The following is a 144,179-nucleotide window of genomic DNA, read 5'->3' as shown; positions in this document are numbered from 1 at the left end:
AATACATATTGATGAAAAAAGTGTCCTAGTGAATTTTAATTATTTAAAATTTGTACTTTTATGTGTTTTATTCAAAAGTTGCATATATTCTAAACATAATCAATAAAAATATTCACCTAGTTTAACATCACAGGATCCCTTTATCATCTCTCCACATAAAACCAATGTAAGAACAGAGATGCTGTACATTATTGTTAGTTTCATAATGTATTCAAAGGGAAATAACTCTGGATACTTGCTATATTTCAATTATTCAGTTTTCTTTTATGATCTTTTATACACTTGTATTAAATATATCATTACAAGGCTAGAGGAAATATGAGAACTAAATGAAATTTGATATATTTAATGGGTTTTTGTCATGCAAATATTTCTGATAATGAAAGAGTCAATTCTCAGAATTTTTCCAAAAAGCTTTACAGTATATATATCTGGAATTGCAGATTTTATTTAAATGGAAGCTCAAAATCTTTTCACCATTGTCATGCAGTCTTTGACAGGTTGGAAATCTGAACTGCGACTATAGATCTATACGTAAAAATATGGAAAAAACAATAATTCCAACTGATGTCTTACATGTTGAAAATAAAATTAAAGCCTTGAAAAATGTAATGTGTCAACTCGAAGAAGTTCTTTGCAATTTTTCATCAGCAAAATCTACAGATGGGATGTACTAAATGTGTCAGTAAAACTATCTTTCTTTCGATGAGTTGACGATTTATGTACTTTACGGTCTCTACCAAATACTACTGATTTCAAATTCATAATGAGAAAAAAGTAAAATCACAAAAATACTGAACTCAGAGGAAAATCAATTTGGAAAGTCCACAATCACATGGCAAAACCAAAAAACAAAACGCATCAAAAACGAATTGATAAGAACTGTCATATTCCTGACTTGGTACAGGTATTTTCAAATGTAGAAAATGGTGGATTAATTTTTTTGAAACCTGTTATATGATTGTTGTTTCCGAGTTTTTCTTGAGTACATGTGTTTGTATTCATATCAACCTCATTATCAACCAATAGATTTGGATACCTCAGCTCGCTTTCTGTCACTGAGTAGCGAATACAATCTGGTTAGAATTCAAATTCATCACAACTCGTGTACTCGTATAAATAAAAGAGAGGCGATAGACACCACTGGCAAAGGGACATTAAAACTCTTTAAGTAAAACAAAATAACCGATAACGACATGGTAAAATCTAGAAAAAAAAAAGACAATCAACGTTGTACAAAACACAAATAGACCGAAATACTGAGAACCACAAACCCCACACAAACTTGGGTGGTCTCAGGTGTTACGGAAGGGTTAGCAGATTCTGCTTCACTAGTGGCAACCGTCGTGTTGAGCATGAAAGTATAAATCCAGTGATAAGTCTAAATCTGAAGATCGCATTCACACATATATAAGATATTCTCATAGATACATTTTGAATCTGCTTTCTAAATCAGATGTCGTATTTCATTTCGTTGTTCAAGTGAGGGGACATCTTGTTAGTAGCTGCATCTGTCCATTTTTTTTATTGTATGTTTTATTTTTTTAAATCATACTTTCCAATTAGTTAAACTGAATGCAATTCCTTAAAGAAAAAGTCCCCTACTCGGATGAAATATACGGACCAACCAAAAACATCAAGTGAATAATGAAAATGCTCCGATTGAAAATAATTTAGTTTTTTTTTCTTTATATACCGTTTCCATTTTCCAGTCTAGAACTAAAGTCTGTATACATGTAATTACTCTTAAGTCGTATCAGTTTGTACTGCAGTCTGATATGGATGAGTCGGATGATATTATTCTGTGTTGTCATCCAAATAATGGACCTTGTTAGTATACCGTATATATATAAGTTCATGTAATCGTTGTCATATTGCATGCCCCCCTTAATGACCATTTAGTTACTAGTATTGTAGAACTTGTATCGACCAGAAACCATGTTAATTCATGCACAGTTCCTAAAATACACATATGCTGTTATTTTTTTAACTGATAATCAATATTATGTAGTAATTAATATAAACTAATTTTTTTTCATTACATGTTGTATATTTGTATTACCCTGCATTACTTCATACAATGTAGAAAATTACTTCCGAAATACCCAAAACATGATTCCTTTACAACATTGAAAATAAACAAATTAACTATTATTTTCATGCAAGAGTTACATAATACAATCAATACATTATCTTTAGATCACCAGGCATCCTGCAATTCGAAGATGTATATAATCTAAGACATTAACACTACCCAGACTGCATTTCATTTTTAGTCTGATATATCATTCAAATCCAGCTTACACGTGTTGCTATACTTTTTCAAATTTGCTGCTAAAAGAAAATATCAAATGAGTTTATGGCCTTTGTTGACGTCTGCGATCGATGATTCACTGTTACTAGATGTTAATAATGTATTCCGTCAATAAATTGTACATTTTGTAGTATGATTATTAATACCATTCTGTAACGACAGCCTGTTGTGATAATTGAATATGTCTGTGCATAGATCAGGGATGTCTTGTATTAATAGGTATGTTACTTTAAATAATAACTTACGTGTTAAGATGTAAACATTTTGATTTGTATTTCAATCAATTATACTATTGAATCAACATGATTATTGATATGCCAACCTGCACAAGCAAATGCACCGCTACAGGTTATTGTCCAAAAAGATATGTTTTGTATGTATAAATGCTATAAACGCTACGTTCGCTGCTGTATAATACATGTAACAGACAGAGAGTAAAGGTTAACTAATGATTATCTGAGCTTGTCTCTATAAACAATTGACCGAGGCGTAGGTTAATTTTCTATTAAGGTTTATTCAAATCAATTATCATGTATGATATGAATTCAGTTACAGATGATACATTTACAAATGTTGAAGTGATTTAAAATAACATTCTATTTATTAATGTTGACGTCTTCGAGACAGTCAGTATTATTCGGTTTGACTACCTGCTGCTCGTAAAGTAGGGAAGTATCACCTTCTTAAGGATGCATCTAAATTAAAGTGGTAGAAACTAATCATTCCCTCTGATTAAAACAAGACCTTTGAAATTTCACCCTACTCTAATGTTTTTTATAAGGTATGATTTGTACGTGCCTCGTACGCATGAAATTATTTAACGTCTTGTTCTCACTTTTTATTTTGGGGGGATAATAGCGAACATATATTTCTTGTATGTTCGTGCATGCTAAACAAGTATCGATGTTGAATAACATATGTTCTTTACACAAATACATTTAATCAATATATGCATATTAAAAATGGTAACTTTTGTGTTGGTTGTTTAAGGGGGGGGGGGGGGGGGGGGGTGTTAAACTTTTAAGCAGGTGTATGAATATTCCACCAATAGTCGTTATAGTCTTGAACTAGTATACGTTTTACCAGATATAATACAACTTTTATTCATGGTTCATTATAGTTGTAACTAAAATAGCACCAGAGAAACAATGTTCATTCAAAACAAAGACTTTTACAAGATAATGACTTTTTATCTGAAGCTCCATAAAATCAAACACGAGAATGACTTAACTAAAATGAAAGGACATACGTTCACGCCAGTTTCAAGTTTCTTCATTTAATAAGAAAAATTGTATATCTTTTGTAGTCCTGTCGTTGGTATATGATGTGTCTACAGACAACTGTCTTATTACAGCTGTTTGTAAATGCGGGGTAAGTATTCTTAACATATTTGTTACGTTTGGAAGACGTGTATTTCAACCCAAAAAAATCGGCATTCCCATGGGAAACAACTTTGCCCCTCTTTGTTGTTCCTTTATGAAGCTGACATATACCCGAATACAATTGTTTTTCCAAGTATGAATTCGGATTGCCAGACGACGTATTTTGTTTTGATACATCCAACGTTCATGTTTTTACTATTCAGTTATGATGTTTCGTTTAAAAGTTCGATTGCTTATTGTGTTATGTCTTATCGTTTGTGGTTTGCATTCTGTATTTTCGGTACATTTCACATATGTCTTATTTGTCTTGATAGTCGAGTAAATTACCAAACAATCATGACTTGGATGAGTATTGGTATGTCCAAATAATTATGAGGCCGTCACAGCATGATTTATGTTTAAATATAAAATAGCATTTCAAGACTGTCATATAATTATGATAATTGTATGGACTAGTATAGTGAAAATAACTGTGATTTTTTTAATCTCCTTGTTCCTATTATTGTATGAATTTCTAGATTATATATGGAACAAAAATATTGTTGTGGTGTCATGTACTGTCGTTAATGTCCGTTGTTATTTTTCGGTTTACATGTTGTCATGTACTATTATGTTATTTATTTATGCATTTCTCTGTGTTAAATGTTCTTGATTGTGTGTTCTGTATTTCTTTCACGTAGTGTTGTCATTTTAGCGATAATTGTTAAAGCAGGAGGTTTGGCTAGCCATAAAGCCAGATTCAACCTAACATTTTTTTCTTACACTGTACCATATGAAGTCAGGAATACGACAGTTGTTATCAAATAGTGCATTTCTATCTATGTTGGCGTCTGTTTTTGTTTCGGTTCAGGGCTTCTGGTTTTCCATAGTGTAGTTTTCTTGTAGTTACAGTCTGCCTCATAACATTCACCTAGTAATTGACTATGAGGATCGGTGGAAACAATCCTTTCTACTGTTCGTACTGTCTTTTTATTGTCGGGATGTATAAGTACCCGGTCACGTCTACTTGTATTTTTGTCCATCTGATGAGTTAAGCCTATTTCATTTTTATGAATCATTCTTATGTTTTACTGTAATACCACTGTCCCAGGTTAGGGTGAAGGTTGGGATCCCGCTAACATGTTTAACCCGGCCACATTATTTATGTATGTGCCTGTCCCAAGTCAGGAGTCTGTAATTCAGTGGTTGTCGTTTGTTCATGTGTTACATATTTGTTTTTTGTTCATTTTTTTTTATATAAATAAGACCGTTAGTTTTCTCGTTTGAATTGTTTTACATTGTAATATCGGGGCGTTTTATAGCTGACTATGCGGTATGGGCTTTGTTTATTGATGAAGGCGTACGATGACCTATAGTTATTAATGTATGTGCCATTTTGGTCTCTTGTGGAAAGTTGTCTCATTGGCAATTATAACATATCTTCTTTTTGTCGAGCCTTCGACTTTAGTCGAAAAAGCGAGACTAAGCGATCCTACATTCCGTCGTCGTCGGTGTCGTCGGCGGCGTCAACAAATATTCACTCTGTGGTTAAAGTTTTTGAAATTTTAATAACTTTCTTAAACTAAACTGGATTTCTACCAAACTTGGACAGAAGCTTGTCTATGATCATAAGATGGTATCCAGAAGTAAATTTTGTAAAAATAAAATTCCATTTTTTTCCATATTTTACTTATAAATGGACTTAGTTTTTCTGCGGGTAAACATTACATTCACTCTGTGGTTAAAGTTTTTTAAATTTGAATATCTTTCTTAAACTATACTGGATTTCTACCAAACTTGGACAGAAACTTGTTTGTTATCATAAGATAGTCATGATAGTATCCAGAAGTAAAGTTTGCAAAAATAAAATTCTATTTTTTCTGTTTTTTACTTATAAATGGACTTAGTTTTTCTGCGGGGAAACATTAAATTCACTCTGTGGTTAAAGTTTTTTAAATTTTAATAACTTTCTTTAAATATCCTGGGTTTGTACCAAACTTGGACAGAAGCTTGTTTATGATCATGAGATAATGTCCAGAAATAAATTTTGTAAAAAAATAATTAATTTTTTCTGTATTATACTTTTAAATGGACTTAGGTTTTCTGCTAGGAAACAACACATTCACTCTGTGGTAATTTTTTTTAAAATTTAATGACTTTCTTATACCATTTTATATTTGTACCAAACTTGGACAGAAGCTTGTTTATGATCAAAAGCTAGTATCGAGAAAGGATTTTTTTTAATATTTGGTACCTGTGTATCTGTATTTTACTTATAAATGGACTTAGTTCTGCGGGGAAACATTACATACAGTCTGCAGTTAAAATTTTTAAACATTTATTAGATTCATAAACTATCCTGAAATTTTTACCAAACTTGGACAAAAGCTTCTTACAATCAAAAGATAGTATCAAGAGGAATATTTTTATTGATTGTTTTCCTCATTATTTTTGAGCCTGGTAGTTTACCGTGAGCAAAAGTAGGCGAGACACTGGGTTCCGCGGAACCCTTACAAATTTTTTATACTTTCCGACTTAAGAGATGACTTTAGGTTCCCAATTGTGAAATTTCCATTTCTATGTATCAACATTCCATCAGCGCATGCGTACGGAGTATATATCTTCCAGCTGATACGATAATCTAAGACTTGCATTTCCGATTATGATTTGATTGACAAGGGTTGCCGGTTACAATGAAGCTATTTAACCAAAAGTTCTAAGTGGTGAAGTTGAAATCATCTCTTTGTTAATTTTACGGACGGCATCACCAGTTAATTGACCGTTATTGAAAATCTGTTTCACAGATGACGACGGATACACTCCAATTGTCGTCACAACAATCACGTCCCCTTTTCCCAATTGTGAACCATCAAATTAGATTTTTTGCAAGACTTGTATTTACATGAGAACAGAACGAGTGCCACATGTAAGGCAGAATCTGCTTACCCTTTCCCGAGCACCTGAGATCACCCCCAGTTTAGGTGGAATTCATGTTGCCCATTTTTAGTTTTTTATGTTTTTTGGTATGGCGTTGTCAGTTTTATTTTCGACTTATTACTAGTGGTTTAAATGTCCATTTAATATCTTTATTAGCCCTCTTACTGTCTTTTTTATATCTTTAATTAATTAGTCAGTAGTGACTTTTTTTTTTAGAGTAAACAAAACATTTTTTTTAATGTTTAATGTTTAATATATCAAAACCATGAACATATTTACTTTAGGCAGTATGATCAACAAGCTTCTTCAATGCACACTACCACCCTATCAATTTGACCTACTGTTAATATCATTTTGGTTGGAATTTGCAAAACGTATTTGCTATTGGTCACAATAACAAAACAATTAATCAACCAATTCTTATATTTAATATAATTTTCATAACACGCATTTATAAGTTATGACTTTATGTCTGGACCAGTGAATGAATAATTGAAAAGAATTTTGAATCAATTTGTTTTTATTTAAAATAAAGACAAAAGTAGCAATCCGCTGTTCAAAATTTATAAATCGAATGAGAGAAAAAAATCCGGGTTACAAACTTAAACCGTGTCAAACACATAAGCTATAAGAGGAAACAAAGGAACAACAGGAACAATGAATTGCAGTAAAAACAAATGCCAACATTCATAGAAACGAACTATTTGATAACAACTGCCATATTCCTAACTTTGTACGTGACATTTTGAGTAAAAATGTAGGATTAAATCTGGTTTCATCATGGATAGCCAAAACTCTCGCGTATATGGTACTGTTAAAAAATATCACTAAAACCTATTAGAAAACTATAAACCATGCAGTTTACAAATGCAACGGAAGTAAGCAGCTATAAATAACGATACGAAATTCAACAATAAACGAACCAATACAGTATAAAAGGCTATCAAAAGACACCGACATGATCAAGTTGTATAGTTGCATTTCTATTAATTTAATTGCTATTTGATTTTGAAACTTTCATATAATCATGATTTAAAACATTGTTTTGAGTTTACACAGCAGGTAATATTCCGCTCTTCAAAGGTACAAAAATCAAATAGATAAGAATTTACGTTTCATGCATTAGTAACTTTAATTAATTTTTGGTACCCAATATTGAAAGCAGTCTGATTTTAGATCGAATTGTCATATTTATATAGATTTGATGTAAATTAATTAGTGACATGGGCGGTTAAAACATTTAATATTTATTATCGCATTTTAATTTATAATGCTGCAAAATGAGTTCTACAAGTAGATCATCAATATAATAGAGATTAACACAACTTATAATATTACAACTGCTGTAAAGTTTCATTATATTTCTTTTAAGACGCCATTTTTCTTATTATGCTATACTAAATTGAATTACAATTCAAAACATCTTTCTATTTCTTCCAGGTATGAACCCTACCTTAAACAATGTCTAGCAAAGAGAAGAAAAAAGCTTCACGTCAAGACAAGAAGCTCTTATGGATAAGAATAGGATTTTTAACCGTCACATTCATCGCATTATTTCTACTTTCATGTGTTGTTATTCTCAGCGTCTATCAAATTCGCGGGAAATTGTATGTCTGTGATCTTGGATACCCAGTTAACCCACGTGATAAAAACAAACCCGGTGTTTTTGATAGTCTTACTCTTAAAGAATATGAAAGTGTTACGAAATATTTATTTAAAAAGACCAATTTGAGTTTAGTTGCTTTTAACGAGGCATTTCCCAATTGTAGCTACATCTATATGATTGATTTACTGTTACCTTTAAAAGATGCAGTACTTGAGCATCTGGATCTTGGAACCAGACAACCCGAGAGAACGGCACACGTTGTAATTGTCAGAGGAGACCGGAGTGTTCGAAGAGTCGAGGAGTACCATGTTGGGCCATTGCATAGACTTTCGTATCACATTAAGGTTACAAATCCTTCATACACCAAATCAAACATTCCATATAATTTTAAACCAGTTGACGATGTTGAATATAAATTTCTTTACAGAATTTTACGGGAAACATCTGAAGTTTTATATCCTTTATTGTATGAGAGCTATGGCCTATCTTATCATAATTGTACAAAGAATGTTGACTGTATCATTTTTCACGATATATCACCCCGGGGAATAAGAGAAGGTGAACGACAATCATGGTTTGGTGCATATCGCGACGTGGAAGGATTTTATCTACACCCATTAGGTCTTGAAATGCAACTTGACCATTCTTCAAGGGATGTGAGACAATGGTATGTATACAGGATAGTCTATAATGGACATTTCGCTTATTCACCTGAAAATTTGATGGAAAGATATACACAAGGATCCATTGAAAAGATCACGCTTCCTTTTTACGAAGAAAAAGATACATCATATTCATCTTTATGGCGTAGAGGTAACAGAGAAATGGAGAGGCCATTACAAGGGCCAAAACTCGTAGAACCTGATGGGCATAGGTACAGAGTAGATGGTCTGCATTTGACTTATATGAAATGGAATATGAATATGAAGATGAGATCATCGTCTGGTTTACAGATATTCGATATTAGATTTAACGATGAAAGAATTATTTATGAACTATCATTTCAAGAAGTTGCCATTTTCTATTCAGGATATGGCCCATTAGCCGATCTAGTGAACACATATGGTAATTCATACATGTTGGGCGCAACGAGTAGTGAACTCATTCCAGGCGTAGACTGTCCAGAAACATCAACATTCCTTGATTCAGATCATTTCGTAAACAGCGAAAAACCGTTCCGTGCCAAAAATACCATTTGTATTTTTGAAGACCACGCAAACATTCCAATACGACGCCATTCATCAAAAGACGCTTCTGGCAAATTCCAATCATATGGAGGGTTAGGAAATTATAAGTTAATTATTCGATCTATATCAACTATATGGAATTATGATTATATTTTCGATTATATATTTTATCTTAATGGCGCACTTGAAACAAAAGTTTCATTATCTGGTTATCTTCATTCCGCTTTCCCGCTGTATCACGAGATGAGACATGGTACTCTCGTTCACACTAATGTCGTTGCAAATATTCATCAACATTTATTTCATTTTAAGATAGACATTGACATTAATGGTAGAATCAATCGTTATGAAACAGTTGATTTCAGAACAGAAAACACAACAAGGCAGTGGTATAGTAATGCTCGAAAACAACAAATGACATACGAAACAAAGACAAGGCTAACTGAATATGATGCAAATTATAAAACTAAACCAGGAAATCAATATGATATAATTTATAATCAGTATGCATCAAGCAAATTTGGATCAGCAAGATCGTATAGAATTGTTAATAACAATAAAGCAAACTTTTTACTCAAAGATAGTGATATAACACAAGGGGCAAGTTGGGCGAAGTTCCCGCTAGCAATATCACAGTTCCAAGAAACAGAAGTGATGAGCACATCTATTTACAATGGAAACGGTCCTTGGTACCCGGTGGTAGATTTTGAAAGATTCTTGCAAAATAACGATACAATCCGTGATAGAGATTTAATTACTTGGATAACGATGGGTCTAGATAAGATTCCGCATACAGAAGACGTTCCTACCATCTCGACTGTAGGATCACAGGTGTCATTTTATTTATTGCCATTTAATTTCTTCACTGAATGTCCCAGTATATCCTCAAACAGTGCTGTGCATATATCTACCGATAAAGACAGGAATAAAGTCAATGTGAATACTTTCGGTACACCTCTGACATCAAGCTGTATTCAGAAGGAGAATAAACCATCCAACTTTGATGGAAAAACAAAACCTATCGATTGAATATTTTATTTGTAACCGTCCAAAACCATGTTTTCTTTTTGCACATTTGCTTTTATTACTTGATGCACTTTTTGTATTTTCTATTGATTACAATTATGTTTGAATCGTCATCTATCATTACACAAACCATTAAAACTGTTATAATATGTTCAGAAATCTGATATGTTGTTTAAATTTTTGTTTACGTTACAAGTCTGCTGCGAAAATAAATTGAATTTTATAAAATTATTGTGTAGAGTATTATTTTACTGAAAGCTAATTGATTAAACAAGCACTGTATGATCCACTTCAAATTTGAAACTGAATTTAGTTCTCTACTAATTTTAAATTGCAACCACTCTAAACATTAGTAAAAATTACTGATTTCATTGTTTATAATTTTACATTTTTTGTATACCTTGATGCATCTTGTCGTCATTGTCTTGTTTCGGACCAAAACGAGATAAAAAGGTTGGAGGTAATTACAGTTATTTGTAGATATCAATTATCATATGTAAAATAGTGATTGATATGTCTTCTCCAATCCCGAAAATTATACAGCCTTTGGTGATAAGTTAGAACATTGTTCTTTAACTTTGACATTCAATACAAATGATCTTGAACATGTATATGTTTTAATCTAAATAGACTTTACATATATATTTTACTATAAAAACTAAAAGTATGATTGGGTATTTCCATAGTCTAGTCATATACATGACAGCAATCTGTTAAATTTATCCAATCACTGTTTGACCAACAAATAATCTACAAAAAAATAAAGAAACATAAATACATGTATGAAGGCAGCTTTCACAGCTGTAGGCAAAAGTGTTACTGTAACAGTAGATGATATAGGTGCAACCCACTGCATGCAATATTGACAGGAAATAAAAATGTGAAAATGTGGTACGGTGAAACAATTTTACATCAATAACTTGACATGTTAATTGTTATTTCGTTAACATAATGTCCAGCAGGAAAGATTTACAATAAATCTATTTGTTTCTGCAAAGTGTGTGGACCAGGGATTAGGTCGGGAATTTCAATTACCGATGGAAAATTAGGAAATGTTTGATGCCGGAACAAAAACTTTGTCTTGTTAACAGGAATCTATGACGGCCTCTATGATCTCAAATTGTTGTCCTTTAATTTTCTGATACAGTGATTTTACTGTCGGACAGGTGATATGATATGCAAGGTACCATATTTGTACTCTCCAATTTCAAACTTTATTTTGTCTTTTAACGTTTTTACTCGAGCATCACTGATGGGTATTTTGGAGACAATAGTTATAAAAGGTGTCAGAATCATAACTCAATACGTCAGACGCGCGTTCCGACTTTATCAGACTCATTTCGAAAAACTAAGGACTTATTCAAGACATAGATTACCTTAGCCGTATTTGGCACAACTTTTTTGAAATTTTGTATCCTCAATGCTCTTCAATTTTGTACCTGTTTGGCTTTATAAATATTTTGATATGAGCGTTATTGGTGAGTCTTATGTAGACGAAACGCGCGTCTAGCGTGCAAAATTATAATCCTGGTATCTTTGATCTCATCTCTTAATAGTTATAACGCCAAACAAGTACAAAGTTGAGAAGCATTGAGGAACCTGAATTCCAAAATACGACTAAGGTAATCTATGTCTGGGATAAGAAAGTCCTCAGTGTTTCGAAAAATTCATACTTTTGTAAACAGCAAATTTATAAAATGACCACATAATTGATATTCATGTCAACACCGAAGTGCTGACTACTGGGCTGGTGTTACCCTCGGAGACGAAACATTCACTGGTATCGACCCAGTGGTGTAAATAGCTCTCAAAGGTACCAGGATTACAATTTAATACGCCAGACGAATGCGCGTCTGGCGAACATTACTCTCGAACTCGAACAACCTACAAAAGAATGAGTAAAACACTTACGGTCTTTCACATACAAAATAGAAATGTTCATCACAATTGTTATCTCCCCATTGCCAATGGTGATCCTCTCTCAGATCCATACAATGCTCGTCTCCATCATTCCCATTGTCGGGATTTCCGTGCTGCCAGTTTGTATAGGTCAAAGGTTGACCAGATTTTGCCCATACCCAGCTTCCTTCCTCTGCCATGTCAGAACCTCCAAGCCAAAACTTTACCGGATTAAAAGATCCTAGGTGCAAAAGAACAATTTATATCTCTAGTGGAAATTTGGACATAATTAACCTAATGTCGTCATTGCAAATATAATTTCTAGTAATAAGCAACAGAAATTAGGGAAAATGTAGTTAACCAAGTAGTCTGCTCTTATGATGAAACGTCATAAATGTTAGCTTATTCATGAATTATTGTTGTATTATTGTAATATTGTCGTTGTCCATTCGTTTGATGTGTTTGGAATTTTGATTTTGCCTTTTGATTTTGGACTTTCCTTTTTGGATTTTCCTCGGAGTTCAGTATTTTTGTGTTTTTACATTTTATCTGTTATCTTAACTTTGCAATGTTCTAAATTCTAATGATTTTCTACCCCAGGAAAAGATTACCATAGAATTACCATAACTGTATTCCGCAAAAAACTTTCTGAACATTTCATGTGTCCTCAATACTTAATTTTAAACTTAGTTTTTAACTTGCTCTTTATTACATTATTGTTAATGGTGCAAATGAATCCCGCCTAGTGATCTTTTGTCGAATAGTTCGAGTTGTCTCTTTGACATATTCCCCGTTTCATTCTCTATTCTGCTTTTTTTTTATTAGAGAGTCGTTGATTAGTCTTATATGTTAACGAAGCGCGCGACCGGCATACTCAATCATAAACCAGGTATATTTAATGTTTTTACCTTTCATATTCTGGAGCATGCCTATCACAAATCTGTTTTCTAACTCAGTTTCTATGGAAGTCAGTTCTGATCCAAACATATGACAGTAAACCTATACCAGTCAAGAAATATAGATGAAAAAGGGGGCAAGTTTTAAAACATAAAATCTGTTAACATAAATGTGTTATGGTAAACTATTGATTAAAATAAATATCACGTTAGCAATTGGGAAGCAATCAATCCTCCAAATGAACAGTAATAGAATAAAGGAAAATATTGACTGAAATGAATAATATATTAAATGATTGTAACAATTCCTCTTAAACCAGGTCCGCTCTTATTTCTACGCGCTACGTTCTTGTGTTAAAATTAACCAAGATGATCTACATGCAGTTTGTCTCCTAAAGACTTTAATATAATATAAGGTATACAGGATATTTTTCTAGCCATTAGCCGGACACCATCGCAGCATAGTGGCTAATAAACAAAATAAAACTACAGAAACATTTTAAGAGTTTTTTTCCTACAACTTCCTTATCCGAGCTCAAATATCGCTCACTTACAAAAATTGCTGATCATACTCACAGTTGATTCTGCCCACGTTGCTCGGATTCTGATAGCTTTGTAACAAGAGTCATCATGTCGAGTAAATCCATTCGGACAATCGGCTTGCACTTGAATACAAATACCAAACACGATATATATTTTAAAGAATAATGTGTCGATTAAAAAAAAAAATCCTGTGATGTTTAATAATATCCCATAAAATGAATAGATTAAATAACAAAATAAAAAAAAAAAAACTTTCAAATTTTAAGAAAATTTACAGACGGAGAAAGGTAACACACAAATTGGCCATATATATAGTAAAACAGATTCGTGATAGAAATGTACTATCATATTGTGTCGGAGCAGTTGATATTTTATAATATAAAGAAAATCTAATAATCGATTTATCGCATTGTATTTGTGTATTTTGCATAATACAAAAATGCGATTTTCTTTTTTCTTCAGCAAACCGAAAGATGACTTGATACAATATAAGTGCAGGTTAAGTTTACATGTCCAGGTCGCAGTTATTTAAGCCTGGTTGACGTATGTGAAGTCACAAATCAGGGATATGCAATTTTCGTAGAGCCGAGTAGAGTAATACAGATAATAGGAACACTGATATAAATACATATCATTAACCTGAATTCAAGTTATATGCTAAAAACATAGATAACACAATATTCTGGATTCATAACTATGCTTGTGATGTATGTTGAAATAAAAATAAAAAATCATTAAACCACGTTTGAGAACAAATAACATCCTAGACCCGTTACTTACAAATGATATAGTTTTCGTTCTTTTTGTTGTTTTGTTTTGTTTTGTTTTGTTTGTATTTGTTTTTGGTTTAGTTGTTTGTTTTTGTAAGTTTTCATAAACATAGATTGAATTTCTTAAGTACTGTTTTTCAACCAGCTGCGCTTCATGTGTTTAAAACAGACAAATAGTGTGTTAGATATGACCACAGAGACTGCCCTTGGAAACTTGGCATCATAAAGTGGCTTAAAAAGTTGCGCTTTATTCTTTAATTATACATTTTTACTCACCATTTTTGCAGATCACTAGAATTCCAAATAAGGATAATAGTAAGTTTAATGCCATTGTTTTTACTTTCAAATTAAGGCCGAACAATTGATAGGTCAAGAGATAAGTTAAGCGATTAATGTTGGTCGGGACCTATTTATAAAGTCGTTCGAAAATCAAGGTCGTTATATAAGCACACACAGACAGAGAATTATAAGTATAACGTCAAGAAATGTACATTTGTTTGATAATAACAAATAGTGACTGATTTCTAAGCTCCTTTACGTCTGTTTTGTTATTACATTGCTCAACATTTAAAAAGAGGTAAGGATAGAGATAAATATAAAAAGCATATATTTGTCCCAATTCACGAACCTCGACAGTGATTGTTCTGTGTCTTATCTTTATTGTTTTGTTTTTATTTTTATTTATTAATCATGAAAAATCTCTGTTTCAGTTAAGCTTTTCAATATTTACTATTTGAGACGATTTATAGAGCTTGGCGTATTATAGACAGCAGTCAAGTCTGTTGTTGAAGACCAATACCACGGTCAGTATCCTGGTACCTTTGATGACTATCAGTAAAACGTATTACACGATGTATTTGTTTCTACTTTTGTAGCGTTTAGAAAACAACAACAAACGACACACAACGTTTACAACACTTTGGTTTAAAAGAAATGCACTTTGAATAATGCACTCTATTTTTCCACAAAATATTAAGAATTCACAGTATTTGTTGATAAATTATTTTTTAAAAGCCTATTGCGGAGAAAAAAGAGAAAGTGTACAATTCCAATGTTCTATTCCATTACACAACTAATTTTTCGAAACGAAATGCCTAAATAATTTTTAAGTACGGCTTTGTCAGGTAAAATTATTGTTTATCTGAACAAAAGAAAGCATTTGTCAGTCTCATTTGAATATATTAATTACAATTAATCCAAAACTAAAGTAGTCATTAAATAAAGTCAAGATATGTCCGATCTGCCTATTTTTGGATACGATCGTTTTAAGGTCAATTTCGTCTGCCTCACATAATCTTGTTGGACACTATACCATACATAAATCAGGTCTACATTAAACTGAATGATGTATAAGAAACATTTTTCCACTAAGGTTAAAGAAAAAAATATAGAGATTAAAATTTCTTAACGTTTCTTACATCTAAAAAGATTATTGTAGAAACTGCATTGAGACTGTTATATACCTGGCCAAATGTATTGTTATTGCGAATTTGACATTAAGTTCTGAGCGAAAATTAGAGGATAACTAGTAATTATATTTGTCATAATTCATATTTTGCAGCAATATATTAATCTAACATATTTGTATGTGTCCAGTAAGTCACAGACACTTACACGATACATCGATTTCCTTGCTTTTTAAGTCTACTACGACAACAGGAATTTTCTCAGAAGGAGAAGGATGTGGTATGCATTGTTATCTCACTTAACACTGTTAGGTACCAGTAAATACAAGTACAAATTCCGTCTAAACTACTAAAAACATACCTATTACTTAACTGGGATGGACCAGTGTTGACTGACATGATGCAATATACTAAAAATTCAACTTTAATGACATTAAAATGTCATTGTTTTATTCAGTCATTATAAATTAGCTTCAAAATAAAATCTGCGCACTTAAACTTTAACAGATATCGAATGTTAAAAAAGAATAAAATTATAAAATCTTTAATTACTAGGAATTTGTTTGACTGGAGTAAATCGTGAACAATTAAATAAGAACACTAAAACAGCATCAGTTTTAAAAGGCAACGTTCCTCTTTTAAACAAAACATACACAAATATTTCTGTTTCGATTAGAACAACGAATTACATCTTGAATTAACAAATCCTCTTCTCAAAAACTCCTTGAAATAATATGGCACTTTGTTTTTGTTTATTGGTTAACATGATCTTTTATGGTCTACGTTTTACCGTATCCCCTTCCTTTAACAGAAGTTTTGATATATACAATTTCAAGTATGTTTGGCTGTAATTATGATAAAAAGTAGTGGTAATGGTAGATACAATGTATATTCGATTATGAAGAACGCAAAACATTGGTAATGGTGATTGACTATAAACTAGCAGCTTGCACAAAGGTAGAACTATTTTTTAAAGTTTTAAATATTTATTGAAAGCAAGGTAAATATGTCCTAAATCAATGCCATGATACAGTTATAGTAATTAAATCTAATGCCGTTGTGTCGTAAAAAAATCAAATGATTGATGTATTGTACTTAGGATATTTATTTGTTTCTGCCGTTGATATGATCTGAATCAATTCCATTTGTAAATGACAATACACCGTAAATAAAGGCAACAGTCAGCAATGGTCAGGTAGTATACCGCTGTTCAATAGTCATAAATCGATTGAGAGAAAACAAAGCCGGGTTACAAACTAACACTGAGGGAAACACATCAACTATATATAAGAGAAAAACAAGGAAACAAGCGACGATGCATTATACATAGGAACGAACTATTAGATTACAACTACCATAATCCTGAGTTGGTACAGTCGATCTTTCAATTGAGCATAGGGAATAGTAGAGTATATGAAATCAAATATTGTTAAGTTGCTGCAAAACTGCAATGATCGTGATCTGGGATAAAACAGTAGATCTGTAGAACTTTTTAGAATCCACCTCTGATTAACACCACTTGTAGAAATATTTCTCATCACAATATTTTTGAATGCCATCTATTACTGTAGAAAGAATAGTTGTTAGTTCTTTCGAAAGATGATTATTTGAAATTTTGTTGACCCATCCATGTATTTATTTTTACGGAGTTTTGTGAAGTTTTGGTATCCAGTATTATGACGGTAAACGTTCCTCGTTTATGTCAATACCAAAAGTTAGGAGAACTTTAAATTATTCAGTGATTGGTAAATGTCGCATCATCTTCATAGCGGAACGTGAGGTTTAAGGATAAAGGTAGCTTATTAACATTCTTCTTTAGAATCTCCACGAGATTTACCTGAGATGAATAAATGAACAAATCGGTAAGAAGTTGAAAAGTCAATAGTTTGTTGTAAAACACGTCCTCCGCTAGACTGAAGTTTGAACCAGCTTGCAGAAACTTGGAGTGAGTTTTGTCTTATTTTTGTGTGCTTAATATTTATCTAATAAATGGATTCCTTTCAAACAATCGATATATTTTTATATTGTTCTTGTGTTAATATGTTATATCATTGTCTCTTTATATTGTTGGGTCAGACAGGGAGGGACTGAGCTCTCGTACACATATTTTTTTTTGTCTCTCCCATGGCCCTTAACAGTTGTCTTTGTTTTTAGGCCATACTTTGAACCTGTATTTGTTAACATACCTATTTGCTAAATTGTTGAAATTTAATGTCATACGGTACCTCAAATTTAAACTTCGTTGTTGAAATTGTCTCAGTTTAAAAAAAAACCTAATGACAGTCATCAATGTTTCCTGCAGGAACAATCATCATAATGGACTACAAGAAATTGATACTGTTATAGCCTACCTGAAATTAGTTAACTTATTATAAGAAATTAGTTAGCTTATTATAATACATAATAATTTTAAAAAAATCAACTTTTAACCAACGATTTACAATAATATATTTAATAAAATAGAAATACAAAGGATATTGGGTATCTATCAACTATCATCAATTCACTGCAAGTTAAGAACTCCCCCTAGAATCTTATTTATTCAATTCCAGCCACTAGTTGATATTTTTTGTGGCGTCACTTTTGCATTATCTGTGTTGACAATTACACCGTTTGATTGTTTTCTATATGCTGTCAAATTCAGTTGCGCAATCCCATAAAGTGTAAGAAAGGAATCAACGAAGATGGGTAGAATAATCGATATTAAAACAACCCCACCTATTGCGCACACTCCACAAATAGCTTTTCCGGTCGCAGTAAGAGGCGTAACGTCCCCGTATCCTACCGTCGTCATGGTTATTATCCCGAGCCACCATGCTTGAGGAATATTATTTAGCTTAGGATTGTTCTCAACTAGGTAAATAATGTTTGCAAAGATTAAAATACCTATTCCTAGGTACATAAGCAGTACCAAGAGGTCTCTGAAATTCTGTTTCATTGAAAATTTAAGAACTTGAATTGTACTAAAATGTTGACAATACCGCACAAGACGGAGCATGCGTAAGACTTGCAGATGTTCCAATACATCCTTCATTACTATTTGCTGATGATTTTCCGTTATGGCAAACACAACTATAGTCATATAACCCGCAATAAGGGATACAATGTCTGCTAAATTAATCCAAGACATAAAATACGCTGTCAGACTTGGACAACAGAATAAGCGAAATAACAGCTCAACTGTGAAAAAAGCAGTTGTAATGTATTCAACCATCAAAAATGCCTCATTTTTAATTGTAAGTGTTGGCAGCGAATCAGGTTTAGTAAAATTGCCATCTACGTCTTGTACTTCAATGCGATCATCATAAATTATTATATGATTACAGGGTACCGATAAAAATTTAATTTCTTCTTCTATGTAATTATTATAGTCGTCTTTGTAAAATTTTTGCATTTCACAAGGTGTCAGGAACCGTCTGTGCTGTGGCAATGTGTTGATTGACATGGTAACGGCAGATGCTAGAACAAAGCTTATTCCTACGAACAGAAATATCTACAAAATAATCAAACGATTTGCCTTGAATAAGAAATTTGTACAACTTGATATATTTAATTCAAATTTAAAATATTTCCTTTTAGGCACGTAATTTCACTTTTTGAAATTGAAATAAATAGGAAATGGGTTATATGCTTTGTTCATTTACCATATATGACTTTTCAATAGGAGTTTTTCTTCTCAATAGTTTGCAGTTACATAAAATAACATGCAAGGGAAACCAGTTAATTTAACTGGTTTTCATCATCGATGACTTACTTCGGTCAAGTTTATAAATTTTGTCAGATGTTCGGACTCTTTGTCACCCCCCTACGATATAGGATAACACATTTTGTCGCATAACACTAATTTTTCTTTCTATAGAAGACTCCAATAGCTCATAAAAAATCATTTACCAACATTTGAGCAAATTCTAGTTTTCTTTTCTTTTGATTTGAGACCTAAATACTAGTATTGCACATCTGACTTAAAGTATCAATTTCAAATTATCGTTACACCTAAATAGAAAGCCCTTAACTCTTATCATAACAAAAGTTTTAAAATATCATCAAAGGAACCTTCAACAGGATTCTTTTGTCAAATTTATAATCTTGACTTTATTGATTAATGCTGTAATTAATTTACCTTCGCTAAAATCGATTGTTCCCGGTTATCTATAATGCGCCATATTTTAGAACGAATCCTTCTTTTGCCATTGTCGTCTATAAGTTCTACTTTTGCTTGCTGATGCAAGAATTTAGATTTTTTGTCCATATCATCCATAAACTGAAGATATCTATAAAGACAGCATTCCTCTAAATTAGTATACGAGATGCGCCAAAAGTCCAGTTCTTTTTTAAAAGCATTCGGACAAATAGTTGGTGGCATGTGGAATTCACCAGTCTGATAGAAATTCAAAATGGCGTAGAAACTATCTAATGGCCTATCTATCCATATGTCAGGATCTTCTTCGCTAGCACAAGTATTCATAGCTATATGTCCGAGGTATGTTTCTGGTTTCTCGAGTAATAAATCCCGCCTTATCTTAAACGTTAAACCCGAAACATTTATGGTGATTCTAGACTTATTTGTCATATTTGACAGCATTTCAAACTACTGTCTGATCAAAGTTTTGTATTCTGATATAAGATAAAAATCACTAAATCAATGAATTAAGTGCTCTAATTGATAAATTCCCCCTAATGGACATGTTATTTCGATTCCGGTTGTTGAATACCTGTTAAATTGCATTTAGATACAAACGTTATTTGAGAATGATCAATACCAGCTTATAGCAAGCTCCAAATGACATGAAAAGAGACACCTATCTGGTCCCAGTTTGATAGCCTCTTGTTGTAACTTATTGATAATCAATGTTTTCATCAGAAAACATGGTAGCTTAAATAGAAACTCTGTGTTATTCACCAATTAACGTATAAGGATAGTAATTGTTGTTTGAACAATTATTAACAGCTATTTAATGTTTTTACAGGTTATATCCTTCTGATTTTAAACTTTTTAAAAATATACTCTTTCATCGTACCAAATAAACAAGTTTGGACTCCATATATCTAAAATTATTATTGCTGTTGTCAAATTAGCATAGGTGTGCGGACACAATATTCTATGATTTTACATATTAAAGCTCTATTTCTTTTAATCCATCACTGTTATCGGAAACAAGGAATAATAGGGTACCAGATATCTTTCAATGGAGTTGCACGTGAACATAATCAGTTATGCATATATACACAAGATTATAGGTATTTGATCTAATTAAAACTTTTCTTTTAAAAAGTTCTTTTTCTAAAAGTTTAGAGGTTCATCCCCGTCCCTATAAAAACACTATCTTTTTACAAAACTGCAAGTTCTGTTACTCATGGGGAAAATTCTTCTAGAAAAAAAATAAGTACATTATCAATTTGAGAGTAATATAGCATCAAATTTATACCTAATTCTATTTCTTGAAAAGAACCTGGGAGTTTGATATAACTACTTTCTTCCTCAATACTATCTATAGATACGCTATTTATTAACCTGAATCATATTTTTAATCATGCAGTCACGTAGAAGTTCATAACAAATTAATGTTTTTTACTACTATTGTAAAATAAATAGCAGCTAGTAAGCGTTTATTTTTGGTTTTTTTTTCTCTCTCCAAAATTTGTTTTTTTTAGCGGCAAAAGTATTTTTTTTGAAGCGGGCGTCGATTTTTTTTTAATTTAAGAACTTTAACAGAATTTAATTCAAAAAAAGAATGCAAGGAATTTTATCTTAATGAATAATAATAAATGTTTTAATTTTATTATGAATTAGCGAAATCATATTATGTACATTAATTGTGTATATTTAAGTCCTCAGATTATTCTGTAATGCTTCTCGGTTCATTTTTTGACAAATGAACTCAACATTAATTGGTCAACATTCTTTAAATCTTTGCATCTAGATTCCAATGCAGTCCTTGCTTTACATTGACAATAAAGTAGTAACTGTTTGCGTCAGGAAACGCGCGTCTGGCGTATTCAATCATAATATCATAATCCTGGTACCTTTGATAACTATTTTAATATTAGATGACATAAAAGTTATGGTAACTCTTCCCACTATTATACTACTATAACATGTATTATACATGGGTATGTACAATTTGACTTCCGATCATATCATCATTTAGTATTTAAAGGTTCTCACATATGAATTTAATGGAACAATTATGAAAAGTAAACAATACAGGCACCCTTTAACTTTACATTCTGCTAAATCCATGTCGGTGATGTATTCTCATTGAATAAGGTTTGGTGACTATGTTGAACTCATCTATCTTATCGATCTTACAGAACCGAAACAGTTAAGTCTGCCCTTTATCTTGACTGGCATCTACAAATCAAAAATTCGTGTGGTTTGCGAACACAAACTTACGACAAGCAATGGCGAACTTTCGAGTTCTAAATAGTAACATTCCAGCAGCGCCTGCATATGATATGGAATATAAACGGTATCTTTAATCAGTTGATACGATAATACAGAGCTCTGAATTTCCAATCATTCATTCCTCAATGGAGTATTGCTTCTTTCAATGAAGCGTTTTGACCAAGAGTTTCTAGCGGTGAAGTTGAAATGACCCCTTCGTAAACTTTATGGACACATGTTATCACGAGTTGTTTGACGGTTTTGGAATATCTGTTTCACAGATGACGACGAATATGTTCTGACTGTCATATAAACCACAATATAATCATCTTTTACACAAAGGTAACTTTCCGAATCGGACTTCATTTAGTAACACCGGATTTGAGCAAGAATAGAGCAGAATCTGCCGACCCTTTCGAAAGAACTAAGATCACCATTGGTTTTGGTGGAGTTCGTGTTCATCAGTCTTTATTTTTCTATGTTGTGTTTTATATGGTGTGGGGCATTTTTCTTGTTTTAGTTTAGGATGGCACATTCATTTTGTTTTTGATTTCTGAGTTTGATATTCCTTTGGTATTTTATGCATATTTCGCTTGTCTTTAACTCAACATTAACTCTAAGTAAACTTGATATAAACCTTAAATTGTACCAAATTTGATGTCATATCTGTTAGATGTTCTAATTTCTATTAATTTCAGGTTTTTCTTATTTTAAAGAAGAAAAAACAAAGAGGAGAATAATTGTAGATTCCAGTATGGTACTGATAAATTATAAAGAAGTCCGGAGTATCGCTATCTCTCTGGTAGTTTGATTTCTTTCGACAGTAACATGTCTGACTGCATTCTTCTTGTACACAGCTGTGTCTGGTCAAAATGCAGCGTAATTGAATAAAATGTCTGCTGTTTTAATATTGCAACGATATCTGCATAATAAAAATAATCATTAAAATAAACCCTCTTTTTCAGAACAATTCAAATATCCTAACAGTTATAATATAAAATAATGATATAGTTTCATTTAGGTAAAATGTATTGCCAAGAAAAATCGATGACAGAATTCTACTTTAAAATTATGTTTCAGTAGGTTACCGTCTTTATTTGGATCTTGTGAAATGATACATGTGGTAATTTCTAAAATTCCAAACAAGATATCCTTGGATCATATGAGTTCTATAAATATTCACACATATGACACTATGAACATGATAGCACCTATGTCCGAGATGTTCGATATTTTTTTTACAATACATGTAAAGCTTCAAAAAATGATACTCTTAATCGAATCATATAAACAAATATTTTAGTGAAAGTCATTAGTAATTTAAAGATAAACCCAGTTATCAATGTCACTGTTTTGTAAATGAGAAAGGATTGCTGAGCTCGAACTTGTTTCAATGATTCGCATAACTTAGATCACATTTAAATGATTTGACTGTCAATATTGGTACTTTGAGAAATTATTCATCATTAATAATGTATACATGTCTTACCCTGATGTTACTTTCATATTCTCAATACAAACTTTTGGTTTCGAGAACATGTATATCTTTGATAGTGTCTCTCGGATACCGTGAATACACTGATAAAAAGAAGATAAACATGGCTATAAAAGAGATGTTTAACATGCTCGGTAAAACCGAGAAACAAGGAGCTTGGGTCAAGTTTTCTGTTTTGTTTTATGAAATATCTCAGAAACCAGTAGAACTTTTAACGGGCTAAACACATGAGATGTTTAGTATAAGTAAATACTTTCTTATATATGTTTTTTATTGACAATAACGATATCGCTTCATTTAGGTTAAATGTTTTTTTCCGAGTGCAAAATTTTTACCAAATTTAATCTTGTTAACAATCACTTTCCAAAAATATGATTTGGGATGTTATAGTCTTTATTTAGATGTTGTGAAATGTTAATAATGGGTATTTCTAAAATCCATAAATAGTTATCCTTGTTGATGTCATTTCGAAGATATATATCCGGCTATTAAGGGTCACTGACTAGTATTTGTAATTGAGGAAAGGTCCACTCTTCAACACTGTATGAAAAATTGTTTTAATTGCTACGTGACTTCATTCAAAATAGTTTTTTATCAACTGTTTTGTCTGTTTTATGAATTATTGGACAACCATTTATTTAGAATCATTTCAATGCCTGTCATACGATGTAGTGTCCATCTGAACATGCTAAACTCAAACAGTTCTTATGTCCATTGCCCAACGTAAAATTTCTTTATTCGGTATATATATGTCAGTTACAGTAGATATCAGATCCTATCTTTGGTATTTTAAAAAAAGATGTTTTATTGCAGCTGACAGGGTGCTCCTAACGTAGATCACATTTAAATGGGTTGACTGTCAATGTTGGTACTTAGAAAAAATATTCAACATTAATTATGTATATCTGTCTATTATATGCAGCTAATCTGAACTTGATATTGTATTCATATTCCGTGTACAAAGGAGTAGGTCCAGTAAGACCGCTTTTTGGCCCCAAAATATAGCAGTTTTAAAAAATTGTTAAAATGTATACTTTTACTTATTTATTGGTTAGTAGAATGGTTCTGCTACATAAATATCGACTGTTTTTTTGACAATACAATGCACATATATCAGGTACTAGCACCATTAAATCATGCTAAATTACCGAAATTTTCACAATTCCAGCATTTTAGTTAAATTTCAGACGTTTTCCGGGTACAACGAAAGTGGCCACATTCGTGTTCATCCAAAATATTGAAATGGAAGTTGTATTTGATGATAATACATAACATTTATAACGATTGAGGATGAACACGGGTGCGGCCACTTTCGTTTTTGACAAAAACCATCTGAAAAGTGACACTTTTTCGCGTATTTGGTAGATTTTTCATATTTGAGCATGAATCGGGTCGTTTTTAATGACTAAATAAGTTAAAATCTTGCACATAAATGAATTGAATCTTATGAAATAGACACTTAAGTGTTTAAAAAGTGGTCAAAATCTTTCGTCAGATGAAACTGAAATTTGAGGCCAAAATCGGTCCTTACCGGACCTACTCCTTTCTGTAGCGAGAAATATGCGGTATGGGGATTTGCTCATTGTTGAAGGCTGTATGGTGACCTATAGTTGTTAATTTCTGTGACATTTGATCTCATATGGAGAGTTGTCTCATTGGCGTTCATATAACATCTTCTATTTTATATCTCATTTGTATTGGCATTTGAATATTAAGAATTAATTCACTTCTATACATAAGGTACACATGGCTATAAAAAACATGTTTAACATGCTCGGTAAAACATAGAAACCATAAAGTTAGATCAAGTACTCTTTTTTGTTATTTGAAATATATCATAAAGATATAGAACTTTTAACGAGATTCAATATGGCCGAAAAAATAGGCGATGAATGTATACAAAAGGAAATAAGTAATTAATAGTATCAAGGAAATGAATATTCAAACATAAATTGGTACGTCATATCCAAGAAAAGAAACATTTCTAACCAAATGAACTATATAAATTTTGACAAGCAATGCATGATTTATAAACAATAATTTTGGGGAAACAAGTGCGACCTGAACCTGGGTCAATTCCGAACGTTTTGAAGTAGGAAAAATCCGTAGCTCTATGATCCGCAAATGGTAATAAAATATCATAAGATTTTAGGGGAGCTACGATTCCGCTGCTACCATGAGATTATCGGGTTTATAGAAATGGTATAAAAATATATATACCGATGATCCACCTTAACTGCAAATTAGAATAGGCACCAAATTTGAATGACTTATTTTCATTAATTAATCACATCATATAAACAATCATTTTAATTATAGTCATCATTATTTGAAAGACATACCTCAGTACTAGCTATCAAGTGAAAGGTAAATTAGGAACTTAGATGTGTATTTTTTACAAATAGTATTATGTGCATGTTTACGTTATGTCCAAAGTAATGCAAATATAAAAAAGAACTTCCAGAAAAAACACAACATAACTTTTACAGTTACAATAAAAAAATCGATGACATACGATATGCAAATTTATCAAGTAACTAACACAATAGTATTTGGGTCTTAGATCTTTAGATATATATATCCCAGTAAAGTCGTCTTATTTGTATTGGGTATTATTTGTACTGTTCTATTGTGTCTAAATTTCAATTGTGACATTTGAACTGGTTGTGAATTTGGCAGGCGGGTGACGAATACATTGCAGGAGACGTTTACAATGTCAACACACCTTGATATGGCTCAAATTTAGAATTAATTGTACTCTGAAAGATTTGACACCGGAATGAAATAGTGGTCCTGTATCATTTTCTCCAATCGATTATTCGTCTATACAGTATGAGTTTCATACATAACTTCATCGTGTCAAACTTGGGTAATATCATCAAATGTATGCTTTATTTGGAATGTCACAATATCGGCATGCACAAGCCCGTTTCTATATTGTACGAGAAACACTTATGATCTACATCATCGAAACGGCAACATCTGAACAACATGCTCCTCCCTGACATAAAATATGCCCAAACACATTCAGCTAATATTATTTCATTGACCTCAATAAGTGACAGTCACTGTTTTCTATATTTATTTTATCATGTGTTTTGTCACTTATTAGGTATTATAAGAAAACTTTTTTTCATGTATATAGTTTTGTAAAATTTTGGAACTCAAAAAGAACAGATACACAGAGTTGTAAATTAGATACTTATTTCAAACTTAAAACTTGTTTTTTCGAAAGAAATGTATTTATCTTTAAACATTTTTCAATTGAGAAGTGCCATATGTAAAATAAGAATCAGTGCACATGATCTCAAAATAGAAAGAGACAGGTATAAAACTTTATATTTAGAAAGAGACCAAAGGCTTTGTAAGAAATGTACTCTAAATCTGGTTGAAGATGAACAACATTTTATAACTAGTTGTCCAGCATACAAAAATGATGGGAGATAATTTTCAATTTCATTTATCTTTCAAATGAGGCAAAATTTGTTTGGTTCTTTACTAATGAAAATTTTCCGTACTTATAAATATCAAGGAATCTATATTATTACATAAAATTGAGAATGGAAATGGGGAATGTGTCAAAGAGACAACAACCCGACCAAATAAAAAAACACAACAGCAGAAGGTCACCAACAGGTAGATTTTAGCGAAATGTTAGTTAATGTATGTTATAACAATGATAATTGTAATGATTTTATGGTTCTGATCCTGTCTGGAATTAAATGTATGTGATTTTTTATAGAATGAAGATAATAACATCTGTCTGAACTTTTTCTTATGTTTCATTTTAGTATATAAAAATGTTTTTCTGTTACAAATCATGATGATTTGTTTTATGTGTACATGTTATGCTGCCCATCAAGGGCCCTTGATTAGAATAATAAACACTATTATTCTTTTTATTCTTGTTCTGTATATTAATGAGGTTAGGTTTGGTTGAGCATTAATTCACATAACAAACAAAAGTTATACCATGCTATGATATACAGAACAAGAATAAAAAGAATAATAAAGCGTTTTTTAATGTGGTAGTTTAGTTTTAAATGTACTGTTTGTAAAAAGGTGACATATTAGCTATTTAGTTAAACTATATTTTTTCAAAGCCAATACAGAATCACGAACCTTTTGTATTTTTTAAAAGTTAAGAATAATTTATGTTATAAACTAATATAGGAGGTTTTGAACTTATATTGAAATGAACAAACATATAAATATCCTTTCTTGAAGACAGAAGTATTTGCTGAAAATGATATATCATTCCAATAATATATATAAAAAAAATCAACACTTTCATAAAATCCAAGTAGACATTTCAGTGTTTGAATAGTATACTAAGTAATACTTAATATACTTAGTTTAATAAGTGTACCTAGTAAAACTTGTGTATGTATAGGTCATGTATTTCCTAAACCACAATGAATGTATCTTTGTCATCAACTTTGCATCATGTCATATGATTTGAATATCATTTGAACAACATTTATATGATTAGTGTAGCTATTTATATAACAAAGATTTGCCATGGAAATTTTCATTATTATTCCTATTATTATTATATTTATAATAATAATGAAAATTACCTTGCCAAATATAAAAATAAAGTAAGGAAAATTTCCATAGCAAATATATATATATATACATTTGCGTGATGTTTGTCGGATATATTCACTCTTTCTGTTGAACATTTACATATCAATAGCAGGTAAGTTCAATGAAAAATAGTTTTAAAAAAGGAGTTATTGTATTCATAATTATGATAATGCATTTAGGGACTGCACAAGAAAAGAAAAAAGCCCACAAACATTCGCTTTTGAGTCGATGATTGGAATATTTAATTCTATAACTATATCGTAGATAGTCTATACTATAACGAAATCATAAGTATACCGCTGTTCAATAGTCATTAATCGATTAAGAGAAAACAAATCGAGGTTAAAAGTGTGTACCATATTGACCAAATATAACTTGTAAATAAATAGACATTCCAACGAGAATAAGGATAATAAAAAACCCGTTTATATGAAAATATGTCCAATGTTATTTTTTTTTCAAATAAATTCACATCAAAAGTTTCTATTAATAAATTGTAACAGCTAATGATATTTATGAAGCATTAAAATGGTATGAATAAAAGAGGGACGAAAGATACCAAAGGGACAGTCAAACTCATAAATCTAAAACAAACTGACAACGCCATGGCTAAAAAAAACAACAGAAAAACAATAGTACAAATGACACAACATAGAAAACTAAAGAATAAACAATACGAACCCCACCAAAAACTACGGGTGATCTCAGGTGCTACGGAAGGGTGAGCAGATCCTGCTCCACATGTGGCACCCGTCGTGTTGCTTATGTGATTACAAATCCGGTAAATAGTCTAATTCGGTAGGTCACGTTCATGAAAGGGAAGGGGATTGTAGTTACGACGTGAGGAACATATCCGATATCATTTGCGAAACGGTTATTCCATAACGGTCAACAAACTCTAGCCAATAAATGATGTGTTTGTATAATTTAGACAGTGTATAGTGTAGTTTTATTTATTTGCAGCGAACATTTTTCTTTTTCCTTTTTTTAAATTAAAGACAAATTATCTACAATGCAAATTTATGTATTTCGTACAATTTTTATTTTCGGTTATTTAGTACCATCTAAATTTATTTACTTAATCTTATATAGTTCCATATGCATAAATATACCAAATTGTAGAACAGTTGTCATTTATTAAGGTTTTCAATGTGTGAGCTTAAGTTGATAATTGATTTACAGAGATAACCACAGAAATAATATAGATACAATGTTTTCGAACTACAAAATTTCACCGTATAATGTCTACTCAGTAAGGCTTAAAATGAAGAACGTTCGAAATTATTTTATTTTGTTGCAGATTGTGAAAAAATGTATTCTCGCCCACAAAGACAAGACGAACCTGAATCACCGTCTTCTGGTTCGGATCTGAAACGAGACATAAATGAAACATTATCTGGCAAAGCCATGGATGATAACGACGCAAAAGATATAAGATGTGCATACTGCAGTACAAACGAGCGTGTACAAACTTTCTATGATTTAAAAGAAGGTGACCATATATCATTTGCAGGCGACAATTTCAAGTTCAACATATTCAAAGACCAGTTTGTTAAACCATTAAAGAATGATGGGTCCGAGGCAATACTGACATTGATCCACTTTAATTGGACACCTTTTTCAAAATCTCTAAAAATTCAAGAAACCGAAGAAGTTAAAATGTTGTACAATGATGAAATTTACAGGTGTAAATATCGACATCCAACGCATCCGCCTAAAACCATTATAGAAAGAGCTGAACAATTAGTTAAAGAAAATAAAAAGAGAAAATATTCTGTACTTACATTTAACTGTGAGCATATGGTACGCTGGTGTGTAAACGGAACAACAAAGTGTCTGCAGTATAAAAATCTTCTCTCAAAGATAATAAAATGGGCAAATGAATTGAAGGGCATGACTGGAAGAATAGCAAGACTTATTATGTCTTGTAAACGTCTAGGCGTTTTAATTGATATAGCAAAATTAATACCAGAAGATGTCACTGAAATTGCTAAAAACGCACTGTCCAAACATTGCCTATATGCATCGGTTATTTTATTATTAGTAATGATTTTTGTATGCCTTCTTTGTTCGATATACAAACATCATAAGCTGTGCAAAACATTTGAAAAGGGTGAAATTTGCACATCATGCTGCTCTCGTAAGAAATGGGAACTTTGGTTAGAATTTACTGCCTATTTGATAACAAACAGTGGAGGGTTTTTATTACTTTTTCTTTCAACGATTAATTGGGTTGCAGGTTTAGTTTTTTCTGGTTCAATCATTCTTTCCATTCTTTCAATGTATCTGGCACCAAAATTATGGAACATGTTTAAAGGTCCTTTTCTAGGCCCTCAAAATATAATATTAGGCCTTGAAGAAATAAAAAAGGGGGATATTGTCACTATTCATCATTGGAAACTGAGACATGATTGTATTGTGTCTGCCATAAAAACAAAGAAGACAGATGATGGAAAGATTACGAAGGGAAAATTTAAAATTATCCATTACGCTTTACCCTCTTTGATATCTAGCAGACGAATAGTAGAAGAAGACATCGATGTAGATCTTACAAAAGAAAACGTTTGGGTTCATGATTACTCTGGGTATTCGGTTTTCCCGCCAGAAGAAGTTATACGACGTGCCAAACTAAGAGTTGGAGAAACCAAATTTAAAGTGTTCTCAAACCGTTCTCCTCATTTTTGCTTCTGGGCAAAGGTAGATGAAAGTTCATATAACAGAGATTATTTTAATAGTGCTTTTAACGAAATACAGTATGAACAGCCGTTTATTCATGAAAATGAAAACGAAAATCTGCGTGTCGTTTTTATAGACCATCGACAGGACAAAGTATTATCCAGTAGTAAAATTGACATTTATGAAGCAAGAACAAGAGAAGATATTCGCACAGGGGACCTGATCGAATTTAACTACAGAAAGTTATCACATAAGGCCATATGCACCAATACGATCTCAATGGAAAAGCCGTCAGAGGTGAAGATATCCATAATACACTACGGAGATTCTTACACTGTGGTGGAAGAAGACGTAAAATTTGATGTAAACAAAGACACAATCAAAGTTCATAATTACCATCAAATTCACCGTTTTAAAAGGGAAGATATAATCAAAAGAGCAAGGGCTAAAGTAGGCGAGAAAAAATACAACATATTTACACATCGGGCATCTCATTTTGCCGAAAACAACATATGCAAATCAAAAGATCTCGCAATCACATCACTTAATGATATTGTGCCTGGTGATGCTTTTATATACAGATACTGGGGCTTACCTCACGAGGCACTCGTGACCAATATCACAATTGATGATGTAAATGATGCAACGACGGGAACAATAGAGTTTGTTCATTATGGATTAGAACATATATTTGCAACACGGAAAATTAAAGTTGAGACAAAATCTGTGAACGTTTTTAAAACGAAACTACAGCGAAAAGATTTTTATGGATATTATACTTACCAAAACGAAATTGCAGTAATGAGGGCGAAGTCAAGAGTTGGAGAGTTGAGATTCAATTCGCGTTATAATAAATCTTCCGACTTTGTTTTCTGGTGTAAGATTATACAAGAGCCATCCATATTTGTTTTAAAATCCCCGACACAACCCACAAAGTTGGACATTAATGAGAAACTTGTTGTCGTTCCCCATACAGGTAAGGCACAGGAACAATTCCAGGAGAACTGGGTAAAAACATGGGGTGAACTAGTAACCGGGTCAGTTATAAAGTTAAGCGGTAAACTAGGAATTTTAAAAGATAAAGATGAAACTTCAAGCACCATTCGATTAATTTGGTACAATAAGTCTAAAAAACAAATAGAGCACAAACAATTTAGCATTGACCTAATGAAGAACAAGAGCAGAATATTTATTTACTGGTGTGATCCTCGAAAGTGTTATTCACCTCAACATGTAATCAAACGGGCAGAAAACACTCCACAGCACCAAAAGTTTGCGTCAGAATTGGACTTTTGCAAATATTGCGTGATGCAAGAAGTTACAGAAAATGTGACCTAAAGTGTATATTGAACTACAAAAAAATGTTTACAACGTTTAAAACATTTATGTCAAATTCACGACAATCGATCCTTACTTGCAAGTTGTGAATTAACATAGTACATGTATATTGATTTCTTATATTTATTATAATGATGATATTGATTTGATGACTACTATTTCTATATATGGTATTGTTAATTTTCAATTTAAGTGTCTGATAATTTTTGTGACGGAATTTCATGTTTACTTTAAAACTGACCATTTATACTCACTTTATAATAATACCACTAGAATACTTGTATACAGAATGAGATTTTTCGCCCAGTGTACATATTGATGCTATAAAAAAAGGGGACAAATACAAAGGGGATCATTTAAAACTAAAAAAAAGTGCTATGGCAAAATCCGAAAAAAAAGACAAAAAGTTTAACAATTCACAAAACACTAATTACAAAACGAAACATTGGGTAAAGTTAGGACAAACTTTCTATTTCTTAAATAATGACAAACAGTTTGCTTGGTATTGTTTTTGATTGTTATTACAAATAATTATATAAAAACTATAAAAAAGTGAATTCACATAAATACTGAACTCCGAAGCAAAATCAAAAGCTCAAACACATCAACCGAATGGATAACAGCTGTCATATTCCTGACTTGATACAGGCATATTTTTATGTAGCAAATGGTGGATCGACCTAGTTTTATAGCTAGTTTGTTATCCTTTCACTTGTATGACAGTCGCATCAAATTCTATTATATTGACAACGATGCGTTAACAACACAAACATACATAATAGGTAAAAATTCCACAAATTGGAGTACAGCAGTCAACATTGTGTTATAATCTAAATGACATATAAAAAAAGAAGATGTGGTATAATTGCCAATGAGACAACTACCCACAAAAGACCAAAATGACACAAACATTAACAACTATAGGTCACCGTACGGCCTTCAACAATGAGCAAACCCCATACCGCATAGTCAGCTATAAAAGGCCCCGATAAGACAATGTAAAACAATTCAAACGAGAAAACTAACGGCCTTATTTATGAAAAGAAATTAACGAAAAACAAATATGTAACACATAAACAAACGAAAACCACTGAATTACAGGCTCCTGACTTGGGACAGGCACATACATAAATAATGTAGCGGGGTGAAACATGTTAGCGGGATCCCAACCCTCCCCTTACCTGTGACAGTAGTATAACAGTACAACATAAGAACGAACTATAAAAATCAGTTGAAAAAGGTTTAACTCATCAGATTGACAAAAAATACAAGTGCACGTGGACGGGTACTTATACATCCCGACACAAAAAGACACAATGAACAGATCTGAGAGTACTCGCAGTTATCTGCCAGCTAGTTCAAAGCCACTAACAACTAATAAAAAAATCATGCCTCTAAGACTAAACATCATTTCATATCATCTCACCGAATTAACCACACAATTAACATTTTGATATGTACTGTCTATTTTTAGTCCCCTACCAACAAATTCGAAGGGTCTTTAGTTTTGCCCTCCGTCCATCTGTACATCCGGCCGTCCGGGAATCAGTTTTCCACACTTTTTTTTCTTCATGCTTAAAGTTATTAATTTGATATTTAGTTTATTGTTTTATCGTGACATGTTACAGGTCAAGTTCGAATTTTGTTCCAGTCTGATGATCTTATGCAGAGTTGTGGTCCTTTGACTTAAAAGTTTCACTAATATAATCAGTTTTCCGCACTTTGTTTGTCATGCTTGAAGCTGTTGATATGATATATGGTATATTGTTTCATCATGACAAATACAGATCAACTTTGAATAGTATTCCGGTCGAATGATTTTGTGTAGAGTTGTTGTCATTTGGCTTAGAACTCACCAAAATAATCAGTGTTGTCCACACCTAATTTTTTACGTTCTTGAATATATAGTTTTCATGATTGGTATATAGTCTAGTTACATTCGAAAACATTGTAAAATTATTTTCCTTTGGATTTACTCAAAAGATCAGTTCAAGACACAAAAACAACTTCTATAAGAAAATAGACAAAAAGCACTAAAATGTATAAAAAGTATTTGCAGTTTCTACAACCTAGTCCAATCAAATAACAACTAACCAAAATGTATGTTCTCCTAGACTAAATCATATAACTTAGTACAAAACCAACGGATTTATAGTAATAAACCGTCTGAGGATGACGCCATGATCTTGCATACCTTGAATACATATACATAGATATACATAGATATAAGACGATGTGGTATGAGTGCACATGAGACATCTCTCCATCCAAGTCACAATTTATAAAAGTAAATCAGTACGGTCTTCAACACGGAGCTTTAGCTCACATCAAACAGCAAGCTATAAATGGCCCCAAAGATAACTAGTTAGTGAAATTTCATTCAAACGGAACAACCAACGGAGTAATCTATATAAAAACGTGAAACACTTATGAACCATATCAACAAACGACAACTACTGAACATCAGATTCCTGATTTAAGGCATGTGCAAACAATTGCAGCGGGTATGAACGTTTTAATGCTACCAAACATCCACCCTTATCTGAATCAATAGTGTAACGTCACAACATAGAATGTTCTCGAAAAAGTATGCTTCAAACATCGAAATTTTGCAAGGACCGGCACAAAAGAGGGACGAAAGATACCAAAGGGACAGTCAAACTCGTAAATCTAAAACAAACGGACAACGCCATGGCTAAAAATGAAAAAGACAAACAGAAAAACAATAGTACACATGACACAACATAGAAAACTAAAGAATAAACAACACGAACCCCACCAAAAACTAGGGGTGATCTCAGGTGCTCCGGAAGGGTAAGCAGATCCTGTTCCACATGCGGCACCCGTCGTGTTGCTTATGTGATTACAAATCCGGTAAATAGTCTAATTCAGTAGGTCACGTTCATGAAAGGGAAGGGGATTGTAGTTACGACGTAAGGAACATATCCGATATCATTTGTGAAACGGTTATTCCATAACGGTCAACCAATTCGTGATGACGTCCGTGAAATTTACGAAGGGATGATTTCAACTTAACCATTTGGAACTCTTGGTTTAATAGCTTCCTTGTGAGCAGTAACCCTCTATCAAGAAAATCATGATAGGAAATGCAGGCACGGGAATATCGTATCAATTGGGAGATATATACCCCGTATGCAGGTGCTGCTGGAATGTTGCTACTTAGAAATGAAAAGTTCACAATTGGAAAGCTGAAATCATCACTTTTGTCGTAAAGTTTGGTCTTCAACCGACCCTTATTGTCAATTTCTAGATGTAGGTCAAGATATGAAGCCGACTTAATTGTATCTGTAGTATCCTTTATCTCCAATTCGATGGGATAGATGCGATCCACATAGTCACCAAAATTTTAATTGTTTAGTGAAAGAATGTCATCTATATAGCGGAAATAGAGTTAAAGGATATTGCTAACTTCTTATCTTTCTTCCTAAGAAGTTCCTGCATGAAGTCAGCCTCATAATAATAAAGAAACAAGTCAGCAAGTAGAGGGACACAGTTTGTTCCCATTGGGATGCCGACAGTCTGTTGAAAAACACGTCCTCCGAACGTAACAAATATGTTGTCAATCAAGAAATCAAGCATCTTGATAATATCGGTTTCAGAGAATTTTTTGTTTGAATCAGAATGATTCTTTACAAAGTAGGATTTATCCCTCCCTAAGACAAGATACTTGTATCTACGTTGGCCATTCTTTTTTATGAAGCAAAGTAATACCAACTCTTTTAATTTGTCTTTTAATTTGGAATGTGGAATACTTGTGTAAAGAGTAGAAAAGTCAAATGTTTTAATACTGTTACAAGATGAAAGAGATTTAGATTGTATGTACTCTAAAAGATCTTTGGAATTTTTAAGTATCCACATCTGATTCACGCCACCTCTAGAATAGGCAGTTTCACAATAACTTTGAAGCCCGTCTTTGATTGCTGATAAAATGGATGTTAATAATTTAGAAAGGGGTTTCGTGGAGCACTTAGAAGACCCAGCAATATACCGTTGTTTTTAAGGACACTTGTGTAGTTTAGGTATCCAATACAGTGATGGAAGATCCAGTTCTTCATCTTTGGTTGAAATACCAAAGGAACAAAGAACAGACCTATGATTATCCAGGATTTCCTCTTTGGTAAGAAGTGTCGTGAGGGTAAATGTTGGGTTTCCAAGTGAATTGTCTATACCTAATTCGTTTATCAAGCAATTAATGTAATGACTTTTACAGACAAAAACGATGTTATTTGGGGCTTTGTCTGCGGGGACAACAACATATTTATCATGGAGGTCAGATAGGTGTTTAGCAACATTTGGATCTTTGAAGATTGACTTAGCATGAGCATTCAGTTTCTTAATTCTGATTTGTATTAACGACCTCACTGCCTTAATCCATTCGGATAGAGTGTCTACGTCTTCTTTCTCGCGCTTATCCCATTGCCTGGCATAATCCTCGACTGAATCCATCAAAATTTTTAAATTGTATTTCTAATTGATGGATTTAGGCTCACGATATTTCGGACCTTTCGATAACACGTTTCGTAGAGAAGTGTTATTAACAATGTTAAGGTCACCGGTAATAACGTGGCCAGCAGGATTATATGTGAATTGGGAACTAGCACAAGTGCAATTAGGAGGTTTAGACTTGAAGTCGTCAATATCGAGATCCTGCAAAACGCGTTTGTAATTGAAAATTTAAGTTGCAATAGGTTTGGTATAGGTATAAGAAATTATAGGTACAGACTGGACTTTGAAATAAGGAGGTATTTTCGATTGAACTAATTTATGACGAAGGATATTGCCTAGGTTGACGCCATCGAGACCTTTGTTGGCAAAGGAAAGATTTAGAAAAGATATTTTCTCTTTTTCATCTTTTCCAATGCGAACTGGCTTGAAAAGTCTGTGACTAGCAATATCCGAAATTATAGCTTGTAGTTTGTATTGGTTTGAATGAGGGTTTGTAACAGTGGATTCCAAACATAAATTGAACAGAGAATGAAGTTTTGAATGGGGTAATGAATAAAGTTTCGTGCGAATGTAATGAATACCTAACGGTTTTTGTATGCATGGCAGCAAGTAATTAATAGAGACATCATGCAGAGAGGGTGATGTATAATGACGATGGCCATGACTACGTCTACGTCGAGGAGTCGAGTTGAAAATATTCACCACATTCACCGAGTTACACGAAGGACTAGATAGAATACCTATACCATCAATTTTGTCATTGCAGCCATACGGTGTTGCAGTTCCCAATTGTCTAATCCAGTAGTCATCTTTTTGTCTACGGAGAGTCGTTGAAAGATTAGGATTGCTCGAGCTATGGTATATTTTTTCGATAATTCGAACTGTCATAGAAACGATGGAATGATCGGGCTGATTGAAATGCTGGTATCGTTAGCATTGAGGTACGTTTGTTTAGCCTTCCTTTCGTTTCACCGACGTATACCAATCCGCAAAGGTTGCACTCTAATCCGTAGACGACATTTATCGATTTACAATTCAGATCATCGTAACTTTTGGTAAAATATGACTTCTTGGTCAAATTGCTAGTGAATTCAGCATCTGTAATTAAAATAGCACAAGTTTTGCAGCCTTTGGTCTCACATTTTGAAATGCGACACATTTTGGTATGTTGCAATCCTCAAGTAACACCAAGGCAAAAAAAGTAATCTAAGATAGTTAATGAGTAATTTACTTACTTAATACTTACTTATACAAAACAAACTGACAAAGTTTTAAACAATTTAAGAATATTCATTGTCTGAGCTATTATATACCCTTTATTCTGTAAGGATAAATTCTGTACTGTTTGTTTCTTTTGAAACAATATTACAGAATATTTCTTCTACATGATAAGCTTTTATTGGCTTTAAACTTGCAGTCAATAAATGCGTGTACTCTCAGATTTGTACTGAATGTATTTTTGTTGTTGGGATTTACAAATACCCGGCCACGTCAACTCTGTATTTTGGTTAGATGCATATTTCTATTTGTATGAATATGACGAGTTAGGTCTGTTCCAGTTGAGTTATATATTGTTTTTTATGTTGTTCGGATAGAACACTGTTCTATGTTAGGGGAGCGTTCTGCACTCGCTAAAATGTTTAACACCTCCAGATTCTGTATGTGCCTGTTTGTTGCTTTGTTGCATATTTATTGTTCATACATAATTTTGTACTAACAAGTTAGTATGTTAGTTTTCTCGTTTGATGTGATGAACATTTGTCATTTCCGGGCAGTTTATGGCTTACTATTATGTATGGACTTCGTTCATTGTTGAAGACCGAACAGTGATATATCGCTGTTGATTTATGTGTCATTTTGTCTCTTTTGAAGAGTTATGTCATTTGCCATCAAACCAAATCATAAAATTAACATGAACAAAAACAGTAGAAAAAACACAACATTAAAACCTGAGTACTACCCTACCTAAAATTGGGATGAACTCATGTGTTCCAGAAGGGTAAGCATACACTGTTCCATATGTGGCACCCGTAGTGTTGCTCATGTAAGTAAAAACTCGATGATGCATCTAATTCGTTAGGTTAATTTCTAAGAAAAAAGGACGGTATTGTGGTTATGTATTGTGGTTAGTGTGAAGCAATCAACCAACTCGTTAGCGGTCTTAAAATTTTCGAGTGGATGCTTTCAACCTTATTGTCTTCACCACTGGGAAACCTTGATTAATGGGCTTCCTTGTAAGTAGCAAACTCATTTGTGGAAAAATATTACAACTCCTTCGTCTAAGACTGGATAGTTATATAGTTCAGCTACAATTATTTTGGAAAGGAAGAAAACTAGTTCGGTTTATTTTGTCATAGATGGCGTTTGTCTACGTTGCCATGAGACATAGTATTGATGAACATTTATTAGTCATACAAATGTTAAAACCCTAACAAGGTACCAATTTTCTGATATTCTTGAGAAAACTAATTGCCTTTCAAAATTACAAGCCTTCTGTCTTTGAATATGAGCTTCAACACAATATTTTTTCATGATGATTAGGATGACAATAATATTTATCTAAAAGGTCGGTGGAAACCAACTGTTTACAAAAGTTTTATAAAAACATACCTTGTATTGTATCTAAACACTTTCTTTCATGGGTACCTGTGAGATATTTGAATAATTCACTCTTCAATTGTCGCAAGAGCAAGCGATCACACACAAATTACGGAAATCGCTCAGATGAAGGGAAATAGGATGTCGCGTATTGAATGTCAGAATTTGGTAATTTTGTATAATCTATGATCATTAATTAGAAAATTATTCAATGAGTATAGTTTTGAATAATTCCTGGATACTTTAATTGAACATAAATGAAAAAAAGTGTAACAACCAAAAAATATCTATCAATATATTGTGCAGTATCTTCAAAAATATTATTTAATAATTTTAACAAACAAACAAGCAAAACTAATTACAACAAAAGTATTACATTTTGTATATTAGAATGTCTCATTTCATGGGTTGGGAACCTAAAGTTAAATATTTAATTTACACTCGTTAAACATATTTTATGTATACCGTTATGTCAATATCAGGTTAAAAGTCTGCCATGTTTTAGCTTCCTGAAAATATTGTAAAAAGTAATCAAAAAATATCACAGAAAGGTACATGGTGGATATTTCATGAAATACGATTTTTTTTTCTAGTTTTCCAATGTTGTTTCATTAAAAAAAATTGTACGTCAAATATATTGTCTGATGATGATTTATTTCTGTATTTTGACCCTAAAGATAAAGAACAAAATCTTCGTGTTCATGTTTATCCGTGTCTTCCATGTCTTCAAACGCTTTTAATGGATTTGTATATTGGTATTATTGTTTATTTATCTTATCTAATTAAACTACGTGGGACCCATAATCAGGTGATTGTTTCTCATATATTAGGTATATAAAACAGTGGGTCATTACCCGTTTCGACAACCTCCTTGCAGACGATAACAATGCTGTGTGGGATTCTTGCTGTTGTTGTTATTCCAACATTGGTCTTTGCATGCTGTCCACCAAAACAATGGGAAGGAATTGAATATACTGCTCTTGGTTCTACAGGTGCTGATGGCAAAACGCATTATACAGAGGTTCGTATGTCTTTAATTCAAAAGCTGTTTCTACAAAACTACGTTAGTTTGTCAGACAAAAATGTCGTATTAAAATAAGAAGTTGTAGTATGAATGTCTTTTAATATCTTCCTATATCTATTTTAAGTATTATTGGTTTAGGGTAAGTTATAAAATAGCATTGATGATCTCATCTCGTAAAAGTAATTTTTATATCTACTACATTTTCGGGTAATCGTGCAACGGTAAATGAGGAAATTGTGGTTCAATTATGACTAGATGATGTTTCTTTTTAATAAGGATTACATTTATTTTATCCATCATTGGTGGATAAACCATTTCATAGGTCTTCTTATTTAAACATTTTTTACCAATGCTTTTGTATTTTCTTGGTTTCAGATAGAACAGAAAGTGTCAGTCGACACGGACCGAAGAATGGTTTACGTGGCACAATCTATGGTTATTGATGGGGCAAATGTAATGCAAAAGGTCCTTCAGAATTACAACACGGTAAGATCTACATGTATATAATTTTGTTATTTGTACAAATCTTTTTTTCTTGCATTCAATTGATAAATATAAAATGCTGTATTTCCTAAAGTTTATTGCAAATGAGTATGTAAAAGGGGTTAAAGTTTTAACAATTACCAAGTGACTCGATTTTGTAAACCTTTCAATTATTATAAAAATGTAGGGCTAAATTTATGTTAAATTGTCAATTTTAAGGTTGTTATCGCGACATAAGTTATGTTTTGATAAATACGTTTTTATGTTGGTTCAGGGTGTCATTCAATTCAAAATTTTTCAAAAATATGAAACATTTCCTTTCGTGTATATAGCAGTGTAAAACAAGAAATAATATTTGCTTTTATGGATAATTCTGTGCAATTATTGTGAAATTGTGAATTTGTATTTTATTTACAGTTTTTTTTAAATGCAGTTTTCAGTACAATTTAAAACAACTTTAAGATGTTGACCCGCCGTGCGATAGAAATTGAGAGATCAAAAAGCCCTAGTGCAAATAATTATGACGCCTCGATAGATTCTTTTAAATTTTGTTTATGACACCTTCCTACTATACGATAGCGACACCGTCGGAAAAAAGACTAAACTAGCCTTTCAATACGACATATTTTTTTGGACTAAATTCTCTGAGACTAAATTAACCCTTGCTGTTACATTTATGTTTAATGAAACAAGTTATTTTAAATTATATATACATTTTAGGCGACTCAATATATAACAAAGAATGGAAACTGTGAAAAGATGGGCGTCACATCAGTAGAACCTGGATGTATCCCACGTATGTAGTAGAATACTTTGTTATTATTAGATTAATTTTCATCGATAACATATTCCAAAATATGAATTGTACCGGTTGACTGGTTTAACTGGTTCAGTTTTTGTGGGAAGTGGATAATACGCCCTTAACACAAATTCCCTAGCATTAAGAATGCACAGGTTCACACGTGTGGTAATATTAACATGTAAAATACATGGTAGAGCTATGTATCAGAAGGAATATAAAGTAATAGAAAAAAAATAAAGGCAACTTTACCGAAGATACAGCTTCAGTGTTCTCACAAAACACATGAACAAATGGCTTGTTTATCAGTTCCTCTTTTAAGTATTTTATAGTTTGTTAGCTAAGAATGTATCATTTATAATGAGGACAACGATATGTTTTTATTTATTTATTTTGATGGTCTGAAACTAAAAACAAACACAGAACATTTCTATCGAAATCAATGAATTGTAATTATTGAAATACGCAGAAGTCGTGTGTTCACCCCATTTGTTTTCATGTCAAGTTAGTACTAATAAGAGAAGGCAAGTTATTTTTTTCATCAATTCATCACTGACGGTAACAATTGTTTTATATTTTTTAATGGAAGTTGATCACTGCATATGGTCAAATGGTTTGCTCTCTGTTGAAGGACGGACGGAGACGTGGTATTGTTTACATCTTAATTTGTCCTTTGTTTTTTGGATGGATATTGTCGTATTGTCAATCATACTACATTAACTGGTCCAGAATTTTTTTTTATATAAATATGGTCGTTATGTTTCTTGTTTGAATTGTTTTATATTCTATACGAATTTATAGTTTTCAAAATTAAACGACAAGAAGACTAAAAAAACAAATTAATACCAATTTTAATCGTCTTTTGTTATTTAGAAAATGCTACCGCAGTATTAAAGTCGTACATGGGTGCTGGAAGCTCTAAGATTATGACAACAGTTTACAAATATGATACTGGCATGTCTACTTCCTATATAACTATGGCTGATGACGGTTGTATACCAATGGCATATGAAGCAGCCGGTCAGAATGCTGATGGAGGTAAAATATATTTACTTTTAACGTCTTGAACTCAGCGTTTTGATTGTATGTTATATTTGTCAACACAAGATACGGACATCACTGCCCACGAATTATCTTATTTCTAAGAAACACATTGTAATAAGCCTACAGGCATGCGGCACACATATTCAACTTAACTGAAGAAAAAAACATGGAGACAAAAGAGAGACACCAAAGATATATTCAAAACATAGAAAACTAAAGACGTCAGCGATACGTTCCACTCCAAAAACAGGGGTTGATCTCAGGTTCTCTGTAAATCCTACGCCACTTGTGACACAAGATATAAGATTAACAAAATACCATGAAACCAGATGACAAATTATATTCGCATTTCAGGTGGATACCAAATGACAGTTGAGTTTTTTGGAATAACACCAGGTATTGCAGATACGTCAGTCTTCAATGTACCAGCTCAGTGTGTAAGTATTGTTTTCGTTTTCTTTTTAGAGAAACTAATTATATACACTATGCTAAAAGAGCATTTGGTCTGATTCCGAGCACTTAACCGCCCAAACGGCAAAGAAATACAAACCACATGACAATAAAAACTTGAAACAATACTAATGGTGATGCAGCATCAAAAGTTACATATTTTTGTAAAGGTGTAACACCACTAATTCGGGACCGGCCAGAAAGCACATACCAGAAAGTAGTACATATTTAACGCAAAATAGTTCCTACGCATGAGTGTAACTTTCAAAATATGTAAGATATTTAGGTAGTTTTGGCATCAAATGAAAGCTGAAGGACTGTAGAACACTTTTGGACTTTTAATTTTAAATATTTAAAAAACTGCAGCAACTTTTAAAAAGAGGGTACATTTGGTCTGTTTGTCAGATCTGAAGTACCTGTTTTGGTACATCCGAAGTTCCGGAAACCAGTTCTTTCTTATATGCAATGTAAGGTATGCTGATTTTTTCAGTAGAAGACACCATAAAGTGTTGCTTTGACATGCAATGATTGCCACTTCATTTGAACTTAAAATGAAAGAGGTGTGCCCGGTTGAAATGGAGGAATTTAACATAGAAAGTAATGGGACCATGAATTAGTGTTGTACTTCCTAAATAATCTCAATAACTTTTTATTAATTATATTTATGTTTTCCGACTTTAATTGGGTTTTTTCTCTTACAGGGTGCAAATGTACCTGCATTTGCCGGAATTGGAGTTGGAAGACGATAAATGATTTATCAATTGTTTGCTTTTTTACTTTTTGTACAATAAAATCTGTTACCATTTTAACTGTTTTAATCATTTAGAAAGACACTATCAATTTACCATTGATTAAACGTCCACTTAATAGTTAAACGCTTATCAGTAGATATTTCGTTTATACTCAGGACAACAACAAGTCCAACAATTTAGACTAAAGTGTGTATTCAAAAATGAGAAAGAAATTGTAAATGAATCATTATGGGTTAACACTTTTACTTGCTACTAAAAAAGAAAGGACTGTTATGTAGGATTCTGAAACAAGACGCATATCCCCCTTTTAGATTAGTGTTCTGTTTTTGTTTATTTGTTTTAAAAGATTGAAAAACACATTAAAAGCAGATGATCTGTGATTTCCTTCATTTGTATGGCTAAAAGAAAGCATAGAAAACACGCAAAAAACAAAACACACAAAAATTGGCAAAGGAATGTTGAAACTGACATACTAAATTAGACTAATTTTAGGGTTACATTATATATACATACCATTTGCATGAGAAAAACGACGGGTGCCATATACAGGATTACATTTCTAACCTTCCAGAGAATCTGAGATACCCTAAGTTTGTTTATGGGGATATGCGTGTTGCTCAGTCTTGTTTTTTGTGAACTTTTATATGTCTGCTTTTTGTTCAGCCATGGCCGTTTAGTATATTTTGCCTATCTCTTAAATGTCTTAAAAACGCGAATTAAGACATTTAAATATACCTAAAGACTTTCTAAATATTCATTTGTTATTGAAATAAACTAATTAATTAAATAAATTTTAGCTATTATGATCTCCATGGAAATGAGATGTACCAAAGCTAATACAACTGCATATAGAAGAACATAGACTAATTAGAGGTGGTTTCCTTTAAACTAGCATATACGCAAACTTTCACTTTTAGAATATGATGAACAAACACCTGAAGTAGTAATTGTTGGGTTTTGTTGGTGGATACTTGTAAAATATGTATTAGTTTCGAAGTCAATAGGCTATGACTGAGGGATGGGTCCAAATTAGACTGAGGGTGGGTCCAAATAATCTCCATGGAAATGAGATGTGTGAATGCTTATATATGTACAACTGCATGCCTAACAAATATCATTGACTTACTACTAGTTGTACTTCATTTACTGACCTAATCATAAATTAAAACATTTTTGACGTTGCCATTGCACACGCCGGAAACAGCATAAATATGACTCGCTTGTGGCTTGCTTTTGACTCTTATCAAGGCGAGACCAAACAAATCATTAGACGAATTTCAATTATAAATTCCCATATCAATGTGTACAGTATGAAGTATATGAACTAAGCGCTTATTTAGTTTTTCACAAAATGCAGTTTATGAGTTTTCAAAAGCTTGTAATTATATGATACTGATATAGAACCAGTACTGGGATTCAACTCAAGTAATGTTTATTCAAAATATACTAAGACTTAAAGAACCTTTTGAAACGATATATGTACTGTGCTGATAAAATGTGCCAAAAAAAAAGTACTTACTCTGTTTTGATAATTGATAATCAAATACATATATATATATTTTTCAATTTATGAATACATTTGCTTCATTTTTTTTTTTTAATTTCAGTAACGCATTTAAAATTTCTTTTTATATTTATTTCATGCAGATTGACGGAATATCAAAAATGGAAACATTCATAGGTGCCACCACTATTCCCATGTATTCTGCCGCCATTTTCATATCTTCTGCAAGTAAAAACAAACGTAGTCATAGAGTTGGAAAAGTAAACACGAAAATTTTTTTTTGTCATCTTTATAAAGCTATTATGGTTTGGTGAGCTACTACATTAATTTACACATCTCTGCATTATGTTCTCAAATGGATAGCTATGTTAATGAAAATTACACCAGACCTACACCATTCTCAGAAATGTTTTGTTAAGTTGCTTCAAGAGAATTGTTTGTCTCTGACATTGCATAAGGGGTAGGGATTACCTTTAATGTAAATTTTTAATCAATCAATAATTTTTAGAGTGGAACTTTGTTACCAAATATGTTGAGGTAGCATCAAGTAAACAATGCACATTATTAAAAAGTTATTGCAAGGATTTAATCTAACGTACAGAAAGCGGCAATGTACTCCCTCAACACGAGATGACTGCGTACTGTGTATTTGTGCATTTCGTATTTATAACAAATGACTGCGCAGGTGATGTACATGTTGTAATTGACTCGTTATAGATATCTCGAGGGCAGATAATATTTTTGAAATAAATATACATATCATAAAATGTTTTTTTCAAAATAAGAAGCTAAATTTACCGCCTGTTTGTGTAACGCCATTGCCTTCGACCATTACTGGTATACATCCATCGTCTGTCATGGTGAGATGTACATCAAGGTTATCTCTTGTAAAATGGTACATTGTTGCCTTCAGAGCTGTCTTCCCTGATCCAATGAAAGACTTAGAAACCACTTCTGCGTTTTCTAAAACAAACAAGGAAACGGTAGTTATACTTAAAGGTATAAAAATGCAGTCTGATTTCTTTATGTTGATTTAGTGGTTGATCCACACGATTTACTGTAAAGTATCACATGATACACATATGAGGGGTTACCATATATATCTTTATTCTCACAAACCAAATTACAAAGGTATAGAGATAATTATACATATTTCAAAATTACATAAATAAATAATGTACGAAAGTAGATAGAGGCATTCACAATTGTTCACCCAGAAAAGTTCAATTTGTTATTAATCTCCTTAATAAGTTTACATAGTTCGTTCAGTTCTGAACATTTTTTTGAATTCATTAAGTCATAAAACTTCAATGTGTTTGGACTATTTCTATAGTAAAATGCAATACATTTTTTTCTACAGTTATCAAAAGCTGAACAATTAAAAATGTGATGGTATTCATCACCAATGGCATCTGAATTACATAATACTCATTTTCTGTTTTCTCTTTCTTTCTATGTTTTGCCATCTTCCAGTTTCTATTGGAAATTTCATGTTCAAAGTTCGAAATTTAAAAAATAAGGATATTTGCCTGTCATCCAAAATATTTAAATATTTCTCAAACTCAAAGTATCTTTAAATAAACGATAATTTAATGCTTTTGGTGATTCCTGTAGGCTTGCCAGCCATTTTTGTTTAAATTGATCTATTAAATTCTGTTTGATGGTTACATGTAGCCATGTTTTATTTACAAAAAAAAGATATTGTTCCATACATATGACAAGCCACACGTGTCTAAAATTGACTTGACTTGTTTTAACCATAAAACATTTGTACCATATTTGGCAGTTGCTAAGTTATACAAAATAAAAGGCAATTTGTCAGGTTTTCCGGTTACCAACTTGAACCAAAAATTTATCATTCGTAACTTAATTGAAATATCTAATGGATATCTTCCCAATTCACCATAAATCATAAAATCAGGAGTAGACTTTTTTAATAGAAGTAATATTTTACAAAATTTAATATGAAGCCTCTCGATTATTGAATTATTTCCAAAACCCCAGACTTCACAACCGTACAGAAGTATTGGTTTAACAATTTTATCAAATAGATCAAAACAGGGATGTTCTTTTTCTAAATCCCGTGTTTATGTTATTTTTCATTCTTTTTCTCAGATCCATCTCTTTTGCCTCACTATATCCCGCATCTCACTATTTTAACCTCTATACCCAACATATCATAGAAGTAAAATCACCAAAAATACCGAAATCCGAGAGTTCTAAACGAAAAGTCGCTAAGCAAATGGCAAAATCAAAAGCTCAAACACATAAAACGAATGGATAACAAATGTCATATTCCAATGGTGGCAGGTTTTCACCCATTATATTCTATAGGGCGAAAACGCAAATTCGAAAACGCGAAATCGGAAAGAAAAATATTTTGCATTTTTCGTGTTTTCGACCTATATAATATGATGGGCGAAAAACGAGAAATGACCTTAACCGGCCAGCATATATTCCTGACTTCGTACAGTAATGTTCACGTACTAAATATTGTAATTATGAGCATTCAAACACTTATACAACGTGTCGGCAGACAAATAAGACATCTTAATATACTATCTTACTTGGTATACAACGTGTCGGCAGACAAATAAGACATCTTAATATACTATCTTACTTGGTATACAACGTGTCGGCAGACTAATAAGACATCTTAATATACTATCTTACTTGGTATACAACGTGTCGGCAGACTAATAAGACATCTTAATATACTATCTTACTTGGTATACAACGTGTCGGCAGACTAATAAGACATCTTAATATACTATCTTACTTGGTATACAACGTGTCGGCAGACTAATAAGACATCTTAATATACTATCTTACTTGGTATATAACGTGTCGGCAGACTAATAAGACATCTTAATATACTATCTTACTTGGTATACAACTTGGCTCAGAGCTCGATACATTCATCGTAAAACATGCGCCACCTTTGATAACATACTGAAGACCCTACAATATAACTAAAACATGCACCACCTTTGATAACATACTGAAGACCCTACAATATAACTAGAATATAAGTAAAAGTGGAGTTTTTTTAAATTCCTTTTAATGCACTTTTTGTATTGTAACAATTTACATTCGTCATTTCGGGGCCTTTTATAGCTGACTATGCGGTATATGTCTGGATCATTGTTGAAGGCCTTACGATGAACTATAGATATTCATTTCTGTGTCGTTTTGTCTCTTGTGGAGAGAGTTGTCAAATTGGGAATCATGCCACATCTCCCTTTTTACATGTATAGCTCCGATGGCCAATCCGAAATTATTATTTTAGGTCTTTTAATCTACAAATTACAAAAAAAGCTCCCCATTAGCATATGTACTCCAACAAAAGTTCTAAAATGTAATAAAGTACATATTTTCATCAAGAAAATATGTTCAATTAATTTCAAATCCCAAACTGCTGCTACAAATGAATTAATCAACTTTGGTATTATAGGGCATTAAACTGACCATTTACATTGGCATAATCCCAAATAGAACTCTGTCTTCATAAATTTTCTCTATTTATTTGAGTATTTTTAAGGGATCTTTATTTTAGTCGATTTTGATACACTTATGAATGTTACTGTTTTCTTTTACATATTCATGTGCTGTATTTTGTTTGGATGTAATTTTTAACAACTTACTGTGGTAAAATCTTGATAAACTTGTTGTAAATATTCAGGTCCACCATTAAGACTTATCGTTTGATTTACATAAACCTTCCGAATGATTTCATCGACAACTGTGTCCTGGGACATCTGTATTACAAGGCAGATATGTATTTGAACTTTAAATATTAAAATATATTATATGAAAAAATAATTAGCACACACACTTAAATATGACTCTTTAGAAAATGACGACAAAAATAAAGTATGATCATCTATGAAAATTAAGACACTAATAGAACAAGACTCCTTTTAAAACTGAAGTGATTCACAGACACGAGCAATTAGCTGATGATTTTAGGAATCAACAAAATTATGTGAAAGGCTGCAATCTCTCGAAACATATATATATCGTCGGAAACTTATAGTGTGCTTTTTTTTACTCAATTCGCATGAACATGATGAGTCATAGGAGTTACGGAAGATGCTTTCCAAATATGTTGCCCTCCTTTGGTTATCATACATGTATGACATTGTGTTGCGGTCTCTGTGACGTATACCCGTAAATAATGAAAAGGTTTTCTATGTTCTCCCTCCTCTGTTTTTTACTTAACAAACTACACAATATGAGGACATTCTTATGACGCTAATATCTTATTTTGAATATTGTAAAATAAATTAAAACTTACTTGCGTATGGTATTCTTGTCCATCAGCTGTTTTTGTATTTGAATCAATATAAACAGTCCCCCTCCATTGTTTCGGGGGACAGCATGTTAATACTAAAGCCAGTAAAGCCAGGAGTAGGATGTTCTGGAACATTACGGATTCTTTGAACACAGTCTCGTTAACTTTAAGATTTATAAATAGTGTAATTGTAAACATTTCCCTATCAATTTCTACTGATTAACATGATAAAGCATGCACCAGTGCGGATTTTCACCTTGAACAATTATCTCAGATTTTACTTTTTTTCTATGTGTCAGACCACCAATTAAAAATCCCTATCTGTTCAACCACATTTTGCAATTTTCACAACATTCTTAATATTTTACCTTAAGTTTAACTTCATAGAAACCAGGTATACCCTGAATTATAATGCATGTATCACCTTTTTACATGCAGAACGTCTGGTTATCTTCAATTAATATACTATAGAGCTCATTAATTCTTAACTCAGACACGTGGATTTTGACTCAAAATGGGCTAAATATATTTCTCTTTCATTAAAAACTTAATTTCTGCAAAATTTGTTGGTTAGTTTAAGTAAACAATGTCGTTTTTTTATGTAATATATACGTGTTTCTCGTTTCTCGTTTTTTTATATATATATTGGACCGTTGGTTTTCCCGTTTGAATGGTTTTACACTAGTAATTTTGGGGCCCTTTATAGCTTGTTGTTCAGTGTGAGCCAAGGCTCCGTGTTGAAGGCCGTACATTGACCTATAATGGTTTACTTTTTTAAAATTGTTATTTGGATGGAGAGTTGTCTCATTGGCACTCACACCACATGTTCCTATATCTAATGACATCAAACGCATATCATTTGTGTCATAGTAGGCCTACTTTTACAAACGTTCTAAATTGGAGAGGTTAATTGGTGGTCTGATACCTTCTACTTCTTCGGAATTTGCAAACAGAACGAAATAATTCTTGGAATTTCAATTATAAATGTTCAAGGTGATAAACTTGCAAATACATAAAAGGCCATGACCCCTTCTGTAAAGTGTTTGAATATAATTGCTGTGTTTACAGGATATTTACCTGTATACCAACTTTCATTGTACAAACAACTGAAACTTGCATTTTATTTCGAAACATTGATATGAATTGAGATGGCAAAAGATATTTCTTTAGAAAGTCACCTCCACACAAAGAAACTAACATGATATTTTTTTTTTATTCACAAACAGTAGTAGAGTAGAACGGATGACTACAAATTGCAGTAGCATGCCCAACACTTGATTCTTTAAGAAATCATATGCCACCAACTATCTGTTATCTAAATTCTGAATCTTATTATCCGAGGGTGCCACCAGCCCAGTTGTCAGCAATTATGTGTTAAAATTACAACCCATGTATCTGTGATGAGTTTATTTTCAATACACAATCTCTAATCCAGTGGCGGATGCAGGAATTTTCGAAAGGGGGGGGGGGGGGGTGCTAGCCCAGGGAAAAGGGGGGGGGGTGCAAAACATATGTCCCGATTCAAATGCATTGATCGGCCAAAATAAAGGGGGGTGCGCACCCCCGGAACCCCCCTCTGGATCCGCCACTGCTAATCATTGATTGTTTAAATTATGTTTATAGCCATATAACATGGTGGTGTTTACTATTTGGTGTTCCCAATTTATCATATATTTTCATTTTAAAACAAAATTACTGTTTGTAAATTTCAATCTTATGAGTTGTGTTGTATAATTGGATAGAAGGATACATTAAACAATATATACACTTTAATGTGAAATTAAAAAAAAACACAAGTAGATGTGCTATATATAAAGGAAGATGTGGTATAAATGCCAAGGAGAAAACTCTCCATCCAAGTCACAATTTATAAAAGTAAACCATTATAGGTCAAGGTACGGTTTCAACACGGAACCTTGGCTCGCACTGAATATCAAACTTTAAAGGGCTCCAAAAAATTACAAGGGTAAAACAATTCAATAGGAAAACCAACGGTCTAATCTATATGAAAAACGAATTATCACATAAATTGTATGATTGTTAAACATGTTAAAGAAAAAGACTATATCCAAGAGACAACAATAGTAAAAACAGCCATCAATAATGAACAAAACCGATACTGCCAAACATAAGAAACATTTATTATAACACATTTACAGACTGAGTAAAAAAAGTAAAGCATGTATAAATCACAAAAATCATGTATTAGAAAAAATGTAGACAAACTGAAAAAGAGTAAACTTAAGAATTATACAAATATAGAATATGGCGAATTCTTTTTATTTTAACTTGCATATACATAATCTTATTGTACATTGTATCGATTCATCCCGCAATTGTGTGTTTATGCTTTGGTCATTATAGTATTTCATTTTTGCATATGTGCCTTTTCAATAGAGTGTCTATATGCCATTTGAGTTTCTTTGTTTACATAGTTGACAGTAGTTTTCCATTCGTTTAATGTGTATTAGCTTTTGATATTACCATTTGGTAAGCGACTTTCCCTTTTGAATTTTCCCTGGAGTATGGTATTTTTGGTATTTTACTTTTTATATCTGATACATTAGAGATGACAATTGTACTTCATCAGGTGTGCATTTTAGTGATGCTCTAGAAAAAATTGGTAAATAACAAACCTAATTCAAACGTTATAGAGTGTAAAAACATCATTAAAGGACCAACAGTGAAGCTATATAAAAAAAGAAGATGTGGTATGATTGCCGATGAGACAACTATCCACAAAGGACCAACATGACACAGACATTTACAACCATAGGTCACCGTACGGCCTTCAACAATGAGCAAAGCCCATACCGCATAGTCAGCTATAAAAGTTCCCGATAAGACAATGTAAAACATTTATACCTGGTACAGCAGAAATGTTTTTTTTTTTCTTTCTGAGTACTTTCTCTTTTCTTGTATCTTTTCCCGATGATCGCTCTTTGACTTTCTGTTCAATCCAGATGAACATAAAATGTCCATATAAAATATGACAAAAGTAGATGTGCAATAAGCACCTCTTACAAATAACCAAATACATATTAAACCTATGCATTCGTGTTCAACCTTATGAAAAAGGATACCATTGGGTCGCAATTCTTCAATAGAGTATGTTGAAGTTGTACAAAGAACGTTTGCTTCAATTAATGAAATTATGTTGTGTGCATTATAATTTTGTCAAACGGACAAGTGTCAGCAAATGACAATAACAATCAAAACCAAGGAGTAAACATAGACTAAAGAAAGCAAAGGACATGTACATCAACCGTTGTCAACAGTTATAAATAATAAATTAAAAAAAAACACGAACTCCACTAAAAACCGGGAGTGAAATCGGGTGCTCCAGAAGGTAAGCATTTCCTACACCGTATACGACACTTGTCGTGTTATTTCTTTGTTTAGTCCGGTTATGATGGAAGGTTATTATGACTGATGAAGAATATCAGATATGATTTCTGACGTACTTTTGTCATAATGGCCAATCAGCTCATGATGGCGACCGTAACATTTCTTGAGTGCTGATCTTAATTTGATTAATTCATAGCCCTGTCTTAGCAATTTTTGAGAAAGCAGTATTTCCTTGTTCAACAAAATTAACGTACTTTGAGCTAGCTATAGAGTATCGTATCAATTGAGACACATATACTCCATATGCTGGTGCGGCTGGGATGTTGCTACATAGAAATGTTTGAAACAACTGTAAGTAGATATGTCATACTGCAACATATTGAAGATATTTCAAATATACATGTGCAAAATGAATTTACACATACACGTCTATACAAATATAATATCCTCAGCCTAATGTATTTAGTCATTTGTTATGTATTGTGCTAGATACACAATACCGGAAATATTATACTTGTTATAAGAATGTGAACCGGATGTATTAACGACAATACAATACGAAGTTTATCATGTTTATATGGTAAATTTGTTTTCTTTATATATTAAAATTAAATTATTCTCACATTATTAATAGTGGCAATATTCAGCTACACTTGAAATGCTAATCAATCTACATACATTATTCATTTTCATTAATGTGATGGACAGATAGGAAATGCACCTAAATGTAATAATTACAAACAGAATAAAGATTTATGATTACAGGTAAATTTTCTTCAAGCTGGATAGAGAGAAATGAATGAAATAAATTGTATAATAACTTAACCTTTTCATCATATACAAATATATATCATTCTGTTCTTTTAAAAAATTGTTAATGTTGGGAAATGCTGATTTGCAAATGCAACTTTCGTTGAAACACGTAAAAAAATAGTTGCTAAAGAAAAAACGACGATAACAATTTATGATTAACACTAAATTTAATCATTTGCGTTCTTTTAGGTTTTAACCTTCCTTCTCTGACCTAGAACTATGTCGACAAAGACAGACCTACAGACGTTCGCCTCATTAGTTACTCAAAATGATACTGAGGGATGCAAAGAAAAACTTCTATCATTACAAGACAATACTAAAGAAAAACTAGTAAATACAAGGATAAGAGGCTTTAAAACTATCCTGCATATGGCTGCTGATCAAAAAGTTGTAGATGAAATATGGAGCTTACTTTTACCATATGCATCTGAAATTAATTTGTACGAAAATTGTTATAAAAGTCCTCTGCAAAAAATTATTCCTTATGCAGATCAAGAACAAAACAATAAATGCTTTACAGTAGGTTTTCCCCGACAATACAATCAACTCAATAAGATAAGAAGTTGGTTAGAAATGACAAAAAATGAGACTAGCCAGAAAGTAAACACTTACAGAAATCATTTTCTGTGTAAACTTTGTCGACTTCGAGGAAGTGATGAAGTTGGCAATATTTCACAAACCGATATCATAGAATTTGCTCGGGAACTTATACAAACGTATCATACCAACCCAAACGGTGACAGTGAACATCGACCATTGCTTTGGGCCATGGAAACAGCTAATCTTCCTCTACTATCTCTGTTTTTGTCTTTCGGAGCAGATGCAAATTGTAGAGATGATGATGACTTTACACCTTTGTTATACTCTCATTGTTTACAGGGAAGTAATACGAGTCTCGATATAGTGCTGTTGTTAGTAAAACATAATGCGGACATTAATATATCAGAACCACAAGGAATCGTGACAGCTTTTCATAAATTATTGTTACTTTTGACACCTGAAGAACTCAAGATGTTTATGGAAAGATGTTCTCCTAAGATTAAGTTATCAACAAAATGCTGTGCATTACCACTGCCTCCGATACACGGATTGTTGGTTCGAGGCCTTTCTGATTGGACAAAGAAAAAATGCAAACAGATATCATAACAAAGGTTGAAATTTTATCCAAATATGGACTTGACCGTAACCAAACCGATTTACATGGTCGTACAATATTACATTATGCTAGTTGGTTTAGATTTACACGTTTGTTGAAGTTTCTTTTGACTATAGGAGGTCAACCATCTGTCAGAGATACATTTGGAAGGACTTGTTTACATTATTCTGTTTTACATCCTTCGAGAAATTACAAGATAAAAAATGAGGAAGAGGAATTGTCTGCATTAAAATTGCTATCTGAAATCATAGATAAGAAGGATTTAGATGAACAAGACAATTACGGAAGACGTGTCCAACACTTATCTTTATTTGAAAACAACACTGCAGCATTGAATTACATGGATGTTTTTGGATTTGATATGAATGTTGTCGATAACCGAGGGAAACCACTTCGGGATTATGACTCCTCTAACATATTAACGAATGCAGTATTGATGGACCAGCATTTTAAATGTGCATATAATAAAGAACCACTACAAGAAAATGAGCTGCCATATTCGTGTTGCAAGACATGCAGGGCAAATGGAAGTACCATATTATATGAGAGAGAATCTGTGTATTGGGAATCAACAAATGCAGTATTGATGGACCAGCATTTTAAATGTGCATATAATAAAGAACCACTACAAGAAAATGGGCTGCCATATTCGTGTTGCAAGACATGCAGGGCAAATGGAAGTACCATATTATATGAGAAAGAATCTGTGTATTGGGAATCAACAGATGTCAAGAGAGAAGATTTAAAAGGTGCAAATCTAGTAGATCTTTTACTGCATGATCATAACTGTGGACCATTAATCATGAGTAACATTGAACGCACTATATTTGAAGATGTCAAGAAATTGGTTAATAAGATATCAGAGCACTTGACTGAAATCGATAAAATTTTTCAATCGGAGATAGAATTAGCAGGAAGTATAAGTGAGGAAACAAAAATTCTACCACTTGATGAATTTGACTTTCAGTTTCATTTAAAACATTTAAGTCCTTGGTTTTATTTCGATACCTTTGAGCAAGCAAATGAAGTGACAATAAAAGATATTCGTAAAGATATCACCGTGAAAAGAGACAATGATACAGACATTGTACATAGTGGGGAATCATTAAGCTGGAATATCTACGAAAAATTTAATTCCTACATTTATACAGTACTCAATTCGAATGATTTTTGGAAAGATTCACCGTTTTATTGGAATGTTCTTCCAATTGCAAAATCTGTAGAATGGGTACAAACAAATCTTGTCGTGGAGAGCTCTCTCACTGCACCCCTACGATTAAAATGGATAGGACTGGAAGCACGAGATCTGAACATAAATATTGATTTAGTACCTGTAATTGTTAAACAACACATACCTGAAGTAATCCAAAACTTGATTCCCTCTCCGGTTACAAACTTTATTAGCCATAGGGAATATCAATGGCATGTAATTTGCCGAAAGAGCGAATTTGCTCGTCTGTCGTTCCTAAATGTAGAGAGATGTATACTAATGCGGCTAATGACAGAAGTAAAAGATGCATATAAATTGATAAAGTCTTTGCGGAGTTTCTGTGATTCAGGATCATTTTGCAGTCCCGAAATTATTACATCATATATGTTGAAGAATGCTTTGTTCTTTGAACTCGACCCACATCTGTCGTATGGTCTTCTTAATGACCAAATGGTATCTCATAGCTGCTATACACCAAGTCACGAAATAGCATTACGACTAATGAGGTACAATCTAGCGTGTTCATTAAGAAATAGAACTGGTTATATTCACATTTGGGCACTGAAAATATTACATAGACTGAAAACTTGGTTCGCTACTGAAAACTGTGCATTCGTTTATTGCCGTCCAACCGTCGCATTCCCTGACAGCTATGAAGTCCGTGACGAGTACATGGAGCATCCCTATATTAAAGCATTGGATATGATGACGAACCTCCTTCTTGACTTAGCAATAAAAAGACGGAAGTGATACAAACAGATGCAATTCGTACTGTCGATGGGAAGTCTTAAATATCAAATAATGTTATTTTTCCCAGAATAACTTTGCATCAATAATATTTATGAAAGGTTATTTTTTTTTTTTGGATTAGAAAAACAATAAGATTATATGGTACCAAGCTTAAAATTTGATACGCCAGGCGCACGTTTCGTCTTCATTGAGAATTTCAAACAAGTGTTAATAGAGGTCTGTCATTTGCAGACGTACAAATCGTATCAGATACGTTGACGTATACGCATTTGCAGATTTACCAATAAACATTATGTGATCCCGAGCTTTACTTGTATATACTTTCAATAATGCAAATGGGCAACTGATTGTTTTCAATTGCTAGTATTTGATTGCGTAGCTGACTAAATTGTTGGAAAAGAGGGACGTAAGATACCAGAGTGACAGGGAAAAACTATATTAGTCTTTAGCTCGGGATCACATAACAGTTTTTCATTTTTAGCCATGGCGTTGTCAGTTTGTTTTAGATTTATGAGTTTGACTGTCCCTTTGGTATCTTTTGTCCCTCTTGTATATCTGAAGATGATTGTACGTCAACGTTTATGATACGGTTGATACGTTTTTATACGACCTCTATTACAAAAGTATTGCATACTAATTTTACACTCTTTAGTTTTCTATGTTGTGGTATGTGTTCTATTATTTGTCTTTTTGTCCTTTTCCTTTTCATTTTTAGCCATGGCGTTGTCAGTTTATTGTTGATTTATGAGTTTGACTGTCCCTCTGGTATTTTTCGTCCCTCTTTTACAGCTGATATGATATGTTTTGATATTTCCAAACACTTTCATTTGAATTATCATTGATATGGTCATAATTTTAAATCAAACGTTTGCAAAACTTTCTAAGGATGTTGTAGACAAAACAAGCAGATTTATATTTTCACACAATATGAAAATAAGAAGATGTGGTTCTATTGCCAATGAGCTATGGAAAAAAATTTCTACAAGCGACTAAATGCATTTGAAATTAACAACTATAGGCCACCGTACGGCCTTCAAAAATTAACGAAGCATATATTATATAGTCAGCTATAAAAGGCCCCAAAATGACGAAGTATTGTTTTATAAATCTATTACACATAAAATGAAAGATAAAGATTGTCACAGGTTCTTTTATGAATGAACAAAATATCTTTGTATGAATCAGTGCCCTGGTTGATATGAACATGTAAAGATTAAGTATATTACAGTAAAACAAAATATAAGTCAAACAATTGTTTAACACTTTTATCAAAAGGTAAGTAAAATGATGTAACAAAGACAAAAAAGAACGAAAAAACATAACGAAAAGCTGAACTTAGATGATGCTGTGGGCGTGGTCATGTTAAATTATCTAACCCATTAGGTGAACGAGGTTTATATATTTAAAGTTACTAGGCAGTTATTTGGGCGCCTGCTAAGATTTTCTCAATGTTTTTTCCTTTTTTGTGAATTTTCCTATGGTAATTGCACCAAGCTTATAAAACCCGGTAGTCACGATTTTCGACTTTCCTTTGATGGAATTCATAAATATTGTGACGAGGACTATTCAGGCAGTGGGGTCAATTAAATAAAAAATTTCTACATTTTGCTAGCAAAGGGTCACGATCCACCCCCCTGAAAAAACAATAAAGGAACTTTTGAGACATACACCATTTCAACATATCGTTTTAAAGAATTAGATAGTCGGAATAGGAGTGGTTTAAATGTCATTGTGTTTTATGCATTTCCATGTCTTAGTGTATAAATAATTAGCGATAAGTTGCATCTTATTGTGAAATATCTTCATTGGTCTTTAGAAAAAGCTCATATATTTCATAGCTTTTATTAAAACAGATTTCTTTTAAAGAAGTTAAGATATTCAGATAGTTTGGCATCGATCATCACCGAAGAGATCTTAATTGACAAAATGTGCATCCGATGCAGTAAGTTAATACTGTTGTAATGGTTGCTACATTAATTTTCATAAAACATATGAAGGATTTTTTTAAAACTCAATGAATATTAGAGTTGTCTATCTTTGTATAAAAAATCGTGTGATACTGTTATGGATCTTTATATTTATTAATATAACATAACAATTATTTATGTTATTAAAAGGCAGAAAACAAGTACCCTCGAGATCATGTTTTCTCAATCTTCATTATGTTCTCTTAGAAAAATAGAAAACTGTAAGAACAAATAGTATGTTTGATAAGTATCAAGAACATACAATAAGTGAATATGGAGACATGTAAATTGAAGAATTATCAATCTTCTTCTAAGAAAGGTATTTGAATGCTTTGTAATAAAATTGAGAATGGAAATAAGGAATGTGTCAAAGAGAAAACAACCCGACAATATAAAATACAACAGCGGAAGATCACCAATAGGTCTTCAATGCAGCGAGAAATTCCCGCACCCGGAGGCGTCCTTCATCTGGCCCCTAAATAAATGTATCTACTTGTTCAGTGATAATGCCAATTAGAGGTAGAAAATAAGCCGGATTCACTTACTTGTTTTGGTGTATTTCATATCAATACATTAATTAATCTTCAGCAATACAAGCTTACTCGCTGTTATGTCTATAAGTTACTGTAAACCACCCAAAGTTTAGAAGTCAAATCTTGCAGGAAGTAAATTCAAATAGACATTTATTAATGAATTTCTGACGTGTTTACTTAAAAAAAAATCATTGATATGGTCATAATTATAATTGTTCACAAAATGTATGTGCTTATGATTCTATTCACAAGAAATAGATTATATTATATGTAACTGGCAAAACCGTTCGGAATGTTGGGTCTTCCATGCTAATCAAATTATAGCGGACTATGCCGTATGGGCTTTGCTCATTGTTAAAAGCCGTACGGTGACCTATTCTTGTTAATTTCTGTGTCATTTTGGTTTCTTGTGGAGAGATGTCTCATTGGCAATCATAACACATCTTCTTTTTTTTATATTTAGTACATAACTTATACTTGTTAACGTTTTGAAATCGATCGTCACATATGAGTTTTTATGAAGTCAAAATGCGCTTTTGTACATATGACGTGACTCTGTACTTTATATATATCCTATTGTTCTATTATAATTTTGAAAATACTCTGAATGACAACATTATTTTATATATCTACCTGTGTGACGTTTACATTCTGACGTCAAATTTCGACAAATGCTGCTTATATTTACTTCATTCTATATGTTGCCTTTATATGACGCAGTGTCTTATCATAATCAAATTTGAACGATATAAATATGTGACATTTTTATTGAATGGACATCTGTTAACTTTCTTTAAACGAATTGATCTTAGTATCATAATTTAATAAAAAAAAAAATTACTTTCTACTTTTTCTTTTACCATAACATGTACCGGTATACAGATCCTGTCCTAATTACAACGTGCAATGGTGTCTGCAGATTGTGTAAAAGAAAAGAAAAGAAAAGACACCAGAGGAACATTTAAATTTTTTAATCGAAAATAAATTGACAACATCAAATTTACTTGGTTTGTAATAACATGACGAATGCCACATATGGAGCATGATCTGATTACCAATCCGGAGCGCATGGGATCGCCCCTGTTTTTGGTGGGGCTCGTTTTGCTCGGTCTTTGCTTTACTATGTTGTGTTTTGTGTACTATTGTTTGTCTGTTTGTCTTTTTATTTTTTAGCCATGGTGTTGTCGGTTTGTTATCGATCTATGAGTTGTACTGTTCCTCTGGTACCTTTCACCCCCTGTTCGTACATGAATACAAAAATTTTCTACAACCTTCTTTTTTGTCATTGGCTTGTTTATTAGTAGAGTTGTGATTTTTGTTGTATTTACTTATCTTAGCAGGCAGATTAATTTACAGCCTCGAAGAATTATTTGACATGGGGTTAAACATTTAAACTCCACATAACCGTTAATCGTAACACAGATATTCAAAATGTATGCCCAATCTAATAAATTAGCCCTTAGTACAAACTTTTTATGTGTCCTTAATATATGAAATTTAGGAATTATACATTCATAAGAAAATTTGACAAAATATTTGGGTTAGTTTGACTGAAGACTCGTCATAAAAAGTATTTTAAAAATCTTTAAAAGAGGCGAACGACCCCCCCCCCGAAAAAATATTTGTTTTACAAAATGAACTCCAAGAAAAATTCAAATCGGAAAGGCTATTATCAAACGGCAAAATCAAAATCAAAATCTCTATAATATCAAACGAATGTAAAACAACTATCTTAGTACTTGGTACAGGCATTTCCCTATGAAGAAATTGTGGATTAAACCAGGTTTTAGTAGATGTGTTTCTCGTGGTTTTGGTTTGTAACCCAGATTTGTTTTCCCTCAAACGATTTATGACTTTTAAACATCGTTATACTATTGTTGTCTTTATTTATAGCTAGCTAAATCTCTAACTTGTATGACAGTCGCACAAAAACCATTATATTGATAAGGTGTGGGGACAAAAGAGGATACCAAAACTAATTAATAAAGATAAACCGACTACATACGGTAGTAAACTAAGCAGCGACGAAAGTAAAAACACCAGTCAAAAAGACACTGTATATAAAACGATAAACTGAGGACCGCAGATCCTATTTAAAACTGCGGATGATGCTCAAGAAGAATAAAAAACAATTTTCATATATACATGTAGTAAACTAAGAGTAATTAGTTTATCTATTTCAAATATCTTTTAATTGTTTTTTTGACAGTTGGTTTTGTTCGAAAGTGTTGTAAATAAGTGTCCTATATTAAAGACGATTATCTAATATTGTGAAAACCATTAAACATAAAGACAATCCAAGAGACAAAATATTCAAAATCTACATACACTCTATATTTATACAAACATTATCTGACAGCTACGACATAAAGCAAAATTTATTAATTAAAAAGTTTACCAATTGACTCACTTGAAAAACATGACAGATAGAGAAACACAGTAATACTGATCAACATCACAAGATAAGATTAAAATATTGAAAACAACACGTTATTAATTTCTTGCGTCCGAAGCGCTTTTCTGGATTTACCTTCATCAGGAACGCTCAAAGCCAAACATTTGAAATCCGAAGATGTATAAGTACCGAGCCGTAGAAGAGCTGTATGTCAAAAAATACCTAAAATAAATAGCCAAATTCATATAAAGCCAACTTTGCCTGAGGGAGTTGAAACCTTAGTTTCTTAATAATTTATAAATTTATAAACGGACAATTTTAGTAAAGTTTGTTAAATCATGTCAGTACCGAAATACTGACTACGAGCTGATGATACCCTCGGGGACTGATAGTCCACCAGCAGAGGTATCGACCCAGTGGTGTAAAATATTGAAAACAACACGTTATTAATTTCTTGCGTCCGAAGCGCTTTTCTGGATTTACCTTCATCGGGAACGCTCAAAGCAAAACATTTGAAATCCGACGATGTATAAGTACCGAAACCGTTGAAGAGCTTTATGTCAAAAAATACCTAAAATAAATAGCCAAATTCATCTAAAGCCAACTTTGCCTGAGGGAGTTGAAACCTTAGTTCTTATTAAAGGTTTGTTCTTCTGAAACCCTAAACAACTACTCCTGATTTATTTTATAAGAATGGTAAGTGTAAATTAGCAAAGCGATAATTTCAGCTTCCCAATTGTGAATTATCAATTTCGTTTTAGCAACTTTCCAGCATTCCCTCTATTTGGAGAATATTACTCCCAGTTGATATGATATTCAAGTGCTTGTATTTCCTATCATGATTTCTTTGAGCAAGCAAATAAACCAAAAGTTCCTATTGGTGAAGTTAAAATCATCCCTTTGCAAATTTAACGGCGTCAGTACGAGTTGGTTGACCGTTATTGAATATCTATTTCATAAATGACGAAGGATATGTTCCGACTATCGTTACAACACTTCCATTCCCTTTGTCCCAGAATGTGACTTACCGAATAAGCATATCACCAGATATGTGCTATCGTATCCCTCGAAGGATGATTTTTAATCAGTTTTGCTTTTTGCTTTTTGCTTTTTTGCTTTTAATTTTGAAAACTTATATACGATAGAAAAATCACTGCTTTGCAGCAAAAACGAAAACAAAACTGCAATTCTGTTTTGACTGACCGTACACATAACCAAATCATAGATAATATGATTAAAAGGATGTAAAAAAAAATTCTTTAATTTAAAAAAAAAGTTTAAAAGTCCTAATATAAAGTACGAAAACGAAGAGCATTTAGGACCCAAATTTCCAAAAGTTTTTGTCGATATACAGGTAATGTTATGTATTCGTTTTGTAGAAAATCCTAAGTATGTAAATATAATGGAAATAGAAAATTATTACCATTTCAATGATAGGGACATAATAATTCGTGTCAACACATATGTGCAATATAACTGAACTCCTCAAAGAAGTAGTTGACAAAAAGATAAAGATTTGTGTTTGTCTAAGTCTCCAATTTATTCATAAGGGTATCTAATCGCTGTGAATATATCTATATATGATGGTAAAAATGCAAAATCATAACTGTACACATATTTGTTAATTTTATTCGAAAAAGGTATACCCGTATTAATCACTCAGCAATCACTACACTTAACACATCACAGCATACTCTACAATGAAATAAAAGGCAAAATTATTATCATCATCATTGTTACAATGAGTTTGTTGTATTTAAAAAAAAAACAAGTATGGATCGCATATTAAAAAAAAGAAAAGTTGTATTTAATGAAAAAGATCAATCTAGAACATATTCTATAATTACATGTTACCTCAGTAACTGCCAGCAATTCTACATAGTCATGATAGTGTTTACCCTTTTTTGAGGATTTAGTTTCTGGTATCGATTATACCGTTATTTTAAAATAAAGTGATTTTATGGAACCAAGATTTGTCTCTTCTCAGTGGCGGATCCAGAAATTTTCATATGTGGTGGCCCACTGACTGCTTAAGAGGGGACCGCTCCGGTCATGCTTAAGTTATTCCCAATATAATCAACCATTTTTTCACAGAAAAGGGTGGCCATCCTATACACCCCTCTGAATATGCCTCTTACCTCCTTAATCGATTTGCGAGATTTGAGCACAGGTAAACTACTTTTGCCTAATATATTCACTGCACCAGATGCATATTTCGACAATAAGGGTATCTTTTTGTCCTGCTCTAGGTCAACATATCGGAAAAGTCAAATCTTTATATAAATATAAAGGGCTATAATTCAAAAAGGAAAAATAATAATGAAGCCAATGCCGGGGAAGGAATCCGTGCTTTGCATTATAGAAATATATTCTTTAATTTAGAATAATTTAACGAAAAATATTAATAACAAAAGTCCGACTAAATATACTTACACAACTGGCTGGTAAACTAAATACTGATGGATCAGACGCAACTGCTTCAATTCCCATATACTGTATACCCATTTTAACAGATTCTATAAAAAAAAAATTAGGATTATGCAGCATTTTGAGGTAAATAAATATTTCAATTTCTTTATGTCAATGCCATTATTCGTATACATACATGTGTTTTTATATTTAAATAGTTTGGACTATGTAGTATGATGTGTAGTTGTTTCATTATATAAAATAAATATATGTGACTCTTAACAGGATGTTAATACCTCCTTTTTGGTTCATTCCTGCACCCTCGTAAAGTATTGGAACACAGCCATCATCTGCGACAGTCAGGTAAACCAACATTTGTTCATATTGAAATCTATACATTGTTGTTTTAACCTTAGCTGCTCCAGCACCCATGTACGAATGATTTATTACAGTTGCATTATCTGGAATGAAGATGATTAACTGCTTCAAGCGTTTTTAAAATTCTCAACTCCAATGTTTAGTTCAAAATATGATATTTTATGCGCATAAAAGAAATATTATACTACAATCACATATAACTCATTCCCTTTAAATGAAAATTATACATTGTTTGCCTCTGAAGCGCTTTTCTAAATTTATTCTCATCAGTTAAGAACAGCCAACACATTTGAAAACCAGGAATATGTAAACGCGCTGCAACTTAAAGATGACCTTAACATAATATCAAATTTTTTCCAAATGTGAACTTTGCTCAAAGGGAGCCGACAGCTTGTTTTTTTTTTTTTTTTTTTTTTTTGTGTGATGCAAATAACTCACTAAAAGAAAGATACCATAAGAATGTAGTCTTATTTACACTTTTAATTTCAGTATATTTTATATGTATGATCTAAAGCTTATTATGTTGATTTGAGCGTCACTGATGAGTTTTATGTAAACGAAACGCGCGTCTGGCTACTAAATTATAATCCTGGTACCTTTGACTATAACTAATTATATTTTAATCAAATGCTTCTGAAGAGTCTCATGCAGAGCTATTAACGACCTAATTTTAATAATAACCCGAACTTGCTGGAGCGTTATTGACCAAGAGAGAACATTAAATCAAACTTCTGCACTGTCAAAACTTCATGTTAAGTGTGTTCACATAATTCCTATTCGTTCTTTGTATTTTTTTTTAATATTTTATACTGAGTGCATATAGGTATATGGAGATATCACTATATTGATTTTGTTTTGTTTATGCTTGGATAGTATAAGAGCATCTATGATTATCATCCTTCGGAACTTACTTGGTATACACCCTGGTTCCATGGTTGTAATATTCATCTTCGTACACTTGTTATCCCGGACTAAGTATTCTATATCCTGCACAATTAAAAAGATAGATCAGTTTCCCAAAGGACAACACAATTGTAACGCTTCATCAAAGGAGAAAAGCTATTAATGATCAGAATTTCGCCATTAAAAGTATATTCTGTCTATAATGTTAAAAAATTAAAGAACATAATAATATAACTTCACATGACAGTGATATGTCTTATATTATGTATTATGTATTATGTATTGTAATGTCTTTCTAAAAAATGTTTTGATAGGTAGGGTTTTTGTATGTAAGCTTGTAATACGCTTTAAATAAATTAAAACTGTATTTTTGTCTTGAGATTGTGACATAGTAATGACTGCGGTATCCATAGTTTTACAAATTATGTCTCTTCTGATCACTCATCGTTGTAAATATAATTGGAATTCGACGCGACTGTCATACAAGTAAGAGGTTTAGCGCTATAAAACCAATTTAACCCAGTATTTTCTGCATTTGAAAATGCATGTACCAAGTCAGCAATAAGACAGTTGTTGTCAATTCGTTTGATGTGATTTATTGTATGATTTTGCTATTTGATTCGGGACCTTCCGTTTTGAATTTTCTTCGCACATCAGTATTTTTGTAATTTTTTTTCTTTTTTTTATATACACTAAGGATGGTATGTTACAAGGAAATCGCACTTTTTAATTTGAAGTTAAAAGAGCTACATACATGTACTAATATTTAATTTGTTATCATGTGTTGACATTTTATGAATAAAAATTCATTTCAGTACTTACCGTATTAAAGTCTAGTAAAGCTGTCTGGTGAAATTCAGGTCCCCCGTCAACGTTTATTGTTTGGTTTGCAAACAACTTCCTAACTGTTTGATCGTAAATCAGACCTTCTGAAATCTTTCAAAATAAGACTCATACTTAGTGACAGAATATACATTTGGACTTTTTTGCAAACTGTAATATACACATAAAATGAACAGTGGTATGATATGAAATTGGGATGTAGCATCGTTTTTCCTGTAATTAAGTTTTCTAAAAGGAGCGTTATCTACGCGATATATTTTTTTTAATTTTGTAAAATTATTGATGAAATATTAATTCGATTTTTGAAGCCAGTATGGTTGCATTTTGTAAAAATAAGCGAAAAAAACTTGGCTGATGATTATTCACTTGCAAGTAAATAATTCGACCTCACTTAATCCATGTTCATGTGAACCTCAATTCAACCCCTTAGACGGAGATGGGTTACGAATGAATTAATAGTTATCAAAGGTACCAGGATTATAATTTAGTACGCGTGTTCAGTTATTAAGGGCATACGATACAGTTTTGATCCTGTATTTACAAGTTCCTGAAAATTTGCATATAGGCTAGTTTTTACCTGATTAAATCAAATATGTAATAAAAGATATACCTTCATGTGCTACTTTTTGAGTAAAATGAGGTCGAAATTTTGTATATTTGCTCAAAATTCAGATTTGTGGCCGTAATTTCTTTTTCAAAAGAAAGACATAACTTTTTTGTTATAAAAGATAAACACAAATTGTTTTTTGTTAAGTAATCGGTAATTTCTGTATTTTATAAATATCTTAAAAAAATATGCAATTTTTTATTCAGAAATAACTCATATTTATCAAATGTTCATGAATTGAGGAAAAACGTCATTTTTTACTGCATGTTTATCAAAATTAAAAAAAATCCTCTATTTACAGTTTTATAAAATTTGGGTCACATAATCTCCCTGCAAAATGAAACAAAATGACGTTTTGAAAAATAGGGGTCCATGAACTCGTTTTCAAATTAAATCAGTTTGAACGATGAAAATCAGTCGAAAAATGCATCTTTGCCCGATATGTCACAGTTTGACGTCGCGAAAATAACAAGTTACGTTAGCAACGTCATTACTTTCCCTGTAACTGTATCGTATGCCCTTAAAAGGAAAAGAACGTCAATATTAAAAGTGAAAACAAGAGTAAGCCATATGAATGACTGATTCAATCCACACAAACTAGTTCTTAAACTGGCAAAAACTTTGATTAACCTTTATTAATAATATGAAATCAAACGGACATAGCAAATTACACGAGTTCGCTATATATTAATATCAATATTTATGTTTATATCGGGTGAGAGATCCGCAGTCTGCAGACGACACCTCGGTGGTTAATTTGATAGCGTCTACACTAAAATGCACACGAAATGTTGATACATTTTATCGAGCATTTACGTTGTTTATTTTAGACTTTCTAAAAATGGACACGTATACGTTTTAATATGATATGAATCAATTATAAGAATTTGAGTCAAATTATTATTCATGATTTGAGCTAGTGCACCTTTAATTAGACCATTTTCGCAGTAAATATGATAGACCAGTTGTCTAAATTCAAACATTTCAAAAGTGACCAAATCATGATGTAAAACCCATTCCTGTCCAGTTTATGAAGTAAAAGAATAGTAAAAATTATACGCTATTGTAACTAGGCATATAAGTACTTTGTTCAGTATTTAAATATTTATTAGTGCAGAAAGCATCATTTACCTCAGACCGGTGATCCATGCCATCAGCACCCCGCATGGAATAATCTACAAACACCATACCTCTCCATTGTTTTGGAGGACAGCAACCCAATACAAATGCTGGTAATAAAACAAGCGCAACAAATCGAGTCATTTTCTGATTTTTGATTTCCAACTGAGAACAGTGATATATATACACAGGTACTTATGCGGAACTGACACCTGATAATTATATAGAATTTCCCATTGTTAAATAACTTTACAGCTGGTAAATGTATGATAAGGCATACAACCTTATAATAATAACAGTGAATGACATCTTAACTGTCAATTACACTTAAAGTACAATTAAAGTAAGAAAACCGAGTTGTCCTTACAAATAATTTCTTTACTTTGCAATAATAAAAAAAAGAGCCAAGAGAAATCAGGTGGACATACAATAAAACAAAACTAATGCAAAATTTATGAATGTTATTATTTTGTTAATTCACAGCTGTGTTCTTTTTCACGATATCACTTTGTACCCGAAATAAAATATTGTGATATAAAGAAATATATGTATATGTATTACATGGGCATAATTCATGAAATACGTTCACACACATCTTTTTTACGCAAGTTATCATTTTTATGTTCAGAAAAAATTCCATGTATTACAAAATGACATAGACCTGAATATTCTATGGTCACCATGTGAACAGCAATTTTGTCAAAACTTATAACTGAAAGTATGTTTTAACAACAGCATTTGAAAGAATTTAAAATAATAAATCAACAGCCTGATTTATATTTAAACAGTAAAAGAAAATCAATTATGACAAAAATATATTATATCCTAGCGAACTTGCCAATGTAGTTAAGAATACTACCGAAAAAATGGTATGCTTCATATTTTGACCTTTGTCTTGATATCAACCAGATCGGCAACTAGAATCTATGTTATGATGATTTCAACTTACCAATTTTCAACTTCCCATTTTTTATCGGTAGCATGATATGATTCTCCACTTCATCGTATGACATACGTTACGTACGTGTGAGTTCAAATTTTACGTGTCGCTTTAAAGGGAATGTTCTCTTCGCAAAAAAAAGCTCTCAAGGCTACATGTATGAGGAATAACAACTGAAATTGGCGCTAATTCAGTTTAACGATCAGCTTCACGAACCGGTTGACTGATAAGAGGTGTCGATGTCATAGATCTTCAGTATAGTCGTACGATCTGTAACTTGAACGATTATAAAATTGAGAATGGAAATGGGGAATGTGTCAAAGAGACAACAACCCGACCAAAGAAAAAAACAACAGCAGAAGGTCACCAACAGGTCTTCAATGTAGCGAGAAATTCCCGCACCCGGAGATTATGTCTTTTTCCCGATTATTGCAAAATGACTGAGTGTGTATTCGCAAGGCTGGTGATATTTTATAGTTGGAGACGCTTACCCTGTTAAAGCAGACATTGTCAATCTCTCTCTCTCTCTGAAATTCATGTTGTGTTGATATGTATTCTCACAATTCTATCGGTTCTTACCAAAAATAATTGCAGTTCAGTTAATTTATTCAATGTTCCCAATACCACCTATGATCTAATAAATAGTTACAAGTTGTGTGTGCTTAACAAACCATTACAGTGCAGTCGATTATTTCACTACTAGGACTTCATTTTTTAAGGTAGATCATAAGTATATATTCTTTTAGACATAATTTTCTTATAATTTGCAAATATGAGGACTTTACTATGCTTTTTTCAAAAATTTAATAAAAAATATGGGTCACCGTGCTCTATTTCAAGCTATGAGGCGTTGAAAATTGCCAAAATTTGGTTAGTTTGTTTATGAAAAAACACATTATAATTAGTCTGCATAAAAAAATTCTATGAGATAGAATTTTGAAATAAATTGTGAAAAGATAGGGTTCATAATATGTCTTAAGAAAATAAAAAGAAAACATGGTGTCACCGAACTTTTTTTCTTGCTACAAGCAAAAATTTTAAAAATCTCTATTAGCCAAGTATAAATTTTGTACTAAAAGAGTTATCTCCCCTTAAAAAGCTCATTTAAAAAAATGATTTTGAAACCTCAAAAAATGATATTGGTAAAATATTTTGTTTGATACAATTAATTAAAAAAAAATCTTTATATACAAAAACAGTCTAACCATTAAATTGCAAATACGTCTCCAAATTTGCAGATTTAGGCAAATAACTAGACCGATTTTGTATTGTGATTGTACATTACAAGATGGCGGTATACCATGAATCTACCTTAATGTAAGAAAAAACAAAATCATATTTTATATTTTTGAAATATCTTGTAGCTAGTGTTCCTTTTATACATATCCTTAAAAAATAAAATTTGAAACTCATGTACATTCAAAATCTAAAGATATTTCAAATCTCACATTTTTAAAGTGTTCCACATAGTTCTCAGCATGGTACCATTTCTCAAAATATACCTTTTGACAACATATATTTTTTCAAGTTCGCAGGTCAGCTCTTGCAACTTGACCCTTCAATAAAGTAATATGGTATTTTTGAAAGCATTTCAATTCAAAATTTGAGGCACAAGGCTACATCCAGCCATTCGTAAATCCAAAATTTTCTTTAAATGGAATAAAATTCATTCATGTCATATACCAACTGGCATTTTGATTCCTGATTGTTTTTATTAGTTGTTAGTGGTTTGAACTAGCTGACAGTAACTGCGAGTACTGTCATTTCGGAGCTTGCTTTATTTTTTTTATTTTTTGTATAGCTATGGATATGGGCTTTGCTCATTGCTGAAGGCCGTTCGGTGTTAATTGAGGTGTCATTTTGTCTTTTGTGGAGTGTTGTTTCATTGGCAATCATACCACATCTTCTTTTTTATTTGTATTCGGAATCATGAAATTGTATACAAGACAGCACTTAAATTATGTTTACTTTTTTTAATTTTTTTAAAGATATTTTGATTGTTAAAATAAAATGGCAAATTGATAAAAAAAAAATCCAATTTCCTTAGAATTTATTACCTTACAAAAAGTTCTAAAAAAAATACATGATCGAAGATTTTCACCTTCACATACTTCCTACTTATGAAGAGTACAAAATTGCGAGGAAAATATTGTTCGGTCGGTCACAAATTCACGATGAAAGTTCATATGATTAATGGGTCTTTTTTTAGGTAAGTTCTGGTATTTCAACATACCACCAATAAATATGTTCTGGTTAATGAACTGATTCTGATCTGCTTTATCTTATCGGTTAACTTCCATTACGAAGGCTATGCTCTTACTTTATAAATGGAAAAATAAGTGATAAGAACCAGCCTTCAAATTCGTATATATATAACACTGACAAGTAGAAGAATTTAATTATATCGGACAAAATGTTTCGTTACACAGCTTTGATTGTGCTCCCAGCTTTGGTTTGGTCTTGCTGTCCACCAAGTAAATGGGAAGGATCCGAGTATATTGCTCTGGGTTCCACAGATGGCAAGGGACAGGGACATTACACTGAGGTAACTTTATATAACAGAAAAACCTTTAAAAAAATGTTTTTTTTTCCTTTTTTTTTAAGTTCTTAAAACAATTTCTATCCAATTAATTAATTATTTCACTTTTACCTACTCTTTCTTTGATCATGGACAAAAGAAGTATCGGTGTTACAGACAATCATTCATAAAAGGAATGATTGAGAGTTGTTTCTGGTAAACGTGGAGTTTGAAGTCTTTTAAACATGGTGTCAGGAGCATATAAACGTAGAGTTGGGAACTCAGTTGTAATTCATTGGTTGTCGTTAATAACTACATGTGTATTATATTTGGTTTCGTTTATTGTTTATTACATAAATCAGACGCTAGTTTTCTAGTTTGAATTGTTTTACATAGTATGGTATTTGGGTATTTTTCTTTAGTTTACTTATTTCTATTGGCTTTGCTTATTGTTGAAGGTCATATTGTTACCTTTAGTTGATTACATCTTCGTCATTTGGTTGCTGCTGGATAGTATTTCATTGTCAATCATGCCATATCTTCGTATTTTATGTATACAATCAATCTTTGAAACATTTTCAATACGAGATTATCTTATCGGGTCACACATTCTATGTATGCATGCTTACAGTTCATGGAAGCTCAAAATTATAAATTTGTACATTTAGTCTGATTAAGCACTTTAAGAATTCGAATTAAAATTTTACAGAAATAATTCCAAAATTTAAAAAGAAAATTCTAGACAATGTATATAATATAAAAAAGAAGATGTGGTATGATTGCCAATGAGACAACTATCCACAATAGACCAAAATGGCACACACATTAACAACTATAGGTCACAATACGACCTTCAACAATGAGCAAAGCCCATACCGCATAGTCAGCTTTAAAAGGCCCCGATAAGACAATTTAAAACAATTCAAACGAGAAAACTAACGGCCTTATTTATGTAAAAAAATGAACGAAAAACAAATATGTAACACATTAACAAACGACAACCACTGAATGTTTATGTTAATGCAGCACAATGAATTAGCGAAACAATATAAATAGATTGATTATTAATTGTCGTTAATTGTTTAATCAAAGATAAAATAGATTAAAAAAATATTTGTTTTAATGATTTTGAATAAAGAGTCAATAATTTGAAAACTTAAAGAAATAAGCAGATACTTGAAATTGTGCTTTTAAAATGATTATTGTTACTCGGAGGTAATTTTGATGAAGTTTATTGATTTTAGAATGGAAACTCATTTAATTCATGCAGTTTGAAATCTTAAGTTTCAGTTTTCATGGTTGGCAATTATGCAAAATACTCTGTTTTTATACTTTCAAATTTACAAACATTTTTGTTATAATCATTATCCCGAATGGTTTTCAAAAGGGATAATTCTCCCCTTACATACAAATACAAATTCTTAAAATAGAATTATAACTGATTATTCTATTTACAGATTTCACAGAATGTAACTGTAGATACAGACATGAGGAGAGTATTTATAACACAACAACTTACAATGGACGGTCAGGGTATGGAACAGAAAATTTTACAAGATTATAGTTCTGTAAGTGAATACAATATCGTCATACTAATTTATACCTGATTTTACTTTAATAATGACTATTAACTTATAAACATATTGTTGTAACGAAATTAAAGATTTAAAGTTATTACAATTTTAAGTTTGTTATATAGTTTACTATGTAAGAGTCATATTTTTACCGGATTTATTATCCATTGGAACTCACATAAACTGAAAGCAAAATGAGTATTTGAATAAGCCTTTATTTTCACTTATATTAAAAAAAAATGCGTCAACTAAACTTTTGTCTTTTTTTCATGAACAGGGAGAACAATATGTAACAACAACAAAAGATGGTATGGAAATTAGTTGTATGAGAATGCCAATTAACTCAATTGAGCCCGGATGTATTCCAAGTAAGTCTAGTGTTTTGTTGACATTTATTTTTCCTTTGACATTCGATTTGTTCAATGTGTTGTCTGTCGAATGAGTGTTCTGGTTACTCCTTGGTGTTTTCTGCGTTTTATTGTATCAGTGTTTAACTCGTGTTAGCCCGCATACTTTTGTATCAACTATAATATGAACTCGCTTTTTCGCTTATTACCTAAAGATATCAGAAAAAAAATCTCTAACAAACCTTCGCAGAAACAGTCTGTGCACCTAATTTGAATAAATAATTCGAACTGCATTGCATAAAATGAAAATAAAAAATATTACGCAAGACTTACTTAAATCATTTATACATTTTGGGACGAGATAGCAATCCGTTGACACCAAAACGCAAAGGCCATCAATAGACCACCATTCAATTTTTTGACTGCTATTTAGAAAATTTAAACTAACATAAAATTTTGTTTTATGGCGTCCATTTTAAAAGATGTGGGTCAGGGGGTTAGCCTGACAAATATGATTATGTAATGGAATATGCTTACATTTAACATCTTCCGAAATAAAATGTTCTCAAATGATTTGATAATCACTATTTTATATTTTACCTTGTTTTATAGAGAATCATACAAAAATAATTCAGTCTTATTTCGGAGCTGGAAGCTCAAAGGTTATGGCTACAATGTACAAATTCTATATGGGCCAGAATGTTATCTATGCCACTATGTCCGATGATGGATGCGTACCTTTGACCTATGAAGCATCAGGAGCAACTGAAGATGGAGGTACTTTAATTATTCCGATCCGATTTACAATTTAATGCATGGGAAAAACGTTGATACTAAATTTGTTTTATGTTATACTTAATTTGTGTTATTTCGATTTTTTATGGCAATGCGTAGCTCATCTTAAGCAAACATTAAGACAAACCTTTGGAAATTGAAAACCTCAGGAGAAACTGAAGGTGCATGTAATAGTAAGAGCTACTTTGAGTTTTTTTTCTATCAAAGTGAAAATGTAATTCATATAAATAATTAACTGAAAAAAGACCTGTAGGATTCGCAAATTGAATTATATATAGCAGCATTATATGATATTTTGATATCGTCCAGTTGGGGGAAACGTGATATTTAATTTGTTTATGTTATATTTAATTTGTGTACACACGTCTTGAGCGGATTTCCAAACAAATGTAGTTCTTTTTTTCATGACAATGCCTAGTTCATATTAACCGGACTACAAGGCAAAGACAAAATATCAGAAATCTGACAGTTTCAATTCACAATATATAGCATTATTTAAACTAATAAACTGACATCCGTGTAATCTTCAAAGTATAAACAAAGGTTGGCACTGTTTTTTAAAATATCACTAACATCATCAAAGAAAGACATCATTTCCTAAGGTATGTTTTATAAATGCAAACACTTAAAATCAATTCATAGCAATCAAACTTAACTTATAAGAATTCAAATTTTGAATTGATTTTATTGATCTCGAATGTGTATATAACTGTAACTTTTTTTTATAATTTGACCACATTTCGAAGAATATGAAGAAAACATACCTTTCCAAATACTTATTTTTACTCCTGGTGTCTGTTTGATTAACATTGCCCAAAGATTTAGTAATATATGGTATAATGCTCATATGTTGTTACTTTACACTTATATTAATTTCTTGAAGGTGGATATCAAATGACTGTCGAGTTTTTCGGAGTTACCCCAGGAATTGCATCCACATCTGTATTCCAAACACCACAAAATTGCGTGAGTAGTTTTTCACATTATAAATACCTTTATTAATTTATCCACAAAAGTACTAAAGATTTCCGAAATGGTACTTTTTTTTGTACACATCAATTGGAAGAAAATTTGAAATTATGACTGCATGAATAAAACAAAATGAATTAACTGTAATGTCATTAAAAACAAAACTTGGGGATATGCACTCCAGGAACATTTAGGATAATCTGACATGGAGTTAAAACGTCACCCAAATTATTATTTTGTTGTCAACATGAAGCTAATTACGTTCAGTACAACTATTTGTTTGTATTAGGGTTGTGTCAAACGGTAAAAAGGTTCAACGACTTAGCAGTTTAACTGTATTTAACTGTATTTATTGTTGTTTCATAAATGTATAACCACATAAACGGAAATAATGCATACTAAAATATGTTCTTGAACTTGATCTAATGTTCATTCATATTTTTTTAGCCAATGCCACGACCAGTCGTATCAGGACTTGGAAAATAAGAACATTTCATTATGATACTCAAGATTTCAACCTCAGGATTGGATATATTAAATGGTGTACTTTTTTCATAGTTGTCTTGTTTTCATATATATTATGGGAAGGAGGTTATGGGGCAAAGGAGCACGAGAAAAACGCCTAATAGTGGGAGTGTATCATTGTACTAAGCAAAATTATTGTTGGTTCTCTTCGTTTTGGTACATAAAGGCCACGGTATAGTTTATAACTCACTGCCTCATAATGATTGATAGATTGATTACTAGTGGGATGTCATCATCTGAAACTTCCGGTTTCATGGTATTTGTTAAACGAATTCACGATAAGCCATTGTATCTCAAACACAAATATGTATCAGAGCTTCAGTTTTCGTTTTTGGTTTTGGGTGTTGTTCAGTCTTTAGATGTCTCTGTAGGCGTTTCTGTTTGTCTTTTTGCCATGGTGTTATATGTCTATATTCTTTTTTGTTTTAACCACAATGGTAAATGTTTGATTTTCAATGTTGTCCTTGACGAAACAATTATTTTAAGAACAATTCGAACAACACATGTAATTGAAGAAAGACTTACATTAGAAAATATGGTTGATATGTAATGTCAATGTATATATCGGTTTCTGTTGATATGAACTTTATTTGATACTAATTTTGTTGTATTCTGTCATTATTGTAACAGTCATTGCAAAACATTGCGCTACTAAATGATATAAAAAAAAATCGACCGCTTATCAATCGCATCGTTAATTTGGCCTTTAAATATTTTTTGATTCGAGTGTCACTGATGAGTCTTTGTAGACAAAACGCGCGTCTGGCGAAGATATAAAATGTTAGTCCTGGTATCTATCATGAGTTTATTTATAAAAAAATTACAATTGTGACAACACAATTTTCGACATTACAAACAAGGCTCCTCGATGTTCGATTTGTTCGCCTAAAGAACTTTTTTGATATCTGAATCTGGAACAATTAGTTACATGTAGTATATAACTGATAAAAGATTCAGTGACAATTATTTTCAGTAAACACAAAGTTATCGTATAGTGTTTTGGTTTATCTTGAAATACGGCAAACAACGAAAACAGAATCATTCGTGTTATGTTACTAAAAAACAAACTATGACGGATATTTTGAACATTAATCATATTACGAAATCAAACTAAAACCCTCCATTGGCATATATACTCCAAAAGTTATCAAGATAATGTTTACTATGTTTCCTGCTGTGTGAATACAACTTCATGGTAAACTACCTTTATCCATCATATCCCTAGTTTTAACCTTATACAAGATGTACACACTGACAAAGAATATGCTCACTCTAAGTATGGTAGACGGTAAAAATACATGAACACTTGTGGTTTCGAAATAATTCATAACCAATTCCTTTACCAATGCAAACAAACAAAATCTTTCTAACGCTGCTTCAAAGGTTATATTATTTTACTGTTTTAAACTCAACAATTATAGATCACAAAATAGACAAAATAATAACAAAACTTTGGATACACGTCAACAAAATATAGATTTTTCATTTAGCTTTATTTAAATCAAACATAACTTTGACATAGAATTTAGAATCTATAAAATTAGTACATTATAGGCTTAAGGCCTTTTGTTCAAATTTAACAAACCCACGTCAATGAAGATGATAATTAAATGATTTCAATATGTGCTTGTATCAAAATTGACATGAAAAAAAAACCTATCTCATGAAAGACAAACCATTCGATTTGTAAATGAACCCTTATCGTATGTTTTTATATGTTGTGATGTTATGCTATTGTTTCAGAAAAAGAAAGAAGGTTTGGGCCCATTAAAACGTTTAATCCCGCTGCAAATGTTTGCACCTGTCCTAAGTCAGGAATCTGATGTACAGTAGTTGTCGTTTGTTTATGTAATATATACGTGTTTCTCGTTTCTCGTTTTGTTTATATAGATAAGACCGTTGGTTTTCCCGTTTGAATGGTTTTACACTAGTAATTTTGGGGCCCTTTATAGCTTGTTGTTCGGTGTGAGCCAAGGCTCCGTGTTGAAGGCCGTACTTTAACCTATAATGGTTTAATTTTTAAATTGTTATTTTGATGGAGAGTTGTCTCATTGGCACTCACACCACATCTTCCTATATCTACCCAACACATTTTTTTGGTAATTTATGGTGCTCTAAACGGATAAGCAGATCATGTTTCACTAGATGTACCCACTTATTTGTCCATGGTTAGTTCATATTGGTAGTGTCTATTTAAAGGAAAAGAGGACAGGTTTGTGGTAGCGACAATAGGATCATACTCATAGACCAACTCGTGATGTCATCCGTAAAAAAAATCGAAGGGTTGATTTCAATTTAATCGTTTAGAACCTGTGGTTTGAAAGCTTCATCGGAAGCAGCAACCATTGTCTTCTATCAAAGAAATTATTATAGGAAAAAGATAAATCACAAAAATACTGAACTCCGAGGGAAATTTTAAAAGAAAGTCCCTTATCATCAAATGGCAAAATCAAAAGCTCAAACACATCAAACGAATGGATAACAACTGCCATATTCCTGTCTTGGTCCAGGCGTTTTCATATTTATAAAATGGTGGATTGAACCTGGTTTTAAAACTGGTTAAATCTCACACTTTTTTGACAGTTTCTACAAAATAAGTCCAATTGCGATACACACTCTACATATGAAAATCTTGATTGTTAACAATTGGGAACAAGAAATCATTGATTTTTTTCATTATGATTTGTTTTCAACTAACTCTTCTCGTCAATTTTTAGAAGTGAGATATAAGAAAATTTTGTGTCTGTCTTTGGTATTTTTCTTCCAATAAGATATATGCATTTTACTTTATCAAAGAACTGAATTATCCAATATGATGACATCATATATCTAACAGATTGTGGAGTATAAGGCTTTACCTAATTCTTTCTGAAAACCTCATCTATGAATCAACAAATTTTTCTCATAACGATCCAGATTGTTTATTGAAAAACACTTTCTCAAAATGAAACAAATATGTTGACAATCAACAACCATCTTCAGTGCCAGTCGTTGTAAGGATCAGACAATTTAGGTAAAAATCAAAACATGATCAGAAAAAACCCACCGAGCTTATCATTCTATTAAATACTAACCATTATCCTGAGTTAAGAATTATTAGTCTTTCGTTTGTGTGTGTCTGGTAATATCAAATAACTCAGTTAGAAAATTGGTTAGAATGACAGCAAATAACAGAGTTAACTACCCTTATTCGTTGATTTCTAGTGCATTTCAACCAAATCGTATCTTCTATTACCAGAACAGAAAACAGAAATGAATGTTATTTTTGTGCATAACTACATATTATGAACTGAAATCATTGTCAAATTGATTGGGTTATTTTTATTATGTTTTCACTACTGCCTGATTCTTAGGCAGACTGGCACTTAATTATGTCAATTTCAGAAAATTGTTTGATTTTTGACAAAGGATATTGTTTCCTTTCAACAATTAGATGTCTTTATCTAAGTATAACTCGAAAGGGCAATTCAGTAGTTTGAGAAGGTCAAAACCAAAGTTGTAAAAATTACATTCTTTAATCTGTAAACTTTCATTTTTTGCTCGAAAAATCATAAGAAAGAAAACCGAAAAGCCGAAATTGTTCATGAAAAACAATAAAGCTTATATCTATAAAGAACACTCAACATCGAAAACCTGTATACTATTATTTATTTGCTCGATAAATCAAAAAGAAAAATCCGAGCTGATCTCAAACCATTAAAGATAACAGTAAAAAAAAATCCAAACATAAAATGCATTTCTCTAATGAATATATTCAACGTCAAAAGGCTTATAACAAACATACAAAACAATAACCAGGTCGAATTGGCAGTTATGAAAATGTTTTTAGAATTAGTATAGATTTTAATATTTAAATTTAAGAAACAAGATAATCTTAACCTCGATTTCGGACAAAGATTGTGGAACAACCTTGAACTTTCTAATCTTATATTAAAGTCTAGAATAAGCGTGTTAAGTCTAACTTTAGAAATCATTATGACTTATAATCTTAAAGCAAATAAATTGGATACGGTTTGACCATTAAAGATAATTTATTTCAATTGAAAATGGACTGTTACTGGTACAATAATAATTTAGAATAAATCTCAATTCAAATTTCAAATATATTTTTTTTATTAAGTATAACGTTCAAAGTCACAAGATAGTATGAATATAAAAATGATAACGGAGCTTGCATCTGTGCAGGATACTGAATAAAAACAAAAATCAAAACTGTGTATGTTGGCCTGTTATAGTCATATTGAGGAAAACAGAATCAAAAGACTCATGAAAAGTCCAAGTAAGAAATCTAAAATATTGATGTGACGAAACGTGTTATTCGCTGCCCAATCTTCCAATCGTCTGGCGGGAGTCGATTTTTGTTCTCAAAATATTTAAATGTACGAGAATGTAACCGTCGTCATATGTTGTTTTTTTCTATGGTCGGGTTGTTGTCTCGTTGATACATTCCCCATTTCCATTCTCAATTTTATTTCATCCCACAACCAATTCGTGTCCATAACAACTTTCAAAGGGATGATTTCGACGTCACCGCTTTGTATTCTTGGATCTTTGTCATCCTTGCAAGTAGCAATCCTCATCTAAGCAATGTAAGCTCTTGAATGTCGTATCGACTGGGAGCTAAATACACCACATGCCTGCGATTCTGGGATGTTGCTACATTGAAATAGAAAGTTCACAATTTAAATGCTGAATTCATCTATTTTGTTGTAAATTTGTGTTTCTAACCGATCGTCATTGTAAATTTTTAGGTGCAAGTGAATTTACAAGTCAGACTTGTATTCTTTATTACAAGTTCGATGGACTAGGTATGGTTGCATTATTTAGTGAAATTACTTAATCTATAATGCAGAACGTGAAGTAACAGGATAATGCTAGATTGTGGTTTTTTATAAGATCCTATACAAAGAATGGTTTGTTTGATTCACAGTGATTTGTTTTCAAAATACGATTTCCCTCCTTATGGCTAGGTACTTGTATCTACGTTGGTCATTCTTTTTTATGCAATTCAATTTGTCTTCAAGTTTTGAATATGGAATACTTGTAAAGGGTAGACAGGTCAAATACTTTTGCAAAGGTAAATATTCTTAGATTATATGTATACTTACATATTTTTGGAATTTTTACGCCGCCACTAAAGTAAGTAGTTTCACAATAACTAAAGCCCGGCTTTTATTGGTGGTAAAATTGATGTTTATAATTTAAAAAAAAGTTCATTGGATCACGTGGAAGACCCCGCTATTTAATTTTGTTATAGTTACATTTATTTGTTTATTCAATTTAGGTATCCAATAAAAGTCGGAATCAGGTGTTTGGAAATATGTTATAACTATAATTAACTGTTTCACAAAATAATTCTGAAGGAATATGAAACACAGGGTTTCAATTTCGCTCTAGTTTTGTTACTTTATTGCAACATTTTATCATAAGTTTTTGAGAAACAAATAAACACGTATATATTCCATTTGTCGCAGTCCTACTTTCCTCGAGTCTCTAGTTTTTACGTCGCTTGGTATATATGTATGGACACTATACTTGGCCCCACCGCAGGCATTTATTCCAAAATTTGCAAAACCTACCTAATGAAAAAGTAATCATTTGTTTTCTTTTTGAATATAAATGAATTATTTGCCATTAAACGTTATAGAAACAATCAGTTTATCAATCGCTCCTTCGTTACAATAAGACAACAGTAATATACCGCTTTTTAAAAGTCATAAATCGATTAAGAGAGAACAAACCCGGGTTACAAACTAAAATCGAGTGAAACACATCAACTATCAAAGACAAGCAACGGAACAACAGAAGCACTGAAAGGCAACACAAATCACTGGTATGTTTACAAATGCAATGCTGATTAGACGAAACGAACCATTGAACCGTAAGGTTTGATTTGGAAATACAGATTTGATCAACTTATTTCATGATATTGACACTAAAACAATTAGAATGAAGAGGAGCTGACCGTTTTCATTACGGAATCTATAGATACAAAACTACATCTGGCTGTATACGGAAATTATGCTTAATCACGCAACGTTCATAGCACATTGAAACAAAAACCCGGAAGAGTCCATAATCGTTTTTTTAGAAGGCAAATTATCTACTATATTTTCGCATGGCAGTTGGCTCTCCGGACCACCAACTTTAAAAACCCTACTTATTGAACACTTTGTCAATCTAATCTAGTCTTATATATGCATGCAATATTTATCACTGGACGTCAACAAAACAACAATCAACAAACGATGTTGAAGGTCTTTCACCTAAATTGGGAAATAACTTTTGTTTTTGTAATTTTTTGTTTTCTTTTTATTCTGCCAACAATATTTTTGACTTGGCTCTATATTTAATAAGGCTAGGTCCATGTGATGATACGGGAAAGTCCACAAATTGATCCGATCAAGAAGTAAAAAAGGAGACGCATAAATACATGTCACATTGAGAGAGGAGTAGGTTCAGTAAGTCCCTTTTTTGTCCCAAAATATATCAGTTTTATTAACTTGTAAAAATGGAATCTTTTAGCTATTTATTGGAAAGTAGAATGCTTCTGCTACACAAATATGGGCTGGTTTTCTTTACAATACAATGCACATTGGTACTAACATCATTAAGTCATGCTGAATTACTGAAATCTTTACAATTTTAGCATTTTAGTTAAATTTTAGACAGTGTCCGTCTTAAATGAAAGTGGCCGCATTCGTGTTCATTCATGATATTGAAATGTAAGTTGTATTTGATGATCATACATAACATATATAAAGGTTGAGGATGAACACGGATGCGGCTACTTTCATTTTAAACAAAAACCTTCTGAAAAAAGACGATTTTTTGCATATTTGATAGATTTTGCATATTTGAGCCTGAATCGGAGCGTTTATAATGACTAACTCAGTTGAAATCATTCACATAAACTAATGGATCAATTGAAATAGACACTTAAGTGTTTAAAAAGTGTCCAAAATATTTCGTTAGATGAACCTGGAATTCTAGGCCAAAATCGGCTCTTACCGGACCTACTCCTATGGTGAATTGATGGAAACTTATTCAATTCGTATGTTAATTGGTGTAGATTAAAACTTGATAATTTTTCCCATGTGTAGAAAAACCATGTATTGAAATGTGGAAATATCAATATATCAAAGAACTCATGTCATGAATATTATAAAGTTATACATGTTACATTTCTATGTATAACGTAGTTAATCATCTTATTTACGTGTTCCAGTGTTATTATTTTTTATGTTTTTTTTTTTAAATTTTAACCTTTAAAATTCATTTTTTATTAATATCCTTTTTGCGTGGCTTGGTATTTATATATCCAGCCACTGTGTTTTTGTGCTTTGTTCATTTTTTTTTGTTTTCTTGTTTTTTATTTTTACTATGTGCTCTGTCCTAAGCCGTTTTGTTTTTCTTTGTTGTCATAGTTGTACGTTTGTTTAATCATGTTAACATGGTAAACATGGTAAATAGTGATTAAGATCATAACACAATGTTGACTTATTTTTCAATTTTTCACATGTTTACCGATTATGTCTAGAGGTTTGTTTTGCACTCATATTGTTGTCAATATATAGCGATAATCCATCATTTTCTACATAAGGAAATGCTTGTACTAAGTTAAGAGTAATCGGAAAGTTGCTTTTCATTCGTTTGGTGCATTTAACCGTTTGATTTTGCCATTTGTTGAAGGACTTTCCGTTTTGATATTTCCTTGGAATTTGGTGTTTTGTGATAATTTTACTTTTCATTCCGTTGTAAAATTTATGATATTTAAAATTACAAACTTAATTTGGTGTTGACAGGACAAAAAAACATTTCGGATCCGAGTATTTTGCTAGAAGTGTAATGAAGGTTCTTGTTTTAAATTATTCATAGAAGAAACAATTACAAATTATCACAAAGATCCAGAAAATAATATCATTTTACATTTAAGCGCATCAGAGTACATATAAATTATCGGCAGTCACGTACACATCGAGATAAACGTACATGTATTCAATGACTTCCCAATGTCACAACAACTTGTTTTTTGTGGTTTTCTTTGTATATTATCCACATTATCGTGCCTGGAAAACTTAATTAGCTGATATTGGTTGTTCATAATGCTCCTTTTTGGTGCCTATAAACGTGATAAATCTTAAGTTTGGAAAAGATACTCAGTAAAACAAAATAGAAGTGTGTTTGTATTATAAACTACTACGTTCTATCCTAGTTACTTTAATGAATCGATAGACGCATAATCGGGTCATTGACCTACTTACACGATATGCTGTGTTTTGATATGCTATTATTAACTTGTTATTAACAGGACGTGGATAATAATAATTATATATGTAAACATATTCTTACAAGCAGGTAACAACAACTTTTATTGTTTTGAAATAAAATTGTTATAGATTTCTAATATTCTGTTACAGTATTTTCTTTATTTTTTGATCATGTTAGAATGTAAGACTAAAAATAAAGTGTTTTACTTTTGGGACAAGTTCAATATGTAGAGGACATATGTTTTGTTAAATAATAAGCATATGTTTGTTTTTTTTTGTCAACATACATTTATAATCCCTTTATTCTTTAACCGTTGCCATTGATACTGGTGAAAACTAACCTAGTTCACGAGGGTCTGAATTAGGTTTCCAGAAAAGAGAATAATGGGCAATAGTGCAGAATAACAGAGTCCAACAAAGAAAACTAAATTTATCGTCAGCTCTTAACGGGAAGTATCTTTGCAAATAGGACAAAAAAAACTTAAAAGAGAACAAATATATGAAGTATAGGAGAACAATGGGTAAAACAAATAACGGACGATCGAATAGAGTATAATGACATTTATAAATGTTTAATACAGATTACTCTTCGGCTATGGTATGATCATGTGATACCTCTTTGTCGATGGCAGAATCGTGTGATTACTCTTTCGCGGATGACTTGATCTCATGTTTCTCTTTGTCGCTGACATGATCTCGTGGTTCTCTTTGTCGATAACTGGATCGTGTGATTACTCTTTGACGATTGCATGATTGTGTTATTACTCTTTGTCGATGACAAGATCGTGTGATTACTCCTTGTCGATGACATAATCGTGTGATTACTCTTTATCGATGACATGATCGTGTGACTACTCTTAAACTAAAGAATTTGAGAGTTAATGGTATATGTCTGGTCATTTTGACTGATTTTTTCAAGTGGAGCGTACTGAATATTAAAATGAATATTTAAAGGTCTTTCAAATAAAACAACAAGGAATGCCATTGTCTGAATTTGAATTTTAAACTGTTTTTGAAGAAAAGAAGCAGAAAAACGCATTTTTCTGTAAATGCGTTTCGACAACTTATATTCTGCTTAATACTTATGATGGTTTTTTTAACTATAACTTTAACAGGTTCATGTAGCAAACTAAGTAAGTTTCTACCAACACATGCTGCTGTTATTAAAAAAAGGATATTTTTCTATTTTAGACAAAAAATGGACAGAACTTCGGATGAAGCCTTGCATTGCTGTAAAGTCCCTATATTTAATGGACAACGTACATCTTTGGAAGACGGACCAAATTACCTGCCATTTTCCAAAAAGTATCTTAGATCTTTTGATCTGTTCTCTTCAATTGAAAAGACAGCAGATATAACTTCCGACGGAAACGAAGGTACACACACTATATATGTTTTTGACTGTTTTCTGCTCATTAGCTGGATGTTGAATTTTTGACAAATGCACCATTTCTACCTCAGGAATATATTACAAAGCTGTATTTGGCAAATCTTTTAGGAATTTTTGCTCCTCAATGCTCTTTCAATTTCGTACTATCATGACTATATTTGGGCTTTTTAACATTTTTGTATTCTTATTTTTATGTCTATATAACTTATATTGGTCAGTATGCTCATTTTTTCACACAAATAATTCTTTGATCCTTTAATCCTTTGAATACATTGATTAACGTATAGTTATACACATTTAGTCTGTGGTCATATATTTTCCAAATCAAAACAAATGGTCAAACTCAGTCGTCACTTGTTAAAAATAAAAATATGTCCAGGATTACTACATAGAATTTGTTTTTGTTTACGCGCAACTTGTGTGTATCTTAATTTGACACACACTAGGGATATTAACCCGTGTATATAAAACTGTATATATGGTGTATGATTGCTATTGATTTTTTTTCAACACAAATCAAATGAAGGTAAGTGAATTTATTTAAATGTGCGGTTGACTGCACTGTGTTCTACTATGAACACAGTCATCTGTAATAAATATAACATACAACTTCTGGTACCCTGTTATCATACTATTTTTGTTTTTGCTCTACATGCATTTTTTGCTAAATGGTAATTTGGTCTGTAGTAATTTCATCTTAAAAAAAATATATTGTAGATACAACCAATTTAACCTTCAGGCCAAGAGTAAATTCGTTTCCACAGACTTCCAAATCTAGAAATAATAAACAACATACAATTTCTGACGAAGTTAGTAGGCTAGGATTAACTGCTGAATCAGTGTATAATGATATCAAATCTGAAATTGACGAAAATGAAAGTTATTTGGACGAAAATAACGAGAGTCGTTTTTCCACCGGATATACAGGAAGTAAATTATTAAAAGATGTCCAAAATGTAACAAAATATTCAGGTTCAAGAGGAGACAATTATTTCAGAGAGAAAACTGCAGAGGAAATTAAAAAAGACAGTATAGGCAGACGGCTTAATGAATTTGGACACTTCGATATATTAGATTTAAATAACATAGCCGATATTCCAGGCAAATCATCTACTAGCACAGCATTGCAAAAAGCGAAAGATTGTAATAGATATCAAGATACCTTAGGATTATTGTGGTTGAATGAAGACACATTATCTTTCAGCTCACCAGAAATGGTGGATGGACAAGTTAAAACAAATAGTTCAGAATCAGGGTGGTCAAGTGATCCTGGTGATCGACAGAAAATAAGACATAAAAAAAGGCTATCAAAGAAAAGTGCGCAGAATCAAATCGCAGGGGAACGTTCTAACATTGACGATAACAAATCTTTTCAAGTTCATCCTGAAAATAAACAGAGTACAATTGGCATTGAAGGCCAAATAGTGACAATAAAACATTCTTTAAACACAGCTGAGACTAACAACTCATCTGAAGACCAGAACATATCAAATGTGAAAACTTTGAAAAATAAGACAAATTCAGGATCGAAGCACGTGACAGCCGAACATTACGATAGTGGGGAAGAGGATATTCATGAACACGCTTCTTTTCAGAAACAAACTTTACAATGGGTCACGACTAGCAAGGTCCGACAAACTGGACGTGAACAAAACATGCTTTCTCAGCCAACCTTTTGATGTGTTTTCAATAATGTTCCGAGTAGGTTTATCATTTGACATTGATTTGTTCATGTTAAAGAGTTATTTATTGTTACTTCCATAACTTCGAGAAGATTCGTCGTTGTGTTTTGTAAAAATGAGTGGGAGAACATTTTATGGCGTTTCTTAATTTTCTGTTCTGTAATTGTACGAATACCAGCTTTATAATGATGCAATTGTCATAATGCATGCTGTCATTATTTCCCCATAGATTGTTCTGAATGTTCCATATTATTGTTGAGGTTTTTATTATTTGTTAAACACCACATAGTTTGTATTGACACAAACTCACTTTACTTTCAATAAGCGCAGTGTTTATCATTCTGGAGTCCTATTAAACAGCTGGAGTAAATCAAAGTTGTTTAGTTAGATATTTCTTATTTTTAAATACTTCTGTAATACAAACCATTGAGGCAACCAGTTTGTTTAATCACAAATAAAATAAAATAGAATAAAATAAAAACAATTTGCATGCATGTAAATCATTTTCGATTTTAAGCTTTCCTTAAATAGTTCAACGTTTAACTTGTACACATGTGCATTGGAGGTGGTTAAACTATATTTATGTTTATTATTTATCATTGCAATTTGGTCTGGTACTCTCTCATTTTGTAAATAAATTCAACAAGAAAATAATTATAAAAACCAGTGTTATGTTATCTTTGAGTTCATGTTGCCGGGTAATATTTTATACTAAGAGAGCGGATTTCGATAAAAAGTCCAATTCTAAATAAAAGGAAATGTTGTCACAGAGACTGACAATTAAGACATCTAAAAAATTGATTAGTTTTTTATAACGTTTTCTCACATCAAAAACATTTCCCAGATTTTTTTTTGTCACTTTTTTGGTGGGTTTAATGTACAATACAAGTCCAAAAAATGTATCCAACTGTCGGAAAAAAATAGAATAGACAAGTCAAGAGATGTTCCTTCATCTGTAAATATTACTTTTTTGCACTTGGCCGAATCACTTGGTGGGTCAAAAAGCGGCTTGTTACAAAGCAAATCATCTATAATTATCTGTTCAACATTGCAGTTTGGTGTCGTTCATCCGGACCACCAAATGTGCAAAACCCAGCTATTGAATATGTTGTCAATCATAAAATTGACGTTAACAATCAACCATTACTATATTAAGGTCTTAATCCTCATTGTCTTGTTTTTCTGTCTTTTCTACCAACATAATTTTGAACTTGGCCTCTCCCATTGGTTATTGTCGTGAAGACCGCGGGATCGGTTACGTATCGGAAGTCAAAGTGTATTCAAGGTCGACGTCACACGGCGACGTCATCTTATCTTTGGTTAGTAACATAGTTAACGTCAAACTGCAAAGCTGTTGTAAATTTTATCAGAGTTTTACTATAAGATATCGTCACTACAGTAATATCTCTTCCCGAGTCCCTGTCACTATTTATAATTAAAAAAAGACTTAGTCGATATGATGTTACGAGAGCCTACAAATAGATCCGAAAAAGGAGTAAAATAACTGCATATTGCATTGCGAAAGTTGGTACAAAAGGGAAATAAAAAATGGCAACAGTAGTAAACCGCTGCTGAGGGAACACATCAAATATAAGAGGAGAATAACGACACCACGGAAATACAACACTAAAATGTCATACACACACAGAAACGAACTATAATATAACAATGGCCGTTTTCCTGACTTGGTACAAGACATGTTAAGAAAAAATGGTAGGTTGAACCTGATTTTGTGGCTTGCCACAACTCCCGCTTTATGTCAATATTAAATAAAACATAAAAGTGACTCCAATTCATGACAGGACTACAATACGAATAAATGGTATAATATACAGGACGGAGAAAAACACAAATAGTAGAATATACAGGACGGGGAAACACACAAATAATAGCTATCAAAAGGTACCAGGCTTATAATTTAATACGCCAGACGTGTGTTTCGTCTACACAAGACTTATCGGTGAAGCTAAGATAAAAAAAAATACAAAGTACAAAGCTAAAGAGCACCGAAGACCAAAAGTTATAAGGAGCAAAAGTTCCAAAAAGTTGTGCGAAATACGGCTAAGGTTATCTACCTGGGATAAGAAAATATTTAAAATAGTGCATACTTTTGCAGTAACTTTAATAAAATTACTATATAATAGTTATACATGTTAACACCGAAGTGGTGACTATCTTCAGAATAAAAACGAATGCATACTACAACCTAAATCAGCACATAAAAAACGGCCGAACAATGTAATATATGATAGCTGAAGAGATCAACGTACAAAAGTGACGTCACATTTAAATGTCTAATTTTGTCAAAAAAATAAAGATAGAGTTCGAGATAAGGTTTGTGATACTGATATAACATGTATTAATAACATTGAAAATTATAATACTTATACATGAATAAATAAAATGGTAGTAATTAGATTTATCCTTAATCAAATTGTAAACAAAACACATTGTTTAAATTTAGTTGACCCAAACTAAAATCTTATAAATGAACTGGGTGATTAAAAGAACAGAAAACAACATTATTTTACAACTACAAACGAAAAAATCCGATGAGAATAACAAATATAACATCAAAACTAAATACATAAATTTTGGACAGAAAAATACCGTGACACGTCTAAGAGCATAGCAAATTCACATTCAGCAAAACAGTCACAATTGGCAATAATGGAAAGCTAGTACATATAGAATAACTATATATTGTCTCGAAATATCAATGCTTTTTGTACAAGGCTTACAAACAGGTAGAAAGCGAGGCTGTGCCGAGCATTTCTACCTGTTTCGAGTCGAGTACAAATAACAGATTGATATTTCGAGACAATGTATGGTTATTCTTTATATACTGCAACTCTTATGACTGTTCAAAATGAAGTATTTAGGGTAAAAACCGTCATTCTTTACTTGTGAGCGGACAACGTAAAATTGCCGCGAACCTGTATGTTTTATTGACGTCATAAATAAAACTGTACGGAAAAGCATTGTCAACGTCATAAACAAGGTGATATACGGTCAGTGACTGTATATCACATATAAATATACAGTCAATGCAATTTGACTGCTCAAAAAGCACAGCTGCAGTATATATTTTAATGTTATGTTGAGTAGTTTTAACGATGGCAAATTTTCCCATATGAAGAAACTCCATGTATAGTAAAAGATAAAATTAAAATATCAATCAGTCCCAAAATTCATTTTATTAATATTGTTAAGGTATGCAGTTAACGTTTCTATGTACTGACGTTGTGAATTATCTTAATTGCGTATTATATGGTTCTTTTGTATTTGTTTTTGTTTATGATAAACCTTTACTGTTTATCTTTTTTTGGGAATATCCCATTATCATTTCTCAAAATATATACATTCAACCACTGTTTTATTGGAATTTGGCCATTTTGTTTTTATTCATATCAGTGTATGTAAAGTGCGGATCCTAAAATATCATTTTTACTGTATATGCCATAAATGTCTAATGTAGAATGATAAATAAACAGACGAACTTTTTTTAATTTTTGAAGAAAATCAAGAAAATTAGTTAAAATGTATATGTTCAGAAATACATAATACTTATAAAACAAAGTAGGAGATGCGAGCGGGGTTTTATCGCGCCTAAAGCCATCCAGCTGTGAAATATATACCAAAATAGGCGAATATTAAGGACATTTCACGAACAGATCGTGCAGGTGCTTTATAACTAACAGGTTAGATGTTGTTGCAGTAAAAAATATTCATTTTAATACAATTATTAAAGTTGTATAACGTAGAATATGTTTTGTCATTCAGTTTCTTCATATTTAACTTAATTCCACTATGATGATTTCGTAATGCTAGTCATGTTTACTGTCGAATAATGATACTATTCTTTCATTTTCACTGTGGAGCGAATCATTATTATTGTATATGCGGTGCATTTTCACTGTATAATTTTTTATTTATTTTTTATCTATTACAGCTCATTTCTTTAAGCATGTAGAGCAAGACTTTAGTTGACTTGCTTGCTTTTTTTTTTTATTGGATAATCATTATGATAACACCGAATTTAATTCAAATATTAAAAATACAGTTAAACTATGCCTATTCATATTGTTTAAAAATGTCAATCTTATTTACAAAGTTTGTATAAACAATAATACAAACAAAGCAAGCAAGCCAACCAAAGTTTTGCTTTACATGCATGAGGAAATTAGCTGTAAAGCCTTAATTCAGTCGACTTGCTCAAACAATAGATAAAGTAAGAGAAAGATTTGATAAAATTTAACTTACGGAGGAAAGTTTGGTTTTAAAACACTCTAATAAATTCAATAGAAATAACATTTATTTCAAATGTATTCATTTAGTTTCTTATAAAGCGTATAGGGATCTTTATCCTTATTTTTTTTATCCATTTTCATGACACTTCACCGCTAATTACGTACATCTTGATATAGATTGCACCTTTGTTTTCCCGTTTAAAAGGTTTTACACTGGAGCCCTTTATAACTTGCTGTTCGGTGTGAGCCAAGACTCCATGTATATATGGCTCAAAAACGAAACGAGACGGGATAAAAAGGGATAAAAAAATCTACGCTAATTTTTTAATATATTTATAATGGGCTTAATATGAGTCAAAATAGAGTAAAATTTTTTAAAAAGCATTTGGGTATAAGCGTCACGCCGGATTGCCGATTTTTTGCAAGCGTGACAGGTGAAAGTCAAATAATTGTGTAGTGAAAAACGGGAAATGAAGTCTAGCGGGACACGGATAAAAATTAGAACTGCATAGTATAAGCGGGATACGGGAATCTGACAAAACAATAAGCTGAATACGGGAATCTGACAAAACAGTAAGCGGGATCCGGGATCAGAACCCCCCAATGAGACCCAAGAATAAGATATTTTTGTATATTCATCCTATTGTTGCAGTCATGCCTTCAATAACAAATGTATCCGATGCATGCATTTTTTTTATATTTTTGGTCCCTTTTTCAATTTTGTGGGGTCCAAATTTATAAGTCCTTTAAAATAGATATTTGGAATTCGTTGACATGCTGAATCTAACCATGTATCTAGTTTGGGGATTTTTTGCCTAGTTGCTGAAATAGCCCACATAGAGTTCCAAAGGGTCTAAAATCAACAAAAATGAATTGTAGCATGCATTTCGTGTACAATAACCCAAATGTGCATGGTTTTACCTCTGCGGTAGTATCCATTCGCGGATCTAGAATTTTTCATAAGTAGGGGCCCACTGACTGCCCAAGAGGGCCCGCTGCTGTCACCTTCCAGTGATTCCCTATATAAGTTAAAATCAAGGAGAAACGTTATCTGAAGAATACAATTTGACATTTTGAGAATCGCTTTTGTTACAAGTTTGAAAAGCTATATATATTTGATGAAGAATGAATGAGGAGTTTGTATTTCAATTTGAAAATACATGTATCATAAATCCTAAAGTCATCAACTAAGTTTTTTTTCATTTGTTGCAAGTGCATTTATCACATAATTCTACAATAAAAATTCCTCGCATCTTTGAAAATTCTACATTAATAATGACTGCACTAACAGTGATAATTCATCGCATATATAGTTAAAATGGATCGCTTTCAATAATCGATATGCTATATTATGATGCTTTTATAACACTTATTTGAACTTCAATGCTATGTTTGTATATTATAAAGACATATCACAATGAAAATATGTTAAAACTTAACTTAAAATCCTTTAACTTGATATTTTCAAAACGTAAACAAATACAGTTTTCCCATGATCCTTTATTCTACAATAGACATACCCGCATATAACAGTAAAAATGAACTAGCTGGATTCGCACTTTATATACACTGCATATTGTCTTTCATTTTTGCAATTGTGCTTTGTCTATAGAGTATCTTCGTACCATTGTGTCTATTTACCTTGTTAAGGACATACGATACAGTTTTGATACTTATTTAAATTTTGATGAAAATTTGCATGTAAGCTATATTTTTACCCGATTATAACAAATATGTAATAAAATATATACCTTCATGTTGTACGTTATGAGTAGATTGAGGTTCAAATTTCAGATATTTCCTCAAAATACGGATTTGTGGACGTATTTTTCCTTTCTGTAGAAATACATATCTTTTTTCTTTTAAAAGATAAACACGAGCTGTTTTTTTTCAATTATTTGTAGTTTGTGTGTTACATGAGTATTGCATAAATTTTTACAATAAATTTGAACATGTTATTTTTACAAATAACTCAAATTTATCACATGTTCATGAATGTAGAAAACAATCATCAGTGTTTGCTGTATATTAATAATTTTTTTTTTTTTTAATGCACTTTTTACGTTTTCATGGAAAATTGGAAACGTCGCACGATACTGGTGTCACCTAACGTTACACACTCAAAGACGTAAGACAAAATAAAAACGTTGAAATGCATGTTGTTCAGATAGTTTTTACAATAAATTTTAAAGGATTCATTTTTTTCCTAAGAAAGGATTTTTTTTCTTAGATAAAAGATGTTAAGCTTTAGTTCTATTAACAAATTAAAGATAAAAGAGTAACTTTAATTGGAACCATTTAATTATATACATTTTAATTATAAGGGCATTCAATTTCTTTTATTATGGATTGACTATGCACTGCAAATGCATTCATTTTTGCACTCCAGAATGTCAAGGCAAAAGGACAACGGCATATCTAGCATGGCAGCTCTGCACAAATATATGCAAGGGAATTAGCGAGAACAATTATTATAGCTGTTGTTTTTCTATTAATTTGTAGGATCTGAATATTATAGTCCGGAAAACACTTCAGTTCCGTGAGGAAATCTCTCTTCCATCCTTTCTTTGTGAATCGGTAGACCTTCAACATAAAACATTAATTTTAAAGTTTTCTTATTAAGCAACAAAATAAGATAGCCGTATTCCAAATCGTCTGTGAAAACCGCAATAATTACAATTAGACGGAACGTTAGAAGCATATTTTATTAAATAACGTCAAAATCGTATGTGGGGACATTATATCGGACATTTTAGTTTTATCTGATATCTTGTATATTAGATTTAATTTAAGGGAATTTAATATCAAAATAGGGATAAATTTTTGTACTTTTATCCATTATATTTTTGTTTATGTAGCGAATGGCACTGTATTAAAAAAACATCATGAAAACACAGACAACGTAACCCTACATTCAATTTGGTTTGAAAGGGACAAAATGTCGGACATTGCTAATCAACTCGAATAAAAAGAATTTGTTTTAAAATTTCCTGATTACTGCATGAGGCGAAAGTGTAATCTTTGTACAAAATACTAGTATAAGAATTATTGACTTTCGACATGGAGATTTCTCAGAAATTCCCTCTTTGGGACAATTCAAAAAAAATTACGGCAATCTTTCGTGCATGGGACACATAATTTGTATCATCTTGATCCCTTTTTCTTTTATTTCAGACTTTTCGAGAGAGAAAAATCGACATTTCGTCATCGCCCACTGATAAATTGCTTTTTCTAGACATACTTGTATGTCGTTGGGTTAAAAAAATTATATGTTTTTTACGGCATTCAGAATTTCACAAAACTAAAAGTGTAACGCGGGACAAGGATATCATATTGCAAAATAAAGGTTTTATTGAGTTTTAATTAATTAAAATGGTCTGTTACATATACAAAATTGCAATAATCTGAAAGAAGAGTTTAAAAGCTTAAAAAATGATATACAACACTTTATAATATAATTTCTTATGTTTAAAAATTAACAAGATGAATGTGTCTTGTCCGTGATTTCACCAAAGTAACACCAGTAGCGTGCGACGTTTCTAAGCATACGTCCAACTGTATTTTTGTCCTTCTGCCGAGTTTAACCTTTTCAACTGATTTTTATAGTTCCGTTCCTTCTTATGTTGTACTGTTATACCACTGTCCCAGGTTAGGGGAGGGTTGGGATCCCGTTAACATGTTTAACCCTGCCACAATATTTAAGTATGTGTCTGTCCCAAGCCAGGAGCCTGTAATTCAGTGGTTGTTTTCTCTTTTGAATTGCTTTTTTCATTGTCATATCGGGGCCTTTTATAGCTGACTATGCGGTATGGGCTTTGCTCGTTGTTGAAGGCCATACGATGACCTAAAGTTGTTAATATCTGTGTCATTTTGGTCTCTTGTGGACAGTTTTCTCAATGGCAATCATACCACATCTTTGTATTTATATAATCTTCTTAAGTAATCAAATCAAATATCATTTTATAAAAGAAGGGTACATAAACTCGTTTTCAAGTTAAATCAGTTTGAATGATAAAAATCAGCCGGAATCTGCATCTTTTCCCGATAAGTCACCGTTTGACGTCGCAGAAATAACAGTTAACTTTAGCAACGTCATCTCCTTCCCTGTAACTGTACCGTATGTCCTTAGAATATTTGTTTGTTTTATAGTGATTAAGATTAAAACACAGTACGGCTTTATCCTAATTTTTACCTATTATTTTCTAGTCAAAAAAAGAAACGGCAATGTATTTTCCTTATATAAAAATATGAATAAACTGTTCTGAGGTAAATATTTGCCCTGTTGATCTATTTTAAACAGAGTGCTATTTTCTCATCAAAACCATTGATTGAAGAAAAAACAAGAAAAAACAAGAAAAAACATTTTCTTTTTTTTTCTTTTCAAAAATCGTATTCTCACCCAAAAGTTCAATAACAATATTACTACTTATAACTTTGAAAACTTAATCATAGTCTGACAAAAATTTGTAATGCCTTCGAAAAATTATTCAGGAATAACCTTTATGTTTTGATTTATATTATTAATATAAATCAACACATCGTATTATTCCGGATTCGTTTTTCGAATTGCGTTATTTTGGTGCTGAGAAACTTTGGTGACCCCACAGATTCAGTGTCTTTAACAAGTTCATAGTGAGCAGTGATTGTAACCGACAAACGTTCACTTAATCTGTCACAGTCAATGGGATAATTGAGGTCATCAATCAATGGCCAGGACCACACTGTTTTGAATATGATTCTAGAAGCTTTAGTTGGGAAAACTCTTATAAATATCCGTAGGAGCCAGAAAATAATATCGTTTCACCTCTTAGTACATCCGAGTACAAATAAAATATCGGCAGTCACGTACACAATGAACTAAACGTATCCAATGAGTTCCCAATGTCACTGTAACCAGTTTTGTGTGGTTTTTGGTAGTTTTTTTTTAATCGACTGGAAAACTCATCTGATATTGGTTGTTCATTGTTTGTGTTTATATTATACACATGCTTAAAGTTTCAAATTTTGTACTAATTATAATTGGATAGAAGTGTGTACGCATTATGAATTTCTACATTATATCCTTGTTAAATGAATCGATAAACGTATTATACGGTCATTGACCTACACTGTGTTTTGATACTAACTTCTTATTAACTGGACTGGGATAATATTATGTAAACATATTCTCACAAGTAGGTATTGTTTTGGTATCACATAATTGAAGATTTCAAGAATTCTGTTACAGTCTTTTCTTTATTTTTTTAATGTATATTTTATGTTTAAATAATACGTATTGTTTTAGTTATTAAATTATTTGTTTTTATTTCAGTCATATTTTTCCTTTAAAAGACTTAGCTGATAAATGTTCTGGTAGATAATGAGGGTAAATCAATGTCTTTTGAGAAATGCCAACATGCATTGTATTTATGAAATTAAACCTAATTTCTAGTTATAATTTGGATCTAACAGCAATAAAATCATATCAAAGTTCTCTCAAACATAATATCCATTTCGATTGTCTTTATTAAATTCATGGACCACTTCTTTTAAATAAAATAAGAACACTTTGTTTATCATATAAATAGCTTAAAAGATATGTATATGTGAGGTTTTATCAGAAAAAAAGGTAAAAGGCTTTACTGTAAAGATAACTGGTCTCTGAGAGTAAATACAAATGTTGATTGGGAAAAGTGCAAATATGTCTTTTTACACCACCAAAAAAATTCGATACTTCATTGGTTTCAATACAAAATCATAGACTCAAATGAATTCAAAATTAAGATATAACAAACAGATACAAGAATTGAGCACATATTTCGACATGATATATAAAATATAAGATTTATGGATTAAACTAAGTGATTGAATTTATAACCAAACACAAACAATAATTCCATTCAATATGAATACTGGTTTAGTTGGAAATTTAAGAAAAAAAGAAAAAAAGGAAATAATAAGATAAAAAAAAACTTAATAATTTATACTCCTTTAAAATGGTATATTTCTAGAACCAAACTTTGTGAAAATCAGGTAGGTTTTATAGGATTGCAAAATTCAATCAAAGAATTTCTTACACTAGAAAAGAATATGTCATTTGTTTTTAAATGTGACCCTTTTCACATGGCCATGGCAATATCTACTTGGACCACTAGAATATTTTTTTAATTATAAAATATATAATAGGTATTTTGTATACCTGAATTACTCCTGAGATTTACACATCACCATGTATATGTGTTATTACTTAATATTGTTATATGTTAGTTTAATATATGTTTTCTTGATGATTTTTCTATTTTGATATTGACATCTATAAATAGAAATCCTCGTAGTTATTGCTTGTCCAAATACAATCGAAACCAAAATAAAAGAACTTTCAAAAAATGTTGATTACAAAAAACTTGCATAAAACATGCAAATAAACATTTAAGATATTTAAATCAATAGATAAATGATAGAAAATAGAAAAAAAAAGAGAATATAATTCCACTTTTATCGACTGATTAGTGTGTATACATGACCTACTTAACAACCTGAATATTCGCTGTGTCACTGGCTTTAAATAGATTTATTTGCATTCGAGAGAGAGAGAGAAAAAAAACATACACAATGATTTGTATGTATACCATACTTTTGCTTTGTGTAAAATACATTTTATATACAACAGCGTTTCTTTGCTTTCTGTTTGAAACATGTTAGATATGTATATTTGAATGAAGATTTGTTTGGATAACGATCGATCTATATCTAGCTTATTCCGGTTTTCACCCGTTTATTTATATATTTATAGAATACAATTTTTTGTTCACATGTTCTCTGTTATAATTAAGGCATCATAACCTGGAAGTTACTTATGATTCTACCTTGCATGTTGTTTGCTTTTTGATACAGGTAGGAACGATATATTTATACATGACTATGGTACATGAGGCATCAAACCCTGGTGTCAGCTATGCCTCTCGGAAACCAAAATGCTTTAAATTCACATTTTCTGCTCACGCAGGATGACACATGGTTACTTGTATAGTTTTTGTTTTTTGCTAGTTGACTATATGTTTATCTTTATATAATATGTATTATAATCTTAACTAAATATGTACAATATATATATATAACTATTATTGTGTACATTTTTATGCCCCACCTACGATAGTAGAGGGGCATTATGTTTTCTGGTCTGTTCGTCCGTCCGTCCGTCCGTCCGTCCGTCCGTCCGTCCGTCCGCACGCCTCAGGTTAAAGTTTTTGATCAATGTAGTTTTTGATGAAGTTGCAGTCCAATCGACTTCAAACTTAGTGCACATGTTGCCTATGATATGATCTTTCTAATTTTAATGCCAAATTAGAGATTTGACCCCAATTTCACGGTCCACTGAACATAGAAAATGATAATGTAAGTGGGGCATTCGTGTACTGAGGACACTTTCTTGTTTATTGTGACATCTTTTGTTTTTGGCTATATATATGTCATCAATAATATCAATCACACTTGCATTCGAAAGCGTTATATAATTACAAATCGTATATTACTTTAACATGTTTAAGAACTTAAATTGTTTTGTTTTTTTATCTCATTGATGATTTTGGTGAGTGGAATGTTGGTGCCTGTTGGGCCCATGACTGGAAGTAAAATATTTTTTTGCTTAATGAATATTTAGTTGTGTTTTATTTCATATTAAACTAGAGGCTCTAAAGAGCCTGTGTCGCTCACCTTGGTATTTGTGAATTAAACAAAGGAAGCAGACAGTTCATGACAAAATTGTGTTTAGGTGATTGTGATGTGTTTGTACATCTTTCTTGACTGACAATCTTGCTGCTTACAATTATCTCTATCTATAATGAACTTGTCCGTGTAGTTTCAGTGGAAAATGTTAGTAAAAATTTACAAATTGTATGAAAATTGTTAAAAATTGATTATAAAGGACAATTACTTCTTAGGCGGTCAATTGACCATTTTGGTCATTTTGACTTATTTTTTAGTCTTAAATTGCTGTACATTATTGCTGTTTACAGTTTATCTCTATCCATAATAATATTCAAGATAATAACCCAAAACAGAAAAATTTCCTTAAAATTACCAATTTAGGGGCAGCAACCTAATAACGAGATGTCCGATTCATCTAAAAATTTCAGGGCAGATAGATCTTCACCAGATAAACAATTTTACCCCTTGTCAGATTTGCTCCAAATGCTTGGTTTTTGAGTTATAAGCCAAAAACTGCATGTTACCCCTATGTTCTATTCTTAGCCGTAGCGGCCATCTTGGTTGGTTTGCCCGGTCACAAAACACAATTTTTAAACAAGATAGCTTAATAATGATTCTGGCTATGTTTGGTAAAATTTGGCCCAGTAGTTTCAGAGCAGAAGCTTTTTGTAAAAGTTAACTAAAATTTACGAAAAATGGTTAAAAATTGACTATAAAGGGCAATGACTCCTAAAGGGGTCAACTGACCATTTTGGTCATGTTGACTTATTTGTAAATCTTACTTTGCTGAACATTTTTGCTGCTTACAGTTTATCTTTATCCATAATAATATTCAAGAAAATATCCAAAAACAGCAAAATTTCCTTAAAATTACCAATTAAGGGGCAGCAACCCAACAACGGGTTGTCCCGTTCATCTTAAAATTTCAGGGCAGATAGATCTCCACCAGATAAACAATTTTACCCATTGTCAGTTTTGCTCTAAATGCTTTGGTTTTTGAGTAATAACCAAAAACTGCATTTAACCTCCATGTTCTATTTTTAGCCATGGCGGTCATTTTGGTTGGTTGGCCGAGTCAAAAAACACAATTTTTAAACTAGATACATCAATGATGATTGTGGCCAATTTTGGATCAATTTGGCCGGGTAGTTTCAGAGAAGAAGATTTTCGTAAAAGATCATGGAGATTTACGAAAAATGGTAAAAAATTGACTATAAAGGGCAATAACTCCTAAAGGGGTCAACTGACCATTTTGGTCAAGTTGACTTATTTGTAAATCTTACTTTGCTGAACATTATTGCTGTTTACAGTTTATCTCCATATATAAAAATATTCAAGATAATAACCAAAAACAGCAAAATTTCCTTAAAATTACCAATTCAGGGGCAGCAACCCAACAACAGGTTGTCTGATTCATCTGAAAATTTCAGGGCAGATAGATCTTGTAAAAGTTAACGACGCCGGACGACGGACGACGACAGACGTCGGACGCCGGACGCCAAGTGATGAGAAAAGCTCACTTGGCCTTTTAGGCCATGTGAGCTAAAAAAAGGAAAGAATGAACAATTGTTAACCATTCTATTAATTCAGTAGTCATTAATGTCAATGGCTTTTACCCAATAATAAAACTTATGGCGAATTAATCCATTTAATATACATGATATAATATTGTTTAAAAGACCATCTTTCTTTGATGCTTTGCTTTAATATTTAAACTTTTTTTCAATTTTTCACAGAGCATTGTCGTTAATGCGAATTCGTGTGAGTTCATACTAGTTTTGGGATCTAGCTATTCCCTCTCCATGGTAATCTTTGATACGACAAATGGTGTCACATTGCTCCAATCTCCGGCGCAGAGTTCATATCCGTTCCATACATGCTTTGCAATACTGCACTTAATATGAGTGTAGTGTTACAAAGTATTGAACGGAACGGATATATGTGATCTCTGCGCCGGAGATTGACATTTCTCCAAAACCTACCTCATTCGTAAATACCTTAAGAGTCATTTTTTTTGTGATATTAGAAAACACATCAATGACTATCTATAAAACAACATTTTACCATTTTCATAGTTCAAACTTATTGATCAAGTATTAAAGACTTACATTTTTGTTAAATGAATTATTGCGTGAATATAACGAAAACGACTGGAGATTTGATAAATATGACACTTTTTATCGCATCAAATTAGCGATGAGTCGACCATGAAGAGGGAATAACTGAATCTTAATTCCAATATGAACTCCAACGAATACACATCAAAGACAATGCACTGTCAAAATTGAAAAAAGGTGTTTATAACCTAAAGAAGAAAAAGAAAGAAGAGCTCCTAAAGACGATATAATATCAAATGGTTGAATTGACATTGAAGACTATTGAATGAATAGAATGGTCTACAATTGTTCATTATTTCCTTTCTATAATTGTATTACAAGTTTAAAAAAAGAAATAAAACAGTGTATTGTTCTTTGTGTATGTATCGTACGTGTATGTTTATAAATATACGTGTGAAAACCAGATTGATCTAGATATACATGATATAGATCGATCGTTATCACAACATATCTTTAAATTATTGACCGTCATTTGCATTGAATATAAATATTTGAAACAAAGAGCAAACAAACGTTACATTATATGTGTCTTTTGCACAAAGCAATACTAACGTTTAAATACAAATCGTTGTGTGTATTCTTTTTTCGAATACAATTAATGAATCTATTTATAGCCATTAATACAGCAAATAGTCAGATTGTTTTCAATATGTCATTTATATGAATACAGACAAATCAGTCAATAAAAATGGAATTTTCAAAACCTTTTCTACCCAGATTATTTGTTTGATTAATTGCGTAATATTATGAAATTCCTTAAAACTAAACATAATGCTAAAAAGGGGACGATGATGAAACTTGTAATAAAAAGACAGGGCATGAGTTTGAGTAAAAAAGAATATGCAGGATAAGCGAAATGAAATTTCACTTTTATATCCGTTAAATAGTACTTTTTCCACCAATGTGTCTTACTTTGTATAAATGAACATGATATTGCGTATGAGTTGAATACATTGATAAATATTATAAGAGTTAGTGAAAGAGGGCGAAAGACACCAAACGGACAGTCAAACTCATAGATAGAAAACAAACCGACAACGCCACGGCTAAAAAAGAAAAAGGCAAACAGACAAATAATAGTACACACAACACAAAATAGAAAACGAAAGATTAAACAACATAAACCTAAACTGGGGGATCTCAGTTTCTCTCAAAGGGTACATATGGAAAATATCTTGTCTCTATGTACGTTTTGACAACCTCTATTAACTAAATATTATTTAGTAAAATGTAAAGTTTAGTATGGCGTTCATTATCACTGAACTAGCATATATTTATTTAGGGGCCAGCTGAAGGACGCCTCCAGGTGCCGACATTTCTCGTTGCATTTAATACCTGTTGGTGACCTTCTGCTGTTGTCTGCTCTATGATCGGGTTGTTTGGCACATTCCCCATTTCCATTCTCAATTTTAAATAACACTAATGGCTTTTTGATACTTTTTAATAAAACTTTATCTGGTTCATGTAACAAATTGAACAAGTTAATACCAAAACATGCTGTTATTATTTTTCAACAAATACTCTTTTTTTTTAGTTAAACCATGGATAGAACGTCGGATGAAGATTCGCATGCCTGTAAAACCCCTATAGTCAATGAACAACGCATATCTTCGGAAGACGGACCAAATCACCTGCGATTTTCAGAAAAATTTCTAAGATCTTTAGATTTGTTTTCTTCAATTGGGAAGACAGCTGATATAACCCCCGACGAAGGTACGCACAATATATATATATATATATATAAATGTTTACTTACTGCGAGGAAAATTCAAAACGGAAATACCCTAATCAAATGACTAAATCACATAAATACTGAACTGCGTGAGAAAAAAATCCCTAATCAAATGGTAATATTAAAAGATCAAAAAATCAAACAAATGGATAACAAGTGCCATATTTCTGACTTGGTACATATATTTTCTCATGTAGAAAATGGTTGATTTAACCTGGTTTTATAGCTAGCTAAACATCTCACTTGTATGACAGTCGCATACAGTTCCATTTTATTGACAGCGATGTGTGAACAATACAAACAGACATAATAGGTAAAAATGTCAAAACGGGTACAGTAGTCAATATTGTGCAATAATCAGAATCACAACAGGCACATAGAGAAAGCACATAAGCAAAAACGAAGGTCAAGAATAAGCAACATTTACCCTGGCACTATAACATAATGCAGGGGTGTAAAAGTACAGAACCACGTCATAGGTGACAAAGAAACACAACAAGTCATATAGACAAAGAAAGAATATTAGCAAAAATTGTATGACAAGAATACATAAACTATCAATGAACAATAACACAATGACGGGTTGTACAAGTACATAATCACGTCAAATGGATATCAACAAAAACAGACCTGACAGTAAATTCTAAATAGTAAGGCTTTTCTACCTCAGGCACAGATTACCTTAGCTGTATTTGGCAAAATTTTAGGAATTTTGGTCCTCAATGCTCTTCAACTTTGTACTTTATTTGACCTTTTAAACTTTTTTTAGATTCGAGCGTCACTGATGAGTCTTTCTGTAGACGAAACGCGCGTCTGGCATATATACAAAATATAGTCCTGGTATCTATGATGAGTTTATTTCCATATTGATAAAGACAAATAATATAATACTTTATCACGTTATAGAGATGATAAACAACGTCAGTACCCAGAATATGTATTTCAAGACCATCTTGAAATATTCGTGATGTTAATATTGAGTATTTATTAACAAGGTCTTGCTACCTTTCGATGGTTTTATCTTTGAAAAAGACACTGATGACGTTTTCTCAAAGTTTACGTAGGAGCTACAAGCTCTTTGATGCCGAATAAGTGAAAAATTTATCTCTTATATATAGGTGAATATTGTATTTTGTTAGGTGGGGGAAATTGATATTCAAAATTAAAATCGTTCCGTTTGTCATACATTCTGGTACTGAGATGACCGTGTATGTCAAATTCGAGGTAAGTCTAAATTTGAGACGGCGGAAGCCGTGTCTGTTGTTTCCTTAATTTCTAGTTCTGGAGGATATATCAACAAAACCTAATCAGAAAAGTTTAGATTATTTATGGAGAACGTTATAAATATACCTGAATGTGAAATTAAATGGCCTGGCATCTATGATTTTGACAAGTGGCTGACTGAACTCCGATTCACATGAAAAAAAGAAGAGGTCAGCAAAGAAGGCCGACAAACAGTCTATTTCCAAATCCAACACATATGTTGTCCATAAGTAACTCCAGCATACTGATCACTTGTTCCTCTGTATAGCATTTTTTACCTTTTTGTTCATAATTAACAAAATATGCCGTATAGTTTCAAAAAGAAACAAATATAGCGTATGCTACAACTTTTATGTTCAAAGTATTGTGGATTTTTTCTTTAAGACGATTTTTCAATTTCACATGGGAAATGGTGGTATACAGGATTGAAAAGTATAAAGTTTTCATTGAACTAATTGCAGGAAAAAAAATCGAGATTCAAAATTATTCAGAAAATCTTTAGAGTTTTTCAGAATCCACATATGGTTAATGCCAATACGTCAGTAACCAGTGTCACATTATTTCTGAAGACCTCTTTCACTTCAGACAGAATTTTTGTCAATTTAATGGACAATTATAAAGTCGAACATCCAGATGAGCCGGCAATGTACCCTTGTTTGTTCAGAATTTTGTGAAGCTTTGGTATCCAATACAAACAAGGTAGGTATCTCGATTGGTTGTTCAATGTAATGTCCATTGAAGCCATGAACAATATTTAAGTTTAGACCATGCTCTGGCGTAGTCCTCAATGGAAAACATTCTTATTTTGAAGTTATGGTTCCAATTAATATGTTGGGGTTCTCTAAATTTTAGGACCATGAAATATCAACTTTCGGAGATGTTCATGTTGATTAATGTTTAGACCCCCAGTTATAACATGACCATAGAAGATGTTAATATATGGCAAGTGAAAACAGTCACATGTCAGAGGTTGCTTTAGGTATTGTGCCAAATCAAGGCCCTCCGATGCTTGTTTATAGTTAAATACGTTGGATGCAATGGTTTGTAACTGTATGATACAATAGGTACAAAATTTTTTACTGATTTTGAAAATAAAAAAAAGTGGAATTTTAGATTTTACCTGCTTCTGGTGTTGAACGTTGCAGATGTTGATTGTATCAATTCCTCTCTTGGTAAACTGAACAGGAAGAAACTTCCTCTTTTTCTTATGTAAAGGTTCCGATCTTACTGGTTTAAAAAGATGGCAAAGAGATACATCACAATCTATACTGTATTTTTTTTTATTTCTTGGAGAAACTGTATTTATGCATCCTATGTCAAGTGCACACATCTCTCTTCGTGTTGTGAAGTATCATATGGATCAGAATAAGTTTTGCATTCAAAGTCTTGTTTCGGTAGGCGATGCACGAATTATAAACGTTAATATCCACATTCATTTTGTGTATTTCTTAATCATGTTTCTTGTTATTTTGTTAACCACTTATTGCATCAAATTATAGAGATCTGTTGAATTTGAAAAATAGATAAACGAGGGAAGAAATTCTAAAACAGGCGATGGAGAAACAAATGCTAATAAATGAATAATACTAATATAAATGATATTAATTAAAAATAAAAAAGCCACTGCCAGTAAATACAACTTTTTTTATAGTGCCTTTCTTTTTCTTGTCTGTTTAGAAGAAAGCAAAAGTTATTGTGTTGCACGTTTGGACATTTGTCTGTATATTGACCACTACACATTACCTTCATATATTTTTGAATAGCGGCTTTGATCTTCTTTTATTTTAGAATCCATCCGAAAACCAACGTCTCCAATCGTGTTCCCTGTCATTGAATAGCTGTGAATGTGATTGACGTCACTGAAAACATATTAGCACCATAAGATAAGATAAGATATTTTATTTTCGAATTAGATCTCCAGAGGAGCATACACACATAACAAATATAATCGTAATAGCATACAGTATTTTAAATGACATTCATATTATACACCTAAATTTACCAGCAGCAGTGATAATTGACTTATCTTCTGTGTTCATAAGCCATATTAGTTTATCTCCTGAGTTAAGAGTTAAAAAATTGAGGCACCTTTTAGTAATTTCTAGAAATAGATGAATGCGGTCATCATTAAATTTATTACATTGAAATAAAAAATTATATTCATCCTTCACATCTCTAAATTTACAATGAGCAAAAGTTTTGAAAGTAATGGGGTTTTAAACTTGGCACGTTTTGGCGAATATCATTTACTGTGGTTTCATTTATTTTCGTGGGTACAAATTTTCGTGGATTAAAGAAAACTTGCATGTTCGTGGAAATTTGGTTTTGCAATTTTACCGAAGTCTCCGCTCAAGCCTAAAGAAAGTTTGCATTCGTTGAACAATTAATTTAATTGTTCAGTTTTACCCATGAAATCCACGATAATTTGTATCCAACTTATATTAATGAATCTACAGTATCGGACACATTTGGGGGGATGAAAAGCGTACACGTTTGGAGGATAGAACACGTTTGGTGATGGACACGTTTGAGAGTGTAACATATATATATATATATGTATATATTACTTATATGTATTATACTAAATATATGTTCAATGCCTGATTACTTATAAAACATTTGTTTCCTAAAAAAAACAAATGAAATAAAATGAATCAATTTGAATGTGAGGTTAACCACGCAGTCTTCAACAATTGACAAAGGCTTCTGCAATAAATTTGGTATAAAACCTTCAGAAACCCTGCACACGCCTGTAGTTATGCCATCTTCAAAGTTCTTCTCTATTGTAGATACTACCAATTTAACCTTCAGACCAAGGGTTAATTCGTTTCCACAGACTGCCAAAAGAAGAAATAGCAGTGAGCATGCAATTTCTGAAGAGGTTAATAGGTTAGGATTAACTGCTGAACCGGTATATGATGATAAAAGTTCTAAAATTGACGAGAATGAATGTAATCTGGACGAAAATAACGACAGTCGTTTCTCGACAGGATATACAAGAAGTGAATTGTTTGAAGATTCGCAATATTCAATGTCAAGAAAAGGCAATTATTTCAAAGAGAAAAATGCTGAAGAATTAAAGAACGACAAGCTTGGCCAATATGGACATTTCGATATATTAGATTTAAATAACATTGCCGATATTCCATCCAATTCATCTACTAGCACAGCTTTGCAGAACGTGAAAGATTGTAATATTGTTGGAGATACCAAATCTATTCAAGTTTATCCTGGAAATGAACTGAGTACAATTGACCTTGAAGGACACATAACGACTGTCAAACATTCTTCAAACACAAATGAGACTAACAATTCTTCTCAAGACCATAACTTATCAAAAGTTAAAACTTTGAAAAATAAGACAAATACAGGATCAAAACACGTGAAATCCGAACATCGTCATAGTGGAGAGCAGGATACTTCTTTGCAGAAACAAACTTTACAATGGGTCTCGACAACCAAGGTCCGACAAAGTGGAAGTGAACAAAATATGCTTTCTCAGCCAACTTTTTGATGTATTTACCATAATGTTTCGAGCATGTTTATTTGATATTGAATTTTATTGTTTAGAGTTATTTACTGTTACTTCCATTACTTTGAGAAGTGAAGAAGTTGTGTTTTGGTACAGTTGCATGGGGGACACTTTCAATAGTTCATGGCGGTTTTCTTTGTTGGTGTTCTGTAATTGTACGAAAACAAGGTTTATATTCATGAACAGCAATATTGATTTTAGCTATTGATTGTCATAGTGTACTTAGTCAATCTCCTATACAGACATAGTTGGTTGTCTTTTCCTCCTATAGATAAGGGACGACAAGACTGTCTGTATTGAGGAGGAAAGGACGACAACTCTGTTTGTATGGGAGATTGGTACTAAGTGCTGCCACAATAATGCTGTAAATAATCTTTGTAATTAAGCTTCAAAAGCAATGTTGATGCATTTTATTTCTGATAAACTAAATATTTACTGTTTGAAATTGTTTCAAAACTATTCTACTCTATTTTAATGAAATTTGTTAGACCAATTAAGTCTTGATATTTATCATTTTTGGTCATCAAAATTTCAAATGAAATTTGCTAAAATATCTTGTTGGTGTAAATAAAGCTGTAGTTTTCACAGCGGTTTTAGCAGAAATAGGTATGTTACCTATTGATATTGGTGCTGTAAAGGCTTCTGTAGAGTTTGAGTGTCATTTAATGAATGCAAAAGATAAAATCAGAATATGGTTCAATCATGTTTGTGAAAATCAAAATACTTTATAAAAAATTGCCTGGTTAATGCTTCAAGGAAAATGAAGCTGACATATATCCAGATTTCTGTTATAAAGTCTTTTTTAACGACCAGAATAACCTTAATGAAATCAAACTAAGAACAGACAGTAAATTAACAAAAATATTACAAATTGAATTTGTATTTATTAGTAGATTTATACCGATACATGACATCTTTTTATGAGTATACCTTTGGACAAAAATATCTTCCTTTGTATAAAGGAGGAAGAAGATGAATAACATTTTGCTTTGAAATGTCAAATTTAAGAAAAATGTGGACAAAAACTTTTTTGGATAGTATAGAGTACGGTTCCATCTTTCAACAAACTGTCTGTTGAGGAAAAATTAACATTTTGTTTGCAATAAATTAGTATGGCATAAATAAAATTATTGTCAAGGAAGTTAATGATTTATATGCATTAAGACATGGCCTAGCTGATAGCAAAAAATAATATGTACATGCAAGATAAATGTAGGGGTATTTTATATATTTCTTATATATTTATATTATGTTATATTTTTTAACAATTGCAAAAGGAATATTACAATTTTACATTCAAATTTGAAAAAGTATTACCTCCTCCAAAATATCTAAATATATAACTTATTGAATATGAATGCTACTAAGATTTAAACATTATATGTTTGGGGTTTTTTTCATGTTTGTCTGGGTAACAATCCAATATTTGGGTTTTATACCAATAAATGATCTGTCAAACTTTGTACAATAGGAAGGCTGATTGGATATAAGTGACGATTTGTCACGCCATCATGAATGGGCATCATATCAACTACCTTCAGTAATCGTAGTACGTTCGTATGTTGTACTGTTTCATACCATCCCAGGGTTAAGAGGAAGGTTCATCGTCAACCCCACCAGCTATTGTATGTATGTGCCTGTCTCAAGCCAGTAGCCTGATATTCAGTGAATGTCGTTTTTTGCTGTGTTACATATTTGTTTTACCTTCATCTTGTTCATAAATTAGGTCGTAAGTTTTCTGGGTTAAATTGTTTTACATTTGTCATTTCGGGGCCTTTTATAGCTGACAATACGGTATAGGCTTTGCTCATTGCTGAAGGATGTAAGGTGCTCTATAATTGTAATGTGTTTGTATCATTTGGTCTCTTGTAAAGTGGTGTCTCGTTGGCAATCATACTACATGCATCTTCTTTTTAAAGCTCACCTGGTCCGAAGGGACAAATATGCTTTTCTAATTTCTTAACATCCGTCGTCTGTCGTCGTCAGAAACGTTTTACATTTTGAACTTTTTAGAGAACAACTAAATGAAATGAAATAAAACATTGAATTAATATTCCTTATGAGGTGCTGACCAAGTGTTGTTCTTTGTAACTGACCCATCAGAGGGGACTTCGTTTAACATAGGACCCTTTAGACAATACATAAAAATGTCTTCTTTGAAAGAACCACTAAATGGAATGAATGCTCCTTATGAGGTGCTAACCAAGTGATGTTACTTTGTAGCTGATCTATCATCTAAGATAGCCGCCAGTGGGGAGACATCGTTAACCATAGGACCCTATGCACAGTACATACAAGTGTCCTATTTATTCCTTATAAGGTGCTGACCAAAGGCTGTAACTGTGTCGGCGATCAATCATCCCAGATGGCCTCCAGCAGGGACTTAGTATTACATAGGACCCTATGGGAAATGCATACAAATTTTTATCTTTTAGATCACTGAATGAAATGGAATCAACACGCCATGAATGTTCCAAATGAGGTGCTGACCAAGTTTTGTTACTTTTTAGCCAATCAATCATCCAAAATGGCTACCAAATGGAAAATTAGTTTAACATAGGATCCAATGTGAAACACATGCTAAATTCTCCTTTGAGGAACGACTGAATGGAATAAAACCAAGCAAGACATGAATGCTACTTTTGATGTGCTGACCAAGTGGTGTTACTTTGTAGCAAATCCATCAGCTAAGATGGGAAATACATACAAATATTTTCTTCTAGCGTATTACCGAAGAGGATTAAATCAAACATTGCATGAATGTTCATAATGAGGTGCTGACAAAGTGTTGTCACTTTGTAGCCGAACCATTATAAAAAAAAATGGCCGATAGCAGGGGACTTTATTTTATGGGAAATACATACCAATGCTTCTTTTAGAGTAGCTTAGAATAGAATAATACCAAACATGGCATGGATGTTCCTAATGAGATTCTAACGAACATCTTAATACATGTATCTTTATAGATTGAGAAAACTGACAGGCCTACAGTTGGCTTTGTCAAGTTGGTTGGTTTATTTCTGTCCAGTTTTGTTACTTGAGCTTACTTAAAAGAGGGGGAGATACCAAAAGGACCGTCAAACTTCGAAAACAAACTGACCTGACAACGCCAGGTTGGCTAAAAAAGAAAAGACAAACAGGCAAATAATAGTACACAAGACACAACATAGAAAACTAAAGACAAAGCAACACGAACCCCACCAAAATTTGGGGGTGGTCTCAGGTGCTCCGGAAGGGTAAGCAGATCCTGCTCCACATGTATCACTCATCGTGTTGCTCATGATATTACAAATCCGGTAAATAGTCTTATTCGGTAGGTCAAATTCGGCTTATCCCAAAATAGTTTCCACAGATAAATGTATGAATGTTGTTAACTGTAGCACGACTATGGGTTAACAATATTTCACTTCCTGGAATGCATCTAATCCAGTAGCTTTGTTATTGTTAATTTTGTTTATAATTTAGCTACCTTTTCATTTGTTTTTTTCTGAAATCAAATTTTGTGTTTCCGCAATAATGATTTTTTATTTGCAAAATAAAAGCATGAGTTGGTGGGTCGTATATTGCATCACTACCAACATTATATGCAATTGTCGAAAAATGTTATCATTTGATGTGAAACGGTCATGACAGGCTGTGATATTAGCCACTGTGTATTTTGACAAGAGTAATCACAAGAACTCTCAGTTTAATCAGTATGATTTGTGTTCTTTTTAATTTACATTCGCACTTTCACGAATGTGCTGATTGTTTTCCAAGACGCAAAACATGACATTCGCGATATTTGCATAATTTCTCTGTTCATTTTCAGAAAATTGTTCTATTTTCACTATAGAAAACCCTGTATCTACACGCAAAGACTATCCATCGACTATCAAGTACTTTCCTTTGTTGGTCACTGAGATAGTAAACACAATCTTACATGCCGCTTTCACCTTGTCGTTTTACTTTATTTTTTTTTGCTGCAGTATTTTGCTTTATGTCAGAAATTATGATTGTGTTATAATTACACAAAAATCTATGATATTTTTGTTGTTTCATAAAAAGACAATGACTGATATGTGCAAACGTATAAAGTAAATTTTGAGCAGGTCAATGTCGCCCGAGGTTTTGTCGCCCAAACATGGATTTTTGTTCGCCCAAACGTAGCGCGCCTGCCACGAATAGCATCGACAGTACATGAGGATCACCTCTAAAACGTATATCTTATGAAACGTTAACATTTTCATTGGTTTCATTGAGTCATTTATAATGTTTGTGTGAGTATATGTTGGGAATAAAGCAGATCATCAAACAGTGTATGGGAGACATATCCTGGACTTAAATCCAATTAAGTTCGCTAATTAAGCGTTGATTGAGAACTGAGTAGATTAATTGGTCTATTACACTACGACAGAGGCTAATGATATCTATTTCGTATCCAAGCAGTATCGTGGCCTTATGAAACTAGCATGAAATGAGTATATGAACTATTCAAGCGACCATACGTTATTTGAACAATAAACTATCGTCAGTCTATTGATAGAGACATCTTTATCACGTCTCTTTTCCAAATGATTTGGGTGAGGTAATGAAGCTTGTCGTATTTTATTAGGCATAATATGTCATAACCAAACAATTATAACGAATACTCTGAAGTATTTCTTTAGAGAATTACACCGAATTTACTGAAATGGGAAATATAAGCATTTTATTTTCAACGTCGAATTATTTTACGCCAAATGTTATAGCAACAAATATATTTTTTGTTATCCTGATCGCGGACCTCACCGCACCTATAGCAAAGGGCAAGCCCGGGTGAGCTACTTTATTCAAATACACCCAATTAACTGAAAGTTTTATGTTCCCCTATGCCACTGTCAATTTGGACTTAGATTGGCAGGAACAATTTAAGAAAGGTATATTGGAGTTTCCTCATTTGTCTTTAATCCGAAGAAAAATATGGCTGCAAAATAAAGGCACCAGTAGTATACCGCTGTTCAAGATGCTCGTAAATCTATGGACAAAAAACAAAATTGGGGTAACAAACTAAAACTGAGGGAAACGCATTAAATATAAGAGGAGAACAACGGCACAACATTAAAATGTAACACACACAGAAACGGACCAAGCATTAGACAAAATCCGATGAGTATAACAAATATAACATCAAAACCAAATACATGAATTTGTGATACAAAAGTACCGTGACACGTCTTATAGTAATGTGAATTCACACTCAAATATAAGAGAAAACAAACGACACAACGGAAGCACAACGTTAAAACGTTACACACACAGAAACGAACTATGAAGTACCAAAGCCCATTTTCCTGACTTGGTACAAGACATTTTTAAAGATGAAAATGGTGGGTTGAATGAACATAGTTTTGCGGCATGCCTAACCTCGCACTTGCATGGCTATGTAAAATATAACATTAAAAATACAACATAATATTACTGTACAGGACTACAATACAAATAAATAGGAGAACGTATTAGACAAAGAAACACATGATTAATAGATAACAAAAGGCATCAGGTTTAAAATCAATTCGCCAAAAACGCGCCTCGTCCACACAAGACTCACCAGTGACGCCCGGATACAAAGGTCGAAAGTGAAGAAAAAAGGTACAAAGTTGTACAGCACTGAAAATCAAAAGTTGAAAAAGGTTGTGTCAAATACGGCTATGTTTTTATGCTTGGGATAAGAACATCCTTATTATTTAGAACAATTTATGCTATTGCAAACAGTAAATTTTATCAAAGGAATATAAAAGATATACATAATGAAACTGAAGTATTAAAACTAATTACAGAAAACAAAACCCGAATACATAATGCAAAGACTAACACAGAAAAATAGACACACCCGATTTAGTCCAGGCCTCAACGCAAAAAATCATAAAAATGACGTCACATACGAAGTGGTGAAAAGGCACAAAAATTACGTCACATTTGAATTTCTGAATTTTCAGAAACAGCACAAAAATGACGTCACATTTGAAAAACTATAGCGATCAATTTTTATTCAGTTTGTTTCATTTTGAAAGTTCTCCACTGACGCTACAGAACATAATCTGTTTAGTCTTTAGTCGAATGATTGTTGGGAGACCTTTTTCAAAGATTAATCAAATTTATTCTAATAAGACGTACAATATGGCAATAACCTTTGCCGGCAGGCGTTCTCCACAGACAACAAGGTAATGTATGTAGGTACTTTGACCCTTCAGAAAAAATCATCCTGTTGATGATTGTGTTCAACTGATCTAATGGGAACTTTGGGAAGTAACATTTTTATCATAATAATAGTACTAGTAGAGGATATTTTCTATACTTGTCAACAATATCTAACATCTCTTATATTTGGTATTGCTTTGCCCTGAATGCTTTTCAACTTCGCACTTAATTTGGCCTTTTAACTTAAATTTTGATTCGAACGTTACTGATGAGATTTATGTAGACGAAAACAATGTCTCGCGTATAATCTTTTCAGCCCGGTATCTTTGATGAGTTATATTATATCAAATGATCAACATGTTCTGATAACTCGTTTAATTGATAATAATTAAGCCACCACGCAGAGGCAGTTCTTGGTTTTGAAACTTCTTTAAAATGTTAAAAAATTGCATGAATGATTAGGACATATCATAATGATTTTTAATCCATAAATACTACAATTCAATTGACTTGAACACTATCCAATTTTCTATCATAATCCATATAAGATTTCAATGTTACATTCCTGTAACTTTATTTCATAGATGTATGACTTTAATATATAGTTTCTCGAAATATACTCAAGGTTTGGTTAAACAGAGTGAACAAAATATTCTTTTATATTTAGCTTGAATTGATGATAAGTTTGTATACATACGTATGACAAATATGTATACCTTGTGATAAGGTCACCACTGGGCAGTGTCGACGGCCTTCAGGTGTTTTCCATTGTCCAAATAATCTAGCCTTGAACTGCTATATAACAAGGTAAAGTGTTTATCCAAGGAATATAACCAAAATTACTTCTCAACGGCTGGTAACAAGGTTAGTACAAATAGTTTAATTTTGTATACAATTGCATGTGTAATAACTCAAAAGTAACTTTATATCATCTTCTTTTTTATATTGTAATTGAGGTGAGGTAAACGATTATATATTCCTTTCACATACGTATTTTAATCGACACCTTTTCTTTCGTTATGTCGTCACATTCAAATTATTAGTAAAATTACTTTTAGGCCACACCAATTTGATTACTTGTTCGACGGACCCGCGCGCACGTGTTTTTTTCTAAACAGAAAAAAAATATTTTTTTTATTTTCCCGCTTCCCGCATCCGGAAACAAAATCGTGTCTTTTTCCCGCATCGGTTTTTTCGAAAAAATTTATAAAAACTCAATTAAATCGCCAAAGTGTTTTAGTCCACGGCAAATCGCAATGATTTTACTGTTTATATCTAAAACACAGATTTCTTATCACAGTCAAAAACAAATAATTTCAACAAGTATCATGCCGATTTTTGTGGTAAGAATTAAGGACTCACAAGGAGGGGAGGTGTTGCCGTCCACGGCAATATCGTTTGCCGGTGGCAGTTTTGTTGAACTCTTTACGTATTGCGTCGGAATTAAAAAACTCAGCCTTTCATCTGACAATGTAACAGCAGTGTACTTGAAAGAGAGTATGAAGTCAGACCACATAGCGGCCGATAACGCTGACATGGACGTTTTGGATCTAACCACAGCATTGGGTTGTAAGTTTGTTGAGTATATTATACGTAGATCTGCATGTCCTGAATCTAGCACTTGTACTAATATTATAAATAACATTGCTTCAGCTTCAAATAATTTACCCAGTAGGCCTAGCACAAATGCATTTAGTATACTTATGGGGAATAGGTGTAAAGTTGTTTTACCAGACAAACCTAAGACAGATGGTGCCAAGAAACTTTCTGGCCCTCAAAGACTTTTATGTCATGTAATTGACCTAATGGAGTCCAAAGGATGTGGCTGGACTGTAGATTGCCTGGATACAGCTAACTTTGTTGCAAAGTCATTAAGAGACACATTGTGGTACATCGACCATGCCCATAAAAAACTATCAGATAGTGCTTGTCATGTTCCAAAGATCTTTGATAAATTTCAGGGTTATAATGAGTTCAAAAAGATACATCATCGACCCCCCATCATCACATCTCAAAGATTAAATGAGCTCTCTGTTGACTTGTCAAAATCATTATCATTTCCCTCCATTTTATCTTCAAGGAATAAAAAATTCAGTGATGACATAGAACAACTTCTGGAATGCATAACTAAATACAAAACACGTTTAGACAAGGACAATATTCAACATAAAGAGTCGTATCAGTCAGGTGACACACCAAGGCGTTCTCTTGAATCCGATACATCTTTGAAATACATACCTCCAACTACTGAGAGTCGTGAGTCCTATGGAACATTACAATCTGACCTTAATAAAATTGATGACTATAGATTTGTTGACCTTGATAAATATGCACCTGAAGATAGGGTTAAAAGAAGGATGTTCATAAAAAATCTAGAAATTGAAGTACCCATAATGTTGTATAGAATGGCTTATGGTGGCTCCATTGGAACCTTAAATTTTATATGGAAGGTACCAGAGGAACAGAGTAGTTATCGTGAAACAAGAAATGTCAAAATTGTAAATAAGATAAACGCAACATTGCCCAAGTTTTCCACTAGGTCTATGCGCAGAGATTTTTTAAACAGATATTGTAAACTTGTAAAATCACCTAGGTCTGTATTGAGAAATATTTTTTTTGAGTTAACTGGTTGTGAAGCTGTATCTGAAACCAAGGAGCAAGCAGAAGTTGATGAGCGCGTAACTGAACTATTGCTTAATAGTGATGATTCAAACCTACTCCTTGATTATAGGACACTGAATGGAAAAGATATTGATACCAAATTTGGGACATTTTTCGAGGAAATGGGTAAATTTTTTGATGAACAGATTCTTCAGGTAAATGAAAGGCGACGAGGTCAGGAGCTATATTTACCAATGGCTATCTCATTGGAAGATCTAAGAAACCAGATCGTGAAACGATTGCCTAATGACACACCTATACCTTGTACAGAAACTATAAGATTACAATTCCAACCAAACAGCGCTTTTCAAAAATCAGCATTAAAATACTCATGTAGATTTAATGTAAAATTCCGTGTTCAGACAAGACAAGCAAGAGTTTCGCACCCAGATGCAAGATATGTTGCCACATCATTAAAATATCTCAAAGAGTTCTGTGTAAAAAACAGGAAGTATTCCACATTTGTTTGTTTAGATGACAAAGCTATTGTTCCGGTTGGAGAACCTGGTGTACCAATTAGCACTGGAGTTCGTGGTCACAACAAAGTGCTTGCTCCAGCAGATGGTCCGAAATTAGTAGCCACAGATCACGATTTTCATCTTGGTGGCCTTGTTCCCTCTGTGGCTTTTGTAAGCGATATTCCAAAGAACTCAAATGATAGCTTCTTCAATGGACATATATATGTTACAACTAAAGATAAAGTTTTCCAAGCATCTACACCTTATCGTCATGCAACTGAGCTAACAAGAATTTTAAGAGAGAACTACTCTGATGATGATGTCAATCTAGAAACACCCATACTATGTTTAATGACAGATGGAGGTCCTGATCATAGGGTAACTTTCGGGACTGTCCAGCTATCACTGATTCAGCTATTTATCGCATTAGATCTAGATATGCTCATAGCATTAAGAACAGCACCGAATCACAGCTGGATGAATCCAGCAGAGCGTTGTATGTCAATTTTAAATTTATCCCTGCAACATTGTGCACTTTCAAGGAAAGAGATGCCTGAGACCTTTGAAAAAGCAGTTAAACACAAGTCCACTCTTACAGCTGTCAGAAACTTGGCCTTCATAAAAACTGGGTTCAGAGAGGCTTATGATGAATCTATCAAAAGTGTTATTGATATAGTTAACTCTAGATTTGAGAGGATGAGATTTAAGGATGATTACCTCACAACTTATAAAGGAGTCACAGAAAACCAGATCATGGATGCTCTTGAAGTGGTTTGCCAGGTCTTGAATAAAGAATTAAAGGTAGACATGTCTAGTGGAGAATTGCGCAAGGTTAAACAAGTGCAGGTAATTTTTGAAGCGTTTTCTCATAGAGAAGATTTTTATATACCTGTCATTTACTAGGGATGCGTTGCAGAAAAATGATAAAACACGGACTAGACTGTCCCTTACATTGTTATTAACAGTGTAAATTTATATTTTATATATATATATATAATACTTGATACATGTACAGTATATGAGTAGACCAAATAGTAATTTAATTTATAGATTCTCATCTACATGACCAGAACAAAATGATGCAAGTTGCAGTCTAACTTTTATTGATTTGGTGCCAATTGCTTTAAATATTGTCATTAATTAAATAGCTTATTAATTGATGATTGAATACAGTTTATTTTCAAATTTGGATGTAAAAATGATGGATAGGGATGAGAATCTACATATTAAATTGATTTTATAGCTTTATGCTTCTTTTAAATAGTATAGTATAACTAAATAAACATGACATTAAATAGCTAGTGTAATATACCCATATCTTTAGCACTGCATTCATGTATACACTCTTTATGTCATACAATCATATATGTCAGGCATGTGATCCAACATTTTATTCATATATACATTTTATACATGTACTGCATATTATATTGATCACTTCTGTTAAGATTTAAGATGCTTATATATAATACTACTATGCGTTCATACCATATACAGCTCATGCAGCTCACACTTCTAATTTACTATCACAACAAACCGCAAAATATGTTATTTGATGTCAATAGTCTAGGATAAGATAATTAAAAAAAACAAAAACAATACTGATACTTGTACTTTAGACTTATGATACTCAATTGTTTTGTTCAATGGCAACATGCATAAAAATACATGAACAAAATAAAAGTTCAATCATCTTTTTTAAAAAGATGTTCTTGAATTCTCATATTCAACACCATTTTTATTTCTATAAAATTATCATTGAGTTCCCAAGGGTCACCTCTGACTGCTTATACTTATCTAGATAGGTTAGTTACTCTAAGACTTTAATATGCACATTGTTCATGCTACCTATTTATGTTTCATTTGAATAATATGAGGTTTTTTTCTTTACACAACTTCAGGATTTTATAGCCCGGCATGGAAGGAGCAGTCATTATGCATTCCAGCTGAAAAAGTGCAATGATTGTCCTTACTGTGAAATCAACCCCCCAAGGATACCAGAGGACAAATTTCAGGACCTGCATTTCCTACCCAACCCTGTGCCTGGAGAAAACAACCAATATAAGTCTTTCTCAGAGGTCAGTAAAGGATGTACATGTAGTTAAGAATATGTGACAAGGACTACATTCATGATCTTACATGATTAAAAAAAAAAGTATAAACATGATAAATACATGTCAGAAAGACAGCAATTCACAACTTTCAAAGAAAATATATAAGAAACTAAACTATGTGTGATTTGTTTTTCTGGATTAACCTTCATCAGACATACATGTACTAATGGTCAATTCCTATTGACACAGCAAACCTAAACTTAATATAGTCTCATGTCAGACAATGTCAATGTTTTAACAACAAAAGAAATAACACAATATGACAGTATTATACTATAAAGTAATCTGACAAAGGGTTCTTGTATTTATGAATATCCTAAGTAAAATAATTTCATACTGCACCAACTTGTCAATGCATTATTTATCCATGCCAAGAAATTAGCTTTTCTATGAAGTAAATTCATTTTATATATTACAGCTTTATGGACAAAATACTGGAGAGGAACAACACAGACCGGGGGCGGCACATAAAGCAGAAGAGAATGAAAATGATAAACAACGTAGAGATTTATTCAAAAACAACAAAGTCCGAGAAGTAATTTTGTGCAGTGAATGCTCAAAACCACGCTGTATTTTCAGTGAAAAGAAATTGTCCAGGGAACAGGTATTATACCTTTCATACTGCAGGTGTTTTTTTTACATCGATGACACCTATAATATAATCATCAGAATATTTTTATACATTCTTAAGATGTATAGATGTCCTACAAGGTCTTTACATATACACAATATAAAAAAAAATTGTGGTATGAGACATCTCTTTTCATTGAAGGGACCAAATGACACAGAAATTATTAATTGTAGAACACTACAGTCTTCAACAATGAGCAAGGCCCATAACACATAGTCAGTACAAATGTAACTTTACACAAGGTTTTTCAATAACCAATTGTATTAAACCATATGTCTTGGTTCTCTGACTTGGTTAAGGTTTTAATGTTTTCATATCTCTGACTCAGTAACAAGGTGACAAAGACTTCAAAGTAATTCTTGCATACAAAAAACTGGGTTCGTATTTAATGAAGATTCTCTATGTTTAATATAATGTTTTACATGTTATTTATTCTTAATATTATAGAAGAGATTTGTTCTTTTTTTAGTATGTGTAAGCTTTACTATGATATACTGGTATTCTTAGGATGTGGTCAATTATAAAGCATTGTGATATTTTCATTTCAATTTTTATCATTTCAGGATGAACTGATTCTCAGATTAAAAGAAGATTCCTTTTACACATGTGGTGGGGCTTTGGTCCAAGATGACTCAGAAACTGTTGACATTGTTGTTAGAGAGGCACTGGCATGTAATTCACCAATTGAAACGACATATTACAGTGCCTCACTAAAGCACTATCTTCCCCCTGTGTGTGTTCATTGCGGAACAGCTGAGGACCTCCTAGATGATAATAACCCGTATATATCAGCACTCTACGAACAATATTCTGTCGTACGACCTCTATGTGAAGTGTGTAGAAATTCAGGAAAGGACACAAAAACATGGGGAAAAAAATTTGTTGGGAAAAAGGCAAAGCATTAACTTTGTAAGCTGGGGCATCCATTGTGTAAATTTGTTTGATATCAGAGATAAATTAAACAATTGCACTCATTTAGATATTTTTTATTCTGCATGTAAATTATACCATTGGTTTTCCTATTTGAATTGGTTAACACTAGTAATTGTTGGGCCCTTTTAGTTTGCTGTTTCGTATGAGACTAGGCTTTGGATTGAATGCTGTATGTTGACATATATAATAGTTAACTTTAAATACATTGTATTGTACTTTGTCTAGGCTTTGGATTGAAGGCTGTATGTTGACAAATAATTGTTAACTTTAAATACATTGTATTGTACTTTGATTGAGAGTTGTCTCATTGGCACTTGTACTACATCCTATTTATATCAACAGGACAAAAAGATAACACCAAAAACAATGGAGACACAGAAAACCAACATTTAATACAAAAAAAATGAAAGTACAACCATTAATGAACAGCATGAACCCCAAAAACTGGGTAAACTCAGGTTTTCGGAAAGGATGAACAGTTCCTGCTTCTTGCAAGACACTGCTGTGTTTCTAGCGGCATCATGTAGATAATTTATAAGGCAGTTGAAGTTATTCATTTATTCAGTTCAAGATCTGATATCATCATGATCATCAAAAAGTAATGGTATTAAATACAAGAAGTCATAAATATGCTGAAATAAAATGTGAGGCAGTTGAGAAATTTAGCAAATATCAATGTAAAAGTGGTAATTCTAGTTTCAAACCATTTTATTTTTGTCAGAACCTTTGATTTTATGTTTACAAAAAAAAAGTTAATCGCTCGCCTCTACTTTTTAAGCTTCGCCTCAAAAAATTTCAATTTCATTTTTTTTTTATTAAAATTTTCAAATCGCTCGCTCGCCCCAATTTCTGGAGTGGAAAAATCCGTAGAACAAGAAATTAAATTGGTGTGGCCTTATAACAATCAAATAAACCCAGAAATGAGACAAAGTATTTGTTATCCATATGCAGTGACTACATTTTTGCAAAGTTTTCACAAAAAAATCGATACCACTTTACCTCAAGTTTCAAGGTGATCTAAATTATATTGAAATAAACAATCATCTCGGTAATGATACCATCTTCTTTCTTTTCATGGTTTATCATAAAAAGAAATGTTATTTCTTATTGACTTTTATTGCTATCTGAAAAGGATTAACATTATTTTATCAACAAAAATTGACCAACTCTCTTATACACGTTTAGATTAACACCTGCAAATCCGTTGTAGTATAATGTCGAATATGTTTTATGTAGTTCATAAGTGTTTTTCGTTTTTTTATATAGATTAGACCGTATGTTTCCCCGTTTAAATGGTTTTACACTAGTAATTTTGTGACCCTTTATAGCTTCTTGTTCGATGTTAACCTTTGCTCCGTGTTGAAGACCGTACCATGACCTATAATTATTTACCTCTATAAATTGTCACTTGGATTGAGAGTTGTCTCATTGGCACCCATACCACATCTTCCGCTATATCAAGTTTTCCTATCGAAGTACGGTGGTTTTCTCAGGACACTCCGGCTTCTTCACTAATAAAAACTGGACGCCACGAAATAGCCTAAATGCGGGTCTCCAAAGTGGCGTTAAAACATAAAAAAACCAAATCAATCAAAATCCTATATCTAGAAAAGATAAAAAAAAAAAAAAAAAAAAAAAAAAAAGGGGTAGGTTTAAATATTATAGAACATGTTTTTAATGCAAATCTATTGATAATATTGAAGACATGGCAACAAGCATTTTAAATTTACATTTATATTTTGTTGTTATAATGTAGGATTAAAGTTTTGAAATAAATTACATGGACCGATGTTAACAAACGTGTAAGAAGCTTAGTTTTGGGGTGTTCACACTTTCACAACTTGATTGTTTGTTCAGTAAAATCTTTCAAAACAATTTCTAACATCTAACATCTAACAACTTTAAAAAATAAAAACTATTCTGGACTAGTTGCAAACCTTCGACTTGTTGTCTAAAAACATGCGCAATTGGGGATGTTGAATATTTTGGAATACTGAAGGACAAAAATAGACAATTCCGTAAATTCCTGTCTAACAAACTTCTGGTTGTACCGAGACATGTTGTATAGCAATGACGACCTTTATCCATTTGTTATTTCAGAATATAATTAGATCGTAAAAACATGTCATGTTTAGTAAACAATCTAAAGGTTATGCAAGGTTAAATGTGATCATGCCACAATTTAACCATATTTACAATATGACTTTTATTATATTTGTGTTGGGTCGAAACTCTGTGGGACATTTTGGTTTTTGTTTTGGGACAATATTCACCTGTTGAGGAAACCACCAATCATTTTTTATATACATGAATATGATTGTTAACCATAACTTTGGTAAGTGAAATGAATTTTAATTATTAGTATCAGAAATTAAAAAGTCATAAATTAACTATGCGTTAACAATAATACGTTTTTACCCGTTTTTAAATTTTATGCGTAGTATGTTTGAATTTGTACACAATTTCGAGTTTGATATGAGGATCTGCCTCAAAATAAGAATAGTTTTTGAAATTGACCCATGTACGACTCCACTAACTATTTATATTTAAAACAGACTCGGTGTTGATTTTTAAATAATTGATAACGATGATTAAGAGGCCACTTATTTGTGTCGCCAGTACCGAATTTGGAAAGGAGAACTCGTACGTTGTAACATCATAACCATGAGGTCGACCTTTCAGATGGTGTCTGCCTAATATCATGTGACAAAAAATTCAAAAAAAGAGGGGCGAAAGATACCAGAGGTGCAGTCAAACTGATAGAACGAAATAAACTGACAACGCCATAGCTATATATATGTAGGGAGAACACAAGTTATTAAGTCTTTTTGCGTACAATATTCTATTTAGCCACAACACTTGTTGCTTCTTTGTTCTCAACTTACAGACACTGCTACTGCTCTTTTCAATCCTAAATGACACATGTCATAGGCGATGAAAATGATAATTTATGCTCTTTGTTTACTCCAATTGATGACCAGCAATTCTTTTAAACGTCTCTATAGTCTGCATTCAGTCAGTAGGTTGTGTAGTCATTTACTCATGTTGATCAGGATCTCTCTATCCTTCTGAAGCACTTGAAATCTGTTCAAGTTGTCGTGGTTATGTATGTGTTGCTCAGACTTTCGGTTTTGTGGATTGTTATTTGTCTATTTGTTTTGTTTTCGTGTTTTGTCATCGGTTTATCGACGTATGAATTTGGATAAGTAATATTAGGACGTCTAATTTTGAATTTCAAATTACAAACTTGAAAGACAGTCTTCAGTTCAAGTTAAAGAGCAAGTTCAATCTTGCTTTTTGTAGTGTTCATAGAAAATTTTATATTTGCAGACTTATTTTGAACCAGCTTGTGAACTGTTACGATGTATTTTAACAAGAGAAATGCACTTCAAGGAACCATCCCACATTCCAATGGAAAAAGTTTCTTTGATGAAGAATCTGATGACGGTTTCGTGATATCAGATCTTCAAAATTCCTCTAGACCATACAACTTGTACTCAGCTCTCGAAAGGTTCGGGGAAACAATTACAGAAGAAAATGAAGGTATATAGTTGATGGAGATAATGCTTGTATTTTGTAGATTGTGAATTAACTAACATTAGGGTTAATTTTGTGGACCTTTTCTTAGTGTTACAATGAAAATGAATTATGAACATACAGTATACTAAAAAAAACAATATCAGAAGTTTCAATCTAATATATAACATTTTTATATAAATTTATATCAAAGACATTGATTGCTAGAAAAAAGTATCAAAATAGGTTAAACTATTTTATTCTTAGTTTACGACATTGAGATCCAGTTGTTAAAACGTGCATAAATTGATTCTTTATATAGGGAATAATACATGGCAAATCCGTATCATATGTTGTATCATCCCGAGACATCAATATCAGCCCAAGGGCCCTTAGGGTATGCGATAAAGGGTAGGGGTGTGATAAAGGGTATGCGATAAAGGGTGCGCATCAAAGTTGCGCGATATGGATTAAACAGCAGGCTATTTATCAAATATGCAAAACTACTGTATTTACTACTAAACGTATGATAAATATGTATATATGTGTATTACGTTGTCTTTAATCATTGAAAAAACAAATCAAATTCTAGTACGTCCATTAAAACACTTATCATGTTTCAGATTTGTTTGATGATTCTTGCAGTCCACAAGAAAGCAGTCCATTCAATAACGATAAAGACAAAAGTACTTTGGACCATTCAATTTCAAAGAAAGTTGAAAAGCTAAGATTCACTGCAAAATCTGATAATGTTAACGTTAAATCAGTCAAACGATGTACGCAAGAAGAAAATACAGAAACAAGAATTGGCCGAAAAGAGAACTATACCGTGATGCACAATTCAGATAAAAATAAAGTACATCAAAATTTGTCTTGTGTAAGACGAAGGTCTAGTTTACATGATGTAGCACAAATGTTTCCTTATGGATGCGATGAATATTCGACATATACGGAAAAAGAGAATAAAATGGATGTTAACGAATTAAACAGAAGCGTGAAATTTGAGAATTCAGTGTTTCAAGACTCGCAATATATGAAAAGAAGGTCCAGTTTTAATGGAATATCTCAACTTAGGGCTTCTTATAAGGATGAAAATAAAAATGAAATAAGAAGGAAAAGCAGTCATCTAGATAAATCATGTATTGATCGATTTTCTAAATTGAATAAACAATCGATGGTCAAAGATTTAAAACAAACGAAACGATGGTCAAGTTTAGATGATGTAAATAAAGAAAAACACCCAAACGATAACAACAACTCAGAAATAAAAGACAATGTGATTTCCCGAATTTGTCACTCGGACGATATCGATTCTAACGATATAGTATCGATTTCACAAAAATCTTCGACCAACGCAGCACTACGAAGTACAAAAAGTGCTATAAACTTACGTGAGTTCTTGGTAAACTCAAAACTTTATCTTGTTTCACCAGAAAAATTGATGCTATATTGTTCGGAAGGCCACACAAAAACAGACAAAGTTGAAATAGCCGCTACCGGACACGAGTCAATAGTACAAATAAAAGATAACAACGCATTGCAAAGAACACAGAATGAGAATAAAGTCGAAAAATCGGTTCATTTAGTTGAAGACAGTTGTGTTGGTGAGAAAACTGAATTAAAAACTGGAAAGTATAGTAGTGATATTCAAAACAAAGATTTTAATTCATACGAAAATAATTCCGTCCAATCTAAACCATTGGAGTGGTTAGCTAAAAGCAAAATTCGACAAAGTAAAAGAGAACATCATATGATGTCTCCTGTCTGTTTTTGAATATTTTATTGTTGAATTAAATTTAAATGACTCATTAATTAAATTATACTTATATTGTATGCCTTATTTTTATAGCTTAAAGTCTCTTTATAATCCAGCTATAGGTCTTCAGATATGGCTATAAATCCAACACCAAATATAACCCAGATAGCAATTTATATGTATACTTTTATGGACTTTTTCAAAAACGAAAATTGAACTGCTACACGGCACATCATCAGGACTATTTCATTTAACCCTGATCTTTACATGTAAACTTAATTCGATAACATTCTGTTCTTTTAAATCTATTGAAGGATTACAATAAACCTTATTTCAAGGTTACTCGTGTTATAAATAGAACAGTACTTTTAGTTCGATAAGACTTCGACAAGGACTTTTGTAGTCGAATTTGAACCCTATTAGTGTATATGTATTCGATGCAATGTTATACTCTTCTATCTAAGAAACGTTAGTCTTGATTATATGAGTAGATTACATCTGATTTACACAGAGGGAATATATCAATATTTCAACTTTAAAAAAAAAGAGCAATTAGAAAACAGTGAGTGTCATTGTCCAAAAATTTTACAGATGCAGTCCACACTTTTAGAAGATCTTTAGGCCAAGAAATATAATGATCTTAATTGCGTTTATTTTTCTGTCATCAAATGCTATCTTGTCACTGCATTTGTTTGGCAATCATAATTGCTGTGATACCTTGTCTTTTCTTGTTTGATTGCCAAAATCTTAGCTTTTTTCTATCATATGATAACATTTCTATGCTTATTATAATAAAATGTACATAACCATGATCATTGGTTCTAATATATTTTTAAAGCTGCACTAATCATCATCTTTGACAAGAAATACAAAAAATAGCAATAACAACAAAAAACAATTAGTAATTTATTCACAATGATATTGTGTAAGCTTTATGAAATTAAGAAGATTTTGGTATGGTTACCAACAATACAACTAACGTTACAGTACCTAAATTGCACCTATTCCACAAAAATAGCTGTAGAAATCTTACACGTTTTTATTTGGGACTTAACACTTAATATTTATATATACATATACATGGACTAATGTCAAATTGTTCTAAATATTTGAAGAAAAGGAAATAACATTTGTTATGCAATTTTTAAGTGTGTAAATTTAAACATGGATGCAATTAGGGTATGATTCAATATGGATTCAAAATTGAATTGCTGTGATTATATAGTAAACAATAATACATCTATAAAAAACACAACATGGAAACTTTTGTCTAGATCATACAAAAAGGTGAGAGAAAAATGATAAAATAGGTGCAAATTAGGTACCGTCACGTTACCCACCAAAGTTCAAATGAAGTGAATGTAAGCAATCAATACAATCTTAAAGCCTTCAACAATATCGTATAGTCTAATTTATATCAAAATAATTTACGAAAAACACATATTACATACATAAACCAACAAAAACCACTGAACTACCTCATCATGGCTTTGGACAAACTCTGAGACAGTGGTGCTTCAGAACAACCTAAGTCGTATTTGGCACAACTTTTGGAATTTTTTATCCTAAATGCTCTTCAACATTGTACTTGTTTGGCTTTATAATTGTTTGATCTGAGCGTCACTGAACGCACGTCTGGCGTATTGAATTATAATCATTCCTGGTACCTTTGATAACTTATTACAATTTGATAACAACCTATAAATATCAGGTGAAAAAGCATTAAGGTGGTACCTAACACTACAGGGAGATAACTCTGTAAAATCAGCTAAACGTTTTAATTCCGTTGTGTTGTTGAGGGAATATTAAGCTTCTCAATGATCAAAATTATTGTTTGTCAAACTGCTATATAACCAGTGTAATTTTTCTGATAAATTGGTTGGTTTAAATTTTTTGAAATTTTTATATTTTTGTCAAAGGGTCAAAGTAAATACTTTGTTGAAATTTTATGAACGAGCCAAATTAATTTTAGTGAAGGTGTTGGGTACAAACTTAACTCATCAGAATATATCGGTCTCAAACAATAAAGAAACACAAAGTACAAGTCTGAGAGTACTTGCAGTTTCTAACAGCATAATTCAAAGTCAATAACATGTATCTAAGACATAAATATCAATCAGTACACATCCAACATTCGATGATGGATTTAGTGTAAATAAATTCAACTGTAGTATACGGCTGTTCAAAAGTTAAATTGACGCAATTAACAGACTGTATTTTAATTTCGGGGATCGGTAAGTACAAATCCGGTGACAGTTGTAAATTCTTATTTTAAAGTTTATAAAGTCACGTTTGCTTTTGATTTTGTCAGTAAACTTTTATGGCCTTCCCCCTATTTTTTAATTTGCCTTGGCGTTTGGTATTATTGTCATACCTTTTTGAAGTCTATCTATGGTTAACGTTGTCTGATTGATTTGTGAATTTGAAAAAAAAGAACACTTAAGAAATTTTTGATAAAAATCGGGTTATTACTAATTTTTAAGATACGTGTATATAGGTATATGTAAAGATACTTACTTTCTTTACATTCAATTCAGCAATGTAGAAAGAATTAGAAACGTTTTCGAATTGTGATGTATATATGAGAACAGTGTTATTCCCATAACAGCACAGATATGTAATACAATGATTATGAATGATATAGAAAAAAATACCATAGAGATTTAATAATGAAAAGCTTTCAAAGAATAACAGATGATGAGATGTTCAACTCAATATCTTCAGGCATAAAGGAAGGGAATGATACTTTAAAAATGTTGCAAAATGGATCAAAAATATGACAATTTACTGAAATTTATGAATTTTAAACACTTTTTGCCAACTAGGAGGGTTTTGATCGTCGACCAAAGAGCCATAACTCATAGCTGACTGATTACAATTTGCACCTGCGTTGCTAACGCCATTCGACTACATCAGTCTGTCCTTCCGTCTTGAAGACCTTAGAACATTTGTCAAATTTCTAGGAAAGGGGATGATTTTATGTTTGAACTTCAGCTAGCTGGTTGAGTTGTAACATGTAAACAATTTTAGATCTACCGTGCAGCTTCTATATACCTGTATTCCAACAGTTTGCAATTGTATATGGAAAATATTTGAAAATCTTGTGTGTAGCATGTAAACAATTTTTATATCTGGAGTGCACCCGCGTTCTAGCCAAGGGTTACGATCCACTATCCTCCTCTCCAGGAGGAGGGGAGCTGATCGTTACTTTTGGCTAGCGAAGATATTCCAAATCGAAATAAATATAGTTTCAAAAATATAATAAAAAAAAAGTTGAAAAAGGCTTAACTCATTAGAACGATACTAAGGCCACACCAATTTAATTTCTTGTTCTACGGATTTTTCCACTCCAGAAATTGGGGCGAGCGAGCGATTTGAAAATTTTAATAAAAAAAAAATGAAATTGAAATTTTTTGAGGCGAAGCTTAAAAAGTAGAGGCGAGCGATTAACTTTTTTTTTGTAAACATAAAATCAAAGGTTCTGACAAAAATAAAATGGTTTGAAACTAGAATTACCACTTTTACATTGATATTTGCTAAATTTCTCAACTGCCTCACATTTTATTTCAGCATATTTATGACTTCTTGTATTTAATACCATTACTTTTTGATGATCATGATGATATCAGATCTTGAACTGAATAAATGAATAACTTCAACTGCCTTATAAATTATCTACATGATGCCGCTAGAAACACAGCAGTGTCTTGCAAGAAGCAGGAACTGTTCATCCTTTCCGAAAACCTGAGTTTACCCAGTTTTTGGGGTTCATGCTGTTCATTAATGGTTGTACTTTCATTTTTTTTGTATTAAATGTTGGTTTTCTGTGTCTCCATTGTTTTTGGTGTTATCTTTTTGTCCTGTTGATATAAATAGGATGTAGTACAAGTGCCAATGAGACAACTCTCAATCAAAGTACAATACAATGTATTTAAAGTTAACAATTATTTGTCAACATACAGCCTTCAATCCAAAGCCTAGACAAAGTACAATACAATGTATTTAAAGTTAACTATTATATATGTCAACATACAGCATTCAATCCAAAGCCTAGTCTCATACGAAACAGCAAACTAAAAGGGCCCAACAATTACTAGTGTTAACCAATTCAAATAGGAAAACCAATGGTATAATTTACATGCAGAATAAAAAATATCTAAATGAGTGCAATTGTTTAATTTATCTCTGATATCAAACAAATTTACACAATGGATGCCCCAGCTTACAAAGTTAATGCTTTGCCTTTTTCCCAACAAATTTTTTTCCCCATGTTTTTGTGTCCTTTCCTGAATTTCTACACACTTCACATAGAGGTCGTACGACAGAATATTGTTCGTAGAGTGCTGATATATACGGGTTATTATCATCTAGGAGGTCCTCAGCTGTTCCGCAATGAACACACACAGGGGGAAGATAGTGCTTTAGTGAGGCACTGTAATATGTCGTTTCAATTGGTGAATTACATGCCAGTGCCTCTCTAACAACAATGTCAACAGTTTCTGAGTCATCTTGGACCAAAGCCCCACCACATGTGTAAAAGGAATCTTCTTTTAATCTGAGAATCAGTTCATCCTGAAATGATAAAAATTGAAATGAAAATATCACAATGCTTTATAATTGACCACATCCTAAGAATACCAGTATATCATAGTAAAGCTTACACATACTAAAAAAAGAACAAATCTCTTCTATAATATTAAGAATAAATAACATGTAAAACATTATATTAAACATAGAGAATCTTCATTAAATACGAACCCAGTTTTTTGTATGCAAGAATTACTTTGAAGTCTTTGTCACCTTGTTACTGAGTCAGAGATATGAAAACATTAAAACCTTAACCAAGTCAGAGAACCAAGACATATGGTTTAATACAATTGGTTATTGAAAAACCTTGTGTAAAGTTACATTTGTACTGACTATGTGTTATGGGCCTTGCTCATTGTTGAAGACTGTAGTGTTCTACAATTAATAATTTCTGTGTCATTTGGTCCCTTCAATGAAAAGAGATGTCTCATACCACAATTTTTTTTTATATTGTGTATATGTAAAGACCTTGTAGGACATCTATACATCTTAAGAATGTATAAAAATATTCTGATGATTATATTATAGGTGTCATCGATGTAAAAAAAACACCTGCAGTATGAAAGGTATAATACCTGTTCCCTGGACAATTTCTTTTCACTGAAAATACAGCGTGGTTTTGAGCATTCACTGCACAAAATTACTTCTCGGACTTTGTTGTTTTTGAATAAATCTCTACGTTGTTTATCATTTTCATTCTCTTCTGCTTTATGTGCCGCCCCCGGTCTGTGTTGTTCCTCTCCAGTATTTTGTCCATAAAGCTGTAATATATAAAATGAATTTACTTCATAGAAAAGCTAATTTCTTGGCATGGATAAATAATGCATTGACAAGTTGGTGCAGTATGAAATTATTTTACTTAGGATATTCATAAATACAAGAACCCTTTGTCAGATTACTTTATAGTATAATACTGTCATATTGTGTTATTTCTTTTGTTGTTAAAACATTGACATTGTCTGACATGAGACTATATTAAGTTTAGGTTTGCTGTGTCAATAGGAATTGACCATTAGTACATGTATGTCTGATGAAGGTTAATCCAGAAAAACAAATCACACATAGTTTAGTTTCTTATATATTTTCTTTGAAAGTTGTGAATTGCTGTCTTTCTGACATGTATTTATCATGTTTATACTTTTTTTTTTAATCATGTAAGATCATGAATGTAGTCCTTGTCACATATTCTTAACTACATGTACATCCTTTACTGACCTCTGAGAAAGACTTATATTGGTTGTTTTCTCCAGGCACAGGGTTGGGTAGGAAATGCAGGTCCTGAAATTTGTCCTCTGGTATCCTTGGGGGGTTGATTTCACAGTAAGGACAATCATTGCACTTTTTCAGCTGGAATGCATAATGACTGCTCCTTCCATGCCGGGCTATAAAATCCTGAAGTTGTGTAAAGAAAAAAACCTCATATTATTCAAATGAAACATAAATAGGTAGCATGAACAATGTGCATATTAAAGTCTTAGAGTAACTAACCTATCTAGATAAGTATAAGCAGTCAGAGGTGACCCTTGGGAACTCAATGATAATTTTATAGAAATAAAAATGGTGTTGAATATGAGAATTCAAGAACATCTTTTTAAAAAAGATGATTGAACTTTTATTTTGTTCATGTATTTTTATGCATGTTGCCATTGAACAAAACAATTGAGTATCATAAGTCTAAAGTACAAGTATCAGTATTGTTTTTGTTTTTTTTAATTATCTTATCCTAGACTATTGACATCAAATAACATATTTTGCGGTTTGTTGTGATAGTAAATTAGAAGTGTGAGCTGCATGAGCTGTATATGGTATGAACGCATAGTAGTATTATATATAAGCATCTTAAATCTTAACAGAAGTGATCAATATAATATGCAGTACATGTATAAAATGTATATATGAATAAAATGTTGGATCACATGCCTGACATATATGATTGTATGACATAAAGAGTGTATACATGAATGCAGTGCTAAAGATATGGGTATATTACACTAGCTATTTAATGTCATGTTTATTTAGTTATACTATACTATTTAAAAGAAGCATAAAGCTATAAAATCAATTTAATATGTAGATTCTCATCCCTATCCATCATTTTTACATCCAAATTTGAAAATAAACTGTATTCAATCATCAATTAATAAGCTATTTAATTAATGACAATATTTAAAGCAATTGGCACCAAATCAATAAAAGTTAGACTGCAACTTGCATCATTTTGTTCTGGTCATGTAGATGAGAATCTATAAATTAAATTACTATTTGGTCTACTCATATACTGTACATGTATCAAGTATTATATATATATATATAAAATATAAATTTACACTGTTAATAACAATGTAAGGGACAGTCTAGTCCGTGTTTTATCATTTTTCTGCAACGCATCCCTAGTAAATGACAGGTATATAAAAATCTTCTCTATGAGAAAACGCTTCAAAAATTACCTGCACTTGTTTAACCTTGCGCAATTCTCCACTAGACATGTCTACCTTTAATTCTTTATTCAAGACCTGGCAAACCACTTCAAGAGCATCCATGATCTGGTTTTCTGTGACTCCTTTATAAGTTGTGAGGTAATCATCCTTAAATCTCATCCTCTCAAATCTAGAGTTAACTATATCAATAACACTTTTGATAGATTCATCATAAGCCTCTCTGAACCCAGTTTTTATGAAGGCCAAGTTTCTGACAGCTGTAAGAGTGGACTTGTGTTTAACTGCTTTTTCAAAGGTCTCAGGCATCTCTTTCCTTGAAAGTGCACAATGTTGCAGGGATAAATTTAAAATTGACATACAACGCTCTGCTGGATTCATCCAGCTGTGATTCGGTGCTGTTCTTAATGCTATGAGCATATCTAGATCTAATGCGATAAATAGCTGAATCAGTGATAGCTGGACAGTCCCGAAAGTTACCCTATGATCAGGACCTCCATCTGTCATTAAACATAGTATGGGTGTTTCTAGATTGACATCATCATCAGAGTAGTTCTCTCTTAAAATTCTTGTTAGCTCAGTTGCATGACGATAAGGTGTAGATGCTTGGAAAACTTTATCTTTAGTTGTAACATATATATGTCCATTGAAGAAGCTATCATTTGAGTTCTTTGGAATATCGCTTACAAAAGCCACAGAGGGAACAAGGCCACCAAGATGAAAATCGTGATCTGTGGCTACTAATTTCGGACCATCTGCTGGAGCAAGCACTTTGTTGTGACCACGAACTCCAGTGCTAATTGGTACACCAGGTTCTCCAACCGGAACAATAGCTTTGTCATCTAAACAAACAAATGTGGAATACTTCCTGTTTTTTACACAGAACTCTTTGAGATATTTTAATGATGTGGCAACATATCTTGCATCTGGGTGCGAAACTCTTGCTTGTCTTGTCTGAACACGGAATTTTACATTAAATCTACATGAGTATTTTAATGCTGATTTTTGAAAAGCGCTGTTTGGTTGGAATTGTAATCTTATAGTTTCTGTACAAGGTATAGGTGTGTCATTAGGCAATCGTTTCACGATCTGGTTTCTTAGATCTTCCAATGAGATAGCCATTGGTAAATATAGCTCCTGACCTCGTCGCCTTTCATTTACCTGAAGAATCTGTTCATCAAAAAATTTACCCATTTCCTCGAAAAATGTCCCAAATTTGGTATCAATATCTTTTCCATTCAGTGTCCTATAATCAAGGAGTAGGTTTGAATCATCACTATTAAGCAATAGTTCAGTTACGCGCTCATCAACTTCTGCTTGCTCCTTGGTTTCAGATACAGCTTCACAACCAGTTAACTCAAAAAAAATATTTCTCAATACAGACCTAGGTGATTTTACAAGTTTACAATATCTGTTTAAAAAATCTCTGCGCATAGACCTAGTGGAAAACTTGGGCAATGTTGCGTTTATCTTATTTACAATTTTGACATTTCTTGTTTCACGATAACTACTCTGTTCCTCTGGTACCTTCCATATAAAATTTAAGGTTCCAATGGAGCCACCATAAGCCATTCTATACAACATTATGGGTACTTCAATTTCTAGATTTTTTATGAACATCCTTCTTTTAACCCTATCTTCAGGTGCATATTTATCAAGGTCAACAAATCTATAGTCATCAATTTTATTAAGGTCAGATTGTAATGTTCCATAGGACTCACGACTCTCAGTAGTTGGAGGTATGTATTTCAAAGATGTATCGGATTCAAGAGAACGCCTTGGTGTGTCACCTGACTGATACGACTCTTTATGTTGAATATTGTCCTTGTCTAAACGTGTTTTGTATTTAGTTATGCATTCCAGAAGTTGTTCTATGTCATCACTGAATTTTTTATTCCTTGAAGATAAAATGGAGGGAAATGATAATGATTTTGACAAGTCAACAGAGAGCTCATTTAATCTTTGAGATGTGATGATGGGGGGTCGATGATGTATCTTTTTGAACTCATTATAACCCTGAAATTTATCAAAGATCTTTGGAACATGACAAGCACTATCTGATAGTTTTTTATGGGCATGGTCGATGTACCACAATGTGTCTCTTAATGACTTTGCAACAAAGTTAGCTGTATCCAGGCAATCTACAGTCCAGCCACATCCTTTGGACTCCATTAGGTCAATTACATGACATAAAAGTCTTTGAGGGCCAGAAAGTTTCTTGGCACCATCTGTCTTAGGTTTGTCTGGTAAAACAACTTTACACCTATTCCCCATAAGTATACTAAATGCATTTGTGCTAGGCCTACTGGGTAAATTATTTGAAGCTGAAGCAATGTTATTTATAATATTAGTACAAGTGCTAGATTCAGGACATGCAGATCTACGTATAATATACTCAACAAACTTACAACCCAATGCTGTGGTTAGATCCAAAACGTCCATGTCAGCGTTATCGGCCGCTATGTGGTCTGACTTCATACTCTCTTTCAAGTACACTGCTGTTACATTGTCAGATGAAAGGCTGAGTTTTTTAATTCCGACGCAATACGTAAAGAGTTCAACAAAACTGCCACCGGCAAACGATATTGCCGTGGACGGCAACACCTCCCCTCCTTGTGAGTCCTTAATTCTTACCACAAAAATCGGCATGATACTTGTTGAAATTATTTGTTTTTGACTGTGATAAGAAATCTGTGTTTTAGATATAAACAGTAAAATCATTGCGATTTGCCGTGGACTAAAACACTTTGGCGATTTAATTGAGTTTTTATAAATTTTTTCGAAAAAACCGATGCGGGAAAAAGACACGATTTTGTTTCCGGATGCGGGAAGCGGGAAAATAAAAAAAATATTTTTTTTCTGTTTAGAAAAAAACACGTGCGCGCGGGTCCGTCGAACAAGTAATCAAATTGGTGTGGCCTTATAACAATCAAATAAACCCAGAAATGAGACAAAGTATTTGTTATCCATATGCAGTGACTACATTTTTGCAAAGTTTTCACAAAAAAATCGATACCACTTTACCTCAAGTTTCAAGGTGATCTAAATTATATTGAAATAAACAATCATCTCGGTAATGATACCATCTTCTTTCTTTTCATGGTTTATCATAAAAAGAAATGTTATTTCTTATTGACTTTTATTGCTATCTGAAAAGGATTAACATTATTTTATCAACAAAAATTGACCAACTCTCTTATACACGTTTAGATTAACACCTGCAAATCCGTTGTAGTATAATGTCGAATATGTTTTATGTAGTTCATAAGTGTTTTTCGTTTTTTTATATAGATTAGACCGTATGTTTCCCCGTTTAAATGGTTTTACACTAGTAATTTTGTGACCCTTTATAGCTTCTTGTTCGATGTTAACCTTTGCTCCGTGTTGAAGACCGTACCATGACCTATAATTATTTACCTCTATAAATTGTCACTTGGATTGAGAGTTGTCTCATTGGCACCCATACCACATCTTCCGCTATATCAAGTTTTCCTATCGAAGTACGGTGGTTTTCTCAGGACACTCCGGCTTCTTCACTAATAAAAACTGGACGCCACGAAATAGCCTAAATGCGGGTCTCCAAAGTGGCGTTAAAACATAAAAAAACCAAATCAATCAAAATCCTATATCTAGAAAAGATAAAAAAAAAAAAAAAAAAAAAAAAAAAAGGGGTAGGTTTAAATATTATAGAACATGTTTTTAATGCAAATCTATTGATAATATTGAAGACATGGCAACAAGCATTTTAAATTTACATTTATATTTTGTTGTTATAATGTAGGATTAAAGTTTTGAAATAAATTACATGGACCGATGTTAACAAACGTGTAAGAAGCTTAGTTTTGGGGTGTTCACACTTTCACAACTTGATTGTTTGTTCAGTAAAATCTTTCAAAACAATTTCTAACATCTAACATCTAACAACTTTAAAAAATAAAAACTATTCTGGACTAGTTGCAAACCTTCGACTTGTTGTCTAAAAACATGCGCAATTGGGGATGTTGAATATTTTGGAATACTGAAGGACAAAAATAGACAATTCCGTAAATTCCTGTCTAACAAACTTCTGGTTGTACCGAGACATGTTGTATAGCAATGACGACCTTTATCCATTTGTTATTTCAGAATATAATTAGATCGTAAAAACATGTCATGTTTAGTAAACAATCTAAAGGTTATGCAAGGTTAAATGTGATCATGCCACAATTTAACCATATTTACAATATGACTTTTATTATATTTGTGTTGGGTCGAAACTCTGTGGGACATTTTGGTTTTTGTTTTGGGACAATATTCACCTGTTGAGGAAACCACCAATCATTTTTTATATACATGAATATGATTGTTAACCATAACTTTGGTAAGTGAAATGAATTTTAATTATTAGTATCAGAAATTAAAAAGTCATAAATTAACTATGCGTTAACAATAATACGTTTTTACCCGTTTTTAAATTTTATGCGTAGTATGTTTGAATTTGTACACAATTTCGAGTTTGATATGAGGATCTGCCTCAAAATAAGAATAGTTTTTGAAATTGACCCATGTACGACTCCACTAACTATTTATATTTAAAACAGACTCGGTGTTGATTTTTAAATAATTGATAACGATGATTAAGAGGCCACTTATTTGTGTCGCCAGTACCGAATTTGGAAAGGAGAACTCGTACGTTGTAACATCATAACCATGAGGTCGACCTTTCAGATGGTGTCTGCCTAATATCATGTGACAAAAAATTCAAAAAAAGAGGGGCGAAAGATACCAGAGGTGCAGTCAAACTGATAGAACGAAATAAACTGACAACGCCATAGCTATATATATGTAGGGAGAACACAAGTTATTAAGTCTTTTTGCGTACAATATTCTATTTAGCCACAACACTTGTTGCTTCTTTGTTCTCAACTTACAGACACTGCTACTGCTCTTTTCAATCCTAAATGACACATGTCATAGGCGATGAAAATGATAATTTATGCTCTTTGTTTACTCCAATTGATGACCAGCAATTCTTTTAAACGTCTCTATAGTCTGCATTCAGTCAGTAGGTTGTGTAGTCATTTACTCATGTTGATCAGGATCTCTCTATCCTTCTGAAGCACTTGAAATCTGTTCAAGTTGTCGTGGTTATGTATGTGTTGCTCAGACTTTCGGTTTTGTGGATTGTTATTTGTCTATTTGTTTTGTTTTCGTGTTTTGTCATCGGTTTATCGACGTATGAATTTGGATAAGTAATATTAGGACGTCTAATTTTGAATTTCAAATTACAAACTTGAAAGACAGTCTTCAGTTCAAGTTAAAGAGCAAGTTCAATCTTGCTTTTTGTAGTGTTCATAGAAAATTTTATATTTGCAGACTTATTTTGAACCAGCTTGTGAACTGTTACGATGTATTTTAACAAGAGAAATGCACTTCAAGGAACCATCCCACATTCCAATGGAAAAAGTTTCTTTGATGAAGAATCTGATGACGGTTTCGTGATATCAGATCTTCAAAATTCCTCTAGACCATACAACTTGTACTCAGCTCTCGAAAGGTTCGGGGAAACAATTACAGAAGAAAATGAAGGTATATAGTTGATGGAGATAATGCTTGTATTTTGTAGATTGTGAATTAACTAACATTAGGGTTAATTTTGTGGACCTTTTCTTAGTGTTACAATGAAAATGAATTATGAACATACAGTATACTAAAAAAAACAATATCAGAAGTTTCAATCTAATATATAACATTTTTATATAAATTTATATCAAAGACATTGATTGCTAGAAAAAAGTATCAAAATAGGTTAAACTATTTTATTCTTAGTTTACGACATTGAGATCCAGTTGTTAAAACGTGCATAAATTGATTCTTTATATAGGGAATAATACATGGCAAATCCGTATCATATGTTGTATCATCCCGAGACATCAATATCAGCCCAAGGGCCCTTAGGGTATGCGATAAAGGGTAGGGGTGTGATAAAGGGTATGCGATAAAGGGTGCGCATCAAAGTTGCGCGATATGGATTAAACAGCAGGCTATTTATCAAATATGCAAAACTACTGTATTTACTACTAAACGTATGATAAATATGTATATATGTGTATTACGTTGTCTTTAATCATTGAAAAAACAAATCAAATTCTAGTACGTCCATTAAAACACTTATCATGTTTCAGATTTGTTTGATGATTCTTGCAGTCCACAAGAAAGCAGTCCATTCAATAACGATAAAGACAAAAGTACTTTGGACCATTCAATTTCAAAGAAAGTTGAAAAGCTAAGATTCACTGCAAAATCTGATAATGTTAACGTTAAATCAGTCAAACGATGTACGCAAGAAGAAAATACAGAAACAAGAATTGGCCGAAAAGAGAACTATACCGTGATGCACAATTCAGATAAAAATAAAGTACATCAAAATTTGTCTTGTGTAAGACGAAGGTCTAGTTTACATGATGTAGCACAAATGTTTCCTTATGGATGCGATGAATATTCGACATATACGGAAAAAGAGAATAAAATGGATGTTAACGAATTAAACAGAAGCGTGAAATTTGAGAATTCAGTGTTTCAAGACTCGCAATATATGAAAAGAAGGTCCAGTTTTAATGGAATATCTCAACTTAGGGCTTCTTATAAGGATGAAAATAAAAATGAAATAAGAAGGAAAAGCAGTCATCTAGATAAATCATGTATTGATCGATTTTCTAAATTGAATAAACAATCGATGGTCAAAGATTTAAAACAAACGAAACGATGGTCAAGTTTAGATGATGTAAATAAAGAAAAACACCCAAACGATAACAACAACTCAGAAATAAAAGACAATGTGATTTCCCGAATTTGTCACTCGGACGATATCGATTCTAACGATATAGTATCGATTTCACAAAAATCTTCGACCAACGCAGCACTACGAAGTACAAAAAGTGCTATAAACTTACGTGAGTTCTTGGTAAACTCAAAACTTTATCTTGTTTCACCAGAAAAATTGATGCTATATTGTTCGGAAGGCCACACAAAAACAGACAAAGTTGAAATAGCCGCTACCGGACACGAGTCAATAGTACAAATAAAAGATAACAACGCATTGCAAAGAACACAGAATGAGAATAAAGTCGAAAAATCGGTTCATTTAGTTGAAGACAGTTGTGTTGGTGAGAAAACTGAATTAAAAACTGGAAAGTATAGTAGTGATATTCAAAACAAAGATTTTAATTCATACGAAAATAATTCCGTCCAATCTAAACCATTGGAGTGGTTAGCTAAAAGCAAAATTCGACAAAGTAAAAGAGAACATCATATGATGTCTCCTGTCTGTTTTTGAATATTTTATTGTTGAATTAAATTTAAATGACTCATTAATTAAATTATACTTATATTGTATGCCTTATTTTTATAGCTTAAAGTCTCTTTATAATCCAGCTATAGGTCTTCAGATATGGCTATAAATCCAACACCAAATATAACCCAGATAGCAATTTATATGTATACTTTTATGGACTTTTTCAAAAACGAAAATTGAACTGCTACACGGCACATCATCAGGACTATTTCATTTAACCCTGATCTTTACATGTAAACTTAATTCGATAACATTCTGTTCTTTTAAATCTATTGAAGGATTACAATAAACCTTATTTCAAGGTTACTCGTGTTATAAATAGAACAGTACTTTTAGTTCGATAAGACTTCGACAAGGACTTTTGTAGTCGAATTTGAACCCTATTAGTGTATATGTATTCGATGCAATGTTATACTCTTCTATCTAAGAAACGTTAGTCTTGATTATATGAGTAGATTACATCTGATTTACACAGAGGGAATATATCAATATTTCAACTTTAAAAAAAAAGAGCAATTAGAAAACAGTGAGTGTCATTGTCCAAAAATTTTACAGATGCAGTCCACACTTTTAGAAGATCTTTAGGCCAAGAAATATAATGATCTTAATTGCGTTTATTTTTCTGTCATCAAATGCTATCTTGTCACTGCATTTGTTTGGCAATCATAATTGCTGTGATACCTTGTCTTTTCTTGTTTGATTGCCAAAATCTTAGCTTTTTTCTATCATATGATAACATTTCTATGCTTATTATAATAAAATGTACATAACCATGATCATTGGTTCTAATATATTTTTAAAGCTGCACTAATCATCATCTTTGACAAGAAATACAAAAAATAGCAATAACAACAAAAAACAATTAGTAATTTATTCACAATGATATTGTGTAAGCTTTATGAAATTAAGAAGATTTTGGTATGGTTACCAACAATACAACTAACGTTACAGTACCTAAATTGCACCTATTCCACAAAAATAGCTGTAGAAATCTTACACGTTTTTATTTGGGACTTAACACTTAATATTTATATATACATATACATGGACTAATGTCAAATTGTTCTAAATATTTGAAGAAAAGGAAATAACATTTGTTATGCAATTTTTAAGTGTGTAAATTTAAACATGGATGCAATTAGGGTATGATTCAATATGGATTCAAAATTGAATTGCTGTGATTATATAGTAAACAATAATACATCTATAAAAAACACAACATGGAAACTTTTGTCTAGATCATACAAAAAGGTGAGAGAAAAATGATAAAATAGGTGCAAATTAGGTACCGTCACGTTACCCACCAAAGTTCAAATGAAGTGAATGTAAGCAATCAATACAATCTTAAAGCCTTCAACAATATCGTATAGTCTAATTTATATCAAAATAATTTACGAAAAACACATATTACATACATAAACCAACAAAAACCACTGAACTACCTCATCATGGCTTTGGACAAACTCTGAGACAGTGGTGCTTCAGAACAACCTAAGTCGTATTTGGCACAACTTTTGGAATTTTTTATCCTAAATGCTCTTCAACATTGTACTTGTTTGGCTTTATAATTGTTTGATCTGAGCGTCACTGAACGCACGTCTGGCGTATTGAATTATAATCATTCCTGGTACCTTTGATAACTTATTACAATTTGATAACAACCTATAAATATCAGGTGAAAAAGCATTAAGGTGGTACCTAACACTACAGGGAGATAACTCTGTAAAATCAGCTAAACGTTTTAATTCCGTTGTGTTGTTGAGGGAATATTAAGCTTCTCAATGATCAAAATTATTGTTTGTCAAACTGCTATATAACCAGTGTAATTTTTCTGATAAATTGGTTGGTTTAAATTTTTTGAAATTTTTATATTTTTGTCAAAGGGTCAAAGTAAATACTTTGTTGAAATTTTATGAACGAGCCAAATTAATTTTAGTGAAGGTGTTGGGTACAAACTTAACTCATCAGAATATATCGGTCTCAAACAATAAAGAAACACAAAGTACAAGTCTGAGAGTACTTGCAGTTTCTAACAGCATAATTCAAAGTCAATAACATGTATCTAAGACATAAATATCAATCAGTACACATCCAACATTCGATGATGGATTTAGTGTAAATAAATTCAACTGTAGTATACGGCTGTTCAAAAGTTAAATTGACGCAATTAACAGACTGTATTTTAATTTCGGGGATCGGTAAGTACAAATCCGGTGACAGTTGTAAATTCTTATTTTAAAGTTTATAAAGTCACGTTTGCTTTTGATTTTGTCAGTAAACTTTTATGGCCTTCCCCCTATTTTTTAATTTGCCTTGGCGTTTGGTATTATTGTCATACCTTTTTGAAGTCTATCTATGGTTAACGTTGTCTGATTGATTTGTGAATTTGAAAAAAAAGAACACTTAAGAAATTTTTGATAAAAATCGGGTTATTACTAATTTTTAAGATACGTGTATATAGGTATATGTAAAGATACTTACTTTCTTTACATTCAATTCAGCAATGTAGAAAGAATTAGAAACGTTTTCGAATTGTGATGTATATATGAGAACAGTGTTATTCCCATAACAGCACAGATATGTAATACAATGATTATGAATGATATAGAAAAAAATACCATAGAGATTTAATAATGAAAAGCTTTCAAAGAATAACAGATGATGAGATGTTCAACTCAATATCTTCAGGCATAAAGGAAGGGAATGATACTTTAAAAATGTTGCAAAATGGATCAAAAATATGACAATTTACTGAAATTTATGAATTTTAAACACTTTTTGCCAACTAGGAGGGTTTTGATCGTCGACCAAAGAGCCATAACTCATAGCTGACTGATTACAATTTGCACCTGCGTTGCTAACGCCATTCGACTACATCAGTCTGTCCTTCCGTCTTGAAGACCTTAGAACATTTGTCAAATTTCTAGGAAAGGGGATGATTTTATGTTTGAACTTCAGCTAGCTGGTTGAGTTGTAACATGTAAACAATTTTAGATCTACCGTGCAGCTTCTATATACCTGTATTCCAACAGTTTGCAATTGTATATGGAAAATATTTGAAAATCTTGTGTGTAGCATGTAAACAATTTTTATATCTGGAGTGCACCCGCGTTCTAGCCAAGGGTTACGATCCACTATCCTCCTCTCCAGGAGGAGGGGAGCTGATCGTTACTTTTGGCTAGCGAAGATATTCCAAATCGAAATAAATATAGTTTCAAAAATATAATAAAAAAAAAGTTGAAAAAGGCTTAACTCATTAGAACGATACTAAGGCCACACCAATTTAATTTCTTGTTCTACGGATTTTTCCACTCCAGAAATTGGGGCGAGCGAGCGATTTGAAAATTTTAATAAAAAAAAAATGAAATTGAAATTTTTTGAGGCGAAGCTTAAAAAGTAGAGGCGAGCGATTAACTTTTTTTTTGTAAACATAAAATCAAAGGTTCTGACAAAAATAAAATGGTTTGAAACTAGAATTACCACTTTTACATTGATATTTGCTAAATTTCTCAACTGCCTCACATTTTATTTCAGCATATTTATGACTTCTTGTATTTAATACCATTACTTTTTGATGATCATGATGATATCAGATCTTGAACTGAATAAATGAATAACTTCAACTGCCTTATAAATTATCTACATGATGCCGCTAGAAACACAGCAGTGTCTTGCAAGAAGCAGGAACTGTTCATCCTTTCCGAAAACCTGAGTTTACCCAGTTTTTGGGG

The 144,179-nt window shown here is 32.1% G+C and overlaps 15 protein-coding genes across 20 annotated transcripts in view; 9 read left to right on the top strand and 6 right to left on the bottom strand.

Moving 5' to 3' along the window:
- Positions 1–222, bottom strand: part of LOC134716805 (complement C1q-like protein 3) — a 3,273-nt gene extending 3,051 nt beyond the window's left edge. Inside the window, exon 1 of the mRNA XM_063579813.1 lies at positions 117–222. Within this exon, the coding sequence (XP_063435883.1) occupies positions 117–204 (88 nt within the window). The 5' untranslated portion in view covers positions 205–222. The remainder of the gene's footprint in view (positions 1–116) is intronic.
- A 2,142-nt stretch (positions 223–2,364) lies between these two features.
- Positions 2,365–10,614, top strand: LOC134715935 (amiloride-sensitive amine oxidase [copper-containing]-like). Its single transcript, XM_063578500.1, has 3 exons — positions 2,365–2,533; positions 3,621–3,685; positions 8,053–10,614. Exon 3 carries the CDS (start codon positions 8,074–8,076, stop codon positions 10,432–10,434), a length of 2,361 nt encoding a protein of 786 aa, XP_063434570.1. The 5' UTR covers positions 2,365–2,533; positions 3,621–3,685; positions 8,053–8,073; the 3' UTR covers positions 10,435–10,614.
- A 417-nt stretch (positions 10,615–11,031) lies between these two features.
- LOC134714167 (perlucin-like) lies at positions 11,032–14,921 on the bottom strand. Its single transcript, XM_063575408.1, has 5 exons — positions 14,816–14,921; positions 13,803–13,891; positions 13,239–13,329; positions 12,343–12,571; positions 11,032–11,181 (listed from the first exon to the last, which is right to left on the bottom strand). Exons 1-5 carry the CDS (start codon positions 14,868–14,870, stop codon positions 11,151–11,153), a joined length of 495 nt encoding a protein of 164 aa, XP_063431478.1. The 5' UTR covers positions 14,871–14,921; the 3' UTR covers positions 11,032–11,150.
- Positions 14,922–18,381: 3,460 nt separating this feature from the next.
- Positions 18,382–20,694, bottom strand: LOC134714166 (potassium voltage-gated channel subfamily S member 1-like). Its single transcript, XM_063575407.1, has 2 exons — positions 20,066–20,694; positions 18,382–19,438 (listed from the first exon to the last, which is right to left on the bottom strand). The coding sequence occupies exons 1-2, from the start codon at positions 20,525–20,527 to the stop codon at positions 18,488–18,490; spliced, it is 1,413 nt and encodes a 470-aa protein (XP_063431477.1). The 5' UTR covers positions 20,528–20,694; the 3' UTR covers positions 18,382–18,487.
- Positions 20,695–40,345: 19,651 nt separating this feature from the next.
- LOC134714165 (ependymin-related protein 1-like) lies at positions 40,346–44,103 on the top strand. The gene is made up of 6 exons (XM_063575405.1): positions 40,346–40,515; positions 40,894–41,004; positions 41,722–41,797; positions 42,674–42,838; positions 43,199–43,281; positions 43,996–44,103. Exons 1-6 carry the CDS (start codon positions 40,381–40,383, stop codon positions 44,041–44,043), a joined length of 618 nt encoding a protein of 205 aa, XP_063431475.1. The 5' UTR covers positions 40,346–40,380; the 3' UTR covers positions 44,044–44,103.
- A 1,544-nt stretch (positions 44,104–45,647) lies between these two features.
- Positions 45,648–54,721, bottom strand: LOC134715933 (ependymin-related protein 2-like). The gene is made up of 6 exons (XM_063578499.1): positions 54,618–54,721; positions 49,848–50,008; positions 49,195–49,308; positions 48,436–48,511; positions 46,349–46,513; positions 45,648–45,772 (listed from the first exon to the last, which is right to left on the bottom strand). Exons 2-6 carry the CDS (start codon positions 49,977–49,979, stop codon positions 45,681–45,683), a joined length of 579 nt encoding a protein of 192 aa, XP_063434569.1. The 5' UTR covers positions 49,980–50,008; positions 54,618–54,721; the 3' UTR covers positions 45,648–45,680.
- On the top strand, positions 53,260–55,151 carry LOC134716804 (uncharacterized). The gene is made up of 2 exons (XM_063579812.1): positions 53,260–53,772; positions 54,195–55,151. The coding sequence occupies exon 2, from the start codon at positions 54,225–54,227 to the stop codon at positions 55,149–55,151; it is 927 nt and encodes a 308-aa protein (XP_063435882.1). The 5' UTR covers positions 53,260–53,772; positions 54,195–54,224.
- Positions 55,152–63,629: 8,478 nt separating this feature from the next.
- LOC134715932 (uncharacterized) lies at positions 63,630–68,487 on the bottom strand. Its single transcript, XM_063578498.1, has 6 exons — positions 68,288–68,487; positions 66,529–66,642; positions 65,715–65,790; positions 64,722–64,886; positions 64,450–64,532; positions 63,630–63,711 (listed from the first exon to the last, which is right to left on the bottom strand). Exons 1-6 carry the CDS (start codon positions 68,417–68,419, stop codon positions 63,700–63,702), a joined length of 582 nt encoding a protein of 193 aa, XP_063434568.1. The 5' UTR covers positions 68,420–68,487; the 3' UTR covers positions 63,630–63,699.
- Positions 68,488–71,518: 3,031 nt separating this feature from the next.
- Positions 71,519–75,973, top strand: LOC134714164 (uncharacterized). The gene is made up of 6 exons (XM_063575404.1): positions 71,519–71,760; positions 73,191–73,301; positions 73,585–73,675; positions 74,267–74,431; positions 75,333–75,415; positions 75,866–75,973. The coding sequence occupies exons 1-6, from the start codon at positions 71,629–71,631 to the stop codon at positions 75,902–75,904; spliced, it is 621 nt and encodes a 206-aa protein (XP_063431474.1). The 5' UTR covers positions 71,519–71,628; the 3' UTR covers positions 75,905–75,973.
- An 8,308-nt stretch (positions 75,974–84,281) lies between these two features.
- Positions 84,282–87,921, top strand: LOC134715930 (uncharacterized). The gene is made up of 3 exons (XM_063578495.1): positions 84,282–84,301; positions 85,405–85,589; positions 86,321–87,921. The coding sequence occupies exons 2-3, from the start codon at positions 85,412–85,414 to the stop codon at positions 87,280–87,282; spliced, it is 1,140 nt and encodes a 379-aa protein (XP_063434565.1). The 5' UTR covers positions 84,282–84,301; positions 85,405–85,411; the 3' UTR covers positions 87,283–87,921.
- An 8,646-nt stretch (positions 87,922–96,567) lies between these two features.
- On the top strand, positions 96,568–109,245 carry LOC134715931 (uncharacterized). 5 transcript variants are annotated; one of them, XR_010106820.1, is made up of 4 exons: positions 96,568–96,709; positions 102,873–103,051; positions 104,919–105,032; positions 106,122–107,116. XR_010106820.1 is itself a non-coding variant. In XM_063578496.1 (3 exons), the coding sequence occupies exons 2-3, from the start codon at positions 102,880–102,882 to the stop codon at positions 107,845–107,847; spliced, it is 897 nt and encodes a 298-aa protein (XP_063434566.1). In that variant the 5' UTR covers positions 96,593–96,709; positions 102,873–102,879; the 3' UTR covers positions 107,848–109,244. The 5 variants fall into 5 exon arrangements, 2 of the variants coding, with proteins under 2 accessions (XP_063434566.1, XP_063434567.1); XR_010106819.1 differs by having other exon boundaries at positions 104,836–105,032; XR_010106818.1 differs by lacking the exon at positions 104,919–105,032 and having other exon boundaries at positions 96,582–96,709.
- Positions 109,246–114,759: 5,514 nt separating this feature from the next.
- LOC134715929 (uncharacterized) lies at positions 114,760–126,170 on the top strand. Of its 2 annotated transcripts, none has more exons than XM_063578492.1 (3): positions 114,760–114,888; positions 124,152–124,364; positions 124,961–126,170. In XM_063578492.1, the coding sequence occupies exons 2-3, from the start codon at positions 124,184–124,186 to the stop codon at positions 126,109–126,111; spliced, it is 1,332 nt and encodes a 443-aa protein (XP_063434562.1). In that variant the 5' UTR covers positions 114,760–114,888; positions 124,152–124,183; the 3' UTR covers positions 126,112–126,170. The 2 variants fall into 2 exon arrangements, with proteins under 2 accessions (XP_063434562.1, XP_063434564.1); XM_063578494.1 differs by lacking the exon at positions 114,760–114,888 and adding an exon at positions 123,105–123,156.
- LOC134715928 (uncharacterized) lies at positions 115,650–120,862 on the top strand. Its single transcript, XM_063578491.1, has 4 exons — positions 115,650–117,989; positions 119,045–119,221; positions 119,676–119,861; positions 120,452–120,862. Exons 1-4 carry the CDS (start codon positions 115,728–115,730, stop codon positions 120,791–120,793), a joined length of 2,967 nt encoding a protein of 988 aa, XP_063434561.1. The 5' UTR covers positions 115,650–115,727; the 3' UTR covers positions 120,794–120,862.
- A 4,084-nt stretch (positions 126,171–130,254) lies between the features above and the next one.
- On the bottom strand, positions 130,255–135,467 carry LOC134715927 (uncharacterized). Its single transcript, XM_063578490.1, has 4 exons — positions 133,128–135,467; positions 131,896–132,072; positions 131,256–131,441; positions 130,255–130,665 (listed from the first exon to the last, which is right to left on the bottom strand). Exons 1-4 carry the CDS (start codon positions 135,387–135,389, stop codon positions 130,324–130,326), a joined length of 2,967 nt encoding a protein of 988 aa, XP_063434560.1. The 5' UTR covers positions 135,390–135,467; the 3' UTR covers positions 130,255–130,323.
- A 1,956-nt stretch (positions 135,468–137,423) lies between these two features.
- On the top strand, positions 137,424–140,489 carry LOC134715925 (uncharacterized). Its single transcript, XM_063578489.1, has 3 exons — positions 137,424–137,475; positions 138,471–138,683; positions 139,280–140,489. Exons 2-3 carry the CDS (start codon positions 138,503–138,505, stop codon positions 140,428–140,430), a joined length of 1,332 nt encoding a protein of 443 aa, XP_063434559.1. The 5' UTR covers positions 137,424–137,475; positions 138,471–138,502; the 3' UTR covers positions 140,431–140,489.
- Positions 140,490–144,179: the final 3,690 nt, after the last annotated feature.

The sequence above is a fragment of the Mytilus trossulus genome, chromosome 4 (genome assembly GCF_036588685.1).
Source record: "Mytilus trossulus isolate FHL-02 chromosome 4, PNRI_Mtr1.1.1.hap1, whole genome shotgun sequence".
NCBI classification, from domain to species: Eukaryota; Metazoa; Mollusca; class Bivalvia; order Mytilida; family Mytilidae; genus Mytilus; species Mytilus trossulus.
Note: the sequence above shows the minus strand (reverse complement) of the source record. Positions and strands in the feature narration are given on the sequence as shown.

Coding starts and splice junctions, on each gene's coding strand:
- LOC134716804 (XM_063579812.1), top strand. CDS start 54,225: ATGTCGACAAAGACAGACCTACAGACGTTCGCCTCATTAGTTACTCAA.
- LOC134715930 (XM_063578495.1), top strand. CDS start 85,412: ATGGACAGAACTTCGGATGAAGCCTTGCATTGCTGTAAAGTCCCTATA. Junction 85,590..86,320: donor AACTTCCGACGGAAACGAAG/GTACACACACTA, acceptor AATATATTGTAG/ATACAACCAATTTAACCTTC.
- LOC134714164 (XM_063575404.1), top strand. CDS start 71,629: ATGTTTCGTTACACAGCTTTGATTGTGCTCCCAGCTTTGGTTTGGTCT. Junction 73,676..74,266: donor TGAGCCCGGATGTATTCCAA/GTAAGTCTAGTG, acceptor CTTGTTTTATAG/AGAATCATACAAAAATAATT. Junction 74,432..75,332: donor AGGAGCAACTGAAGATGGAG/GTACTTTAATTA, acceptor AATTTCTTGAAG/GTGGATATCAAATGACTGTC.
- LOC134715931 (XM_063578497.1), top strand. CDS start 102,880: ATGGATAGAACGTCGGATGAAGATTCGCATGCCTGTAAAACCCCTATA. Junction 103,052..107,122: donor TGATATAACCCCCGACGAAG/GTACGCACAATA, acceptor TCTCTATTGTAG/ATACTACCAATTTAACCTTC.
- LOC134715932 (XM_063578498.1), bottom strand. CDS start 68,419: ATGACTCGATTTGTTGCGCTTGTTTTATTACCAGCATTTGTATTGGGT. Junction 65,791..66,528: donor CTTTACTAGACTTTAATACG/GTAAGTACTGAA, acceptor TTAATTGTGCAG/GATATAGAATACTTAGTCCG. Junction 64,533..64,721: donor AGGAATGAACCAAAAAGGAG/GTATTAACATCC, acceptor TTTTTTTTATAG/AATCTGTTAAAATGGGTATA.
- LOC134715935 (XM_063578500.1), top strand. CDS start 8,074: ATGTCTAGCAAAGAGAAGAAAAAAGCTTCACGTCAAGACAAGAAGCTC.
- LOC134715929 (XM_063578492.1), top strand. CDS start 124,184: ATGTATTTTAACAAGAGAAATGCACTTCAAGGAACCATCCCACATTCC. Junction 124,365..124,960: donor AATTACAGAAGAAAATGAAG/GTATATAGTTGA, acceptor ATCATGTTTCAG/ATTTGTTTGATGATTCTTGC.
- LOC134715928 (XM_063578491.1), top strand. CDS start 115,728: ATGGGGAATAGGTGTAAAGTTGTTTTACCAGACAAACCTAAGACAGAT. Junction 117,990..119,044: donor GCAAGGTTAAACAAGTGCAG/GTAATTTTTGAA, acceptor ACACAACTTCAG/GATTTTATAGCCCGGCATGG. Junction 119,862..120,451: donor AGAAATTGTCCAGGGAACAG/GTATTATACCTT, acceptor TTATCATTTCAG/GATGAACTGATTCTCAGATT.
- LOC134714166 (XM_063575407.1), bottom strand. CDS start 20,527: ATGCTGTCAAATATGACAAATAAGTCTAGAATCACCATAAATGTTTCG. Junction 19,439..20,065: donor AACAATCGATTTTAGCGAAG/GTAAATTAATTA, acceptor ATTATTTTGTAG/ATATTTCTGTTCGTAGGAAT.
- LOC134715933 (XM_063578499.1), bottom strand. CDS start 49,979: ATGTTCCAGAACATCCTACTCCTGGCTTTACTGGCTTTAGTATTAACA. Junction 46,514..48,435: donor TGAGCCAAGTTGTATACCAA/GTAAGATAGTAT, acceptor TGTTTGTTTTAG/AAAACGCAGAAGTGGTTTCT. Junction 45,773..46,348: donor TGGCGTTACACAAACAGGCG/GTAAATTTAGCT, acceptor TTTTACTTGCAG/AAGATATGAAAATGGCGGCA.
- LOC134714167 (XM_063575408.1), bottom strand. CDS start 14,870: ATGGCATTAAACTTACTATTATCCTTATTTGGAATTCTAGTGATCTGC. Junction 13,330..13,802: donor CAACGTGGGCAGAATCAACT/GTGAGTATGATC, acceptor TGACTGGTATAG/GTTTACTGTCATATGTTTGG. Junction 12,572..13,238: donor CATGCTCCAGAATATGAAAG/GTAAAAACATTA, acceptor TTTTGCACCTAG/GATCTTTTAATCCGGTAAAG.
- LOC134715925 (XM_063578489.1), top strand. CDS start 138,503: ATGTATTTTAACAAGAGAAATGCACTTCAAGGAACCATCCCACATTCC. Junction 138,684..139,279: donor AATTACAGAAGAAAATGAAG/GTATATAGTTGA, acceptor ATCATGTTTCAG/ATTTGTTTGATGATTCTTGC.
- LOC134714165 (XM_063575405.1), top strand. CDS start 40,381: ATGCTGTGTGGGATTCTTGCTGTTGTTGTTATTCCAACATTGGTCTTT. Junction 40,516..40,893: donor GCAAAACGCATTATACAGAG/GTTCGTATGTCT, acceptor TCTTGGTTTCAG/ATAGAACAGAAAGTGTCAGT. Junction 42,839..43,198: donor CGGTCAGAATGCTGATGGAG/GTAAAATATATT, acceptor TTCGCATTTCAG/GTGGATACCAAATGACAGTT.
- LOC134715927 (XM_063578490.1), bottom strand. CDS start 135,389: ATGGGGAATAGGTGTAAAGTTGTTTTACCAGACAAACCTAAGACAGAT. Junction 131,442..131,895: donor AATATAAGTCTTTCTCAGAG/GTCAGTAAAGGA, acceptor TATATATTACAG/CTTTATGGACAAAATACTGG. Junction 130,666..131,255: donor AGAAATTGTCCAGGGAACAG/GTATTATACCTT, acceptor TTATCATTTCAG/GATGAACTGATTCTCAGATT.